General features: G+C 54.7%; 3 protein-coding genes and 1 long non-coding RNA gene across 24 annotated transcripts; all 4 read right to left on the bottom strand.

Moving 5' to 3' along the window:
• Positions 1 to 4,925: 4,925 nt before the first annotated feature.
• RPLP1 (ribosomal protein lateral stalk subunit P1) lies at positions 4,926 to 6,615 on the bottom strand. The gene is made up of 4 exons (XM_002722377.6): positions 6,414 to 6,615; positions 6,032 to 6,106; positions 5,178 to 5,295; positions 4,926 to 5,039 (listed from the first exon to the last, which is right to left on the bottom strand). Exons 1-4 carry the CDS (start codon positions 6,483 to 6,485, stop codon positions 4,960 to 4,962), a joined length of 345 nt encoding a protein of 114 aa, XP_002722423.1. The 5' UTR covers positions 6,486 to 6,615; the 3' UTR covers positions 4,926 to 4,959.
• A 2,190-nt stretch (positions 6,616 to 8,805) lies between these two features.
• KIF23 (kinesin family member 23) lies at positions 8,806 to 34,958 on the bottom strand. Of its 6 annotated transcripts, XM_008249817.5 has the most exons (23): positions 34,799 to 34,958; positions 33,522 to 33,591; positions 32,443 to 32,571; positions 28,760 to 28,865; positions 28,407 to 28,543; positions 28,091 to 28,200; positions 26,888 to 27,058; positions 24,094 to 24,206; positions 23,850 to 23,971; positions 22,647 to 22,749; positions 20,081 to 20,160; positions 19,876 to 19,995; positions 19,534 to 19,660; positions 19,067 to 19,225; positions 18,281 to 18,438; positions 16,520 to 16,693; positions 16,228 to 16,407; positions 15,629 to 15,940; positions 12,362 to 12,592; positions 11,214 to 11,296; positions 10,960 to 11,041; positions 10,312 to 10,382; positions 8,806 to 9,422 (listed from the first exon to the last, which is right to left on the bottom strand). In XM_008249817.5, the coding sequence occupies exons 1-23, from the start codon at positions 34,807 to 34,809 to the stop codon at positions 9,407 to 9,409; spliced, it is 2,865 nt and encodes a 954-aa protein (XP_008248039.1). In that variant the 5' UTR covers positions 34,810 to 34,958; the 3' UTR covers positions 8,806 to 9,406. The 6 variants fall into 6 exon arrangements, with proteins under 6 accessions (XP_008248039.1, XP_089166754.1, XP_008248040.1 ...); XM_089310628.1 differs by lacking the exon at positions 10,312 to 10,382; XM_008249818.5 differs by lacking the exon at positions 12,362 to 12,592.
• A 133-nt stretch (positions 34,959 to 35,091) lies between these two features.
• On the bottom strand, positions 35,092 to 36,840 carry LOC149123163 (uncharacterized). The gene is made up of 2 exons (XR_016218293.1): positions 36,705 to 36,840; positions 35,092 to 35,249 (listed from the first exon to the last, which is right to left on the bottom strand). It is a non-coding gene; the product is annotated as an uncharacterized LOC149123163 (long non-coding RNA).
• A 3,392-nt stretch (positions 36,841 to 40,232) lies between these two features.
• Positions 40,233 to 113,047, bottom strand: PAQR5 (progestin and adipoQ receptor family member 5). 16 transcript variants are annotated; one of them, XM_089310635.1, is made up of 9 exons: positions 112,683 to 112,804; positions 87,551 to 87,642; positions 80,909 to 80,975; positions 61,352 to 61,479; positions 60,231 to 60,436; positions 55,242 to 55,368; positions 48,426 to 48,522; positions 46,628 to 46,769; positions 40,233 to 42,938 (listed from the first exon to the last, which is right to left on the bottom strand). In XM_089310635.1, exons 3-9 carry the CDS (start codon positions 80,951 to 80,953, stop codon positions 42,697 to 42,699), a joined length of 987 nt encoding a protein of 328 aa, XP_089166761.1. In that variant the 5' UTR covers positions 80,954 to 80,975; positions 87,551 to 87,642; positions 112,683 to 112,804; the 3' UTR covers positions 40,233 to 42,696. The 16 variants fall into 16 exon arrangements, 14 of the variants coding, with proteins under 14 accessions (XP_089166761.1, XP_008248033.1, XP_051692594.1 ...); XM_008249811.5 differs by lacking the exon at positions 80,909 to 80,975 and adding an exon at positions 74,871 to 75,001; XM_051836634.3 differs by lacking the exon at positions 87,551 to 87,642 and adding an exon at positions 74,871 to 75,001 and having other exon boundaries at positions 112,683 to 112,754.
• Positions 113,048 to 121,896: the final 8,849 nt, after the last annotated feature.

Raw genomic sequence — 121,896 nt, 5'->3', positions numbered from 1 at the left:
CCGGCCGCCTGCCTCCTGCCTTTGTGAGCAACCTTCAGGCCCTGTGGCCCCAGTGCAGACAACTTCCCCTCAGCTTACAGCTGAAGACACAGAGCCCAAGGGAGGAAGGGGCCGTCCTGGAATGCGGCCCAGGGAGCCTTGCCACTGACCCCCGGTGCCCACAACGAGGCTGGCTCACACATGGGCTTGTCCAAAATGAACACAAGGAGCTTCTGGGAGATCTTTAGCAGAAGTGTCCAGATAATCTACAGACTTGAAGGAGAGGGTCAGACTCTCCTGCCCTGCAGGGTGTTGTTGCTATTTTTAACTTTGGGCCCACTCTCACCAAGACACAGAGAAGGGCCCTTCCGGCTGCCTTCCTGGCCCCTCCCACCCCTCATCGCTCCCAGATGGCTCCTTGTGTTTGCCTTAGCGTTGCCCAGTGAATGTCAATGGAGAATCAAGAATAAGTCAACACAGGCCCTCGCCATAAATGCCAAGGCTTGTTAGCAGAGTAAACCGTGTGCTTAGCCTGTCTTAGAAGAATCTTCGCTGAGTAAACAGGAGGGAGGCTTTCCTGGAAAGTAAACAGAGCAGAGAGCTGAGGGCCCTGCAGGCGGGAGGGTGACTCCTCCTGCACAGGCCGCAGGGTGGCTGGGATTGGTGCCCTTGAAGGCCCTTCACACTGAGGGGCCAGAGAAGGCCAGGGGCTTGTCCAGTGCCACACAGCTCACTGAGGCAGGACCAGTGTCCCTGCCCCAGCAGCCTTGGCCTTTCCAGGAGCCATCCATCTCGATGAGAAGGGAAAACCCAGAGTCTGAAAGAGGGACCTGGGAACTGATCTTACTGCCCTGAGCTGTTACGAAAATGACATCTCAACCTCCCAAGGGGAAAAAAATATATTATTTATTTATTTGAAAGAAAGAGAAAAGGTTCCATTCACAGGTTTACTCCCCAGATGCCCGAAACAGCTGGGGCTGGACCTGGACCAGGCCAAAGCCAGGAGCTGGGAGCTCCATCCAGGTCTCCCATGTGGGAAGCAGAGACCCAAGGCCTTGAGCCATCACGGCTGCCTCCCAGGGACTGCATTAGCAGGCAGCTTCAGTCACAGGGTAAGGACTCACAGGACTCGCATTAGTATAAATGCGGGAGTAAACACAAAACCCTACACAGCCCATTAAGATGATACATAGCCGAGTATGGAACCCAGGCACCACAATGCAGGATATGTGCACCTTACCTGCCAGGCTCAACACCTGCCCCTCCGGGACACTTTTTGTATTTAAAGAACACAAGAGGGAAGGGGGGCCCTGCTGTGCCTTGTCCACAGTCACAAGGGTGGGAATATACCATTGGTCCAACCAGGCCACCAAATCGGAGTGTCTCAACTGTTCACGCGGATTCACCCCTGGTGGATATGAAAACAGCCAGAACAGCTCCTGATCTTTCAACCACAGCTCACAACTTCCCTGACGGCCTTGTTTACAGGAGGTTCTCATTTTCCCAGGTAAAGAAACACCACGGCCTGAAACCTCTGAACCATAAACGTCTCAAATCCAAGTACAACCACTGACTTCCAACCGTCTCAAGTAAGTTCTCGCCACAAAGGAAACCTTCAAATATACTCACTTCTCATTTAATTTATAGATTCCTTTCCTCTTTCTCAAAAGGACATGAGCACATAACCAAAGTATAGAGACACACCATTGGGGGTGGGGGTAATTTGGCACCAACAAAAGGAGGAAGAAGCAAATGCATTATCCACTGGGGCCAAGTTCATTGCTGAGATGGGGCAGGCTGCCTGGCACTGAGTTTCTTACTACAGGAGAGAGTGAGAAGTCACAGGGCTCTTCTTGTTATAGAAGATGGTGACAATGAAACCCTAAATAGCCAATGAAAATAATCACATGGAACAGGGAGGAAGGAAGATGGTCATCAATTCCCCCCAAAGACATCCACTTCCTCCTGGCTCAGAACTTTACAAGAATTTCTCACACGCGACCTTACTGAGGAGACAGTCACGACGCAACAGCCTTCACAGGTTTTTACGGCCAAAGCAGAAGTGGTTTTCATTGTGGCTGCTGCTTCCAACAACCTTGGGCGAAGGCCAAGGGCGCACCAGACAGCACAGAGGCTCAAGGACGTCTCTCTTTGCTTCTGGACAAAGATGAACCCGAGTGTGTGAGGAGGAAAAGTCAAGTGTGCTAAGTAAACGAGGAGGGAGGCAGGAACACACTGAAGGGCACTTGGTTTCCTCTTGGCGGGGTCGCAGGTAGGTACTCAAACATGGCCTTCCTCACCAAGCTACAGAATCACTCGCTCAGCTGGACAGCCCTGACTGTGGGGGTCACACACCCCAGACAGCCCAGGAACAGAACGGTGTGCAGTGTGCCTTCCTATCCACCTGGCCATTCCGAGGACTGGCCACTGTGGGGCAGCACCGAGCCAGCACCTGTCAGAGCAAAGCTTGTAAACAGGATCCATGCAATTTTATCAACCCACTAATTTCATTCATCTTGAAAACCCAATATTTGAGCACACTCACAAATACTGAAAAGGCCTAAAAATAAAACAGTCCCCCCACAGTGGGGGTCATTTGTTTGATTCCCATTTTCACTTGCTGAACATCACAGGAAAAAAAAGTTTTTGTTTCAAACAGGAAGTATGCTAAATGTTTTACATGTACCATCTCATTTAATCCTAGAATTCTGTGAGGGAGGTTCCTTCATTATCTCCACCATGCGTAACACGAAATCGTGGCACACAGGGAACCGGCTTGTGGCACAGTGGGTTAAGCCACCTGTGACGTCAGCACCCCACTGGCTGCTCCACTTCCAGTCCAGCTCCCTGCGAACATGGGAACTTTCCACAGGCAAAGCAGTGGAAGATGGCCCAAGTGCTTTGGGCTCCTGCACCCATGTGGGAGACCCAGATGGAGATCTGGGCCTGGCCCAGCTCCAGCTGTTGTACCTGCCCATTTGGAGAGTCAACCAGCAGATGGAAGATCTTGGATCTTTCTGTCTCTCCCTTTCAAAAAAAAACAAAAAAACAAAAAAACAAAAACCACAAAACTGTAGAACAGAGGTTAACCGGCTCAGCTGGAGCCACACAGCCCTTCTCAGTGGCAATGGACCTGACCTGACTGAGCTCAGGAGCCCAGAGGCATCCTGCCCACACCTCCTCCCAAAGCATAAATTGTCTGCCCTATCCCAGCCCGAGGCGTAACACCCGGGAAAGCTTGTCCTTGTTTTTACTTTGAGCTAAAACGGTCTCAAAACTGCTCAGAGTTCTCACCTCTGGAACTTGAGTCTGGAAGCTGAGCCTCTCTTCCATATGAAACCCCCCCCTTTTTTTTAAGATTTTATTTGAGAGGTAGTTAGAGAGAGGGAGACAGCGAGAGAGGTCTTCCATCCGCTGGTTCACTCCCCAGTTGGCCACAACGGCCGGAGCTGCGCCGATCCGAAGTCAGGAGCCAGGACCTTCTTCCAGGTCTCCCACGCGGGTGCAGGGGCCCAAGGACTTGGGCCACCTTCTACTGCTTTCCCAGGCCATAGCAGAGAGCTGGATCGGAAGTGAAGCATATGGGATGCCAGCACTGCAGGCGGATTAACCTGCTGCGCCTTGGCGCCAGCCCCACCCCTTCCCTTTTTTAACAAAAGTGCAAACTGATGTTTTAAATTTGTAAGCAATGCTTGTTTACGGGTTTTAAAAATGCAGGAATATGGCAGTCCATTGGAAGATAAAAGCGTCCTTCCGGTGCTGAGGCAATGGCACCCTTGGACCCCGAGCCTGTGACTCCTGTTCCCCTCGCACCGGGCGCACAGCCTGTGTCCGGGGCCGGTCCCCAGCAGCCCCGCAGCAGCGGCAGTCCCTTCCCCCCACCTGCCTCTCGGAGTGCCTGCATTTCCAGGCTGGATTCCCACGGGGATGCCTGCGCGGAGGCGGGACGGCCGGCCCTGTGACAGGACCGAGTCACTCTGACCCAGTCCCCGGTTCTGCCCAGCTCCCGACCGCCGACTCCCTCCACGCGCGGGCCGGCCTGCACGCACGCACACGCGGCGTCTCCTCACGCACTAACCAGCACGCTGAACCGCAACGCGCGGGATACACCCGGGCATGCGCAGAGCGGACGGCCCGCGCGCGCCCCCTGCGGCTGACCTGAGCAGCTCAGCTTCGCCGGCCGCGCTCGGCCCCCAGCCCCACCCCTTCCGCCCGGCGCGGACGCCGATTGGCCAGGGCCGGGCTATACACGCCGGAGTGCTGGCGACCAGCCGGGACACCCCGGAGCCTGACGGACGGGCGGTGAGGCTTTCTGGAAGCCCCAGCTGCAGCTGTGAAGGACGTGAGGGCTAACTACGAGACACAGGGAGCACCGGCGGAACCCCCTGTGGGCGTGTCCCCGAGGGCAGCGGGATCCCGGGCAGGGCGCCGGGCTCGCACCGGAAACCCAGCCTCTACTTCCACGCGGCCCGCGGCAGATGTTAATCCACCTGATCCACAGCTCCTTTGTCCTCCCTGACCATGTCGCCCGCCTTCGGCTAACACCGGAGTGGACCGCGGGACACACCTGACAGACGGCCCGCTGCGGGGGCACAGCCACCTCGGAACGCACAGGACACCACAGTCCAAAGTCTCGGGGAACAATAGCCCCGGGCCATGAACTGGTGACCTGGGGGTCCGGGGCACTTCAGAACTTGCTTTAGGCGACCCTCGTCCTTCACATAGGCTGGGTCTGACTCACTCCCTTCCAGCAGCCGGGCCCCTCGGGTCACTTCTGACCCCCACGTCGGCCGCACTCTGCAAGCGCTCGGCCAGGGCTGCCCCAAAGCCAGCGTGTGACAGGACCCCCAGCACGGAGGGCCAGTGACAGCCCCGCGACACACCAGGTGCTCTGCAGCGCGAGGCCATCTATGCTGCGCACGGTCCCCAACGCCCAGCACGACCCAGAGGAGTGGAGCTCTTTATTGAACAAGATAATGCTCAGTCAAAAAGCCCGAAGCCCATGTCGTCATCAGACTCCTCAGATTCTTCCTTCTTGGCTTCCACCTTCTTCTCCTCAGCTGGAAAGGAGAGACCGCGTCAGTCCCGCTGCTCCGGACCCAGGCTCCGCGAGCACCCACGGCACCCCCGCCGCAGGAAGCCGCCCATCACCAACTCCCCTGTCAACCCCCCACCCGCCCCGCACACCCGCTGCCTACCTGGGGCGGCGGCGGCCGCGGGTGCAGGGCCTCCTGCCGGAGCGGCGCCAGCGGCTGGAGCAGCGCCCCCGGCCCCTACGTTGCAGATGAGGCTCCCAATGTTGACATTGGCCAGCGCCTGAAACACACACGCAGCATTATACAGCACTCAGGGAAAGGATAAAAAGCCGCCTCCGACTCCCAGCGGCTGGAACCACACCTGCACGGTGTCCGCCCAGGGCATCAAGCAGCTTATCTTTCCCTCCCAACAGTGACTTCTCTTGTTGATTAAGATTCCAGGCGAGGCACACTGCTGTACTGAAGCTGTCACAAGTAACCACTGAGCTTTCCAGCCCTCTCACGGCGCTTGCACTGCGCGTGCGCAGCACTAGGGGCCAGTTACCCGCACTCCTCCTCTCCTACACACGGGACAACCGGCCCCGAGTAACCTGTCAGCAGTCAGGCGTCCTGAAGCAACTAAAGACTCCTGCACGTTCTGCGGCCGGCGTGCGCTTCCCAGAATTCCCTATTTCAGACTGCTGGCCGCCTGGGCCATTTTCAAAGGGGGATTTACTAAAAGCTGACCCGGGTGCATACTGTCACTCTTGCGAAACCCCAGCACACAGGCCAACGAGAGCCTTCCAAGGCTATTATTAGCCTTCAGCGGCCTGCACCAGCTCCGGCCAGGGGCCCCGTCTCCATCGGCCTGGAACACGGGCGGCCGGCAAAGCCCAGCGCCCCACGGGAGTCCGGGAAAGCAAGCGCTCCTCTCGCTTTCTGATAAGGAACGAAGAGCCGGGTCTGACCAGCCGGAGCTTACTTAGGGGGCTGGGGCGTAGGGACAAGCGCTCCTGACCTGGTCCAGTCGGCCTTACCTTCGCGAACAAGCCAGGCCAGAAGGGCTCCACGTTGACGCCAGCTGCTTTAATGAGGGCGTTGATCTTGTCCTCCTGAAACCGACAGAGCGCCGGCTAGCGGGGCACCACCGGGGGCACAGCCACGCTCCCCGCTCCCCCCCGGACGCCCACTTCCAACCCGCGCCCGCCACCAGCGACGCGACGCGCCCCGAGCCCGGGCTCTGCCAGGGCTTCCCGGGTCACGCGGCCAGGCCGGGGGCGCCGAGCAGGGCTCCCGTGCCGCCCCCATGCCTCCCAGCGCGGGGGCCCGCCCGCCCGCGGCCCAGCACGGGGCCGGCCCGCCCGCCCGCCGCGCCGGAAGGGACGCCGGGACCGCGTGGACCGGCCGCCCCGCACTCACCGTGACGGTCACCTCGTCGTCGTGCAGGATGAGGGCGGAGTAGATGCAGGCGAGCTCGGAGACGGAGGCCATGGTGCGGGGCTGGTGGGGCTGGCGCTGCCGGGCGCGGTGCTAGTCGCCGGATGAAGTGAGGGCCTCACCCCAACGCGGCCTTAGCTTCCTCGGAAGAACCGAGCACCTTGGCGGCAGCTGAGGAAAGGGGGCTGTGCGCCTGCGCACAACTTCTTATACGGCCGCTCGAGCCAATCGGCGCCCGTGCAGGGCGGAAGGGGCGGGACGGAGGGGGGGTGACGTACGCGCCTGCGCTGTGCGCGGAGCTCGTTGTGGGAGTTTGTCCGCCGCTGCGAGATGCCGGCTCTCCGGACCTGGCCGAAGCGTGGGTCTGGCGAACCGGGACGGCGTTTAGGAAGAGGGAACATGCTCACTGGATCCAGGCGCGGCTGACTGCGCCCCGCACCGGTGTGAGAGCGTTTGAGCCGGGTCCCGGCCCTTCGGTGAATTAATACCCAGGGTATATATCGTGAAAATCTTACACCAGCGAACTAAGGAGCGACGTCTCCGAAAACTTTCAGTCAGAGAAACCACGCTGAAATCCAACAGCTGTTTCCCCAGAGCCTTGGAAAGTGGGAAACATAAAGGCTAACTTCCATATCCTAGTAAAGGGTGCCCATCAAAACCTTACTGGGGGCCGGCGCCGCGGCTCACTAGGCTAATCCTCCGCCTGCGGCGCCGGCACCCCGGGTTCTAGTCCTCCGCCTGCGGCGCCGGCACCCCCGGGTTCTAGTCCCGGTCGGGGCGCCGGATTCTGTCCCGGTTGCCCCTCTTCCAGGCCAGCTCTCTGCTGTGGCCCGGGAGTGCAGTGGAGGATGGCCCAGGTGCTTGGGCCCTGCACCCGCATGGGAGACCAGGAGAAGCACCTGGCTCCTGACTTCAGCTGGAACTGTGCTAAACCAAAGCCAGGAGCCGGGTGCTTCTTCCAGGTCTCCTCCACGAGTGCAGGGGCCCAGCATTTGGACCGTCTTCTACTGCCTTCTCAGGCCACAGCAGAGAGCTGGATGGAAAGTGGAGCAGCGCACATATGGGATGCCGGCACTGCAGGTGGCAGCTTTACCCACTATGCCACAGTGCCGGCCCCGTGACCATCATTTTTAAAATCTGAAAACTATGAAGAGGCCACCTTTGTGGTGGCATCCGCACCCCTGAGCCCTGGTTGAGTCCAGGCTCCTCCACTCCCCATCCAGCTCCTTGCGAAAGAAGCGAGATGGCCCAAGTATTTGCGCCCCTGGACCCACGCGGAGACCCTGCAGCTCCTGGCTCCTGGTTTTGGCTGCCTTTGCCCTTGCGGTTGTGGCCATTGGTGGAGTGAACCAGTGGATGGAAGATGTCACTCTGTAACTCTGCGTTTCAGATCAATGAATTTAAAAACCTTATGGACCATCAAAGGCAACCTTAGAAGAATGATGGGACGATCCTACAGTCGATAATTCTAATGATGTAACTTCAATCAAAATTCCATTAAGGTTTTCAATAGAATCTGACAAGCTGACCTTAAATTTTAAATGTAAGGATCAAAGGCCAGTAATAACCAGGACGATTTTTTAAAGCAGACAGACTTAATTAAAATCCAAGAACACAAACTTCACCACTGCAATCCCTGTGCCCAAAACATGGCACATAGAAGATGCGCAAGTATATATTAGATCAATGTTTCAAAGTGTTACTGGGATGCCTAGAGATGCATGGATCAGAATAGAATAGAAACCCAAAAAACGCACCTTCATGGGAACTTGGCAGTGTCAGAACTATAGTTTTACAAATCCAAAGTGGATTGGTTGGCAACAGGTGACAGAACAAGTACCTGAGAATCCTCTCTGCCTCTGAAATAAGTGAAAAATCCTGGAGTTTCTACTGAAATAGGAAGCATTCTAAAAATACATGTAATTTTCCTATTACACTTTGAGTGACACGTGGATTGTCTTTCTCCTTAGCCTTTGAAACTGCTTTTGGTCAGGACTAATATCATCCTTTCAATATTGATTTTAAAAATGCACAAACTATCATGTTAAAAAGTTCAGCCTTAAAAGAAATGCAAACTTAACAAGCAAACAGGCTCACTCAGGCAAGAATAGCTATTTCACCAGGATTTTCCACAGTGCTTTCTGTTTTGTGCCAAACTGTGTTTTCTGTTTAAATGTCTGGGAGAGCGCACTTATTCTGTAGGAATTATGGTTGTCAGACAAAAAAGGCATTTCCCATTTAACAGATTACTTCCCGTGGGCATTTTCCAGGGCTTTCTTCTCATTCAGTTCACAAGGAAGAGTGCCAGGTGAAAGCGAGACGCGTGCTTGCTGCGGCTAGTGTGTGTGTGAAATGAATGACCATCACACCTCTGTGGTTCTGAGTGCTTTTTATTTCAATTCTTTTGGCATATCTAAATGTCAGAAAGTGAGTATATATATACAAAATGCAAAACACCTTCTGAAAATGGTTTTATTATGGGCCAGTCCCGATATCTTTATTTTGAAAGTTTCAATTGTCAAATATGTCTAAAGTGCATTCTTGCAGCTAATCAATAGCAGCATTTGTTTCGTTTATAAAACCCAAGAAATACTCAGACCAGAGCTGGAGAAGTCACAATAAAAAACGAAGCGTGATCTAGATATTACCTTAATTATACCAAGACAAACAGCTGTGTGAATTAGTTTATAAGTCCATAAGAAATATACAAGAAACAGCATTATAAAAAGTCCATACAGCAATGAGCCCGGGGTCTTGCTCTGCTGGGAATATTAAATACGGTGAGGCACATAATATACAAGGTCTGCTGACTGCTGCGTGTCTTTGGAACCATCAGGGAAGCGCTGCTCTAGGCCAGTGTCTGACAGGGCTGAGGTCTGGGACGTCCAGCGAGGCCGCAGGAGGCTGCTCTCCGTGGCTTCGGAGCAGTCACCAGCAACAGTGACGACGCTCTGCCGCTACTGGGGCTGTCTTGTTCATGGCTTCTTGCGCCTAAAACCAAACCCAACATTTAGTGTGGAATTTGCAATTGGTGACCCCTTTGTAGTAAAAGAAATCTTTTGTAGGGCTTTGAGCTCTGTTTATCATGGGAAAACTCAAGTCCTGAGAAAGGAAACAGCATGTAAGATACGCTTATCTAGTGTTACATGTAGACCACAGGACCTCCCATCTTTCTCCTGTCCCAACCATTTTCCAAACTGCCTAAGGAATACAAGAGCTAAAAATACTGCACAGGGGCTGGTGCTATGGCACAGTAGGCTAAAGCCTATCCTGCAGGGCCAGCATCCAATACAGGTGCCGGTTCAAGTCCCAGCTGCTCCACTTCCACTGCAGTTCCTCTGCAGATGTGCCTGGGAAAGCAGTAGAAGATGGCCCAAGTGCTTGGGTCCCTGCACCCATGCAGGAGACCCGGAAGAAGCTCCTGGCTCCTGGCTTCAGATCAGCTCAGCTCCGGCCATTGCAGCCATTTAGAGAGTAAACCAGCAGAAGGAAGAGCTTTCTCTCTATTTCTCTAACTCTATCAAATAAACAAAATAAATCTTAAAAAAAAAAAAAAAATAGTACACAGGCAGATATTTGCAAAGAAGGGGTTTCCACTATGTCAAGGAAATCCAGTGTTTGAGTTTCATAGAAGACGAAGTGTGGCCCCATCACACCGTACGTCCTGCGGCTCAGCTGCACTGATCTCAGCCGGCACTGGCAGGTCAGGAGAGGGAACACAAGGCTGTTGTGCACAACTCCCTGCAGGAGCGCTGGCAGGACAGGGCCAGCGCCGCCCTTGCTCCATCACCTCCAGGGGAAACGATCACTTCTACAGCAAGTAGGGTGGCGGGGGGGTGCTAGGAGGAACACACAGCGAGGCCCCCCTCACAGTGCTCACTTGGGCTGTGCGTGATGCTGATACCCAGGTCCCAGCTGAGATCCCGCTCTCATCTCCACAGCCACGGAACACTGAGAGGAAAATGACAGAAGAGGACAAGGTCAGCGCCTCTCAGCAGTCTGGGAAACACAACGCTGTTCAGACAGCTCTCCCCGGGTATCTCCAAGACACCTCTGTTAGAAAGACGCTCAGACCCCTGCGGTCCCTTCCTGGCAGAGGCCACACACTCGCAGCCGGAGGGTCTCTACGGTCAGCTGGGACCCTCCCTCTAGTTAGGTAAGGAAGAAGAGAGTCCTTGAGAGCCTCCCGACCTCTGCTTCCCACGTTCCATCCACAGGAGCCCCTGGTCAGAGGTGTTACAGAGGACGACCGTGAGCTGGCGTGAGGACACCCCTCCGGTCCTTCTAGACTAGCTCCCCTGACTCCAGCGCGGCGCCCTCCTGCCGCACTGCAAACGCGGCCTCTCGTCAGCCGGAGAGCAGGACGAATGCCTTGGCCGGTGCGCTCGCAGCAGGCGTCCGGGCCGCGCTGGCGGTGGGAGAGCCTACCTCAGCATCCGCAAAGAGCAGCCGTGTCTACGGCTGCGGGGTTCAACCATGCCGAGCCTAATTTCTATTAAGCAGACAAATGTTTCATCTTCACCCCTACCCTTGTCTCTACATCGGTCCACTCAGACTCTGTGCCATCTGGCTGGGCGGGTGCTACTGTGGATGATCTTCGTTTCCGACTACTGAAAAAGGGGAAACACGATGCACTAATTATTTCTGCATCTAAGAACAGGAAACATATTACAAACAGGGAGGACCCATCTACGCCCCTCGGGAGAGCTGGTGGTAAATTCCACGGGATGTTCTGTTCCTCAAGAAAGAGCAGCTAGGAAAGCATCTTTGATGATCACTCACCCACTTGTTGATTCTTGTTTTAAAGTCTCAATATCAGTAAACTGAACAGCTTGTCCACCACCCCTTGTTTTAAAAACATCACCCTAAAGCCAAGAGAAAAGGTCACTGTTACACTCGCGACACATGCAAATGATGAATACACATATATCATATTTAAATACATATCAAGATTCTACTGCTTTACGGAAACTCCCACCCACAAAACCAGATGGTGCTTGGGACCGTGGAGTCTGTACTGAGTTACTCAGAAATTTGAGATCCGTCCTCCACCAAAGCAAAGAAGCCAATACAATGTAATCTGTAACACTATCACTGCGCAAACAAAAATTCTTGTCCCACTTGTAATTTAAAAACTCCATTGAGGGTTAAGACACCTGCCTGGAATTTCTACACCTTCTAAGGCCCTGTTCTTTCTTCTCTGAGAGCCCCTCAAATTTAAAAGAACAGCTTATACCCTGAATTTACAAGTGAAGAAACAGTTACTTGTTCAGTAGCCCCAAAATCTGCTTATGTCAACCCAAATCTGACATCAAAGTGCTTAACCACTTTCCCCTGATGGCGATTGGCTCATCTTTATAGAGTGAATTAAACTAACAATTTCTCAGCTTTAGATGGCACATTTTAGTGGACAATTACTAGTGTCATTCAAAACAGGGACTACCTTCCAGAGTTAAAATTTTTAAGAAGTATCCTCTAATGGAATTTAAAAAGCCTTTTACTCTCCTGATTATTCACTGCCCCTTAACAGAGGAGATCTTCCAGAGACAGCAAGCATCTGGGCGGCTCTGCACAGAGGCATTTTCATAGGTCAGATTTTAATGTGGGCCTTTACCTAGAACTGACACAGCCAAAGTAGGAGTTCTTGGTTTAGATTTACTTTTGAAGTAGGGATTAAAACTAAACATTCAGTAATAAAGTCCATATAGCCTGGAGTTCTATGCAAGCTAAGAATCTCAGTCTGTTTAAAAAGATATGGTCTCACAATCTAAGCAACTGCTTTTATTTTCTGCTACCAGAAGCGTTCCATCACTCATTCATGTTCCAGCTGACACTGCCTGTGACATCAATAGAGCAACAGGGCAAATGGTTTTCCGTTAAGTTGGGTTTTTTAGAAGTATGTGTTGTCTCCTGGGTGAATGAGGCTTTACCTTAATCAGTTTGGTTTCAATCTCCCCATCGGAGGCTAGTTCCTGGTGGGTCAGCATGTACTTCTCACACTTAGCTAGTGCCTTTTCATTTGCAACAGCTACTGTGATGGCATGAGGGACATGTGGCTGCATGACTGTTTCAGTGTGCACGTTAGAGGCGGGCTTATGATCTACCCATCTGTCTCCCGCAGAGCGTGACCGTCTGTGGCGGGGACGAATCGGTGGTGCGTTCTGATCAGGTTGAAAGAGGAATGGAGAAAGAAGCATAACCCAGAATTAATTGACAGGCATTAGAAGTGCAGCAGGTTTGTTCAATGATGACAGCATCAAAACAAACCTTTTCAAAAGCTAAATATGTAATTTAAGCAACTTAAACATTCTCTTCTTTAAACATGAAACCGACAGACATCCTTGTAACACCAACTAGTACATTATACATTCAACAGAGGCTGACGTGACAAACTCTGATAACGCTACTAGCCTTTTCTGCTTAGGTGCTCGCTCACAACAGTTCATCCTGTATTCTCAGTCAAAAGCCACTATCGGCCGGCGCCGCGGCTCAATAGGCTAATCCTCCACCTTGCGGCGCAGGCACACCGGGTTCTAGTCCCTGTCGGGGCACCAGATTCTGTCCCGGTTGCCCCCCTTCCAGGCCAGCTCTATGCTATGGCCCGGGAGTGCAGTGGAGGATGGCCAAAGTGCTTGGGCCCTGCACCCCATAGGAGACCAGGAGAAGCACCTGGCTCCTGGCTTTGGATCAGTCGGCAGCCATTGGAAGGTGAACCAACAGCAAAGGAAGACCTTTCTCTCTGTCTCTTTCTCTCTCACTGTCCACTCTGTCAAAAAATTAAAATAATAAAAAAAAAAAAAAGCCACTATCTACTCCTGCATTTGTGAGGTGATTAACTGGGCCCACAACTCTTAAAAATCTTCATCAAGATCATTAAAAGCCTTCCACATGTCCAAGACCTTGAAACAAAAGAGGAAACACTCCTTATGCAAAGCCACACACAAAAGAATATTAAAAGCTGATGAAGCTTTAGTACAAAACATTCCAGTACATAAGGTGTAATAACTGTCAGAAAAAAAGAGTAAAACAATATTAAGTACTTCTAAGTACTTTCAGTTAAGATATTCAGATCTCCAAACAAAAATTCATGAGAAGTTCAAATAATGGCTAAAATATACAAATGTTTTCCTCGCAAACATTTTATACAGGCCCAAGAATCCAATAAATATAATATATCAAATCAGTCTCTATTAATACAGTAAAAACCTAGTTGCTTGCACTCAGATTCCAGGTGAATCTGGGGAAGTTAAATCTAGCACAGTCGGCCTACAGAAAGAAATCTTTTTCACACACGTGACAGTTAATAGTACGTAAAACTGAAAACAAATGGTGACGTCCCTCACATGCCAATCTTTCAGAGTTAGTCAAGCATGAAATCCCAGTTTCACAATCCACATTTCTCTGGAAAATGATTATATAGAAGACCATAGTTCTATATAGTTATAAAAAAATGAAGCACTAGTGACTGCTCCAATTATAGCACAAACAGTTGCCACTACAGAGACTGAGGTTCAAAGCAAGCAGGAAACTGCATTCTCAGAATGGTTTCAGTGGTGTTAACAAGCAAAGTCTGGCCCTTCGGAGCTACCCCTGGCAGAGTGAGGGTGTCCTTGACACATCTGGCAGCAACACATTCTGAAATAAGCTTCAGCGAGTGACAGTCTGTACTAGCAATCCACCAGCACTGATGAAATAAATACCGAAAAAAACTTCTCCAGCACTGATGAAATAAATACCGAAAAAAACTTCTCCTCTTTGAAGTATAAATTCAGGCCACCTGACATAATTTTTGAGCAACACACAGACATTTTGGTACTAACCTTAGGGTAACTTTTCTGCTGCACTTCTAAGAGGTGTGGATTTCAAGTGAGAAGTTAAAGGAGCTCTAGTCAACCCTCCTACACCCCTCAGGGCCAAGCCAGGGGCCAGCAGGCCATGAACGGTGTCATAAAGGGACTGACTCGAGTTGATCAGAAAGACCATTCCCCATGATTTGCTCCCGAAGAAGGTTGCAGCCAAATCGGCAAAGCACAGACCCTCAGCCCTGAGAACACGTCCAGCTGGAGGTAAATGCCCTGGGATTCCTCACTGTCCCTTAAAAACGGGACCTTGGGCCACCTCAGGGGACGCTCATCCGCCCCAAGTTACACAGTAAGAAAACCAAAAGCAAATATGTATCGCAGGATTAATTTGTTTAGGAGAAAAGTTCTGTTAAAATTCGACTAAAGATACAATTCACAATTTTAACCTGGTCTATTTATTCAAAGGAAACTTTACCTTTATCCTTATATGAAGAAAAACAGCGAGTGAATTTATTTGATTGATTGATTTAGGTTTGAGTGAGGCAAAGCCCTTGTAAAAGGCCTGCAGAGTAAGAGCACTGACCGGCCATGTAGCCCTGCAGCAGTTCCAAAACAGCTGCCCTGGCCGCCTCCCAGCAGCCCAGAGCATGCAAATCCAAGGGAAGGGCTGGACTATACTAAGAGATCAAACAGACAGGCATTCGCTTTGATGGGATCATGGATGAAAAATGAAGTCATTTGGGGACAATCCGGGAGATTAGAGGGTATTTATTTATAATGTTCACTTCCTTCGAGGAGATAAAGCGAGGTGATAAAGGTTGTGCTTGTGCAGGACAATATGCTCACTCTATTGATAGCATCCAAAAGTCTGTGAGTCTGACTTACTTTCCAAAGCTTCAGGGACAGATTGATGGCACACCTATGTAAACGAACAAGAGGCAGCTCTAGGGAAGGGGTAGGAAGCCAGTGTATCCTGTTTGTAAAATAACCCACGTTAAAAAGTGGAATTCAAAAGAACAACAATTAAAAAAAAAAAAAAAAAAAAGATGTAATTTGAGAAAGGGGAACCTAAAGAAAAACCCTGGGAAGTGTGCTCTAAGGCACTCACTTTCAACAACATTATACAAAACGCACACACCACACCTAGGATGCCCCAGGGCTGAGGGAGTCTGCTAAACACAGGATGCTGATTCTGTTGCCAGAAATGTTTGGGCTTTCTCAGTCAAGAGCCAGGCCTCACTTTTGGGGTGATTCAATCTTTCAAATTAACTACCAGAAAAATCAGACCTTATTTGTATTGGAGCCCACCCAGCTTTCCCCTGAATATTTGGAACAAAGTTACAAAGAGCAAAGCAAAGCAAGTCTATGAGGAGAGCATAGAAATCTGGCACCAACCCTGCAGCAATGATCCTCTTCTACTGCTAGCTCCTCTCTGAATGTCGGGACCACCTCCCTGCCTTCAGGCCAGTACACCCCTCGCCTTCTGTCTGACACGATACAAGTTTGACTTTGTCCTGGCTCCCGCTGCCTACGCCTTGCAACAGATGTGACATTGAGAGGTGTGTTGTACGGAGGAATTTTCTGCTCCCATTCCGAAATACAGGAAGCTACAGAAATGCTGCTGCAAGAGTTAGAGCGCCTATGTAGCTGTGGTTGGCTCATGAGTTGCTGGCCGTTGGGAATCTGAGCAATAGAGTTACTAGAAAGCTAAAAAAATTGGAGAGACATTAATGAGCAAGACTGAAAAACTGAGACACAAGTCATCACTTATCTATACTTTAGCACATGAAGACAACATTGTAAGTAACTATTCATATGATTACTAAAATTGATGTACTTACTAAACTTGTGCTTACACTAAATTTAAAAATATCTCAAATAGAAGTTTGAGAAACATACTAAGTAACTGAAAACAAAAACTGATTCTCATAAACAGCCATCTAGTCTGAACGAGCTCTCTAATACTAAGCCACCCCCCACCGCAGATAACTCACAGGCACCGGCGGGGGAGATGCAGACCGTGGAATCACTTTTTCTCGGTCCCGCTCCCGAGAGGGTCTCTCGGGCTTCTCGGTTTTGGGTTCAGTAACAATAGCCTTCAGCTGCTTCAGCTTCTCATCTTTGACCCAGAGTTTATTCTGCATCTCCAGCTGTGTGGCCGCCACTCGGCGCTCCTACGGGTTTTCAGTGACAATTTACATTCTAATTCTGTGGCACCGATCACGTGCACCAGCTCACTGCATCTCCCACCCCCGACCGCAGTGCAGGAATTCACCCGACACTCACACATTCTTTCTGCCACTTCATGGTCGTCTCTGTCACCATGCCTTGTAAGCGGGCTTCTAATCTGCGTTTGTCAGAGAACTGTCGCTGAAGCTTCTGGTTCTGGGTTTCCAGCTCCTGCTGCAGATTGCGCTTGTCCTCTTCATAGATGGTCGTTGTCTTCTCTAAAATCTCGATCTGCGGAGGCAGCCGTTAGCTCAGTATTTGGCAGGTAAACACTCTGTGTGGCTATAAAATCTTCTTTCTAATTTGCTACCGCAGGCTCACTTGTGGAAAGATAAGGCTTGCAGAAAGCACCATTATCTTTTTTTTTTTTTTAAAGATTTATTGTTATTTTATTTGGAAGGCAGTTACAGAAAGAGAATATCTTCTATCCACTGTTCTACTCCCCAAATGGCCGCAACAGACAGAGCTTGGGCCAGGTTGAAGCCAGGGGCCAGGAGCTTCTTCCATGTCTCCCGTGTGGGTACAGGGGCCCAAGCACTTGGGCTATATTCTGCTGCTTTCCCAGGTGCATTAGCAGGAAGCTGGGGCAGAAGTAGAGCCGCTGGGACTCAAACATGTGCCCTTATGGGATGCCAGCACTGCAGACGTGGCTTAACCCACTATGCCACAACGCCAGGCCCAGCACCATTATCCTTTAAAATGTCACCTGAATTCTGACTTTCATTCTCAGAAATAGCAGCTTGTTCATAAGCAAGTCTCTCACCGAAAGATAAAGTTATAAACTGACTTCATGGGAAAATTACTTTCCCCTCAACTAAGACCTAAAATTCTAACTTCCCAGATTATGCTCAGAAGAAGGAAAACTGTATGACTGAGAGCAGCCGCTCCCTCGAATGAGCATATAAGCCCTGCACCTCCAAATGGTCCTTGGTGAATGAGAACGAACGTGAACTACACGGTGCCACAGCAAGCACCGAGACAGCATTTCCTTCTCCCTGCAGGGAGACATTCATGCGGAGTTTGTACTTTTAAAATCCGACCTGTAAACCAGATACGGATCCAATCAGCACCCAGCAGTTCACGGAGAATGTGTATTATGAAAAAAACTACGCATGATTCTCAAAGTATTCTGCACCAAAATTTATGTCTTAATTCCATTTTCCGTGAACTTTTTGAAGTACCCTCTATTGTCATGTTGTCCAAGGCATTATTACATTTTCTCATGTAATCATTTATTTCATGTGATAATTGGGAAAAAAAAATAGTGAGGAAACACTTCTAATCAAAAAGTAAGGGAAAGGTGTTTGGCTAAGTGGTTTAAGATGTGGTTGAAGTGTGCCTGTGTTCAACTTCCGACTCCAGGTCCTAACTCCAGTTTCCTGTTAAGAGAGCCCCTGAGAGGCAGCAGTGACAGTTCAGTAACAAAGTCCCTGGTTCCCAGCTTCGTCCTCCACCCAGCCCTGGCCACCAAGGGCATCTGGGAAGGGAACAGGTGGATGAGCTCTTTCTCCCTCTCTGTCTCTTTCAAATAAATAAATTTTTTAAATCGAAACTTTTTTTTAAAGCACACTATCACCACAAAAACCCTAAAAGTCTTCCAGAAGGATCCATTGTTTGGGCCAGACAACATTTTCTCAACTGCTAGATTCCTAAGACTAAACAAGATTATGATCCCTATTCCCTATACTTGTCACTCATACTTCCTCTACTTTGGGCTGAAATGAAGACTAATAAATAACCAAGTACAACTTAACAGCAGTATCAGTCAGAGAGCAGTGCTGAGCGGGCCATACACAGTCCAGCAGTGACAAAACAAACCTTATACTCTAAAGTTTTGTTCTTCTTCTCCAGACGTTCTATCTCCAATTTCTGTCCTGAGATCACCTTTTCTTTTTCATTTAGTTTCCCTTGAATGTAGTTTTCTTTATTTAAAACAGCACTGTCGCATTCTTGTAACATGGCTTTAAAAGTATTAGCTGAAACCAAAGCATGAGGTCGAGTTATACTCCAATTCAGAATCAGCAAATGTTTCAATTTTATTAGCAGACATTAGATACGACGTAGCAACTAAGCAAATCCATGTGAAATCAGTCTGTAACAGGAAAATCAGTTTGGAAAGAGATCAGGAACCTGAACCTCAAGTCTATAAGAGACATTCAGGGCGGTTTTCTGTGTAGTGCTGAAAACAGAGCCTCACCCTGCCCTGGAGGAGCCTCCTTTCCCAGCCCCACAGCAAACAAACTGCTTCCACATAACAAAAGCACAAACAGAAACAGCTCTGCAGTGGGATCAATCAGACCTGAGCTGATTCCCCTGTGTACTGCCTACTGGTTAAGACTTGGGCAAGTTACTTTTCTGAGCAAATTTCATTTCTATACAGAAACTGAAATATCACTATCTCACAACTTTTTTTGAGTTTCTTAGAATATAAAAAAGAGCTGTGGGAAAACTCCTGTCCTCCTAATTAGACAACGTCTTGAGAACACAGAGAACGAAATCTCTCCTGCAAAATCGCTCCCAGGGAAAGGCACACCCAACACTCACATCCCGGTGTGTTCCTTCCGTGTCTGAGGGCGACGCACCTGCCAACTCGCCTGCCCTTACCTTGCTTGTGAAACTCGTCAATCATCATTTGCCGAAGACGATGTCGCTTCTCTAAGGCCTCGATCAGCCTTGGGAGTGTCTGCTCATCACTGATATCCAAGATTTCACACGAGGGCAACGGTGGGAAGCTCTGTAAAACCACGCCGGGGACGGAGGGCTCTGCGTTGAAGTACACAACAGCAGCACATTATACCAGAGAGAAGGTGCTGACTGAGGCAAACCAACACTGTGATCAGAGCACCAGTCCAGTCACCCACGGCATTGCTTGAGCTGTCATAATTCTACTTCCTTACAAATGACAGAGACAGTATGCAAGAGAAGAAACCTCATCTACATCTCGGTCCAAATGTTTTTGCCCTCGGTTCTTGAACACAGAGCATACAAACAGTTCTCATATAAAACAGACTTGGTTCTCTTTAAGGAGACACAGACCAACCCGCGGGCGAAGGGTAGAGCACTGATCTTACCGTCAGCGATGGGACCTCCTCGCGCCTGGTTCCTGAACCTCCTTCCAGGCGTCAGACCGCAGATCGCCTTGTCTACTGGCCTGGCCACTTCTACTTCTTGGGTCACTTCCGCAAACCTCATGACTTGCTAAAACACAAAGCAAGTGGAGTTTTGTCAAGAGCCCAGGCAAGTGCTCCTTGAGGAAGAACCGAATGCAGCAACGGTGGAGTGGCCGCAGCTCCCTTCTCTACCCCAGAGGCTCAGCACCCATCCTTAAAACATTCAGAACACCACTCTTCACGTCCACAGAGGTTTTCCCAGCGCAGACTCGAGACTTAACAGGACCAACACAGAAAACCTACCAAGCTTTCTTCGTAGTCTTCCGCCTTTGGATTCACGCACACAATCATCCGTACTTTTCCTTCCCCATCAAAGTAGTTCTTGAACAGATGGGTTAACTTGGAGTCTCGATACGGAACCATCTGTAAGTACGTTCAAACCCAAACCTGTAAGGCGACGATGCACACGAGTGACACCATACAAAAGATCAAGAAGGCCGCCGCCTACCTTGTTGGTCCCATACATCTGGTTCTCTCTCAGGACTTCCATACACGTTCTTAGCGTCATCAGTGACTGATTTATGTTACCTGGTAGAAAACACAACAGTAGACAAAGTGTGGTCTATAAAATCTCAACTTCATGTAACTACTACAAATAACAGATTCTCATGGCCCCATGTGAAGAATTGTCCATGCGTGGCGCAGGCTGTCTCTCAATAGTCTACTTCTGGAGAAGCTAAAAGCCATCCCTCAGGGTTCCATCAGGCAGAATAAATGCACCATTACACTTACAATCCATAAGGTTCCTCCCAAATTCTAAATCCTGTGAAACTGCGCACTAGATGCGGATGTGTAATGTCCTTATGTTAAAATATTTTCTCTAAAGCATGCCCATTCCAGGGTCAAGCAGGCCTCATCAAGCCCAGAGTGCCCCTGCACACAGGGCCCATGCTATTTCCAACAGCCAATTTGTGCGTGCCTCAGGAGCCACCAACTCCGTTCCCTCCCCAGATCAACAAGGACTGCTTAGAAGGCATACTTGTTACTTCTGACCACTCCCGTCAGGGTGTGGCCAAGGCAAGCTCCAAGAGAGCAGGCAGGCTTCCGCATGTGCATTTGGAGCCTGGATTAAGATCCGCTCACTCCATCACGCCTTCACCCCTGGCCTCTCAAGGACGCCGCAGAACCTTGGTACGCCTTCCAAAACACAGGACCCACCCGCTCCCCTGTACTATTGCACGATTCATGCTTTCCCTCCCTCCCCCGTCTCCCCTCCTCTTCCTCCCACAGTGCTCTCAGGAACCAGGATCATCCTCAAACCCCTGAGTGACGCATTCGCATCTTTCCCTAATGGACACAGGTCCTTACCTGGGGTCTATGTTGTCCGGAGCTACATTTCAGGCAGTGTGTTTTCAGATGGGAAATAAGTTATATGTTTACTTTTACTAAACTCTAACTGGAATTTAGCAGTTCTTTCAGTTACAAAGGTAGACCAAAAACACAGTAGTAGTGGGAGTGCCTGGAGTGTTCACATTATAGTTCACTGCTGATCAAAAAATTTATGTTCACCATTACTGTGCAGATTATTTAGTTATTAGGCCTGCTGCTGGGTTTTTATTTAATGCCTTAATAAAGACGCACATAAATTACTGTATGACAAATGTAAGAATGCTTTTTAAAACACACTTCAACAGAACTGGCTTTCTCTGTGATCCTCTCTGCATTATACATTCACACTGGGAAGGGGGCACAGGCTCCAGCATGGGTCCTACAGCCCAGAAGGCAGTGCCCTGGCCCTCTGCGGCTCCATGGAGGGAAGCTGCTTATGCCCCCTCCTCAACTCCTCCTGAAAGCCAGCCCCTGGCCACTTCCAGGAGGACAGTGGCTCTCATACACACGCTGCTGTCACAGGACTGACGTCCTCGACTCCAGTAAGTTCTGGTCTTTATTCTGTTGTTGCCCAAACCCCAATCTTCATCACTCAGGAGCACAGTAGGCCACCCCTGAAAACAGTGGCGGGCGTCTCACACCCCAGAACAGACACTTACCCGGTGCTCCGCGCCCCCACCCGCACTCAGAGGCCTTCTACCTTCTCCAAGCATCAAGACCCTGGTTTCTAGCTTTCTTCACGACTCAGCTGAATTCCCTTTCCCATCAAGGTTAACCCTTCCTCTTCCAGATTCTTCTGCCTTTTCTGAGACCTTCCTCCACCAATCATAGCTTTAATATTCAGTACCTAGCACTGGGGCCACAATGCCAGACACAGAGACTACACCCACAAGACTCCAGTGATCAGGTGAGAAGCAAGAACCCTTTGGCCTAGGTAGCAGGAGATCAAAAAGACCCCATTTTGCACCACTGGACTTAAAACTTTTTCATCTCTTCAGCACATAAACTCGAGTCTTTACTGTCTTCCAACTTACATTTTTAATCATTTCATAAATCCTTCAGTCCTGTCCGACACACAGCTTACTCTGCTCCCCTGAAGTACCAACCCTGCACACCCCTAGACTGGATCACTCAGCACCGCTCTGCACCTCCACAGAACCTGGGGCTCACATCCATCACCCTCCACCCAAACAGCCCATCTCTCTCTGGCAGGGCTTCAGCCTTTATATCTGCATTCAAGTCCGGCCTCTAAATGATTATTAACATCAAACACAGTGCATATAACTAGACCAAGGAAAGGTCACACACACACTTCCCCCAGTTGCCCTCACTGTCCAGGGCCTCACACCTCCCGAAGCTGATGACGAGTGCTGGAGTGACTGCTAGGTCGCTTAATTTCAAGGACTGGGCACCGCCTACAATGCCAGTAATCACAGGTAACTCTTTCAATATGAATATAACTTATTTTATCCATTCTTCCTTATTCTTAAAGAAATTACTGTGTTGTAATAGAAAGATACCAAAACAGCAAAACTAAAAAAACAGCACTGACCATTAAACCTTAGCCTCCAAACTAATTAAACTGAAGACTGTCAGGCTTAAACCACCTAAGGATAAGCAGGTAATAAACTGGCATCCTAAGTTTTTAAAGTTGCAGCAATAATCAAGTTCTATGTTGTACTCACCAGCTTCGCGTAATCTATTCCCTTCTGCTTTGGTCCGGTTAGTTCTTTCACTTCCAGCAAGATCCACTAAGGATAACTGGCTTATAATAATTTGTTCTTTTTCCTGAAAGGAAGACCACAAAGCCAATAACCTAAAATGTTATCATTGGTTTACAACGTTCTTTAAATAGATTCAAGCCAACAGCTACTAAGTTTTCATGAATATGACATTTGTACAAAATACGCAGGAAGGGCTAGGGATACCTGTTTCAGGGGAGCATGCCAGGTTGATCAGGACACTAATGGTTATTTACCCGTTGTCTGGGCTCCCTCCCACATCAGACCATAAGCTCCCTGAGGGCAGGGACTCTATCTCTAGCACTCAGCAGAAACTCAACAAATACTGGGGAAGAAACTGTGAATCCAAATAGGGCTATACTAAATTTTTCTATACGATCAGCTATTTAATAGTTTTATACTAACCTAATAATTTCATAATACTCTAAATAAATTGTATAAAAATAAATCAAAGTCAAGAGACACCTAGGTGATACTGTTACATTAGATGTGACTCAAAGGAAACCACATGTGTATGGAAGGTCAGCTTATAACCACGTGGCAGCTGTCATTAACAAATGCTGACCGTCGGCCACACGAGGAACGGAGAACCTGCTGTGCACCGCCTCCTGCAGTGATTACGCCCCCGGGAAGAGGGTCTGCTGCAGTGAGGTTGCAGTGCTAGTAATTGAACAGAAATCAGCATTCCAATCCTGGTCATCTTCAGTACCATGTCCTCCAGCCATTTATGAACCTTCATAAGCCAGGATTTCATGCTAGGGTCTGAATACAGCTACACGTGAACCGCTTAGAACTATCAAATTACATCTACTCAGACACAAATGGTGTTTAGCGACATAAGCCTTGTAGCTCAGTGGGCCCAGCAGTGAATCAGCAGACAGGGGCCTACTGCCTATCAGCCAAGGGACGAGTGACATGGGACACTGGCCACCAATTGCTGCCATTCAAAAACCACAATGTAGAGTTCCACACACAGGACGAGTCGGCAGAGAAAAAACAATGACTCACACGTCACACGTTATTTTATCTCTTCCAATGAATACACTGTTTTAAAGATCTGCAAACTTTTTTCCAGGTTCTGATAGAACAATTTTATTGCAACAAAACCTCCCTAATTTAACTCTAATTCCAACTATATAGCCTTACCTGTAGGACATTGTCTCCATCTGCATCTAGGGGCGCCTGCACTAACTTAATGTTGAACACACTGTGCGAACGGCTGGACTCGCGATTCAAATGGGTGTTAGCAATCCGTCTCTTTTTCTGGCCTATGACAACAGAGAAGTCATTGATTATACCGGAACTCAGCCACTTCCTTATACTCATACACGCTCTCTCATAAAAAGGATTACTGTCAAATGACGATGGCCATGCTCAGTTCTGCTCTAACCTCTCCAGAAAACTTCAAAAGCCTCCTCAGTAGACTTCACTTCCACTTCTGTACATCCTGCAACATACATGTTATGGTTCTTATCTTCACGAAGCATTTTAGACTGTGGAAGTCTACGGGGAAGAAAAAACAGGTTAGTTTCCTAAAACTAAGAGAGAATAAGATCTTCACTTAAGACTAGGACTAAAATGCCAGGCAACACGACATCCATCCTCACAATGGAGGTAAGTTTACATAAGACTCTAAAGCAATGTTAAACTCAGATCACACTATACGGATAGCTAGCCATGATTAGTTACCTAACAGGATAGCAGGAACTAATTTTATCTGGAAAGCTTTGCTCTAACAGCACATGAAACAACACGAACAGACAGAGACCAAAGTGGAAGTCGAGGACCATCACATGCACAGGTTAAGATCTAGCACTTTCCTAATTCAAACAGAGCAGCAGACAGAATAGTTCTGACTTCACCAGCAAAAGCAGACAGCAAATTCAGAAAGAGTTTGGTATATACCAGGAGTGGCAATCCTTTCAAAGTGGCTCTTCAAGTTTTGGTCTGTACGGTAGGATAGGGGATGGATAAAGGCACTGCTTGCTTGGCCTCAGTCCTACGAATGGTGAGGGTAGAGACATCTACCAGCCACCATTACCGAGAGTCAATGGCAGATTTTTCAGGAAGCCAGGCAGGCTTAGAGGTCACAGGCAGCCTAGTGCCGATGAAAAACAACATATATGCAAACATGCCACAGATGCCAGCCACTAGCATAACTGCACCCTCTCCTGAAAACAAGAAAGAGCCGACACAGACACATACACAATATCTGGGTTCCTCAAGGGCGTGCCGAATGTGTTCCACCTACCAAAGGAATACAGAAGTTACTCTCCTCCAGCAGCCGTGTCCCAGCAAAACGTTCAGTGCAGACTAAGTGACAGGCACGGGCTGGGATCTTAAAATCCCCCCCTTGCAATGCTCTTCAACCAGCTCAAACAAGCTAACAAACTACATCTGGGTGCAGGGCCAAACAAGCTCATTCAAGGAGTTACCCAGGAAGGTCAGAAGACACAAAAGTCACTTTTATTTGGCTTTCACATAATCAAATCAAATCAAATCAAGATAGGGTCCTTTGAAAATCATTTCATTTATAACTAAGCAAACAAAAATTGAACACAAACAGACAGAAAGGAATCTAACTGGTAGCAACGACTGACTTCAGAACACTTTGGGAAAATGGTACACGTAAAACTAGAGGCAAGACAGCTGACACTTGAAATGAACAGGAAAGTACTTAGTCAATATTAAAAGCAATGCCTCTTAAGGTCCTCACGTACTTCTCTATAATCCAACCCCATGTATTTCTTTCCTAACACCAATATCCCCGTGGTAGAGAGGTCACTCCAGTAATCAGTTCCTTTGTAAGGTTCTCATTCGAGGAAGGGTTCATAGAACAAAAGCAAAAGGGGGCAGTCTTTCTTCACATAAACTTCTGGAATTAATACTAGCAACTTTGTGATTGTTTTTCTAATCCATGCAGATGCAAATCCAGGGACTCTGCATGCAGATCCCTGCTCGGACACACGACTCAGTAAGAACCACAGAGACTTCCATCTGTGCACTCAACCAGAATCTACGTATTTTTGTGGAAATAAAAGTTGATGTTGACACCTGTCCTCCTTCCAATGGTTTTCTCAATCCCACTGTTCCTCCAGTATTGTTCCATGACTTATACACACAGAAGTTAAAGACAAGGCATGGCTCTTCATATTACTTATGGCCTGGGGCCAGTGCTGTGGCATACCGGGTTAAGCCATTGCCAGCAATGCTGGCATCCCATATGGGTGTCAGTTCAAGTCACAGCTGCTTCACTTTCAACACAGCTCCCTGCTAATGTGCCTGGGAAAGCAGCAGAAGCTGGCCCAAGCGCTTGGACCCCTGCACCTACATGGGAGACCCAGATGAAGTTCCAGGCTCCTGGCTTTAGCCTGGACCAGCACTGGCCATTGCAGCCATTTGGGGAGTGAACCAACAGATGAAGGATCTCTCTCCCCCTCTCTGACTCTGAAACTTTCAAATAAAATAAATAAACCTTAAAAAAAAAAAAAAAAGGCAGCATTGAAGACCAGCCTTTAACCTGAGAACAAAACCAGCACTTGGAGATCAGACACTAATGAGACCCAAGATTCCAGAGCCAACGTGCACACATGCAGATTTCTCTTCTGTGACGCCAGTGGAGAACTGGGCTTCAGTCTCCGCAATGGAGACCGAGGGAAGCTGAAGGAGCAGCCCTTTTCCTCCATCAGGGACAAGGCAGCCGTCACTTCCTACCACCCAGGGAGAGGTCTCTGAGCATCACCGTGCAGACAACAGCTCTCGGCTGCATTCTGCAGAGATCGCCAAGACATGTGTGGCTACTACAACAGCTACAGAACTGCCAACACTGAGTCAGGTTCTCCAGGGTGGCCCAGGGTGCACGGACAGGGCCACTTCCTTACATAATTAACTAAGGTCCTTCTAAAGGCACGGCCACAGGCCAAGGTCTCCAGAGCACTCTGCGCTGACTGCCTGGCTCATTCTGCCCCTCACCTGCCTCCACCCACTGGTTCTCTACAACCACACACCCAGTGAGTAACCGAAGTTCTCACTGAGCACCAGCTACAGGATTAAAGTTCTATCTTCATTCTGAAAACAAAGGCAAGCATTCGCAGCTGAAATTTATAGCTGACAAAAGCAAGAATCAGTGAGGTAAGTGACTCCCCCGAGGTTAGCAGCCAAGAGGGCTTCTCCTCATTACTTACTTGGGCTTGGTGGGGTCAAAAGGCACTTCTTCTAATAGATCATATATGTAATTATTATATATTTCAATGTAAGAGACAAACACTCCATAGACACTGTCTTCATCAACCTCTTCTGCTTTGCAGAATTCTCGGACAGTTATCATGTCTGCAAACTCTGGATCTACTTGTCGTCTAAAACACAAAAACAAAAGTGTCTGATTTTAGTATATATTCTGAATCAATATCAAAAGGAGATGATCTCAAGAGAAAACTCAGAAATGACATAAATGGGGGCCGGTGTTGTGGCACAGTGGTCTGTGACACCAACATCCCATACGGGGGCCAGTTTGAGTCCTGGCTACTCCACTTCTGATCCATCTCCCTGCTAAGGGACCTCGGAAAGCAGCAGAAGACGACCCAAGTGCTTGGGTCTCTGCACCCATGTGGGAGACCCACATGGAGTTCCAGAGTCTGGGCTTTGGCTTGGCACCAGCCCTGGCTTTTGTGGCCACCAGGAAGTAAACCAGTGGATGGGAGATTTTCTCTCTCCCTTTTTTTTAAATTTATTAATTTGAAAGGCAGAGTTACAGAAAGAGAAAGGGAGAGACAGAGAGAAAGATTTTACATCTGCTGGTTTGCTCCCCAAATGGCCACAACTTCCAGAGCTGAACTGCTCCAAAGCCAGGAGCCAGGAGTTTCTTCTGGGTCTCCCATGTGGGTACAGCTGCTTTCCCAGGCGCATTAGCAGGGAGTTGGGTCGGAAGTGGAGTGGCCAGGACTCAAACTGGCACTCATATGGGATGCTGGCATCACAGGCTGCAGCTTTATCTGCTACACCACAATACCGTCTCTGGCCCCTCCCACCCCATAACTCTGCCTAAGAAATAAATCAATCTTAAAAAAAGAGATGATATAAATGACCCACCATAATGAGCAGAAACTCCCAAAGCAGCTGTGTTCACACTCACGGTCCCCCAGTAGTACCCCCACATCCTCCCAGATACACAACACAGACTTTGACAGCCTCCCCCACGCACAGAGGCACCTTCTCATGACAATGACTCAAAGGGTACTGGAGAGCCAAGAATGCAAGAACATGCCTCAGCTCTGACCTCGCGAAAACCAACTAACTGTCAGACCAATTCTCCACTCACTTATCACCTGCCCCACCCTGGGGAAAGCACAGGCAGAACCCTGGGACCCCACAGAAACACGACGACTCACTTGCTGGAGGGGGTCTTGGGGTTGGGCATGGCTTCCCTCTTCTGGCGCTCCAACAGGGCATCAACCTCACACTGTATGTCCATGCTGTTCCTGTCGTTAGACTTAAACACCTGAGGCAGGGCAAAAATCAGACCATGCGTCTAAAATTCACTTCCATGAACATACTCAAGAAATAAGAAATGGTTAATAGTGAGACACAGTTCGGTTTTCAAAACAGACCCAGTGCTTCGGTTCTCTCCCTTAACACCACCGTGTCCTGCAGCACCGCGATCCCCGTCTACAGCGAAGCAGTCCCAACACAAAGAATTACACTCACGTATCGCTTAGCTTGAAACGACCCTATGCTGTTAAAGATCATGTCCAGAGAGCGAGGAAGCAGCCCTCCTTCCCCTGGGGAACCGGTCATCGTGTGGGTCTTTCCACTTCCTGTCACCCCATATGTGAAAAGGAGACCTACAGGGTAACAAGTCACAGTGAGTTCCATCCTGAACGTCCTCCACTTGTAATAGTTCTCCACTGCATTTAAAAGCACAAAGAAATTAACCAGCTGGACAAAATTAACAGCACTCTCAAAGTAAATCTGAATTCAATGCCAAACATAAGCTAAACATATAACTTTTAAAAGGAGAGGAGAAAAAGGAAAATCCAACAAAACTCCAAGAACGATACCGTTTTTGCCATGGATGAGGTCATCTACCAAGGGACTGGCCACCACATCGAAGAGCTCCTTCTGAGTGGTATGAGTGCCAAATACTTGCTTAAATGAATACTGAGTCTGTGCAGGGAGACAAAACAAAACGCATTTAGACAAATTCCACTGGAAATACATCTGTTTAAACCCGGAATGTTTCTCTATGAACATCTAAGACATGTAAAGAAAAAATATTTGTTTTTCTAAAATTGGTTGTATTTGATTCTTATTTATTTGAGGGAGTAAAGGGAAGGAATGGGGGGAAGAGAGAGAGTGTGCAAGCAGAAGCATGCCCCACCATCTGCTGACGACACAGTGGCTGTAATGGCCAGGACTGGGCCAGGCCAAAGCTAGAAGCCAGATCTGCACTTCAGTCTCTCACTGGGTGGCAGGAACCCACTACGTGACAGGATCTGCTGCCTCCCAGGGTGTGTGCTGGCACAAAGCTGGAATTAGGAGCAGAGTGGACACCTAAAACCCAGGCACTATGAGATGGAATGCAGACATCTCACTCACAGGCCAAACACCTACCCCACGCACAGCCTTCAAATCTAAGTCCCCACTAAAAACTCATGTCCTACCTACATAACCCTAATTACAGACTGGTAAACAGGTGACCTCGTCCTCAGGTACAGCTCCTTCCTTTTTTTTTTTTTAAGATTTATTTATTTATTTGAGAGGTAGAGTTACAGACAGTGAGAGGGAGAGACAGACCGAAAGGTCTTCCTTCCATTGGTTCACTCCCCAAATGGCTGCAATGGCCAGAGCTGCGCTGATCCAAAGCCAGGAGCAGGTGCTTCTTCCCAGTCTCCCGTGCGGGTGTGGGTGCAGGGCGCAAGCACTTGGGCCATCCTTCACTGCCTTCCCAGGCCACAGCAGAGAGCTGAGTTGGAAGCGGGGCAGCCAGGATTAGAACCGGCACCCATATGGGATGCTGGCACCGCAGGCACAGGATTAACCTACTGTGCCACAGCGCCAGCCGCCTCCTTCCTTCCTAAGTAAAGAAAACAAAGGCCTACAGGAGGAACTTGCCCAGGCCCCTGCGGCTGGTTAGTGTCACAGCCATCCCTAGGGCAGTATGAGGCTGCCCTGTCATGAGGCAGTGACAGGTCTGAACCCCACCAGGGCCCCCACACCCTCACCCAGGCTTCATCCGCGTCTACTGAGTGCCTGACAGACAGGGCATATGTAAGATGCATTTCCCTCTGAGGTTTACCTCACAGGGCAGGAGAGAGACAAATAGCACACGGGATGTGGCTACTCATCGGGGGGCTGTGACTTCTGACAGGGAAGTGGGGCGCCCTGAGGAGGTGCTAAGCTGAAACCCAACACGGTGGCAGGGAGCAGGCCAGGAGCAGGGGACAGAGAAGTCCTAGCTAAGGCACCAGCCATCAGGCAGGATTCTGGCTCTCCCAAGGGGCTCAGGGACTGCATGAGCGCTGAAAGATGAGGCTGGAGACACACAGGACAGACACCAGGATTTTGCCATTCAAAGACCCTTGAAAGGTTTTAGACAAGAAATGCAACTTTGTTTATGCTTTAAAAGCTCATTGTGGCTGCTCCGTGGAAAATGGATCAGCACAGACATTCCAAACGGAAGCAGGCACTCCACTCAGCTCCAGCAGTCTCGGCCAGGATACCTGTCTACCTAAATGTTTAGAGACGTTCGTAACCAGTTGATGGGGGCCCAACAGGCAGCCTGTGTCCAACAGGCTCACCGCACGGAGCACACTAAATGCCCGTGTCTCTCGTCTCTCAAGGTTAGCTCCAGCCAGCACGAACTGCACAAAAGGGTCAGCAGCTACGAAGCGCTGAGAACTGAGAAAGCCGCTCCTCCAGTGCAGTCTGGGAAGTCTGGTCTCAGCGACCAGGCTCAGATGAGGCTGGCAGCAGTGGAGACAGAACTGAACAGTTTCAAGCAAGACATACTTTGCAGTAGGACTGACGGGACTATGAACCAGACAGGAGGACAGGCCAGTAGACAGTAGGCACCAGGTCCGTGACTTGAACCCCTGGACAGACAGATGCTGGCGCCATTACATGAGAAGACTGGGGGAAGTTATTTGGAGGAGAAAAGTCAAGAGCTCCCTTCTAGACGTGCACACGCTAACAAGCCTGTGTGGCCTCCGAGCAGCGATCTCAAGCAAGCGGCTGTCAGCTGGCACCTAGAGCTTGAGCAAAGGTTTAGGCTACGGATAAAAACGTCAGCTTTCTCCACACCAGACAGGGACTGTCATGGGCAAGGGTGGCAGAAAACAGGCCCCTGGGCACGGCCCAGTCCTGTACTTGGAGGCTGGAAAAGGACAAGAAGTCAGCTAAGGGTGACCAGTGAGACAGGAGAGCAGAGAGCGGGAGGGGGGCAGGAGAGTGCCAAGGGGAGGGGCCGCAGAGAGCCGAGCACGGGGACAACGCTAGCAACAGAGGCCACGGTTAGCTCTGGAAGGGCAGTGCCACAGCGGTGCCACGGCAGCCTGAAGGCACAGCCGCCCCTGCAGCCCCACAGCCCTGCCCACTTCAGCACAGCCGACCCCCTCCTCCCCGTGACCACTCATCTGCTAACACCGTCCCAAACAAGTCATCAATCCATAAAAGCGAGGGCTCTCCCACCCTCCAGACAGCAGCTCAGCAAAGGTTTGTTCAACTGAACTCAACAGTTTACTAAATGTAAGAACGCTTCGTGGGGCCAGTGCTGTGGCTTAGTGGGTAAAGCCGTCACCTGCAGTGCTGGCATCCCATATGGGCGTTAGTTCTAGTCCCGGCTGCTCCACTTACAATCCAGCTCTCTGCTATGGCCTGGGAAAACTGGAAGATGGCCCAAGTCCTTGGGCCCCTGCACCTACGTGGGAGACCTGGAAGAAGCTCCTGGCTTCAGACTGGCGCAGCTCTGGCCATTGCAGCCAATTGGGGAGTGAACAAGCAGATGGGAAGATATCTCTCTCTCTCTCTCTAACTCTGACTTTCAAATAAATAAAATAAATCTTAAAAATAAAAAAAGAACGCTTCGTTAAGTATACAAGGTTTGTTATTAAATGTTTCTTTTATTTCCACACACGAAATTCTATGTTTATCAACTGCCTGGCATAATCATTTGTCATCCACATCAAACTATCCTTAATGTGTGCTCTAAAAAACAAACACCCAGTGTCTACACCAATTAGGCCCATAGCCCATCCAGCATGCCAAAGCTGTGTCTCTATATTCTAGAAATCAAAACCACTGCATATACAGTCGCTACAGTGAAGTACATGAGTCTTTCAGCAAAGTGGAATCACATGCGACTCTGTTAAATTTACACTGTGGTGCAGCAGGCTTGGAATGCCCGCCCCCCACATCAGAGTGCTGGTTCAAGGCTCAGCTACTCCATTTGCAATCCAGCTTCCTGCTAATGCACCTGGGCAAGCATGCTGGCCCAAGGACTAGGGTCCTTGCCACCCACATGGGAGACCTAGATGGAGTTCCCAACTCCTGGTTTCAACCTGGCCCAGCCCTGGCTGTTAGAGGCATTTGGGGAATGAATAAGCAGATAAAAGATCCACATCTCCCCCGTCTGTGTCACTCTGCCTTTCAAGTAAATAATAAACCTTAAAAAGTTTACAAATGGAAAAGCCATTAAGGAGACGACACAGCCAGTAAAAACAACTTGGTTCCCAGCGGAAATTACCTCCTTGTAGTCTCCATTCCTGTTGAGTCTGTAGCCCTCCGGGGTGTGCAGCTGAACAGTTGTGTTACTGATCACTTCTATGCAGCACTCCTGGTCAGGAAAGCTCAGCGGCCGCACCCTGCAGTACACCTGCAGAAACAGGACGCTTGGGCGGAGGCCTGGTCTCCATTTGTGCTTCCCGTTCACTCATTCCAAAAGCACTTAGTCTCTCAAGTCAAGAGATCTACACGTAGGGCCCCCAAAACCAAACCTACTACTCATTGTTGGCAAAAGCAAACAGACAGGTCAGATATGAGAAAAGACTTAAAATACACACAAAAGTATAATTGTGATAACAAAGTATCAAACTGCACAGCTTCCCTTCATTATTGCTGTCATACTACTAACAGAAACATCTCTCAAAACCAACAATCGATCACGCAAGGAGGTAGCTTTAAAAAGCTGCTAGAATTCTTGGGAACTGTCGATTAACACTTTGCCAGCTTAACCTAACACTTCATACACAAAGAAGGGAGAGGGGGTGGGGTGGCAGGGAAACTGCGTGTACCAAGCACCCCAATCCCAAACTCAGACCCAGGGACCCACTGCAGTGCCAGCGAGGGGGAGGCCGAGAAGACCCACAGCCAACCCACGCCCTCCCAGTCGCCGCTGGCTACAGGCACTTCCCACACACAAGAGTGAAATACTTGCAGTTATGAGTGGGCATGAGACTGACTCTGCTGTCTATACCACAGTCTCTCTATGAGACTTGGAGCTGGGGCTCCCTGGGGACACGTGCCATCAGTCACTGGGGGCAGATCTGAGCGGGATGGCCCCCCAAACCCAGAGTATGAACCCGCTAGAAGTCTGCTTATCTAAATATCTCAGATTACAATTAGTGACAGGAGGCATGCAGCCCAGAGACTTCATTTGAATTAATCCTTTAGAGAAAATAAACTTGCAGGGCCAGAACCAGCTTTGCACGGTTCAGTAAAACCATTAGACTCAACGTTCCACATCTCTTCTTCCAAACACACACGTAAAGACAGAACAGGCCTAAAGAAAGAGCGCACACGCACGAAGCCACAGGCAGACCTTACCCCGACCGGGTCTTTAAGGTTCGTCTGGGATCCTTTTTTCACAAGAGGTTTCCTGGGTGTCTTAGCCCTCCTGGTCACAGAGAGAACATTTCAGTTCTGCAGCAACAGGCAAAACCCACCAGTGGAACTCACGCACAGACAGTCTCCCTTGGGGCTTATCAAATGGCCTCTTAGAAGTTCCAAGGAGCCGGCATCAGCCTCACCGACTGCACTAGTGGCATGGCTCTCGCACCCAGCAGTAATTCAAGTCTGGTTCAGAATACATTTTTGTTGCCAAATGTAATTACTCACTCTTGGATGAATTCTGGATCTTTAGCAGCTTCGCATATTTTTCTTAACAATTTCACAGAGGCATTTAAAATCTGAAGCATCTGCACATACCTGCCCACATCTGTCCTAAAATACATTTATATATGTGGACAAGCACACCTAGCCTCCATCGACAGGCAGACAAGCAAATAAATTACAAAAAGCACAAGGAGGCGGCTGTCCGTCAAGATTTACGTCTGCACAGCACTTGCAAGGAGGAACTGTGGTCAGCAGTTCAGAACTGTTAACCCTCGTGCCCCAGAAGGAGGTCCTAACCTCGAATTCCAGGGGCCGCAGGGCAAGGCGTTCAGTCTGTCTCACCATCCCTCTGGCCTACCACTTTTTTTCCCTTTATCTTATCTGCAGGCTAGGTGAACATTTTGCACCAAAATGCGGCGGAATATGGTCAATACTTGGATTGCACATGACCGAAACAATTTTTTTTCAACATATTCCCTGATGAAACGGGAGCTAAAATTAGTGTGACTTTTCAAAAAAAAATTTTTTTAACAGAAAGCTTTCGGCTTTGAGCTCTTTAGGAAGTCCGCCCATCGCTCTGCAGAGTGCGGGAATGCGGGCGTGGTCGTGCGGGCTCGGGCAGCCCCGGGCGCCGGCAGGCCGGGAGCCCCCCAACCCAGGACCGAGCCCCAGGACCGCGCCCGGCCCCACACGCCAGCGACCCGAGGGAGACAAGGGAGCCGAGACAGGCGCGGTGCAGCGGCCCCGAGCCCTCAGGACGACCCCGCCTACAGGAACCGGGGTCCCGGCGCCACCCTCTCCGACTGGGCCGGCCTCTCCGCGCCGCGGGGAGCCAGGGCGGGGCGGCGGGGGTCTCCGCGCCCGGAGAGACCCCAGGCGGAGGCTCCGGCTCTGGGGCGGCGGCCGGCCGCGGTGCTGGGAGCAGAGCCTCCGGCCCGGGTGCCCGCCGCCTCCCGTCCGTCCGTCCCTCTCGGCGACCCCCTACTCACGCTGGCTTCATGGCAGCAGGCTCGGCGGGGCCGCGGCGCGCGCGCGGGACCGGGCTCGATCGGGCGGGCTGACGGACACGCCGCAGGAACCGGGTCTCGGCAGCTCAAGGCGCGGCGCTCCGGAAAGCCCGGCGGCGTCGCTGCGAGCCCAGGTGAGCTCGCGCCCGGCGCATTTCAAACGGACCAATCAGCGCCCGCCCGCGGGGAGGGGCGTGGCCTCGAAGGCAGTGCCCGCCCTGCCGGAAGCGGCGCTCGTCTCCTAGGCGACCTTCGCGGAGTCTGGTTGTCAGCGCCGGAGGGACCGGAACTCGAAGCCCTTGCGTTTTCCGCTGAGGAGACTGGGTTTTTTTTCCTGATGGTTATCGAATACATCTGTGCTCCTAGCGGCCTGCAGCCCCTTCTCACCTTCCTGCAGGCGCACGGCGGTGCTGCGGGTAGTCATTTCCTTGGCCTGTATGGTTGGAAGTTAATTAAGATGGTTTTGATTTTTCCTGTTACAGACACGGCCTCTGTGCATAGACTTGGAAATTCATCACTTTGTACGAGGCAAGGAAATTCGTTTACTCCTAGAAGCAGAATCGCTGCAGCCACCCTCCCGCCCAGCTTCCCCTGGGAAGGCAGCCCGCCTCTCACTCAGGGATCTGGTCTCGTCGCCCCCCACCGGGAACCTGCGTGGCTGGCCACTGCTGTGGCTTGGACCTTCGGGGCCCACATCCCATATGGGCGCTGGTTCGAGTCCTGGCTGCTCCTCTTCCGGTGCAGCTCTCTGCTGTGGCCTGGGAAAGCAGTGGAAGATGGCCCAAGTGCTTGGGCCCCTGCACCTGTGTAGGAGACCAGGAGAAGCTCCTGGCTCCTGGCTTCGGATGGGCACAGCTGTGGCCCTTGCTGCCATCTGGGGAGTAAACCAGCGGATAGAAGACCTCTCTCTCTCTCTCTCTCTCGTTCTCTCTCTCTCTCTCTCTCTGACACACACACTGCCTCTGCCTCTCTGTAACTCTGCCTTTCAAATAAATAAATATTTTTTAAAAAACCTGTGTGGCTGCCCCTCGCTTTTCCAGGCTCCTGGTCCACCACTGCCCCCTACACCCCTGCTCGGGACAATGAACGCCCAGTGCCCACATCCACCTGCCCTCCCCTTCTCTCTGCCCCTGTGGACTTGCTACAGCACCTTGGATTCCTGTCTCTCGGTTCCCTCACTAGATGGCACCGTTGCCTACCCTGTGCCTGGCAGTGTGGGTCGGCCATGAGTTGAAGGAATGAATGAATCCATCTCTTTCAAACACAGCCCCAATCCAGGACCCAGCACAATGCACCACCTCCAGCTTCTCCACTTCGTCCGTTTCTGTCCTTGTCAAAGCCCTTTGGCTTGATTTTTGTAAAAACACCAGTTCATTCTATCGTTTCAAAAATGGTCAAGTGACGCCTTCCCATAGCCAGCCAAAGACCTGCATTTTCCCCCAGAACCCTCTGGGGGAAATCCAGGCTGGGGAGAGGTGAGGGGAGGGAGAGAACTGGCAGGCCTTTTTTTAGGTCAGCTTTTTTGGGCACTCAAGGGGTAAACTCATCCTTTTGGGGCTGGTGCTATGGCATGGAGGGTAAACCTATGGGCGCCAGTTTGAGTCCCAGCTGCTCCACTTCTGATCCAGCTCCCTGCTGATGACCTGGGAAGGCAGCAGAGAATGGCCCAAGTGCTTGAGCCCCTGCACCCACATGGGAGACCCAGAGGAAGCTCCTGGCTACTTGCTTCAGAGAGGTCCAGCCCCAGCCATTGAGGCCAATTGGGGCAGATGGAAGAACCAGAAGTTGGAAGATCTATCTCCCTCTCTCTCCCCCACCCTGCCCCCAACTCTGTCTTTCAAATAGAATCTTTTAAAACACTCACAGACACACGCACACACAAACTCACCCTCTTTGCTGGTATGGTTCTGGGTGTGTGACGCTCAGCCACCACCTCTAACATCTGCCACTTTCTGCTCCTTGGCAGCTGCTGCACGTTCTCCGCCTCTAGCCCTGGCAGCCACGTTCCTGAGTCCCTCCCCTGTAGTGTAGCCTTCTCCAGAACTGGCTCTTCTTCACTCCACACAAAGCTTTGAGACTGCCCACTGTCTTGTGCGGCTCGGGAATCCCTTCCCTCCTGCTGCTGAGTGGTTTCCCATTATTTTATTTTTTAAAAGCTTTTTTAAAAGATTTATTTATTTATTTGAAAGTCAGAGTTACACAGAGAGAGGAGAGGCAGAGAGAGAGAGAGGTCGTCCATCCACTGGTTCACTCCCCAGTTGGCCACAACGGCCGGAGCCAGGAGTTTCTTCCTGGTCTCCCATGTGGGTGCAGGGGCCCAAGGACTTGGGCCATCTTCTACTGCTTTCCCAGGCCATAGCAGAGAGCTGGATAGGAAGTGGAGTGACCAGGTCTCGAACCAGCCGGCACCCTTATGGGATGCCGGCGCTTCAGGCCAGGGCGTTAACCCACTGCGCCACAGCTCCAGCCCCTCCCATTATTCAAATACAGAAAAGTGTATTCATCCACTTGTTGGTGCTTATGAATGCAACTGATATAACGACTGGCTTAAAGGTGTTTGGGGTGGACTTGTTTCTATCCCATCTAGGATGGGATTATGAGTCTTATGGAAAGTGCAAGTTTAAGTCTGCCCAACTGAACTCGGAGAACCTTAGGGGAATCACTTAAGAGGAACTGGCACTACGCAGCTTTGAAATCATTTATTCATGCAAACACTCGCTGTGGAAACCCAATAAACGCCAATGAAGAGAAGCGGCTGAAGCCCAATGTCAGCGGAAAGGGAGTAAAATGGAGCTCGGCCTTCCCAGGGAGCTGGGTCCACACAGCCTCCCCGGGTCCCTCGCTGGCCCAGCAGTCACCTGGTGGCCTTGGAAGCTTTGTTCGCAACCCGGGCCACGTGGCTCCCTTGTACACAGGTCATTTATACAACGAGTGGTGAGATGTTCATGTTTTCAATACTCAAAAAGCGAATTAGTGAGAAGTAGCCAGGTCAGATGGAGGCACTGCAAAATTCACACACAAAGAAACGTGCCACCCAGACCATATTTCAAGTGAGTAACATGCAGGAAGGGAGAAGTCATTAATCCAAGGAACTTAGGCCATCTGCCTTCAGGCTCAATCAAGACAAAGCTCCTGAAACACAGTGAAGGCTTCTTGTCCCGTCCCGAGATGAGCGAATCATTCTGAATTAGCATTCTGTCCCTTCTAGGACTGAGCAAATCTGGACCCGTATTGTGGCTGATGGGAGCTGGATAGCTCACGGTTGGAGTTGGAGCTGGAGTTACAGATAGCAAAGAGAGAAGGCATGAAAAGTGTCAGGGAATTCTTTGTGCTATTTTGCAACATTTTTCTTTCTAAGTCTGAAATTATGCTTTAAAAAAAAAAAAAAAAGATTGGATTGTATCAGTGCTTCTTGGATTCCCTTTTATTAGAAATCATCCGAGACTTTTTCTCAATACTCACAATCCCAGGGGTGGAGTTTGGTGCAGTGGCTAAGTTGTGCTTGGACTGCCTGCATCTCATACTGGAATCCCCGGGTTTGAGTCCCGGCTCGACTTCTCATCCCAAGAGGAGCTCCGTGATAATGGGTTCCCTGGCAGGCAGCAGGCGACGGCTCACACACCTCGGTCCTTTCCACCTACATAGGGTACCTAATGTGAGTCCCAGGCTCCTGGCTTCAAACTGACCCAGCATGGCTGTTGCAGGCAGATGGAAGATTCTCTCGCTGTCTCTCTCTCTCTCTCTCTCTCTCTCTCTCCTTCCTCTTGCTCTCAAATAAAAATGAATAAATAAACGTTTAAAAGAATTAGAAACCCCAAGATCCCCTCCTCTCCTCCTGTATCCCAAATGTGTGTCAGTGTGTGTGGGCCTGAGAATGTGCATTTTATGTCATTGGAAAAATTCTAGAAAGGCTGGATTAAGTGACCGCTGACGTCCTTTGGCTCTAAGCTCTGGAACAGGCAAAAGTTAAGTCGGTTTTGCTTTTTCTGTATTCAGGAGCTGGAGAGATACAGACGGAAGATCATGGGAGGGCCGACGCGAATTGTCGGAGGCTCATTCCACACGTACCCACAGGACAGAGGAAAGTCCTTTAGGCAATCGTCTAGGAAAAAAGTTCTGGAAAATTGCTTAATTCTTCAAAAGTCCTGTTATCCAGAGATCTTCTGGACTTAAACATCTCAGGAATGAGCAGCCTGATTTCCACCCTTCCAACAGGACAGAACCCTGCTAGCCCTGCGGCCTTTGTCCCTGCTGCTGTCCCAACCTGACATGCCCTCCCCCGCATGCGGGCAAAGCCGATTGCTTTCTGCGCCTCAAGCGCCAGGTTTTCTGGGTGACCATCCCCTTCATCTGCCCCACCCCGTCTCTCCCTGTTCCTTCACGGGGCTCCTTTCTTTCTCTGCTTATTATTGGCTGGATGTATCTGGATTTGTGTGCCTGCTCAGCCACAGCACTGGCTGCATGCCAGGGTGGACGTCATGGGTTTCGGTCCCTTCTGGACCCCCCAGTCCTGGGGCAGAGCCTGTTCCATCCCCGCCACGCACTCACTAGCCACCGAGTGACTGACTGGGGTACACGTGTCCAGGGACCTGCTTCCTAACGATGAATGAACGCGTTTGCAGGGTGGCAGGTAAAACACGACCAAACCAAGCAGGAAACAGGACAGCGTCGAGATGAGAAATAAGTTCTCTTTGTGTCTCCCACAGTTCAAGAAAAGAAGCCGTTGCTGGAAGTTGGAAGAACATCTCTGAGATTGCAAATGGGTCTTTGCCACAATGGAATTGTGGCCGAAAAAATCAGGGGCTGGCATGCAACTAATACATTCCAAAGTGACCTTAGCATCAAGAGATGCTCCCTGGGAAAGGGGCGGCTTTGGGAACACAGTGGGTCCGCGTGAAGGGTTTCTGGAACACGATCTGACAGCACCATGGCACAGCACACCGCCTCCCCAAGCCCTAGCACGGGGCAGGGTTTTATGGGAAAATACTCTGAGCAAGCAGCAAAAAAAAGGCCTCCAGTTCCCCTGAGCATCGCCCTGCCCCGCCCCGCGCACCCCAACCCCCACAACTACAAACTCCAGTCTTCAGGAAAAAGATGAAGAGCTCGTCTCTCAAACCTGAGCCCCAGAAAGTGAACCGCTCCCGGGAGGCAAGTGAGGAGACCGTTCGCCATCGGGTCTCCTTCAGCCACTTTCTGGACTCTGCAGCTAGGGGTGTGCCTTCTCCCAGGTGGAGCCAGAGGCTGTTTATGGGGAGGGGGTGCTGTCTGCCAGCAGAGCGGGAGGGTGCCCACGGGGAGGGGGCGCTGTCTGCCAGCGGAGCGGGAGGGTGTCCACGAGGAGGGGGCGCCTGAGACAGTGCCTCGGTGAGCAATGTCACGGATGGGAGCACCCCACACCCCCTGGGCGTACTCAGACTTTTTTTTTTTTTTTTACTTTATTTTAACTTGAGACCCCACAGCATTAACAGAGCTCTACCCAATGAAGTCTTCACCTTGACCTCTTGCCCACCTTTTTGACGCTGGTCTGGCTTGAGCAATGTGAAGCCCACGTCCGACACGCGCTGTGGATCGTGGAGAGCTTAGATATTAATCCACTGGAACCCGTTCTCATTTTACATTAGAATTTCTCGATCCCTGTACCACATGTGTGATAAAATGTTAACTGGTAGCAGTGTCCCAGAGTATGCGATAGGACAAAAGTTGCCCAAAGTCATACAAACACCATAAAAGACTTGATCCGATTTCGTTGATTTAACATTTCGACGTGACACAGGACGAAAAATAACACAAAGATTAGATATCTAAAATCCTTCATGTGGATCACCATTATCTTTTAACTCGACATAGAACATGATTTTGTTATCTATAAATAAAGAGAATTTACAACACTATTTATCTTTGGTATTAACAGACAAGGCACTTAAACTTTCTCTCGTTTTTTCCCACCATAAAATTACAGTTATACAGAGACGAACTTGAAGCCCACAGATCCTGCCAGGGTACAGTTTCACTTGGAATAGCAGATCGCTGTCACAGGAACAAATTTCATCATGCAGCCCGCAATTAATGTACCAAAAATTTACCAGCCCATATAATTTTATCTGCCTGCCTTCCCCAGAGGAGGTAAACAGATAATAAAACTGATGAAATCATATTTCTTGATCACTCTCATCCAATATACACGGTTACTGTCTTCCGAGCAATTTGTAGGGCCATCGGAGTGTCAGGGCCGGCTCCCGGTGGAGGCGGTATCGGAAGACGGGTGTGTGTGTGCGTGTGTGTGCGTGTGTGTGCGTGTGTTGGGAATGCCTGAGTCAGCAACACCAAGAGCAGAGCAGGGTGTGATGTGCCTCTGTGACGATGCGTCTCACATCGGTGTTTCTGCAAACATCGCGAAATACTGCACATCAATGAGCAATGCAACGGACGAGAAAACTCAATGTTCCGTCCTTGCTCTCCGCCAGAATAAAAAACCCAAAAGAACCCCTCCACAACCACCCATCTGTCTGGGAATGCACACCACCGTGGGAATACACGCGTCACGCGTGCATCCAAGGACGGTGAGCAGAGGACACAGCAGGCAACACGAGGAGCTGTTTCGGAAACCACAGCCCTTAGCGGCCAGGATCAGTTAGGAGCGTGGCGTCCGTTTAAGGCTGAGCATGCAATTGCTTGGCCAGAGGCCCTTGCGGAAGTATCCCATGCGTGTGGCAGCCCTGGCGCTTGTGCCCACTGTCTTTTGTGGGGTTCTTGTCCTCAAGAACGGGCACGAGACACCCCCTCCTTCCATGACCTCCTGGCTTGGTTTACTTACTTGTCTATTTTTGGTGCAGGTTTGACACCAGCGACTGAGTCCTGAGCAACAACTATCACAGTACTACAGCCCAGGACAGAAAACCTGGACCGGAGGGTGGAGGCCATGCCCTGAGGTGGGGGGAAGGGGCCGCTGAAATCGACATCAAGGGAAGCAAAGCTGACAGGGACAGGCCCAGTGCTTCTGGGGTGCGCGACCTGCATTTCTTCAAGCTTGGCCCTTGCACCCCTCGCACTGGAATCGTCTGAGGGGTCTGCTCCACGGCCTGTGTCCTCTACGGAGCCAAGCAGAGCCACGTGGGGCGGGCTCAGCCAGCTCTCACGTCCAGCACGGTTTACCTGCACTGCACAGTCTGGGCAGATCAACCTGGCAACAAACCCAGCAGAACAGAACACCTGCCAACCAGCAGCAGGCTGTGGGCATTTAAGAAGCCACAAACAAACAAACACCATACAAACCCCAAACCCGTATGGACAGGGGAACCTGCCCTTGGGGGTGAGGATGGCCTTATGGGAAGAGAGACCCTTCCTTCTGTACACCCTCCCCCAGGCTGGCAAGGGAAGGGAATCCCCCCCCACCCAGAGCGGGTCTCCTCTTGCTGGAGGGTCCTCCACACCCTGAGGTTCCCATGGACCCAGCTTCTCCTCACGTCTTCCCAGAGACCTTTCTCCCCTCCCGGAGGCGTTGCCAGGTCCGGTGGGGACTCTGGGACTGTGCTTCGTGAGATCCGGCACCTGGAGCAGACTCTATTTTTGAAGAGTGATGCAAAGCTACAAGGCATGGTGCTTCTTCCTCCAACTGCGCCAACAGAATCGAAAACCCCACCCTCAACGGATTCCGGACTGAAGGAGACAGCACCCACTGGCCTTCACGCAACCTGCTTGACCCGTGGTCCCCGCTAAAATCACACACAGAGCAGCAGTGCAAATCGAGAACTTCCCCAGTGCAATGCTTTGTGGCCGTGCGCCCCGTCGGTATGAGGACTTTGGGCCACCGGCGGCCAGCACCGTGGGCAGAGTGTCATGGCCGAGCGTTGACAGCAGGCAGGAAGCGCTTAGGGCCTGAATCATGTTTCTTTTTTATGTATTTCTGGCTCAGGAATCCGATACAGAGCAGCTGAGAAATAAATTATGTTGCTGAGGCTGAAGATGACGCAGAGAAGCACGGCTCCGGCTATCTGAGGGAAAGACAAGGGCCTGGCGGCGGCCAGCAGCCACTCCTTCCGCAGAGTCTTGTCCAGGAGTATGGCTTCCATCTGCATGTGTGTGGCCAGGATCACACACACGTGGAACAGCTGGTGGCTGTGACCTGCAGTGGACACACACGGGGCCAGTGAGGTCATCGAGGGAGAGAGACAGGGCTATTGATACAGGTGATGGCGCATGCGCCAAGAACACGAAATGTCCATGAAGACAGAGGGTAGATTAACAGTTGCCTTATGGGGTTGGTGCTGTGGCATAGCAGGTAAAGCCACTGCCTGCAGTGCCAGCATCCCATGTGGGCACCGGTTCCAGACCCAGCTGCTCTACTTCTGATCCAGCTCTCTGCTATGGCCTGGGAAAGCAGTAGAAGATGGCCCAAGTGCTTGGGCCCCTGCACTCCCATGGGAGACCTGGAAGAAGCTCCTGGCTCCTGGCTTCAGATCAGCTCAGCTCCGGCCATTGCGGCCAATTGGGGAGTGAACCAGCGGATGGAAGATCTCTCTCTCTGGCTCTCCTTACCTCTGTGTAACTCTGACTTTCAAGTAAATAAATAAATCTTTAAAAAAAAGTTGTCTCAAGCATGGGGGTAGGGATGGCTATGAACAAAACCCGGCATGAAGGAGCTTCCTGGGGAGAGGGAAATGTTCTAGAACTGACTGATGGTGATGGTCACACTACTTGGTAACCTTATTTAAAAAAAAAATTCTCCATCTCTCTGATTTTCAACTAAAGGAATCTTTTTTTTTTTTTTTTTAAAGAAGGCTACTGGCGCAAACCAAATCCACTCTTTTTAAAGAGTTATTTACTTATTTGAAAGGCTGAGTCACAGGAGGCAGAGGTCTTCTATCCACTGGTTCACTCCCCAGATGGCCGCAATGATTGGAGCTGAGCCAATCCAAAGTGAGAAGCCAGGAGCTTCCTCTGGGTCCCCCACATGGGTGCAGGGGCCCAAGTGCTTGGGCCATCCTCCAATGCTCTCCCAGGCCATAGCAGAGAGCTGGATTGGAAGTGGAGCAGCCAGGACTAGAACTGGCACCCATATGGGATGTCGGCACTGCAGGCAGCAGCTTTACCTACTACGCCACAGCAACGGCCCCCAAATTCACTTTTAAAATAACTCATCCAGGGGCAGCGCTGTGGCGTAGTAGGTTCGTCCTCTGCCTGTGGCATCAGCATCCTGTATGGGCACCAGTTTGAGTCCTGGCTGTTCCACTTCCAATCCAGCTCTCCGCTATGGCCTGAGAAAGCAGTGGAAGATGGCCCAAGCGCATGGGCCCCTGCACCCACGTGGGAGACCCAGAAGAAGTTCCTGGTCCTGGCTTCATATCAGTCCAGCTCTGGCCATTGTGTCTGTCTGGGGAGTGAACCAGCAGATTAGCAGTCCTTTCTCTCTGTCTCTGGTTCTCCCTCTCAAATATATAAATAATTTTTTAAAAAAGAAATCCTACTATCAGGCTGGTGCTATGGTGCAGCGGGTTAACGCCCTGGCCTGAAGCATCGCATCCCATATAGGCGCCAGTTCAAGACCTGGCTGCTCCACTTCCCATCCAGCTCTCTGCTGTGGCCTGGGAAAGCAGTAGAAGATGGCCCAAGTCCTTGGGACTCTGCACCCACATGGGAGACCTGGAAGAAGCTCCTGGCTCCTGGCTTTGGATTGGTGCAGCTCCGGCATTTGCAGCCATCTGGGGAGTGAACCAGCAGATGGAAGAGCTCTCTCTGTGTCTCTACTCTCTGTAATTCTGTCTTTCAAATAAATAAAATAAATTAAAAAAAAAAAAGAAATCCTGTTTTCGATTTATTGATCTTGGAGTCCAGCCTGCGGTTGCCGTGGCAGGGCCCCCAGCACATGGCTGGACGCTCCCCAGTCCTGCAGGAAGGAGACTGGCACACAGACCTGCAGGTGCACGAGGAACAAGGTTGTGTGAAGGCAGAGGGGAGGGTGGTCATCTCCCAGCCAGGGAGTGCAAACCTGGAGGACGCCGACCCTGCAGACACCCTGACCCCAGGCTCCCGGCCCCCAGGACTGCACGCAGCGTTCGTGTTGTTCCAGCCACCCAGCCTGGGGCGCTGAGTCATGGCAGTCTCACAGGACAAGGTGAGACTTAAAGAAGGAGTCTCCGCCCACTAGAAGTAAGAGTCGGGGTTGTGTGCCCAGGACCTCCCTGGCGGGACCAGCCCTGTCTCCGTCCCAGCAGTAGATAGCACAGAAAGCCACATCGGCAGTGGACATGTGTGCACCGCGCCTGCAGCAGGTAAGCGGTGCCAACAGCCGCCCACCAGGAATGGGCGGAGCTTCCTGCCGGAGTGTCCCACGGGCCTGGGAATTGGTACTGGGCGGGATTCCCACTTCCAGCAGCCTCAGTTATTCAAGGACCAGAAACATCTCCAAAGGTCCCGCTAATGATCTCCCAGGGGTGTTTTTCTTCTCTATCCCTAGACCCTAGGACAGGGTGGTGGTAAGTAGCTAAAATGCTACTAAGAAAGCAGCATGCTGGGGAAATCAGGCCCAGGGCTGGGAGACTTCCTGTCCAGCCAGGCAGGGGCCGGGGGTGGGCCCCGTCCTTGCTGTTCCCCCAGCATTTTGCTGGCTGCCAGTTCTTCTGGCAGGACAACAGAAGAAAAGGCAGTGAAAGGCTGATCGGATCAAACAAAGCAACTCTGGCCACGTCCCTGGGTAGGAAGAGGTGGGCAACCAGGGGGCAACGTGACAGGGCTGCGACAGGCCCTCGGAGTCCCACAGTTCACCTCTGGGGAGCTCTCACCTTGGGATTCGCCAACGCGGGGAGCTGCAGTGACCCAAGGCTGCATCCCACCGTGCATCCCACCAGCCCCGCCCCCTCCCCAGACAGGGAAACAACTCCCCCAAGCAGGCGTCGGCCCCCTGACGGTGACACCATCACCCTCGGCAGCACCCTGTGTCACACCTTGGCGACTCAGGTTCCCAGGAGAATCCCAAGGCCTCTGTCCCCAACCCCTAGAGCTCCTGGATCAAGGGGGTCTGCACGCTCTCAGATGACGCTGACACTGCTGGCCAGGGGTACACCTGAGAGCCACTGCTGGCCCAGGACACCTGGCCCTACCCACCCACCCACCACCTCACAAGACACATGCTCCTCCCTGCTCTCCGCTGCCCCCTGGTGTCTGCTACCCTCTTTCCTGTTCCCTTCCAGGGCTGCCCCCAATGCTCATTTAACAATGGCATCCCAAGGGGCCGGCACTGTGGCATGGCAGGTAAAGCTGCCGCCCGCAGTGCCGTCATCCCATATGGACAACTGATTTGAGTCCCGGCTGCTCCACGTCTGATCCAGCTCTCTGCTGTGGCCTGGGAAAGCAGTGGAAGACAGCCCAAGTCCTAGGGCCCCTGTACTCACCTAGGAGACCCAGAAGAAGCTCCTGGTTCCTGGCTTCAGATTGGCTCAGCTCTGGCTGTTTGGACCATTGGTGAGTGAACCATCGGATGGAAGCCCCCCACCCCTGTGCCTCTGCCTCTCTGTAACTCTGCCTTTCAAATAAATAAATAAATCTTTGAAAACACAATGGCATCCCATGTTCTAGATACCAATGGGACTCTCCAGCCTGCAGCCCATCAGAATGCATTAGACCGGTTTCTCTTCACCCCTGGCCTCCTGCCTGGCCCTGCGCTGGGCTGCACACCGGGCCTCTGTCACCTTGCCGTGTCACTCACCTTGGCCGGCACCTGGACAGCTTCCTGCCCCTCCCCCGGCCCACCTTTGCAGCTGCAGCCCAGGACGGACCCCACCCCACCCCCTGCACCCCGAGGCCATCGCCGCTCACCGATGTAGTCAAAGCGGCCCGGGGCCAGGCGCTCGGGCAGGTGTGCCGAGTACAGGAAAGAGGCCAAGAGCGTCATGACCATGTGCTTCTGGTGGTACAGGGTGGCTTCGTTCTGGCCGCTCTCCCCTGGGAACAGGAAGAGCTGCAGGGAGGCGGAGGAAGCGCAGGTCACGAGAGGGGGACAGGTGCAGGCGGTCCTTCTCCCTCACCCACCTGCAGCCGAGACTGGGGAGGGGGCCCTGACATCCACACATCTCAGCGTGCACCTCCCCGGGGCCGGAAGGGGCACTGCTGTGAATGTGACCCAGTGAGACCACAGACAGCTGCAGCTTAACCCCCAAAGGCTCCTGGGAGTCTTTGGGGTTATTTAATTACAGGAGAGAAAGAGAGGGAAGGAGGAAGAAAGGAAAAAAGAAAGGAATGGAAACTCAAGAGAAGAGGAAGGGGAAAGAAAAATGCTCCCTGATAAATCGCCACTCCTTTTTTGGGGTAAAATGTGCACGCAGCAGTAGGTTCTCAATTGAAGCCACTTGGAACCGGGGTATCCACTGCATGGCTGCACCTAACAATGGCCTCACCACAGTTTTGTGGGGTTGTCACCTAGAGAGAGCAGTTGCTCCCACCGACAGAGGGTGCCAGGCCACGCCTGCTCTGCTCATCTTGCACCTGAGTAGGGGCAGGCACAGGCTATTGCCCCCAGGTGGCAGACCGGAAAAGTGAGTTGTCAGCCAAGTAGTGAGGCCAGGGTGGGATCCAGGCAGGCCCCCGGGGAGAGCGACACCCCCCCCCCCCCGCACCGCAGCCCAGCACACGGTGCTGGTAAGGACGCAGACCCCGCGCTGTGCGAGTTGGTGGTGCGTAGGACTGGCTTGCTCTGCCTGCTCTGGCTTCCTGTGTGTGGTGTGTGCCCTCGAGGAAGGGGTGAGGGGAACGGGCTACACTCGCATCTCTGGGTTGCCCCCAGACCCACACTGCTGGAGCCCAGAGCCCTCGCTGACTGCTCCGGCTGCCAGGTGCAGCTCTGCCCGCCCGCTTCGCTCCTGACCCCGCTGTCTGCGTCTCGTGCCCCGGTCAAGGGAAGGGACTCTGCTCACCAGGTGCTGGGCAGTGCCGAGACGTGTGGTTTTGCTTAATCCTCATTAGCTCCTACGAAGGAGGGGAGGCCGGCCTCATTTACAGATAAAAGGGGGAGCAGCTCAGAAAGGTGATGTGCACTGCCCAGGGCCACACAGCTGGTGCGTGAGCAGAGGCACCAGAACTTGAACTTGGGCCCAAGTGCAAGGATGCTCCCCTTCTTGTCCTTCCTGCCGTCCCTCCGACACCCTGTTCCTCTGTGCGTTCCGTCCAACTCCCATCTACCCTGCGAGACCCTCATTCATACCCTCTGCTCCAGTACTAACACCTGGGATGATGCCAACAATGAATACATCATTAGACTCTCGCCACCAGCCGCACTGCACAAGTTACCTCCTGGAATACTGCCCACAGCCTGATCAGAGGTGTTGCCCTGGTGCCCACTGTACAGATGAGGGAAATCAAGGCACAGAGAACTTGCCCTGCCTGAGGACTGGCAGCGAGAGTTAGGTTTGCCTCCAGAGCCCGCTCTCCTGCTCACTCTGCAGAACCCCTCGCTGCCAGGCGCTCTCTGCTCACTGCGGCTGCTCCCGAGCCCCCAGTCACAATGCCTGCCGGGGCCTCTGTGGGAGCCGTCCCCTGAGCGTTTCCCGAGTGCTATGAAGGCAGCACCTGGGCCTGGACTTCCGTGTGTCCCCGGGGCGCCATCAGGCAGTGCCCTTACCCTGTAGAAGATGGGCAGGGAGTCCCAGGTGTAGGGGTACGCAAAGGCGAGGATGCGAAGCAACTTGCAGAGTCCTGGCTTCTGGATCTCAAGAAACCTACATCCCGGGCGGAAAGGGAGGAGAAACGGGGCTGAGATGGGTTTCGGGAAACACACACACACACACACACACACACACACGTGTGCTCACCAAAACCAGCCAGGGCCTGGCAATCAGGCTCTCTCTTCTCCCACCTGCAGGAAGGGAACAGGAGCTCTGAGCGAGACCTCCCGGGAGACCCTGTCCTGCCACGTAAGAGCAGTGGTGTCCAGGCCTAGCTCAGGAGAAGGCGCCAGGCAGAATCCTTCAATGGCCAAATTATTTAACTGCAGTAGCCTTTTAAATGCCCGGTTACAGGGCTGGTGTTTCTGTGCAGTGGATGAAGCCACTGCTTGGGATGCCAGCACCCCATATCAGAACATTAGCTTGAGTCCTGGCTTCTCAGCCTCCAATCCAGCTCCCCACGAATGCGCCTGGGAAGGCAGTGGATGATGGCCCAAGTGCTGGGGCCCCTGCACCCATCTGGGAGACCCAGATGGAGTTCCAGGCTCCTGGCTTCAGCCTGGCCCAGCCCTGGCTGTTGTAGCCATTTGGGGAGTGAACCAGCAGATGGAAGATCTCTCTCTCTCTGTCTCTGCATCTCTGTCCCTCTGCCTTGCAAATAAATTAATTAATTAAAAAATAAAACTTTACAATTACCATCAGCACAGGGAGATGGGGGATGGGGAGCCATGGCACAGCCTCCTCCCACCCCTGTGGAGGCCCCTGCATGGAGGCCGAGATGCCCCAGCCAGTCAGAGCCACACCATGAGGGTTGTCGTGAGCATGCAACCCTGGCAAGGCTGCTGGACCGTGTGCACACACAGGGACGCCAGCCTTGCCTCCTCGCTCACCACCATGCCCAGCCCCCTCCAACCCAGAGCAGAGCTGCACTTGAACCAGAGATGCAACCATTACAGAGTCAGACCCTCCACACAGGTCATGGCAGAGCTGGCTGGGGGATGGCGCAGCACAGGCTGGGCACCGGGAGGACTTCTCGGGCCGGGAGTCTCTCTACCCAAAACCATGGCCCCGACCTGAGGCTTGGGTAGGCAGGCGCTCACGTGCCCCGCCAGCGGGCTGCCTAGGCCAGGCACCTACTTATATCGCAGTGGACTGTGGAGGGCTTGGGGCCTTGCAGCCTGAGGCCCCCGCGCGGGTGGCAGGCACAGCCAGGGCGCTGAGGCTCTCGGGGGTCGTCGTGGCTCCATCTGCTGAAGCCCTCAATGCCCTGAGTGCTCTCAGCCTGTGCCCTTGGTTGTGGCCCATGTCATGCTGTCTGCCAGGATGGGGTCCATGTCCTGGCCCATGCTCCCCACCTCTGCTCCTCTGTGCTGGTCCCCATCCTGCCCTTTGTCCCTCAAACACTCTCCACGGCTCTCTCCGAGCTCGGCCCATTCCCCCAGGCCAGTGTCGCCACCTGACCACTGAGCCAGCTGCTGCCTGGAACCCTCGGCCAGGGGGGTTGGGGTGGGAGTGGGAGGGGGTGGTTCCTGCAGACTCCCACGCCCCGGAAACCCTTCTCACAGGCAGGCAGGCACTGGACTGGGTCAGGCCCGGACACAACCAGAATCTGCATTGCCGGGCAAGAGGGGGCCACCTGGGCCCTGAGACGCCCCCACGGCGTCCAGAGACAAGCTCCCACTTGGCTTCCACGTCTCTCCCGACCCTGCCTGTGAATCAGAGAAGGTGGAGAAGGCACAGCAGCCCAGGGAGGTGGAGGGAGAGAAGACGGGGACCGCAATGCATCCTCCCCGGAACAGCAGCCACGGGGGGCCGCGAGGCAGTGCGGCGCGTTGATTGTGAGTGTTTGATCCAGGCGCCCTGGGTTTGAATCCTGCCTCTGCCCTTGGATCCCAGCAGCTCATGTCACCGCCGCGAATAACAGGGACAGGACACCAACTACGCCTCCCGTACAGGCGGCTGCGAGGAGTTGATGAAGAATGACGCTCGCAAGGGGCCCTGAACTGCGCCCGGCACAGACTCACCCTGACAAGACGCTGGATTCTAACACACACACGTGTGCCTGCATTGTCTCCACACTCTCCCCTCCCTGTCTCATAGCTATGTTGCATCAGAAAACAGGGACAGGAGAGAGCAGACGGACCCTGGGCGACTGGCCCAAGGGCCGATGAGCGCTAAGGAGAGAGGAAAGCTAGGATTTGAACCCAAGGCTGTCTGGCTCCCTCGTTTCACGCTCCCTCCTTCCAGCCTGCTCCCCTGCAGGCTGAGCAATCCTCAGACCCTGGCCCAGGCTCTCTCTCTCCCTTGACCCCGAGAACCAGGGCGCCTGCCGTAACTGCCTTGTCAGCCTCCCCTGGCAGACCCTGCCCAACCACGTCAGGCCCCGTGCACTTCCGGCACCTGCCATTTCCGAGCCAAAAGAGGCTTGCTCTCGAAGTGCACTCCCTTGGCCACTTACAAGTGAAGAAATCTGGCCCAGGCTGGCGAGCGCCATCCCCCAAAGCATGGGTTTCCTGCGACTGGAGATAAACATTTCGCCCAGGGGCAAACAGACCAGCCTCTCCAGCTGCAAAGCCGAGTCTACAGGGGAAAAAGGAAAGAGAAAAAGCAGAACAGGAGAGAGACAGCAGCAGAGGAAAAAAGACAGGAGGGCCAGCGGCCACCAGGTCCCTCCCACCACTAAGGTGCAATCCCACCTCGGGCCACAGGGTGTCGCCACAGCCAGGGATTCCAGCAGCCGCCGGACACTCCCCGAGGTCTCCAAGGCTCAGCCTAACCCCCAGGAGCCAAAGGCTGCTTTTCCTACCAGTCTCTCCTAAACTCTGCCGAAACCCCTTGCAACAAGGCTGGAATTTGGAAGTAGCGCTGGCCACTAGTGGGCCTTGGGAGAAATCGCTGTCTTGCAGAGCTGCGCCGCGTGTGCACGTGTGTGCATGTGTGTGTGTGTGTGTGTGGTCATGGCTGTCGTGCTATGGTGCGCACTGTCCTGTTTTAGAGAAGCACAGGAACGCCTGGCCGCAGCAGCACTTTGTCATCTGTCTGCGCCCCCTCCAACCTCTGAGAACCACGACTCACTGCGGCGTCTCCTGCCTCCACCCTGGGCTGACCTTCCAACTCCCTCCAGGTTGGCTCAGGCCCCCAGGGCGCAGCTCACCGTCTCCCACCCCCAGCACCGGCCACATGGCCTCTCACTGAGCAGCTCTTTACCGAAAGCCTCCGGCTGCATGTGCCAGAGACCGCCAAGCAAACCTGGCGCAACCCACGCTCCTGAGGGGCGTGAGGCCCCCTTGTTGGGCTTCTGGGTGCCAGGCTTAGCATGAGCAGGCCCAGCTCGGGGCCTCGGCCACCCCCAGGCCCACGGGGTGGGCACACACACTCTCGAGCCCCTCTCGGAGGCTCTGGAACACGCGCATTTGAAGTGAATTCACCAGGGACTACACAAGTATTACGTGTGCAGACTGACCCTCCTGGGCTGTCCTGGGATGCCAAACACGCCACTGAACCCGCGGTTTTCTGGTGATCCTGTCTCCCAAGTGGTTGCAGATGCGGGGCCGGGGCGGGGCCTGAGGAGCCCTGAGCTCCGCCTCCCAGAGGTCCTTGTTGAAGGCGTGGACGGTGGCTCCCACAAGGGGCAGCGCCTGGTCTGAGGCCACACAGCCAGTCCTTAGGGGAACAGGGCTGGGATCCAGGCCCTGTCCTCTACCTTAAATTCCCAACACCACAGCCACTGGGCCAGACAGGGCCAGCGCTGGCCACGGCTCAGGCACAGGTGAGCCGCAGGCTCCCGCCCCGAGGCCACGCAGGCAGGCCCTGTGCCTGCACTGCACGTTTCCTTGTTGGTGGGTGGCCGCTGGCATCGCGGCCACGTCTCCCCCTGGGGTCCCCTCGCCCACCCATCCCAGGGCACATTCCTGAGCTCCTTGTCTCTTTGTCATCTGCGCAGTCCCTCAGCTCCTGACCTGGCGCAGAGTTTCTGATTCCCAGAGTCCGTGAGGCCTCCTTTGCGTCCAGCTGCACACTCTGCCCCCCGCCAGGCTGCTCCTAGCTTTGGGGAGGGCTGCGGCTTCCTCCCTCCCTGGGGGATTTCCCAGGAATGAAGACCCGGCTGCCTTGGAAAGCGACCCCCACGCCTCCAACCCGACGCAGAAGAGAGACGATGGAGGGCGAGCTGAGGAGGGTACTTCCAAAACTCTTAGGATTTGATTCTTGGGGGGCTGGCATTGTGCACAGCACGGAGCGCTGCAGCCTGTGACACCTGCATCCCGTAGTCCGAGTCCCAGCTGCCCCGCTTCTGATCTAGCTCCCTGCTAACACGCCTGGGAAAGCAGCGGAAGCTGGCTCAAGTGCTTAGACCCTTGCCACCCACGTGGGAGACCTGGATGGAGCTCCAGGCTCCTGGCTTCAGCCTGGCCCAGCCCTAACCCCAGCCCTAGCTATTGCAGCTATCTGGGGAGTGAACCAGTAGAAGAAAGAATTCTCTCTCTCTCCCTCTTTCAAAACATAAATAAATGAAATAAATCTTAAATAAGAATTCTTCTGTACTTTAGTTGTTTTTTTTTTTTTTTTTTTTTTTTTGACAGGCAGAGTGGACAGTGAGAGAGAGACAGAGAGAACGGTCTTCCTTTGCCGTTGGTTCACCCTCCAATGGCCGCCGCGGCTGGCGCGCTGCGGCCGGCGCACCGCGCTGATCCGATGGCAGGAGCCAGGAGCCAGGTGCTTTTCCTGGTCTCCCATGGGGTGCAGGGCCCAAGCACCTGGGCCATCCTCCACTGCACTCCCGGGCCACAGCAGAGAGCTGGCCTGGAATAGGGGCAACCGGAACAGAATCCGGCGCGCCGAATGGGACTAGAACCCGGTGTGCCGGCGCCGCTAGGCGGAGGATTAGCCTAGTGAGCCGCGGCGCCGGCCTGTACTTTAGTTTTTTAAAAAAATATTTATTTGAAAGCCAGAGCCACAGAGAGACGAAACACACACACACACACACACACACACACACACACACAAAGAGAGAAAGAGAGAGAGAAAGAGATCTTCCATCCACTGGTTCACTCCTCAGATGGCTGCAATGGCCAGGGCTGAGCCAGGCTGAAGCCAGGAGCCAGGAGCCTCATCCAAGTCTCCCACGGAGTGCAGAGCACCAAGAACTTGGGCCATTTTCTGCTGCTTTTCCCAGGCATTAGCAGGGAGCTGGATCGGAAGTGGGGCAGTCAGGACTTGAACCAGAGCCCTTATGGGATGATGATGTGGCTGGCACCGGACCTACCCACTACACCACAACACCAGCCCCTCTTCTGTATTTTTAAGAAACCCACTTTGTCAAGTTCAGGAAACTCCTAGCGTCCTTGGGTCCTGCAAGACTTAACTGTCACCCAAAGGAAGCCACAGACCGAATCACCGTGGAGAAGGGGCAGAACTGCCCTCACCGTCCCTGTGTACTCCCAGGCTCCCGAGGGCGGCGACGCACACTGGCTGTGGGCATTGCTGTTCGGGGTGCGACCGCCCAGCCTCCCTCCACACTCCTCCTGCCCTGCCAGAGGCTCCCAGCCCTGGAAGTGCGGGCACCTTGCCATTGTCTAGACAGGGCTGGCACCTGACACCGCCACCGGGAGGCTCCCTGATGGAGTCAGAGAACTGAGCTGGATAAGCAGTGTGGGCATTTACCCCTGTGGCAATGTCTTTCACACTCATATCCAACGAGAGCTGGACGTGACTCGCCGGCCACGGGAGACAGGCGAGACATTTGACTCTCACTCGTCACCTAGCCACACACCAGGCAGGCCCCAGGTGACTGTCAGTGGCAACTGCGTTTTTATGGGGGCTCCTCTGGGCCAGGCTCTCGGGAGGCATCCTGGGTCCATGACCTATAACCCTTACATCAGCCTCAGAAGGTATCGGGTCCGTTTTACAGATGAGCAAACTGAGTTCGTGGAGCATCAGCTATGTAATTGGTGGGGCCTCTTGGTTAAAAAAAAAAAAAAAACTAGGGCCGGTGCTGTGGTGCAGTGGGTTAAAGCCCTTAGACACCTGATTAGACACCGGCATCCCATAAGGGCGTAGGTTCTAGTCCTGGCTGCTCCACTTCTGATCCAGCTCTCTGCTGTGGCCTGGGAAAGCAGTAGAGGATGGCCCAAGTCCTTGGGCCCCTGCACCCACGTGGGAGACCTGGAAGAAGCTCCTGGCTCCTGGCTTCAGATTGGTGCAGCTTCAGCCGTTGCAGCCATCTGGGGAGTGAACCAGCAGATGGAAGACCTCTCTCTCTGTCTCTACCTCTCTCTGTAACCCTTTCAAATAAATAAAATGAATCTTAAAAAAATACCATCTGGGCCGGCGCCGCGGCTCACTAGGCTAATCCTCCGCCTAGCGGCGCCGGCACACCGGGTTCTAGTCCCGGTCGGGGCGCCGGATTCTGTCCCGGTTGCCCCTCTTCCAGGCCAGCCCTCTGCTGTGGCCAGGGAGTGCAGTGGAGGATGGCCCAGGTGCTTGGGCCCTGCACCCCATGGGAGACCAGGAAAAGCACCTGGCTCCTGGCTCCTGCCATCGGATCAGCGCGGTGCGCCGGCCGCAGCGCGCTGGCCGCGGCGGCCATTGGAGGGTGAACCAACGGCAAAGGAAGACCGTTCTCTCTGTCTCTCTCTCTCACTATCCACTCTGCCTGTCCAAAAAAAAAAAAAAAAATAAAAAAAAAAAAATACCATCTGGGCGTGAGCCCCAGGTTCCCATCCCTTCCCCGCTGCGTCCGCCCCGCTCCCAGCTGAGCCCAGAGCTCCGGGTACCTGGAGTAGCAGGAGAGGCCGGTGCTGAGGATGGTGTTCAGCACAGCCATGGTCACAAAGTAATCGTGGAAGCTGGTGCGCACCAGCGCGTCGGGGAACGCGTATGCAGAGTAGGCGATGGCAGAGCCTGGGGAGGGAAAACAGCCTCGGAACCAAGCTCGGCCTGGCGCCGGCACCCCCACACCTCTGCCTGCCTCTGTGCCCTGGTTTTTCCCACGATCCGTGCCCAGGGTGTGCTCCTCCATGCCCTCTGCCTGCCCAGAGCCTTTGCCGCGGCCCCCACCACCTCCCACCTGCATAGATCCTGCCGAGGACACAGAGGCACAGAGGGCTAGCAGCTCACCCAGGGTCACACAGCTAGAATGCGGCAGAGCCCAGGGTGCAGCCCAGGCAGCCTGGTGACAGAGGCCCAGCTTTTAGCCACGTGCTGTCCCCCCAGGAGGACAGGGCCACTGTGCTCAGCTCTCCTCTCGGGGGTGGGCATCTCGCCCGCCGGTGCCCCCAGGGTGCTTCTTGTGGAGACAATGGTGCTGGTAGTAGGGCCGCTGCTGGGGCTGGGAGCCAGGTCCACAGGGGCTGGGTTGCCTTCAGGTTTCTGAGTTTGTGAGCCGTGGGCTCCCAAGCACCTCTTAGACACCTGATTGCCCACCGTCCTTTTCGAAGGGGCCAGGTGAGCTTCACCTGGAGGGAGGGCCTGGATCTGCACCCCCCCCCCCACCGCAGGTCCCTCCTGGGAGAGACGGCCCACAAGGCCTCTCAGCCCAGCCCCTGAGCAACCATGCCTGTGGTCACTCATTACACCAAAGACCTAAAAACCCTAGGAATCCGGGGCCGGCTCTGCCTGCCACACTGGCATCCTATATGGGTGCCAGGTTGTGTCCTAGCTGCTCTACTTCTGATCCAGCTCCTTGCTAATGGCCTGGGAAAGCAGTAGAAGATGGCCCAAGTCCTTAGGGCCCTGCACCTGTGTGGGAGACCTGGAGGAAGCTCCTGGCTCCTGGCTTCAGCCTGGTCCAGCCCTGGTTGTTGCGGCCATTTAGGGAGTGAACCAGCAGGTGGAAGACCCCTCTCTCCCTGTCTGTCTCTGTCTCCTTCTCTCTGTAAATCTTTCAAATAAATATTTTAAAAAGAAATAACTTCAAAGCCCTTGGATTCCTAGCTCAAGGTGGAAACTCTGCCACCTGTGCCACTTCACAGATAGATTAGGGAAGGTGGTCCCACAGGCGTAAGGGCCTCCTGGTTCCATGCTCCCCACCAAGTGGGGAACAGAAAAGCCCTCCTCCCGGCCTGACGCCGTGGACAGCTCCCTATCTGGGCCAGGAAGAACCTCAGGTGACACCAGAGTGGGGGAGCCCTGGGCCCCGCCCCGAACTGCTTAAGGGGAGCCAGGCGTGAGGAGGAGGGGCATCGGGCATGGCGGCTGGCCTGGGGCACTGTCTGCAGGACAGCTGGGATGGGCACAGGTCCTGGAGGGCAGGGCGGCCTTCCCGGAGGCAGTGGCAGATGCAGACACAGCTCTGGTTCCAGGTAAGGAACGTGAGCGTCCGTCCTCTTTCTGGCCACAGGGAGCAGAGGGAGGAGTCCCTGAGCAGGCTGGGGATCAGAGCTGTAGTAGGGAGGGGGCCGAGGCTTGGGCGTCTCTGAGGTTCCCAGGGCAGAGTTTTCACAGCCCTGCAGGGAAGGGAAGAGACGGTTTGGGGGAACGGCATGTGTGAGGGCACGAAGCAGGGAGCCAGGGTCGGAGGAAGAGAGCTCGGTGCAGTGGCTCACCCCACGGGCTTCGGCTGTGACGCTGGCTCTGGTCTTTATGAGTGTGCCAACATCCTCACTGCGCCTCACTTACAGCAGGGGTGTGGTCAGAGCGCCGACCCTGGGGTTGCCGCCCTCTGTTGCCGCCCAGGGCGGGGCACTGCTCTAGGGACTTCCCCTAGAAGATACTTAGCTCATGGCTCAGTGGTTAACACTCCACTTGGAAAGCCCACAGCCCGGATCAGAGCGCCTGGGTTTGAGTCCCAGCTCTGCGTGCAATTTTAGCTTCTGCTAATGTGCACCCCAGGAGGCAGCAGGTGGTGGCCCAAATACTTGAGTGCCTGCCACCTACGTGGGGAGACCAAGATGAGTTCAGGGCTCCTAGATTTGGCCAGGCCCAGCCCTGGCTTCCGTGGGCATTTGGGGAGTGGATCAGCAGAAACAAGTCGGTCTCCGTCTCTCTCCTCCTTGCTGATTCTCTTTCATAGAAATAAAACAATAGAATTTAAAAAATTAGAGCCCTTGAATGAGGAAGCTGTCCTGCTGACTTCACGGGTGAGACGCCCTGGGCTGGGAGAGGCCAAGAAGCAGGCCGGGGTGGGGGGAGCACAGGGCCCGCAGTGCCATGGTACGATGGGTGCAGGTGCTGGTGTCCAAAGCTTACGCCAGGTGCTGACTCCTGTCACCAGTAAGTGTGAGGCAGGCGACCAGGGCCAGGAAGCTGCAGGCTAAGGACTGTGGACTTCACCCCAGGTGACCAGGAGCCCTGGGACGTTGTAAATGGGAGGGGTGGTGTTCGAGGAGATGTTGTAGAAACAGCTGGGTGGGCCCGGGGCCCGGGCCAAGGCGTAGTCAGTAAAGCCACCGCCTGGTTTGAGTCCGGGCTGCTCCACTTCCGATCCAGTTCCATGCTAATGCGCCTGGGAAAGCAGCAGAAGACGGCCCAAGTGCTTGGGCCCCTGCACCCAAGTGGGAGACCCAGAAGAAGCTCCTGGCTCCTGGCTTTAGCCTGGCACTGCCCCTGGCCATTGTGGCCATTTGAGGAGGGTACCAACAGATGGAAGACCTCTCTCTCTCTCTCCTCTCTAACTGACTTTCAAATAAAATAAAAATATTTTATATTAATAAAATTAATATATTATTAGTAATTATAATAAAAATAAAACCTTAAAAAAACCAAGGCGCTGTGGCCATGGGCAGGCGAGTGGCCTGGGACCTGCTCTAAGAGAGCAGGGCGCAGCGGTCAGCAGCACACAGAGGCGAGACGCTCGGCTGAACCTGGTGGCTGATCAGATGTGGGAGGGATGGCGGAGGCACGGACAGGTCACCCAGGGAGCTGGACCGAGAGCACAGGCCCAGGGACCCAGTCAGCTTGCTTACCCAGGAGAGCAGAGGAAGGGGCTGGTGGGGTGGCGGGGGGATGAGAGCCGGGAGGGAGTACAGCCCTGGGGCCAGAGACAGACACAGGCCCCTGTGCCAGCCCCAGAGGGAAGGTGCCTGCCTCGGCCCTGGTGGTCGGGGCAGGGGGAGGAGGTGGGGCTCAGTGCCCTGTATCCAGTTTCAGCAAATGTGGGGTGGGGGGACCACACAGCCAGGCAATGGGGGTGCAGAGGGAGTGAGGCAGTAAGACTGTGTGAGTGCATGTGTGCACATTCGGGAACCACAAAATGTTCATGGACAATGGATTTAAAGGTAAGTATAGGGGCTGGCGCTGTGGTGCACCTGCTCACGCAAGCATCCACGTTCCAGGCCAGGCTGCTCCGCTTCCGATCCAGCTCCCTGCTATGGCCTGGGAAACAGTGGGAGATGGCCAAGTGCTTGGGTCCCTGCACCCACATGGGAGACCCACAAGAAGCTCCCTGCTCCTGGCTTTGGCCTGGCACCACCCTGGCCATTGTGGCCATTTGAGGAATAAACCAGCAGATGGAAGACTTTCTCTCTCTCTGTCTCTCTCTCTCTCTCTGTAACTCTGACTTTCAAATAAAATAAAAATAATGTCCAATGCCTCTTCCCAGCTGTGACAGAGGCAGCCTGGAGGTACAGGGGCCGGCTTCCTGGACTGGTGGGACTCAGGGGGGCTGTTCAGGGCTCCTGCCAGCCAACTGGTAAACCTGTCGTCATGAGACAGTAAATCACAGACTCGCCATCACATGCATCGTGTTAACAGAAGTCCTAAGTACTCAATCTGCTGTACCCGTGGAAGCTCTACGTGTTGCCACGTCTCCCCTCCCACCTCATCATGGAGGGGAGTGCGGGTGGACTGGGCCTCCAGCTTAGCAGGTAAGATGCCCACACCCCACGGCTGCGTGCCAGTTTGTGACCTGGCTCTGGCTCCCAACTCGGCTTCCTTCAGTGCAGACCCTGGGAGGCCACGGTGATGGCTCAACTCACTGGGTCCCCGCCACCCATGTGGGAGACTCAGATTGTATTCTTGGTTTCAGTCTTTTTTTTTTTTTTTCTTTTTTTGAGTAGACAGAGAGAGGGAGAGAGAGAGAGAAGTCCTCCATCTGATGGGTCACTCCCCCAAATGACAACAATGGCCAGAACTGGGCTGATCTGAAGCCAGGAGCCTCTTCCAGGGCTCCCATGTGGGAGCAGGGGCCCAAGGACTTGGGCCATCTTCCACTGCTTTCCCAGGCAGGCCAAAGTAGAGAGCTGGATGGGAAGAGGAGCAGCTGGGACTCAAACCGGCGCCCACAGGGGATGCCAGCTCTGCAGGCAGAGAGTTAGCTCACTATGCCATAGCATAGGCCCCCTCCCGGTTTCAGTCTTGGTCCTGCCCTCCCCGCTGCAGGCATCTGGGGATTGAACCAGCAGATGGGAGTTCTCTCTTTCTGCCTCCCAAATAAATAATAGACATTTTTAATTTTATGAAACAGTGAATTAAAAGAAGTTCATTTCGATGCATAGTTTTTTTCATGACACGCATTTTCCATGAAGTGTTGAAGACCCCCATCCTAATGCATGGATCTCAAAATTTTCTGCGCCACATAAATTGATCTTTTCAATTCCATGTTCCATGAACTATTTGCGGCAGCTTTGAGCTCCCACCACAGGAAGCAGCAGACACTACAGATGGGAGCTGTTGTCCTCAGAGCACCAGCTGCAGACCAGCCTCTTCTAAAAAGGCTCCCCAGGACCCCAGCAAACCCGTCGCCGCCCTAGGGTGCACCCAGCTCGGGGTGGGGAGGCAGGTGGCTGGGTCATGGGGAGAGACGGCAGGGGCAGGGCCGCACATACCCAGGCTGAAGAGGTTGACAGCGCCGTAGTCCAGGAAGTAGCAGATGTGCCGGGCGTTCCTGGACATGGAGCTGAAGGTATGTGCGCAGCTGGACGCGAGGGGGTACACACAGCTGGTGCACATGTACACAAGCATGGGCCACGAGTAGCTGTCATTGGGGATGTCAGTCACGTAGAGCGCAGTTACAAACCTCCACACGAAGAACCTGCAACACACAGCATGGCGCACTCAGCCTCCGCGGCCGCAGCTGCCCGTCCTCGCCCTGTGCTTGGGAGGGCTGAGAGTCTGCGCTGGGTTTGGGGAGACCCTCCCAGGTGTGGGTGCGTGGGGGAGGGAGAGGGAGAGAGGTTGAGTCTGCCGTGGGATGGGCTGTAGGACACGGATTGTGGGAGGATTCGAGGGGGCTCCCCCAGCTCTCCTGCTCTTCCCTGCTCCTAGGCCTGGCTCGATGAGATTCACCTCCGGCTGCTTCTGCCTCGGGGCTGCCCAGGTCTCCCAGAAGCCCTGGTTAGGGTGTCCTGAGCTTGCGCAAGTCAGCCATGCTGTCTGGGCCTCACCAAGCAGGCATGACAGTTGCACACTTGCCAGAGTTGCTGTGAGGATTCGAGCAAAGACACAGAGCCACGGGTGTTTGTGGTCAGCCCGGGACCCGCAGCAGCAGGGGAGCCTTGGTTGGCGGCACTTGTGCGGAGCAGAGAGCGAGGACACACGGATGGGGCTTCAGGCCGGCAGAGGGAGGTCTCGCTGAGAAAGGTGGGGGCTGGAACCAGCCTCACACACCTCACAGCTTTGCTTACTGAGCAGAGAGCAGAGAGGGTCAGGCCCTCAAGCCTTACCAGGAAAGCTCCCGTGCCCTACCTGTCCAGAAGTCAGAAGACAAACCTGGGCCAATGCACCCTCCAGCCCAGTGCAGGGGAGAGAGAGACAGAGCCCAGGCCCAGGCTGGACGAGAGTGGTCTCCATACGCAGGAGCGTGGCGGCCCTGGGGGCTGAGACCGGGCAGGGTGGCAGCAAGGTCTCGCCCAAGGAGGTCATTGTCATTTTACAGTTTACTGCACTGAAACGCTCTGGTCCCCAGAGCTCCTGAGTGAGAGGGGCCGGCCACGGGGCTGGCAGGTACCAGAAGGGCAGCAAGTGAGTCCAGATGTTGAGGGTCTCATTGGTCATCTGGAAAAGGCTGAGGATGCAGGCAGTGGCGGAACTCTGCGGGTGCCGGTAGCCAAAGAGGATGCCTTGCTCATGGAACACCTACGGAGGGAAGCAGAGAGGAGCTGAGGGGGGGCGGCATCTCCAGCCGCCATCGCGCTGCCTCCCGGGCTGGGCACTGTGAGCCGGGGACACCTGGCCAAGTCCTCCACCTGCCGGCCTCCTCCCCTCCCTCCTCTCCCAGGAGCTCCTAAAACCCCAGGCAGGAGTCCGGCCTGTCTTGGTGCTCCCGGAAGCCCTTACTCTTGGTATGAACATTGCCTAAGACTCCGTGTGCGCACCCTCTGGCTGGGGCCCACAGCCCGGTCTTTGGAGGCCTTCGTGGTTGGCTGACATAGATGCTGTCTGTCTGAGCCAACAAGCCCCGGATGGCAGGGGCCGGTGGGAAGATTTCTGTAGAAAGCCTGCCCCAGCTCCCAGCCCCAGCACCCTCAGGGCCGGGATGTTCACAGGGCGCTTCATAAAGGCCTTTTGATGATGAAGCCGATGATGCTGGTGATGCTGGTGCCTGTGCTACCGGGGCGGGGTGGGGGGCTTCCCAGAGAGGCCACCCCCCTTCCCCACCCAGGGAGCCAGCTAGACAAGTCGCACCGCCCTTGGACTGGCCCGGCACAACACGGGCTATCCACCCAGCTGCAAGCACCATACCACATCCACTGAAAATGAGAAGATGAGAGGACAGGAGCGATCTTGGCTCAGGACGCAGTAGGAATGAAGAGACTGGACACTGATCATATTCCCACCGCGATCGTAAGATCCTTGCAAGGCTCAGCACCGCTGACGGGGCAGAGGCTGGGAGTGACGGAGACAGGCTGAGGCCCTAGGCTGCAGGGGACATCATCCCCTCTGTGTGGTTGATCCAGGCAGGGCCGGGGAACTGCCGGCCGGCGGAATCACTTGTTCTGGCTCTGCCAAGGCAACCGCAGGAGGGACTCAATGAACTCAATAAATAAGGCAGCAGGCTCATTTTTAAGTTGACCATTTTTTTCGTGGCCTGCGAATGATGCTATGAATATCCAAATGGCCCTTGGGTGGAAGGGGGAGAAAGTTTCTGACCCCTGACCCCTGGCATTGAGACCAAGGCTTGTCAGTCTCAACCCTGGTGACGTCCTGGACACAGAATCCACAGTTGTCAGGGGCTGGCCCAGCGTGGCTTCGCCTGTTAAACGCCAGCGGCCCATGCTCTGCCTACACTCCCCTGCCAGGACACAGTAAGGACTCCAGCGGCTCCAGGTATGGTCACCACGGCAACATCTCCTCCAGCTTAGAACCAGTGCCCTCGGTCAATGTCGTTAGGACCTTTGAAAGGTGGATTATAAACGAGCCCGTTAACTGAGGCAGATAACAAAGGTGCTGTTAGTAACCCTAAAAATACATCAGCCACACTGGAACGTAAAGCCTGCTGCGGTCTTCCAGGGAAGGCTGGGAGGATGGAAGCAGCCAAGCTCCTCTCCCTGGGCCGCCCGCTTCTTAACTTGACAGCGGCTCTGCATTCAGAAACAGCCGATGTCTGACACACTGCAGCTGCATCTCGAGCTGCGTGCTCGGATGACATGGATGCTTCTGCCTGAGCCAACAAGCCCCCACTGGTCAAAAGGCCAGAGGGACCCCTGAGGGAGGAGCGGATCGTGGGCTCCAAGCTTTGGAGAACTCTCGGTTCCATCCTGGGTTAAGCCGGTCAGCGAGGGGCAAGGGGGATCATGAAGTTGTTTCATGGTCCGAGGAAGAAATGCTATCAGAATCAGGCGTGGGTCTTGGTTAATTATGGCCATTTGTTCCAGAGTTTGAGTCACCATGCCCTCCTGCTGATGTGCCCGGGGTTACAGCCAACAGAGGCCTGTGATACACAGCGCGAATCCTGGCCTGCAGCTTCCCTCCCCACGGGGCCGATAACCAGAAGGCAGACCGGCCAGGGCCACGTGTGGGAGGTTGGCACATGCGTGGCTCGGTCAAAGGCTCCTCTGCAGAGACTATGGCTCCTAGGAACTCCTCACTGGGTCTCTCTCACTCTCTCTCTCTCTCTCTTTTTAAACTTTCAAGTTTCTTACTTTTTAAAAGAATTTTAAAATGAATTAAAGCTTGGGTTGCTTGTTAAATGCAAGAGCTCCAGAAAGGAGCAATTATGAATTATTCACTCTTTCTTCTGCATTAGTGCAGCAGATTAAAGGAGCATTATTCAATGGCCCTTTTTACAGCGTAATAAGGAAGACTGTAGTCAGGATCCTAATGATAGGTGTAAGGGCTGTGGCAATGGGCTCTGGCTGTGCTGGAGACGCTGGGCTCAGCTCTGAAGACGGCACAGAAGAGTGGGAGTTTACAGTCAGGAGCAAGCTGGGGCGGGGAGCGGGGGTGGCAAATTACCAGGAAGAAACACCAGGGGCGAGGGGGACTGGCCAAAGCTACCCGAGAGCGGCAGGCGCTGAAGCTCACTAGGCTAATCCTCCACCTGTGGACCGGCACCCCGGGTTCTAGTCCTGGTTGGGGCGCTGGATTCTGTCCCGGTTGCTCCTCTTCCAGGCCAGCTCTCTGCTGTGGCCCAGGAGTGCAGGGAGGATGGCCCAGGTCCTTGGGCCCTGCACCCCATGGGAGACCAGGAGAAGCACCTGGCTCCTGGCTTCGGATCGTGCAGTATACCCGCTGCAGCGGCCATTTGGGGGGGTGAACCAATGGCAGGAAGACCTTTCTCTCTCTCTCTCTCTCTCTCTCTCTCTCTCTCACTGTTTAACTCTGCCTGTTTAAAAAAAAACAAACAAACAAAACTACCCGAGAGGATTCTGGGTGAAGGCAGGCAGGGGCGACCAGACTTCCCCAGGGGTCGGTGGAGGCCGAGGAACCTGACCCGTGTCCAAGGTGAGTAGGAATGAAGTGGGGGGGGGCTCTTCCTAAACTGACTCAGCAGGGTTCTTGCTTTTGCAAGGAATCTCAGACGCCCCTAGAAGGTTCTGGAACCAACTAACAACACATGGCCAAGCAAAGACTCTCACCACTGTATGATGCCAAAGATCTTGTGACCAGGGCCTGGCCAACGAGGCCGAAAGCACCGCGTGCCAGGGGTGGGTGGTCCCCAGGCAGGAGGCGGGGGACCAGGCTGCGGAGCTCAGAGACTGGGGCAGCCAGGGTGGGCGGTGCCTGGACAGTAGCCAGAGAGAGGCACGGCTTGAATCTGCCCAAGATGAGTCACGGGGTGATCTCCCCTCTCTGGATGTTTGCGTTCTCATTGGCAAAGAGAGAGATGGGGCGGGGGGAGACTGACACAGCCAAGAACCAGAGAGGGAGCAGAGGGGCTGGGAACTCCATAAATTGGGTATCTTGGCCAGATCTATGGGGAGGATATTTTGCCCCCAATCCAGGGCTGGGCATAGATTTTACAAACCTGCCTCCATCTGACCTGCTAGCCTCCCCCCGCCACAGATGGGAAATCCCACACTAAACATGCAATAGGAGCAGGGTTTAAAGCAGCCCCTCTAGAACAACTGGTGACAGACAAAGAACAGGAGTGTGTCTGAGGACCAGCGACGTGCCACTTAGAAGGGGACTGATGGCCACGGCCCTCGCCAGCATGAGCCTCTGCCTATTGCATCCAAATGCCGGTGCACGTGCTCACTCCAGCTCTGAGTCCCTCTGCACACGGACAGGAGAAGGGGTCTCCCCATCTTCCCACTCTCCCTTCACTCATCCCCACGGGGTAGATTTTCATAGAACGCATGGAAACGACCTACTCAAGAAAACAATTCTGCATTCCAAATCCAGTGTGTGACCCCAAAGGCAAATGACAATCATTGCCTTAACATCCGGGGGCTCGGCCTCATTCCCAAGCCCCTCATGGTAGCAGGCGCCTGCACATTTGCACAGCGGAACCAATCTGTGAGACTCCACCTTGCATCCCCAGTTGCAAGCTGGGCAATTTGGAGGAAAATGAAATCAAATTGCGTGCAGCCTGTTATTTAGAAGCGAGAAACCCCAGGCACTGAGAGCGAGGGGCTCGGCCATGAGTTTTCCCTTCGAATGCTGCCGCAAAGTCAGCGGCTAGAAGGCTCCCTGGCATTGCTAAGACCCCGTGCACCTGTTGCCTGCTGCCTGCTGCCTGCAATTCCGCTACGGCGGTTTTAAACCTTTGGCTTTTCTCGCTATTAAGCCACAAGTCGCCTGGGGGAGAAAATGGAGTGGATTTTGGTTGTTGGAAAACAGGAGTGGCGGAGCAGAGTGGGGAGATGGGCAGGCCAGGCACGCACTCTGCATTTCCCACCCACAGCTCTCAGTATCCTTGCAACCACCTGGGGAGGAAGAGCCCTTTGGTTTTCAGAAGACGAATTTTCTGCAATTTGTCCAAGTTCCCAGAAAGAGTGGAAGCAATGCCTAAACATAAATGCAAACCCCCACTTCCATTTCTCCCCGGCCTCTTGCCTGCCAGCATTCACTGCTGCCGCTCTGATGACACAGCAAGGGCTCTGATGAAACAGCAGACGCTCCCGCCCTACCCCGGGTGTGGTTCCGGGCTCTCGCGGGCTCCTCCGAGTGGCATTTTCGTCCTCTTGTTTCCAATGCTGTTGTGGACTGAATCACATCTCCCCACCCCAAAGTCCTAATCCCCAGCACCTCAGAAGTCACTTGTATTTGGAGTGCAGGTCCTCCGAGAGGTGCCTAAGTTAGAACGAGGCTGTTGGGATGGGCCCCTAATCCAAAATGCTGCGCCCCTCATGAGAAGAAGAGAAGTGGACACAAAGGAGGACCACAGGGCGCACAGAGGGCCGAAGGCATGAAGAGGCAGTGAGCCAAACAGAAAGGACACAAATCCTGCCAACACCTTGACCTTGGATGCCCAGCATGGAGAACCAGGAAGAAATGTTTCTGTGGTTCAACCACGCAGTCCATGGGATTTTGCATGGCAGCCTAGAAAATGTGTGCATGTGGTGAGCTTGCCTGCCCATCCCTAAGCCAGTGCCTCTCCAATTCTTCTGCAGGTGTCTGCAGATCACGGGGAGACTTCACTGCAGTCGGAGCCGGGCTGAGAGTCTGCAGTGCTAACAAGCTCCCAGGCCTGCTGCTGCTGCTGCAGGTGCCTCTGCTTCCAAGCCCTGCCCCAGCGCTGTGCTGTCCTCTCCCTGCCCAGAATCCAGTTAATTGCAAAAGACAAAGTCCCCACCAGGCAAGATAAACACAAATATGGGTGTGCAAAGAGCAATGAGGGGGATCAGAGGTGAGTGGGGAATCTGGGGAGGTGCGGGGAGAGGACGAGGGGGCCAGGAGGGCAGGCCACCCATGCATGTCAGTTGCCACCTGTCGGGCACTGGCCTGGACAGCAACCCAGCAGCAGGAAGGGTACAAAGGGAGCCAGACTTCCCTTACACACATCACACATGCAGTTACTAGAGCTGGGCTGAAACAATTACAGGCAAATGCCGGTTTAGAACATGGCTGTGGGCCGGCGCCGTGGCTCAATAGGGTAATCCTCCGCCTTGCAGCACCGGCACACCGGGTTCTAGTCCCGGTTGGGGTGCCAGATTCTGTCCCGGTTGCCCCTCTTCCAGGCCAGCTCTCTGCTGTGGCCAGGGAGTGCAGTGGAGGATGGCCCAAGTGCTTGGTCCCTGCACCCCATGGGAGACCAGGATAAGTACCTGGCTCCTGCCATCGGATCAGCGCAGTGAGCCGGCTGCAGCGGCCATTGGAGGGTGAACCAACGGCAAAGGAAGACCTTTCTCTCTGTCTCTCTCTCTCACTGTCCACTCTGCCTGTCAAAAAAAAAAAAAATTTATTTGAGAGGTAGAGTTACAGACCGAGAGGGACAGAGAGAGAGAGGTCTTTCTGAGCCAATCTGAAGTCAAGAGCCAGGAGCTTCTTCTGGATCTCCCACACACATACAGGGGCCCAAAGACTTGGGCCATCTTTCACTGCTTTCCCAGGCTATAGCAGAGAGCTGGATTGGAAGAGGAGCAGCTGGGACTAGAGCCAGCACCCAGATGTAGACCCTGGGAACAAGAGGTGCTGGCTCCAGGGCCCAGGTTCCTGCCCCCATGGGAGACCTGCATCGTGTTCCAGTTCGCAGCTCCTCGCATCAGCACCAACCGTTGCAGGTATCTGGGGAGTGAGCCAGCAGATAAAGGTTCCTTCTCCCTGTGTCTGTGTGTCTGTCCCTCTCTCTGTGTCTACCTCTCAAATAATTATACAAATCAATTTTTTTAAAAAAGTTGTTTATAAAAACAGCAATAACATACGTTGATCTCTATGAAACTAAAATGTTAAGTTTTGTATACAGTCCCTTTGCACTGCTTTAACTTGTTATGTAAAATTTCTGATTCATTTCTGATTCCAAATATGGCTCTAAGAATATCTGTTGGTGGTTCCACTTGTTTCACCTCAGCAGAACTGAACAGAAACTCAGCAGAACTTTCTCCTCATTGAATTAATATTAAAAATAACCTAAGACCTACACTGCAATGACACAGGAATAGTAATCTAATTAGGCATCACACAATTATATCACACAAATTATGTGATAATGTTGATTCCAACACAACTCATAATTTTGCTGAAATGGCAAGAAAAATAGATTTTATGGAAAAACATAACTTTTGAATTATGTTTTTCTTTATTAATCTTTCAAGTGTCATGAAATCTATCAGTATAACATCCAGATGTATACAATAATGATTAACTTTAGTTGGCTTTGATATTTTGCTGACCCTAAAACTCAGAACTTTGTAGTTTTCTGGCCATATGAACAGAAGTATTTGATACACGGTTTGCTAGCTTTGTCACCTAGCCAGGTAGGGTAACCTCTCAGTATGTAGATGCAGGGTCCGTGGCCTGCACCTGTTCTCCTGGGTCGGACCCAGTGTGCTGCAGCTGACCTGGCTCCATGCGATCACGGTGAGAGCATCGCAAGGCAGGGGTGCCAATGCACTTTACAGATGGAAACTGAACCTCAGTGGGATAGAGACCCAGGATGCAAACCCCCGTCTGCGGTCCAAGATATCTTAAGTGGCAAAATTAAAGTGGCTCCACACAGGAGAAGCTCGGGTAGAGAAGAAAAGCAAAGCCAAGCCCTTTCTGAAGGGTCTTTGCTTTTTTTTTTTTTTTAATATTTATTTTCACTCCATTTGAAAGAGAGAGACAGAGATCTTCCATTTACTGGTTCACTCCCCCAAACACTTGCCACAGCCAGGGCTGAGCTAGGCTGAAACCAGGAGCCCAGGACTTAACGCAGGTCTCCCACATGGGTGGCAGGGACCCAAGCACCTGCACCATCCTCCGCCATCCTCTGCCGCTGGCTGGGAAGTGGAGCCTCCGAGACACGGCTGCCACGCAGCTCTGTGCACGGAGCCTTCCCGTCGCCAGGATCACCATGGTCTTCCTGCCTTGGGAACTGAGCACCTGTCAGTGCTGGCGTGGCCTCGCCCACACCACACTCCCCTCCCTGGGGCTGCGCACGCAGGGACAGCGACGGGAGCTCCCGCAAGGTGCTGCTCCTGAGACGCTCCGCGCCGACTCCTGCTCAGCGATCTTGGCTCACAGCCTGCTTCGGGGAAGCCACTCCAGGACACCTGCTCTGCCCTCCTGTGGCCACCGCACAGGCCACGTGTTCCAGGAGGCTCCTCCGCCTGCCGGGTCTCCCAGCTCCCCACTGATCACTGAGCCACAGAACGTGAAGTGAAATAAGGAGTCACTGGGCCACCTGCAGCGATTTTGTTTAAGATCTTTTTTTCCTTTCTTTTTAAAACTTTATTTGAAAGGCAGAGAGACACAGACAGAAACAGATGAGATGTCTCTGCTGCTTTACTCCCCAAAAGCTTGCATCAGCAGGGGCTGGGCCAGGTGGAAGCCAGGCAGGAACTGCACCCAGGTCACCCATGTGGGTGTCAGGGATCCAAGTATTTGGGTCATCACCCACTGCCTCCCAGGATAGGCAATTAGCAGGAAGCCGAAAACAGAAGGCAGCTGGACCTTGAGTCCAGGCTCTGAGATGGGACGCAGGCCTCACACGTGACTTCCAGGGGGCATCCCAACCACAGCACCAATCCTCCACCAGGGTAATTTTTCAACCTAGCATAGCCTAAGCCTTCCTGCCTGACCCTGCTAGTGGTGTTAAAATAACCTGAGTAACATATAAACTAGCAGACAGGGCCGGCACTGTGGCATCCCATATGGGCACCTGTATGAGTCCCGGTTGCTTTACTTCCGATCTAACTCTCTGCTGTGTCCTGGGAAAGCAGTGGAAGATGGCCCAAGTCCTTGGGCCCCTGCACCCTCGTGGGAGACCCAGAAGAAGCTCCCACCGTTGCTGCTAACTGGGGAGCGAACCAGCAGATGGAACACCTCTCTCTCTCTCTCTCTCTCTCTCTCTCTCTCTCTCTCTCTGTAACTCTGACTTTCAAATAAATAAATAAATCTTTAAAAAAAAAAGTCAAAGGAAAAAACTAAACCAAACAAAAGACCACAAAAGCAAGAATGCTGGAGTTACTCTATCAGGTGAATTCTAAGACAAAACAGCACTGGATACAAAGACAATCACTACAAAATAATAAGACGTGTACTTCACCAGGAAGGTATAATAATTATAAACTCGGATGTGGCGCTCAAATGCATACAGCAGAAATGAACTTATCTAGAAGGCTCAGTTCAGAAACGGGCGGCCACAGCAGGAGATTCTGACACAGCTCCACTGCAGTGCCCTAGTCTGCTTGGTGCTGCTACAACAGAATACCCAAGGCTGCGAACCAGCAAAGAAAAGAGGCCTGTGTGCTTCACAAAGCTGGGGGTCGGAGGGGCCGCACAGCTGGGGTACCAGCATCCTGGCAAGGCCCCGTGCATTATGGATGGCTGCGTCACATGTGGGCGGAAGGCAGAGGAGGCCGAGTGTGCAGGGCGGCGTGTGTGCGTGCGTGTGTGTGTGTGTGTGTGTGTGTGTCTTACTTACAACTCACGCTCCTGAGACAGGAGTCCCCGGGACCCACCTGCCTTCCCCCAGGCTCCTCCTGTGCGGGCTCCACCACCTCTGCTCAGCCACACTGGGGGCCGCACAGGAGCCTCTGGAGGACAAACCCAAACTACGTCCAAACCGTAGCACGCGGCCAGCTCGAGCGGAACGCACTTGGGAAGAACACGGGGCTGGCTTCTGTGTTATCTCACGGGCGCGGAGGGACGCTGCCCGCAGCAACTGGAAACTCTGCTCTATTGCAGACACACTTGGAAGGTTTAGGAACACTGACTGTGCGGTGGGCCATGAAGTTAGGCTGACCACATTTCAAAGACTGGACTGATAGAGAGGGCAATCTCAGACCACAGTCAATTCGGTTAAATCCATAACACAGGATTCTTGGAGCCACCGAGTTCCTGTGTGATCCAGCGGTGCCACTCCTGGGCGTTTACCCAACAGAACTGAAAACACGTCCTCCCCAAACCTTGTAAAGCAATGTTCATGGCACCAACAACTAACTGTCTATCAACAGATGGGTGGATAAACAAAGTGTGGACTATCCATTTAATGAAATATTGTTCAGCCACGACAGCAGGTGCAGCGCTGCTATATTCTATAGCAAATCCATTCAGAGAGACAGAGCAGTTATCAAGGCTCGATGTGAGGAGAGTGGGAAATGGAGTTATGAAAATATTCCAAAATTGACTGCATGATGGTTTTGTCCAACATACCCTGTGTGTGTCGACAGACTAAAATCCACTGACTTGTACACTTTTTTAAAACATGCTATTTATTTCTTTGTTTTCTTTGAAAAGCAGAGAGACAGACAGAGATCTTCCATCTGCTGGTTCACTCCCTAAATGCCTACAGTAGCCAGGGCTGGGCCAGGCTGAAGCCAGGAGCCCAGAACTCTATCAGGGCCTCCCACAGGGGTGGCAGGGATCCAAGTACCTGAGCTGCCTCCTGGAGTGCACATTAGGAGGAAGCCGTATTGGAAGCGGAGCAGCTTGGATGCAAGCCAAGTGCTCCAATATGGGGTGCAGCCATTCCAAGCAGTGACTTAAGTTTCTGTGCCAAAAGCCCAACCCAAACGATACACTTTCTAAGGGTGAATCTTATGCTATGCGAATGCAATGGTTTAAACAATGTTTGGCTTCCAAACTTGTGTGGACATTTAAGCCCCAAAGTCATACGTTGGTGGTGCTGAGAGGGAGGAGGCTTGACCCAATTGTGATGTCTAGGAGTGGGCCTGGTGAGAGGCGTGTCCTTGGAAGAGGGTTGGTTCTAAAAGCCGAGTTGTGCCCAGCCACCCTCTCTGCTTCCGTGGGATCACTCCTCTGCACACACTCTGCCACTGTCACCCTTCCCTGCCCAGATGCTAAACCAATGAGGCCTGCCTGATCTCGGCCAGTGAGCCTCCGACACCGTGAGCCAAGAGAAACGCCCTTCCCTCCGAAGGAGCTGGTCCCGCGCGTGGACAGTGAGAGATCTGACCAGAGCACAGAGCTGAATCTCAGCAGAACTGCTACAGAAAACCTTCCCCTGCAGAAAACTCAGCTGGTGCCAAGCTGCTCCCAGCACCAGGGGCTCCCTGTGCATAGGCCGAAAGGAGTCGGGCAACACGCCCAGATGCTTCTATATGTAAATCCTATCACCAGAAAGGCAAGAATTGCAACCGCGGACAATACTACGTATTAATTACATTAGAATATTAGTTAACTTTTTCTCATAGAATAAATAGGCAGCCATCTCCAAGTCACTTGTGGTTGGCATAACCTGAATCCCAAATCCAGCAAGGACAACACACGAAGGAAACATCCTAGGTCGCGTCTAGGAAGGAAGTAACACGGGCCAACGCACCAAACAGATTGAAGGATCCTGAGTAAATCAGTAGCTGATTCCAGCAAGACATTAAAAAGGTACGCCATCACTAAGCCGTACTTAGAACAAGAACAAAATGCTGGTTTCGTGTTAGTAAATCAATCAACAGAATTCACCACCTTGTCATCATCTCAAAAACACATGCATAGGAATACAAGTGTTCTTTAGAATTTTTATAATTAAAAGGGAACCATCCTAGCAAACTACAAATTAAACAAGAACGGCCTTTGCCTGATCGACAGCGCAGACAGTGCCTCCCGTGGCGCAGTGCTGGAAGCGTTCCTTTCGATTAGAATCAAGGCCTGCACTCCTGATTCCCATCGGACAGGCGTTTCAACAAGCTCCGGGTTGATTCTGCTGTCCGGCTCCACCCACCCGCTTGGGAGACATCCTGGGTGCTGATGGCTCCTAGCTCCTGGGTGCCCAGCCCACTGACCCGACACCACCCCAGCCACTCTTCTGGTTGAGCTCGCTCTCTCTTTTTCACAGTCCATGGTCGTATTTCATTTTCCTTGGCTCCTCCCAGCAGCCCGGTGCCAGTGACAGCACTTCCATTTACAGATGAGCTACTGAGTACCCGGGAGAGCTGCCGTGCACGGCTGGGCCATGGCCACTCCTCTCTGCACCCATCACCTGGGGAATCCTCCTGCGTCAGGCATCTGGGGCCATGGGATATGTTTCTCTGTAGCCTCTGGGTCAAGGTTGCAGTGAATAAAAGAATCTCAATTTCGCACAAAATGTCCTTGTTTCCCGGCAAAGTGTCATGCCATGTTGCCTAGGAACTGGCTGCTTCCGTATCTCTGTTCTGTCTCTAAGTTGGGTTTGTGTAGGAATCAGCACTTAGCTACTTATTCCATTCTTTCAGGTCTGGATTCAAATCTCTAACAAGCCTCTAATGTACCCAGGTCTGTTTTTGTAAGATATTTTATTCATTTAAGAGAGACAGACAGACAAAGCTCCCAGGCCAAAGCTGGGAGCCTGGAACTCGACCCAGGTCTCCCATGTGGATGGTAGGAACCCACCTACTTGGGCCATCCCCTGGTTCTGCATTAACAGGAAGCTGGACTTGGGAGCAGAGTCGGGACTCGAACCCAGACTCTCATGGGTTACGACTCCTAGCATTCTAGGTCAGACACACAGGCTGGTCTTTAGGCACCAGGGGGATTAAACAGCAGGAGGCGTAAATCCGAAGGCCCGGGAGAGCAGAGGCAGGTTCTCAGCAGTGCCGTGGGAACCGGGCTCCGGCTCGGCCTGCCCGTTAACCTGCCACATCGCTCCTCCGGCCCTGTCAGCTCTGCACCAGCGACAGTCCACCCCGACACCGTCTTCCGGGGCGCACCTCGCTTCACCGGCTTTCAGGGTCACCTCCTCTTCCATCCTGACGCCAAGTCCGCTGGAGAATCACTTTTCTGGGGCAGGTCCCAAGTGCTTGGCCATCAGCCGAGTAGGAAAGGCCGCTCCTGCACTCTGACATCCCCCAGCCGAAACATCTCATCAGGACATAGCGCTCACTCCTCTTGAATGGAAATGGAAGAGAATTCGACTTGGGGACCGGGCTGCAAAGGATGGACGCGCTCCTTGTAAGGGGAGGTGAGCCGAGCCAGTTCACCACAGATCGGACCACAGGGCTGTCACCGAGCCTTATTAGAGCAGACTGCCAAGGAGCCCCGTGGACAAGCTGCCTCCCGAAAGTTCAGAGGGGCCGGCATTGTAGCACAGCGGGTTAAGCTCTGCGACTCCAGCATCCCCTATCACAGCACCAGCTCAAGCCCCGGCTGCTCTGCTTTTGATCCAGCTCCCTGCTAATGGGCTTAGGAAGGTAGCAGGTGATGCCCAAGTGCTTAGGCCCCTGCTACCCATGTGGGAGACCCAGATGGAGCTCCTGGCTCCTGGCTTCAGCCTGGCCCTGCCCTGGCCACTTGGGATGAATGAGCAGATGGAAGATTGATTTGTTTCCCTCTCTCTCTCTCTTTCTCACTTTGCTTTTCAAATAAATCAGTCTTTTGGAACTGTTCATTAAAATGGAATTAAAAGATAAGTTTCTTGTTGTGCCAACAAAGTTTGAAATCCATGTGTAGTTTTTATTCATAACATACATTTCCACTAACTTTCTGAAGACCTCTTGTATGTTGGGCTGGGTGCTTGTGAGTTCTCAGGCCCAGGAGTCCACTGAAGGAGGGTGCTAAGGCCCAGTCAGCAACACCACCACTACCCCACCCCAGGCCCAGCCTGGGCCTCCTGCAGATGAGTTCCCCACCCTTCCCCCGCTTGCTTTCAAGCACCCATAGGTGGGTCCTAGAAGCACGGCTGCTCCCCCGCCAGCTGCCACCACCTTCCTCCATCTCTAGCTCGAATCCGTAGCCTCCACTGGTACTTTGCTTCTGGATAAAATACAGACATCTCAGGAAGGGTTCCAACTTTAAAACCTCGGGGCTCACTTCAGGTTCCAGGTGTGGTGCAGGGAAGGCAGCAGGAGGCTCTAATTCCTGCCCCCCCCCCGCAAAGGATCCCGGGAGGGGACGCTTGAAGTGAAGGAGGGGCCAGTGCAGAAGAGGCTGGCTGAGCACAAGCCGTGCCCCGCTGCAGAGCCCGGCCGTGTCGCACTGGAACTCGGCCCTAGGAGGAGCAGAGCACGTACCTGGGGCACCTGGTCTATGCGGAACAGCCTGGGCAGCTTCAGGCTCAGCATCGTGAGGCCGCCGGGCAGGGCCGCGGGTGGCCGGGCCTGGCTCATAGTCCCAGCATGGCTTGGGGTGCGAGGCTGCTTCCCTGAAAGAGGACAGCATGGAGAAATGCAGTCAGCCTCCGCCCACTGCCACGGGGCCAGGACCCCGAGCGACCACCTGTCGGACACAGCTGCTTTACAAACAGCATCCGAAGCGGAAGCATCCGACAGGGAGCAGCATGGGCAGCGGGCAAGCCTGGGACCCCTGCCTCCCGCATCAGCCAGCTCAAGTCCTGGCTGCTCTGCTTCCCATCCGGCTCCCTGCCGATGCGAGAAGGCGGCAAAGGGTGGCCTGCGTGCTTAGGTCCCTGCCGCCCACATGCAAGACCCGGATGGAGTTCCAGGCTCCTGGCTTCAGGCTGGCCCAGCCCTGCCTGTTGTGGCCATTTGGGGAACGGGCCAGCACACAGAAGATTCTCATTCTCTCCCCCCCTCCGCTTCAAATAAGTAAATAAATAAATCTCAGAGTTATCTGATGATGATGGCTGGGTTGCCCACCCCAAGAGTGCTGGAGGGAGGGAACAGAATCCCAACAGGGATGAGTGCGGTGTCTGTGGCTCGGCAGGGCCATCTGTGAAACCTAATCTCCAGCGTGGTGGTGGGGGAGGTGGGGCCTCGGGTGAGGTCATGAAGGCTCTACCCTCACAGAAGGGATCGGAGCCTTGGGATGGAGTCCCAGGACCATGTGGACCACTGGTGCCGAGTGATGACGCCTGGCGCCATGTCTGAGGAACGGCTTTTCCCCAGTCCGCTGGCACTCTGATCTGGGAGGCCCCAGGCTCTGGAATTGTGTGCACTGGACTTCTGCGCTTGTGTGCGTTACCCAGGCTAACGTATGTTGTTACAGCAGCCCTCAGGGACAGAGGCCATGCACCTAAAACTGCAGGGCTGGAAGAGTCCCTAGAGGCCCAGCCCCTTCTCCAGAGGATTGGAGGGGAGGAGCGAGTTCCCCAAGGCTGTACAGCGGGGAGAGTTGGGGCTACTCACTGTCCAGGCCCTCCCACCCCCGACCCCGCACCCCCTGTCCCGTGGGCTGCCCCTGGGCACATAGAATGCAAGAGGACCAGGAGCTGTCTCCAGGTCTTGGCAGGTAAAGTGGCTCTTCCAGAAGCTTGCTGGAGCTCAGTTGCCCTGGAACACACAAAAGCCAGCAAATGAACCCAGGCGCTTGTTGGAGACAGAGCGGCACAAAGTAACAAGGCTGTTTTGCTGTAGGGCTGAGAGAGTTTAACAGTGGTGAGTCATGGGAGCTGAAGAAAAACCCAAAGCCCTCAGGACGCCCAAGACACCGAAATACAAGTTGGTTGAGCAAAAGAATGGTCTAGAAAAGAAGGAATTTATCACAGTCCAGGTCTCTTCTGTGGGCCAAAGTGTACCACGCCTCGTCCTCACAGTCCCAGCCCCCACCCCATCAGCCACAGGGGTTCTCTCCCTGCCTCTGGGCGCCCAGGGACCTCGGCCACACCCTTGCTCTGCAGCCCAGCTGATTCCAGAGCCCCGGGCTGGCCCCACTGGGGAGGAGCCTCCCTGGGCTGGAAGGAAACAGGGTGAGTGCCCGGCTGATCCGCCGCCTCCAGCAAATCACCATTTACTGAATCACTGCTGCTCAGCCTTTGAACTCGCAGGGTTCCTGTCCCTGTGGTTTGTTTACTTTTGCTTCCTAGGATGTTTATTTAGGTTCTGCAGGTTATTAAAGGGATGACGTTTCATTGTCACAAACGAGCTTCTTTCTTCACAAAACTCCAATATAAGCACGATCCACAGCAGTGGGAAGATGGAAATTTCCAGGGCATGTGGGACACGTGCATACAAAGGGGCAGTCGTTCTCCTTAAAGACCAAGAGGATTCTGACCACACTGCAACGTGGGTGAACCTTGGAGCCCGTCACAACAGAACATACATTGTACAAGTCCACTTAGACGAGGGTTCTAGAACAAAGACACGGTGACTAGGACAGTGGCAGCCGTGTTGGACGGGTGTAGACTGGGATGATGGGGAGAGCTCTGCAGGGAGGTGGCAGGATGCCTGCACAGCAGTGTGAACTCTGTGCCACTGCACTGCGCGGCTGGAAATGGCCCAAATGGGAAGTGTACGTGAGGAGTGTTCTGCGACAATAAAATAATCCTGCCGTATTGCAGGAGCGGAATAATTTTAAAACATCATATACATTTTACCAAACTCAAGAAAATAGAAGGTAGACATGGTAAACACAGCACTGAATGCCATGGTCCCGCCACATCTCTGCGGCTAGGTGGCCCCCTACGAGGGAAGAAGAGGGGACTGGGTGGAGCTATCAGGGGCAGATCCGGTCACACAGATGTTGCCCTCCCAAGCTGCTTAATCCAGTCTGGGATTAATGGGTGACCTTGGGAGCAGGTCTTTCTGTCTCGTGCATTCCCCCTTGCAGCGCGATGCCCTGTACCGCCCCAGGACTCTGCAGTGTCCCCACCTGCAAGAAGGCCCTTACCAGATGGCACCTTGACCTTGGCCCTCCCAGCCTCCAGAACCAGGAACCAAATCAAGCTTCAGTCGGTGTACACTGCCCATTCGGTGCTATTCGGTCGTGGCAACAGAAACTGGACCAGGACATTAATGGCCCATCCTTGGCTTTCTCCGTCTAAATCACCAAGACTTCCACACTCCCAGGGGCACCGCTGACCCACCAAGGGCACTGCTGACCCACCTACTTGCCAGGCGAGACGCAAAGACCCAGGAGCAGGGGAAACTCGAGCACGCCAGAGAAACCTCACACAATCAGGGACCTGGGGCTGGGTCTCCACACACCTGCTCCCCTTAGTCCCCTGATTCTCCCTGGGTTTGACTCAACGTCACGGGAAAGGAAATGAAAGACTCCTCCCTCTCGTGGCACACCCGTGGCTAGGACGGCCGGACAAGCCAGGCCAAAAGGAGGGCACTGGGCACAGTCCAGGACTCACCCATTTCTTCACTTAGTCACTGGCGATCGTGTGTGAATTGTGGCAGAATCCGGTGCCCCAACCAGGACTAGAAGGTGTGCCGGCGCCGCAAGGTAGAGGATTAGCTAGTGAGCTGCTGCGCCGGCCCCATCTGCTTCCTGTACCATGAAGGAATAAGACAACTTTTTTTTTTTTTTTTTTTTTTGACAGGCAGAGTGGACAGTGAGAGAGAGAGAGAGGGTGCCGTTGGTTCACCCTCCAATGGCCGCCGCTGCAGCCGGCGCACCGCGCTGATCCGATGGCAGGAGCCAGGAGCCAGGTGCTTTTCCTGGTCTCCCATGGGGTGCAGGGCCCAAGCACCTGGGCCATCCTCCACTGCACTCCCTGGCCACAGCAGAGAGCTGGCCTGGAAGAGGGGCAACCGGGACAGAATCCGGCGCCCCGACCGGGACTAGAACCCGGTGTGCCGGCGCCGCAAGGTGGAGGATTGGCCTATTGAGCCACGGCGCCGGACTGAGGAATAAGACAACTTTTGTGTCTGCTGACTTTAAATTCTCAGCTCGTCTTGAAGCAGCTGCGGCACACACCGGGTAGTCAGCTACCCTTCTGGCCCTGCCTTTCCTTGTCCCACAATTCACACACGATCACAAAAGTTGTCTTATTCCTTCATGGTACAGGAAGCAGACGGATGAGGAAGACAGAGAGAGAGGAGAGAGAGAGAGAGAGAGAGAGAGAGAGAGGTGAGAGATGCACACCTGCATCATCAGGGATTCCCAGAGATACAGAAGCCATAGGAGGGGACCCAGCGGTGCAGGTACCTGAGAGAGAACTTGGGAGGGGTTGGCTCGGGTCACGGAAGCCGCAGCCTGGAGATGTGGGAAGCTGGTGTGGAGGCTCTGGCTGTGTGCGAAGGCCTCAGAACCACGGGAGCCAGTTGTGTCACTGGCAGCACGAGGCTGAAGGGCTGAGAAGCTGGGGGAGCCATGGGCAGAGGGGAGAGCCTGGGCTGCGCCGTCCACGGGCGGGAGGAGGGTGTCCCGCTCTGGAAGGCAGAGGGGACGGGAGCTCGCCTCGCCTCGCCTCACCTCGCCTCACCTCGCCGCTCCCGGGCCCCGGGCGGCCCACACTTGGGGCGGATCTTCCCCGTTCTTGTCCACTGACGCCCACACCAGTCTCCTCTGGAAACACCTCACAGACACACCCAGAGCTAGCACCCGACTGGTTCTCTAGGTGTTCCTGAAGTCAGCCAGTAACACCTGAAATAAACCTCCACAGCACCCAGCTAGCCAACCCCAGACATCGGAGGAGGAGGAGAGGGGAGACTCCCCCCACCGCACTGCACCTGTGTACCACCTGGCTCAGCTCACTCACCCTCACCACGGCCACCCCAGTGAGTCTGGCACAACAGGGAGGGGCCTAGGGTAGACTCAAACCCTACAAAGACTGCTTCGCCATTTCCTGTACAACCCTCGGCAAGTTCCTTGCCACCCATACCTCGGTTTCCCCAACTGTAAACCGAAATAACCAGCATTTTCTTTTATTTCTTTGAGGGTAGAGTTACAAACAGTGAGAGGGAGAGACAGAGAGAAAGGTCTTCCATCCGCTGGTTCACTCCCCAAATGGCTGCAATGCTGGAGCTGCGCTGATCCGAAGCCAGGAGCCAGGTGCTTCTTCCTGGTCTCCCATGGGAGTGCAGGGGCCCAAGCACTTGGGCCATCTTCCACTGTCAGCATATTCTTCATAGGAACATTATGAACGAATAGGAGAAAAGTCTACAGCCACAAGGTTAGGGTGGCTAACCTTGCAGTTAATATTCATTCTCAGAAAGGAAAATTGATTTTGCGTTTTATAGACAGGAACGCTGAAGCACGGAGAAGCTGGCACTTGCCCAAGGTCAGTCTGTGGCTGGCTTCAAGGTCTGTGGGGGCCGTTGGGGGTGGAGGCCACAACGCTCCCTGGAGCTCCTGTCTTCAGGACTGGGGATGTCCAGAGTGCTGCCCCTGGGGCCCTGGGCTGTGTCCCACTTCCGTGAGTGCACAGTGCGAGTTCAGCAGCCATGAGCTGCAAGAGGATCCTCACTGGACCAGCGTCTGCTGCAGCCTTGATTTTGACCTTGGACTCCAGCCTCCAGATGTGTGGGGAGTGCATTGCCACTGTGCATAAATAAGCCCCCTCCTCCTGGGGGGGCTGTGGCATTTTGTTGCAGGAGCCCCCGAGTGGGCTGAGGCACCCAGAGTCTTTGTTTTAGGGAGTGAGGGTTGTGGTGGAGGCTAAGAGGTGAGAGAGGCACTTCCGCCCCAGACATAACTAGAGGACGTGTGCTTGGCTTTCTGGACTGCAGGGAAGACAGCAAGTCTCCCCCAACTTCAAGAAGGACCACAGTCCAGAGGTGTCAGTTTCTTTTTAAGAGAATCAACTTCGGCCAAAGGGAACTGAGCCCGCATACAACGCACAGGCATTTACTTCTCCTCCCAACTGAGGGAAGATGGAAACTATGGAATGACGTTTATGACCCAGATGCTAAGCGATGAATGAAACTGAGACGCACGCTCAGCTAAGACCACACTTGACTCTGAAGTATCACAGTACGAGGTTTTTGTGGGGGGCCAGTATAGTGGTGCAGTGGATTAAGCCACTGTTTACAAGGCCAATGTCCCATATCCAAGTGCAGGTCGGAACCCCACTTGCTTTGCTTCTGATCCAGCTTCCTGCCAATACTCCTGAGAAGGCAGTGGATGATGGTCCAAGTTTTTGGGCCCCTGCCATCCATATGGGAGACCTGGCTTTGGCCTGGCCTAGCCCAGCCCTGGCCATTGTAGCCATCTGGGGAGTGAACCTGTGGATGGAAGATCTCTCTCTGTCTCTGTCTCCCTTCTTTCTCTCTACGGTATTGCCTTTCAAATAAATAGATCTTTTCGAAACAAAAAGCAGGAGGGTTTTCGCAACATGCTTTCCTTCTAGTCAAAGAAATAAATGTGTTGTTATTTTGCATCTCAAATGTGAACTTTTATATGTTTATCAAGAACTCTGACTCACCCACAGCCCGTCATGGAAGGTCTCTGAGCTCGGCCACTGGTTCATGCACTGTGTGTATTATGACCCACTGCAGATGGAATGGAACACAGAATTAATACCCGGGTCCTGCTGGTCTCTTTCCGTCCAAGCCAAGCTCTTCATTCCGAAAATGCTTTCAAACCAGAGGGCAATTCCCAGTATCTCAAATAGCAGCTTGGTGTGTTGTCTCTCTGCAGAAGTCTAGAAAGAAGCTTGACTAAAACAAAAGGATCTCTAAGAGCTCCAAAATCAAAACACTATGTAGGGGCCGGCACTGTGGCGCGGTAGGTTAATCCTCCGCCTGCAGCACCAACATCCCACATGGTCCCATAGTCCCAGCTGCTCCTCTTTCAGTCCAGCTCTCTGCTGTGTCCTGGGAGAGCAGTAGAAGGTGGCCCAAGTCCTTGGGCTCCTGCACTCACGTGGGAGACCTGGAAGAGGCTCCTGGCTCCTGGCTTCAGATTGGTGCAGCTCTGGCCGTTGTGGTCATTTGGGTAATAAGCCAGCGGAAGGAAGACCTTTCTCTGCCTCTGTCTGTCCCTCTCACTGTCTGTAACTCTACCTCTCAAATAAATAAATAAAATCTTTAAAAAAAGACACAATGTACAGCTCTGCTAAGAGTTCAACCCCACAGTGGGTGCCACATAAGATCCCATTTAAAACACTTAAAAAAAAAAAAAAAGCTAAAAACAAAACCATGGGAGGAGGAGGATACCCTCTCAAGAACATTTTGCTGGTTTCTGGAATTGTTTGGGGAACAAAGGAAAAATCAGCAAGACCACCACCAGGGCTTCTCAAGCTGAGACTCGCAGATTCAACCACAGCTAAGTTAACCCGAGGGGAGAGCTGCCCCAGGCCCATCACACCTCTCAGGCTCGGGTTCTAGCCATACCCCTGGGGGTCCCTGCCCCAGCGAACATCATCCACCCTAGATCTAGCTCAGGCTGAACATGTCTAAGTGTAAGGTGACCAAACGGAACCTCATGTACTATTTTCCCAATGAGAAAGTCCAAAACATGGCTCATTATTAGGAATCCAAACAAATTAGCAGTTCCTTACAGAATGAATTAAGCACCAGGTTTAGAAAATACAAAGATACCCAACATATTTACTTAACAGAAAAGGCTGGGGCCGGTGTTGTAGGGCAGGGGGTTAAGCCGGTTTGGCTCCCGCTGCTCTGCTCCTGACCCAGCTCCCTGCCAATGCACCTGGAAAAGCAGCAGCAGATGGCCCGGGTGCTTGGCCCCTGCCACCCAGGTCAGAGACATTCAAACATTACTTGTGTGATAACTCCTCGTGGTGAAGGCTTTGCTTTCTGCTCACCAAGAAGCAAATTCCCTTTGGTCGTAACGGTGAGGCCTCAGCCTCCTGGGTGTGGTGGGGCAGTGGCAAGGGCCTGGCTTCTTCAGTTGGTGCCGGTGAGGTGTGGGTCCGAGCACGCTGGACAAGGGGAACAGAGCGCCAGCTAGGGAGTGGCCTGTCCCTCAGGCAGGCCCCACGTGGTCGCACTGCTGCCTGCCTCCCTCCTCTGCGGCTCCTGTCTGCCCTCCTCCCTCATGTGGACAGCACACAGCACAGAGGCCCGGAGGGGACAGGGTCATCCCTGTGCCAGAGGGCGCTGCTCCCAGGCCTCCCCACCACCAGGGGTCGTACGCGCTCCGTGGGAGGGCAGAGGAGCCCAGTGGGGAGTTCCCACTCACCCTCAGCCCCGGTTTTACCTTCACAAATGCACGTGATCTGGGCAGTGTTGTGCTGCAAGGGTTAAGCTGCCACCTGCAATGTCAACATCCCACTTCAGAGCGCTGGTGTGAGTCCCGGCTGCTCTGCTTCTGATCTGGCTTCCTGCCAATGCACCTGGGAAAGCAGCAGCAGATGGCGTGGGCACCTGCTGTCCCACCTGGGAGATCTGGATGGAGCTCCCGGCTCCTGGCTTTGGCCTGGCCCAACCCTGGGGAGTGAGCTAGCGGATGGATGGAAGATTCCTCTGTCTCTCTGCCTTTCAAATAAATAAATAAGTCTTCCCTAAAAATGCACGCGATCCAAATTTAAAGCTTTTGTGCATCAAAGGACACTATCAAAGACTGAAAAAACGGCCCGCAGAATGGGAAATTTGCAAATGAAATGTTCAATAAGAAAGTAAAATCCAAAATGTATAAATAATTCCTACAACCCCATTCAAAACTGAGCAAGAGACTCACAAAGAAGATTAGGAAGGGCCCAGGACAAGCAGTCATTCAGAAAATGCAAATCCAAGCCACAGTGGGACACCAGTTCACATCACACAGTGCGGCCAGGATCAAAAGCAAACCAACCCAGCCAAAGACTCAGAAGGTAAGCGCTGGCAAGGATGTGGAGACACTGAAACCTTGCTCCTGGGATTTTAGAATGGCCCAATCAGTGTGGAACACCGTGATGCTTTCTCAAGAAGACAGACACGGAATTATCCATCCCCAGATTTCCCTGCTAGCTATAAAGAAAGAATTCAGGGGCCGGCGCCATGGCTCACTTGGCTAATCCTTTGCCTGCGGCTCTGCAGCGCCGGCATCCTATATGGGTGCCAGGTTCTAGTCCCGGTTGCTCCTCTTCCAGTCCAGCTCTCTGCTGTGGCCCGGGAAGGCAGTGGAGGATGGCCCAGGTGCTTGGGCCCTGCACCTGCATGGGAGACCAGGAGAAGCACCTGGCTCCTGGCTTCGGATGGGCACAGCGCCTGCTGTAGCAGCCATGTGGGGGGTAAACCAACTGAAGGAAGACCTTTCTCTCTGTCTCTCTCTCTCTCACTGTCTAACTCTGCCTGTCAAATAATAATAAAGAAAGAAAGAATTCAAAGAAGCCCAGGTTGACGGAAGCGGCATTCATGAAGGAGGAAGCCCCAGGATCCACGCGGTACAGACTAAGCCTCAGCACCGAGACTCCTTTCAGATTTGGGATTTTTGGAGTAGGAAGTTCATCCGGTAAATTCCATGCAAACATCCCAAACTCTGAGAAACTCTAAAGGCTGAAATACTTCCTGTCCCAGCATGTCAGACAAGGAGCACAGAGCCCACACGTCCACCATGGAATACTATTCAGCCTTGAAAAGGCATGAAACTCTGACACAAGCCTCACGGGTGAGCCTTGACAACACGAGGCTAAGTGACATGAGCCACACACCAAAGGACAGATGCTGGGTGACTGTGCTTTGATGAGATGCGCAGCACAGGCAGAGTCGAAGACAGGAAGTAGTGTGGAGGCCCCAGGGGCCCAGGGCAGGGGCCAGGTGGGTGTGGGAATGAGGAGTTGTTATGCAAGGGGTACGTGGTTCCCACTCGGGATGATGAAAACATTGTGGTGACAGTTGCACAACACTTGAAATGTCCATGCCACTGAATCACACACTTACAAGTGGCTCAAAGAATACACGGCACGTGAAATATATTTAAAAACACACACACACACACACACACACAAAGTGTTGAAAAAATGTGGGAGTTTGGAAGTCTGCTCCATAATTTAACTATGTTTACTTTGATACAAAAAATATTTCCTCCAAATATTCCCCCAAAATATATTATATGAATGTTGTTGCCGCAAAAACGCCCCTACACGGAGAAGCACAAATTAGTACAACCCGCCTTTCTCCCTGTTTTTTTAAGAACCTTGCTTCTGCTTTTATTTTTAAGATTTATTTATTTATTTGTTTGTTTGTTTATTTATTTGAAAGGCAGAGTTATAGAGACAAAGAGGGAGAGATAGAGATAGAGAGAGAGAGAGAGACAGGTCTTATTATTTGACAGGCATAGTTAGACAGTGAGAGAGAGACAGAGAGAGAGAGGTCTTCCATCCACTGGTTCACTCCCCAGATGACTGCAACAGCTGGAGCTGTGCCAATCCACAGTCAGGAACTTCTTCTGGGTCTCCCACATGGGTGGTAGGGCCCAGCACCTGGGCCATCTTCCACTGCTTTTCCCGAGCACATTAGCAGGGAGCTGGATCAGAAGTGGAGCAGCCAGGACTCAAACTGGCACCCGACTGGGAAGCCGGCACTGCAGGCGGCAGCTTTACCCACTATGCCACAGCGCCGGCACCTCTACCTATTTTACAGATGGGGGCCTCAGGTAGGAAATAACTCACCTGGGGTCACTCATCGAGGACTGGCAAGGTCAGCATTAAACAAGGTCTGGGGGCAGACGCCAGCGTAGCGGGGAAGGAACCTGCACCCTATACTGCAGGGCCTGGGTTTGAGACCTGGCTCCTGACTCCAGCTCCCTGTTAATGCAGACCCTGGGAGGCAGCAGTGACGGCTCACATAACTGGGTTCCTGCCGCCCACGTGGGAGACCTGGACTGAGTTCCTGGCTCCCAGCTCCCTGCCACTGAAAGCATTTAGATGGTGAACCAGTGGGTGGACATCTCTCTCTCTGCCTCTTGAATAAATTAATTTTTTCATTTATGTATTTGAAAGGCAGAGCAACAGAGGGAAAGGGAAAGACAGAAACATATTCCACTGCTGGTTATCTCCCCAAATGACCACAATGGCTGGGGCTGGGCCAGGCTGCAGCCAGGAGCCAGAATCTCCATCCGGGTTTCCCACCTGAGTGGCCCAAGTAGTTGGGCCCTCCTCTGCTGCTTTCCCGGGCACAGAAGCAGGGAGCTAGATCGGAAGTAGAGCATCCAGGGCTTGAACCAGCCAGGGCACAAACCAGTATGGGATGTCCACATCACACGAGGCAGCTTAACCCGCTGCGCCATACTGATTCCTAATTAATTTTTTTAAAAAAAAGGATTTAAACAAGGTGTGTAGCTAACCGTGGGAAGAAATGCAAAGCCGCTCAATAAGGCTTGCGAGAACAGCAGCCCCACCCTGCCAGAGCCCATGCCCGAATCCACCCAGGGAGAAAGAGCCGACTCACAGGATGGCTGCGGTCACCCCAGAGCCCAGTGGCACATACTTGCACACCAGCCTGGCTGCAGCCGGCATCAAACACCCCCTTCAGTAGAATGACAGACAACTCCCAGGTAGCTTCTCCATTCACGAGAGCCAGGGTGATTATGTCTGTCCATGCAGGGTTTTCCAAACTGCAGGTCCCAACCTCTCAATAGATCATGAAATCCATTTAGAAAGACACAACCAGCAGCTCCAAACACAGAGGCAGGGACAGCAAAGAGAACACAAAAGATCAGTGTGTAGGTGTAGCTGCATACAGGGACGCGCAGTTCTGTGGATATTTGTTGTGTCTGTTACGTATTTTGTTTCTTACTTTACATAGGCGCGAGCTTCCAGAATGTCGGCGGAAAAACGGAGCTAAAACATAGGCTCGTTTGGGTGCAAAGGACTTTTGTAAACTACATGTTTGGATTCCCACGTACTTGCTGAAGATCCCTCGTATGCGTTTATGTGCAAACTGGCTTATTACAAAAGGTTATTTTTTTTCTTATCGAAGGGCACAAAGACTCTTGAAACAGTGTGCTGATGTCACAGTCGCCCGTCTGGATTAGGGCACGCACGGGGCGTCTCAGGAGCCGGGGGGGGGGGGGGACCAAGGCTGCCAGGTATCCAGAGAGCTGAGTGGCTTCGCCGACACAGCGGACACTCCTTGGGCTGCCAGGGCTTGGAGGATGCTCTGAAGAGGTAGACAGGCCGGGGGCACCCGGGGTTCGGGTCTCAGGGTAGCCAGGCTCAAGTCTGCCCTCTGAGGTATGAACTTGACTGAGCAATCCCACCTGACTTGCATTTTCTGCCGCTGGTAAAATCATGTTAACTCCTGCCTGGCCAGGGCTCTGGGAGGAGGCAGTGACACACAGGAAGGGAACGTGGTTTGTCAAACTACAAAGAATGCAGCTGTGTTTACCACCGCTGCTAGGGCAACAAAGACCACACTCGGGAGGGTTCGAGGAAATCCATGGTGAGACCTAGGTGTGTGTGTGGGAAGCAAGGAATTATGGGTAAAACTAAGTGTGTGTGCATGGGTCTAGGTGTGCATGTCTGTGAGTGTGTGTGTGCCAGGGACATGGACCATGGCTCTCATTCAATTTCCTGTGAGCCAAGCCGCACCCACAGGGTAACCTGATGCCCAGACAGCATCTGAGGTCCAGGGCAGGAGTCCCTGGGTCAGCTCTCAGTGGGGGGAGCAATCCTGTCGGCCATCGATGAATGAAGGGAGTGTTCCTGCCCTGGGAACCGGCCCCACTGGCTGGGTGGGGTGCCCCTCGGCCTGTGCGCTGAGGGAGAAGCCGGCTCTGCAGGCTGGGTTGGCCCTGCTCTCTGATACTACAAAAGTCCACGCCCAGGGCGACCAGCTGGTCCCGGTTCTCCCTGCAGACCCAGCTCTGCCCTGCGCACGCCAGCACGTGTCACCGTGGGCCACCCCGTGTGAGCACAGGCTTAGGTCACGGCCACGGGCCACCCCCCAGCCCCATCCCCTGGACTCCCACAGTGGCCAGTTTTCTGGCCTGTCCCAAGCCCTGTCTACCCTGTGGCAGCCCACCACTGCAGGCCAAGCCCGCAGACCTCCTCCTCCAGGAGGGTACCTCCACGGTCTCTCCTCCCACTGCTCTCTCCTCCCCTCCCCAGCTGTAGCAAGCGGGTAGCTAAAACCAGACTTCTGGTGGCACAGATCTGGGTTTCAGGCCAGGCCTCTCCACTCACCAGCCGGTGCCCGTGAACTTGCGGCTTCACTTTGTCCGCCTTGGTCTCCCAGCCCACCTCATCAGCTGCTCGGGCTCTGCAGAGAGCTCAGCCTGCAGGTACAGGAATCACTATCATCAGCTGGTTTAGGAGTCACTGTCTGATTCTTTAAGGTGCAAAATGATTGAGATTCCTTGAAGACAGGACCTGGGTTATTTTTTCTATAACACCCTCCATAGACACCTGCTGGCTGTTCTGCTTAGAGGCTGCCCATGCATTCGTTTGTCCTTCTGTCCATCCAACCATGGAAGACAGGAGCCAGGCAGACCCTACTGAGCCTGGGGGCAGCTCCCCGCAGGATGGGGGAGGCACGCAGGCCAGCCAACCCAGGGCTCAGATGCCACCTGGGCAGTAGAAGCAAGGTTGAAAGGAAGCATCGGGCAGGGCCACCTTCATGGCTGGGGCATGCAGAGGGTTAGGGTCTATTCCACTCCCACTCCCACAGGGAGTCTCAGCATGGGTGGGGAAGAGGGCACAGCTTGCAGCAGGTGCAGCTGGGGCCAAGGCCAGGGGGTGGCTGTGTGTGGCCCGTCACCTGCCTGGACTCCTTTGCAGACGGAAAGTGGGCAGCTTGTTAGGGCTGTCTGGGGGACAGAATTGGGGGAGTATGTGCCAGTGGGGTGGGAGGGAGCCCAGGGTTGCTTTGGGGGTGAGGAGATGAGAGTTTAATTTCCTTCCCGGGCTAGCTGGCTCAGAGGCTTCCTGGAGGAGGCTGCTTTGTGGGCAAGCAGGCACAGGGACGGTGGAGTGTGTGGCCCCCAGTGTGCCTCCACCTCCTTCCCTACCTGCCCCCAGCCCGCACACAGGCTTGCCAGCCACACCTGCCCTGCTGGGGTGCGGGGCTTGGGCCCACACTGGGCACGCCCACCGACTGGCCCCTTGTCAAGAAGCAGGGGCTGTGGCAGGGCTGCCCCCTTCAGCGTGGGTGGTGAGAGGCAGGAGGCACCAGCTCTGCCAAGCAGAGCTCTGGCCTTGGGTGCACTCTCCTGCCTTCTCTGGGCTCAGGGTGCTCATGGGAAGAAGGGGGCCCTGGAGCAGGAGAGCTCGAGACCCTGGCTTGGTCGAGGTATGCTGCTGTCACGGAGAGCCTGAGGCTGAGGAATCACACAGGAGACAGCATTGCGGAGGCTGGGAAGGTCCCGAGCGAGGGCCTGCATGGAGCCGGGGCAGAGGCACCAGGTGTAGGGGGAGGGGGGCAGGCACAAGGCAGGCAGGGGGCCAAAGTCATCCTTTACTCGGGAGCCCACTCCCATGATAACTAACTCGCTCCCACGATAACTAACCTGCTCCCACGATAACTAACCCACTCCCTCAATAACTAACCCACTCCCTCGATAACTAATCTGCTCTCTCAATAACTAACCCACTCCCTTGATAACTAACCCACTCCCTCGATAACTAACCTGCTCTCTCAATAACTAACCCACTCCCTTGATATCTAACCCGCTCCCTTAATAACTAACCCGCTCCCTCAATAACTAACCCACTCTCTCAATAACTAAAGCACTCCTGCAATAACAAACTTACTCCCTCAATAACTAACCCACTCTCTAGATAACTAACCCATTCCTGTGATCACTAACCTGCTCCCTCAATAACTAACCCACTATCACAATAACTAACTCACTCTCTAGATAACTAACCCACACCTGCAATAACTAACCCACTTTTAATAACTAACCCACTCCTGTGATAACTAACCCACTCCTTCAATAACTAACCCACTCTCTCAATAACTAACCCACTCCCATAACTAATCCATTCTCATGATAATTAACCTGCTCTCAATAGCTAACCCATTCTTGTGATAACTAACCCACTCACATGATAAACAACCCACTCTCATGATAACTAACCCACTCCCATGATAACTAACCTACTCCCACAGTAACTCATCCATTCCTGCCATAACTAACCACTCCTACAATAACTAACCCACTCCCACAGTAACTAATCCACTTTCATGATAACTAAATCACTCTGGTAATAACTAGCCCACTCTTGTGATAACTAACCCACTTTCACATTAACAAACCACTCCTGCCATAACTAACCCACTCCCACAGTAACTAAGCCACTTGTGATAACGAATCCATTCCTATAGTAACTAACCCACTCATGCTAAGTAACCTACTCCCACAGTAACTAACCCACTCCTGCAGTAACTGACCCACTCTCATGATAACTAACCCGTTTTCATGATAACTAACCCACCGCCACAATGACATGAACATCCCTCTGCCCTCATGACCTACCCACTCTCACAGCAGTTGCAATGGGGCTCTGGGGGACAAGTTCCAACCATGAGACCCCAAGTCAGGCACTCCCTGGGGCGGCTCCTCCCTTCCGCCCTGGGCCGCTCTGCCTAGGGACTCAGGCGTCCTCAGCCCTCCTCCCTCCAGCAGGGCACTGGCCGGGACACCTCTTGTGACCTCATGTGGTCTGTGCATCCCAAAACCTCTTGGGGCCCTGGCATGGGGGGTCCTGGGACTTCTAAGTCCCGAGGACCTCCGGGAGCCACAGCCTGGTAGACAGGAGGGACAGAAGCTCTGAGGAGCGCAGAGAGGGGAGAGGAGGGGCACTGTGGGAGGAAAGTGTGCAAAATGGAGACTTCAGGCTTCTGCAGTGTTTGAAAACAATCTCATGACCATGTGATGGCAGACACACGGCATCACGCATCCGTCAAAGCCCCAGAAGGCACAACACAGAGTGAACCCCAATGCCAGCTGTGAGCACTGGTTAATGAGAACGCACTGGGGCTTCAGTGTGCCATAGGAGGTTAAGTCGCCGCCTGCAGTACCAGCATCCCACGTGGGACTGCTCCACGTCCCACCCAGCTCCCTGCTAATGCACCTGGGAAAGCAGTAGAAGATGGCCCAAGTGCTCGGGCCCCTGAACCCACATGGGAGACCCAGAGGAAGCTCCTGGCTCCTGGCTTCAGATTGGCGTGGCTCCCCCGGTTGTGACCATTTGGGGAGTGAAATAGCAGATGGAAGACATCTCTCTCTCGCTCTCTGCTTCTGCCTCTCTGTAACTCTGCCTTTCAAATAAATAAATAAATCTTTAAAAAAAAATGGAAAAGCAAAACCAAATAAAGCAGGACCAATATTAAAATGCCAAGGGATCCCCAACCGTTCCCAGTTCCTTTTGACAGTCTGAATACCGACAGCCCTGGCCTGAATTTGCATGTGGGGACCAGGCTGCCGTCCAGAGCAAGGCTGTAGCCCTACCACTCCTGCCGGGCTTGGCAGGCGCCCTGGCCACGAACTGTTAGGTGTGTGCTCCCAGGGACAGATCGCCACCCCCGGGGCTGGGAAATGACGCTGCAGGAGGAAGCGCAGCAGACCAGGGCAGTAGAGTTTGATTTGTACAGATTTGCAGCTGAAAGCATGCAACAGGGTCTTGGAGGAGAAGCGGAGGTCCCAGATTCATCTGGGAGGCAAAGGGTGGGGAGGTTCAAAGCCCAGCGAGCACCTGAGGTGCCCATCAGAGGGGACACAGGCAGCCGGGCCCAAGGAGGAGCGGGTGGGCTCAGGGATGGTGGGGCACAAGAAGGCTGGGGAGGGAGAGGATGCAGGAGCCCCCCAGAGCCCTGGGCTCCCTGGCCAGCAGGGGTGGGAAATGGGGGGAGGGTTGGGGAGGGAGGAGAGGGCCAGCTTTAGGGAGATGGGGGGTGGGAACAGGTGCTGTGAGAGGCAAGGGAGTGGCAGGGGGCTGGGCACCTGTCCCTGCTCTGGGGCTGCAGAAATGGAGAGAGGGGTGGGAATTTGCAGGATCATTTATTATGCACTTACTGAGTACCTAGGATACACCCAAGGTTCTGGCAGGATATGGGGATGGAAAAGTGGGTATGATGGCTCTATCCCATAAGAGCCTGAGGTGCGGTGGGGATGGGCAGTAAGAGCTGCCACCCAGCACGGCCAAGGGCGGGACTGCGGTTAGAGCCACAGGCTTCTGTGGAAACATGGAGGAGGGCATCGCCCCGGCTCCATCCACTGCTTCCCTGAGTGCCTTGGAAAGACGGCCCGTCTCTGATCTTTCATTACCTACTGAGGACAACACAGGTACCAACGGCTCTGGGGAGAAGGAAAAGCCACGTGTACTCAGCAGGTGACCAGCAGCGCCCCCAACCATCTCAGTCCTGCTTTGATGCTCTCTCCTCGCCCCCCCGCCCCGGTCCCTCCCTCGGTTTATAAAACTGCTCCCAGACAGCGGGCTACCCCCGGCCTGATCCACCTCCCTGGGAGCAGCAGCCACAGCTAACAGCGCTTGGTGTGCAAGGATGGGAAGAGGTTGCCATGGTGACCTCCAGCTTGGCTTTAGCGGGCTTTAAGTGAAACGAACCTTTTTTCTTTTCTTTCTCCTTGTTATCCCAGCTCTTCTAAATGTTTACCGCTAGGAGATTATTGCACATCTGTAAAGGCTGCATGGTTGAATGACACGCTGCCACACTGCAGAGGAAAACACCAAACAACCCAAACTTGGGCACCAGAGGGGCGGCAGTTACAGTGTGTCCATGCACACGTGTACCACGTGGCCACCACAAATGTTGCAGGTGTGTGCTGACTGCTGTGACAATTTGTTAGAAAGAGCATGTTCCTGAGCAGTGTAGGTCCTGTAATGCCCTCTGTATAAAGCTGCATTACATTTGACTGCCTGTATTTATGGAGAGGAAAAACAGGAGGTGGATCGCCAAAGTGCTCTCCATGGCAGAGAGAGAGAGAGAGAGAGAGAGAGAGAGAGAGAGAGAGAGAGAGAGGGCTTCCATTCTCTGGTTCATTCCCCACATGGCTGCAGCAGCTGGAGCTGCGCCAATCCGAAGCCAGGAGCCAGGAGCTTCTTCTGGGTCTCCCACACAGGTGCAGGGCCCCAAGCACTTGGAGCATCTTCTGCTGCTTTCTCAGACCATTAGCAGGGAGCTGATCAGAAGTGGAGCAGCCAGGACACAAACCAGTGCCCTTATGGGATGCTAGTGTCACAAGCAGTGGCTTTACCTGCTACGCCACAATGTCAACCCCTTATTTTTAATTTTTATTGTTTAACCAGAGCAACAATGCTTTCAAATGGAAGCCAGTGAATCAGTCCTGTGCCTCGGCCAGGCCAGGAAGCATCAATGGTGCCAGCCCAGCCGGGGGGTGGGGGGTGCAGATGTTGGCATTTCCTTGTATACTCACCTGAGACACTACAGCCCCAGCCTTCCTCCACCTTCCCCCCAACCCCCTGCTGGCTCAGGGGCACAGTGACTTAGGGTTACCCTGCTCAGGGTAGCTGGGGACCAAATCTTAAAGCTTAACACCTCATACATTCGGGAAAGCCACCCCATTTCCCAGAGCCCAAGGCCTGAAGGGCCCCCTGAATCCTCACGGTGGCGAGGGTGGAGGTAGGTGAGGGTGCCCCATGCTGACAGCACTGGCGAGGCCGTCAGCAGTCTACACAGCCAGCCTACACAGGATGCTGGCTGTGTGCCGGCCACAGCGTTATCCTGGGTGGCTGATGGAGATGCAGGCAGGCCCCGCCCCTCCCCGGGAGAATCCTGGGGCCACCGAGCGTGGGAACCCAGGAAAGGCTTGGAAATCCACACGGTGCTCTAAGTCACAGCCTGCATCCCAAATCAGAGCGCTGCTTCAAGTCCCAGCGACTCTACTTCTGATCCAGCTCCCTGCTAATGAGCCTGGGAAGCAGCAGCTGATGGCCCAGGTGCTAGAGTCCCTGCAGCCCACACGGGAGACTGGCACGAAGTTCCTGGTGCCTGGCTTCTGCCTGGTCCAGCCCCAGCCACTGCAGCCATTTAGGAGGGGGAACCAGCAGAGGGAATTTCTAACTCCTCGTTATAAAGTTTCGATGTTTGCATTTTCCCGTTGTCTCACCCAGTGGAGTAAAGGCACTGTGGTTACATGGTTTAAAGTGGTCTTCTGTTTAAAATGTATACTCAGGATAACTACAAATGACATGATACGATGTCTGCTTCCTCCGAATCCAGCCGGGATGAGGAGACTGGATCAGGGCATGTGTGCAATGACACTGGCTGCAGGCTCCCAAGCAGGCGTGTTAGTGCCCTGCACTCACTGCTCCACGTCCGTATATGTTTGGGAAAGGAGATGCTAACAGCATCTTGATGGACGTCGCGTGGCGGCAGACAAAGCCAACCACTGTTGCAAGAATCACGATCCCTCCATCGGCCGGCTTTCCTAACACGCGGAATACCAGCGCCACGGTTTAGAAACCGATGCAGGCAAACACGACCTCAAGAGTAACCGGAAATGCTTTGGAGACACAAACAGCGGCTCCTTGTAAACAAAGGCCGAGAGCTGCACTAGCGGAAAACACAGCCGCACGCCACGCATCCCCGCCCCGTGCCCAGCCCCACTGGAGTCGGGGAGAGCTTTTCTAGAAAACACGTACAGCCAACGTGCCTTGATTTTTAAGATTCTGCCTTCATGGAAACAAATAATATCTCCTCTTCAGTCTTTTCCTGACTAAATTTTGCATGTTTCAAATATATAGATTCACTCATTTTATTTCTCTGATAAGATACTTTTATGTTTATTTATATCTTTTTTTCCAAGTTTTCTGTTTTTTTTTTTTTTTTTTTTTTTTTTTTTTTTTTTTTTTGACAGGCAGAGTGGATAGTGAGAGAGACAGAGACAGAGAGAAAGATCTTCCTTTTGCCGTTTGTTCACCCTCCAATGGCTGCCGCCGAAGCCAGGAGCCAGGTGCTTCTCCTGGTCTCCCATGGGGTGCAGGGCCCAAGGACTTGGGCCATCCTCCACTGCACTCCCGGGCCACAGCAGAGAGCTGGCCTGGAAGAGGGGCAACTGTGAAAGAATCCGGCGCCCCGACCGGGACTAGAACCCGGTGTGCCAGTGCCGCTAGGTGGAGGATTAGTCTATTGAGCTGCAGCGCCGGCCCATTTTTATGCATTTGAAAGGCACACTGACACACGCACACATACACAGAGATATTTCATTTTTTGGCTCATTGCCAAAAACCCCACAATAGCCAGGGCAGGGCCAGGCTGGAGCCCTGAGCCCGGAACTCCATCCGGGTCACCCACTTGGGTATCAGGGACCCAAGCACTTGAGCCATCACCTGCTGTCTCCCAGAGCGCATGAGCAGGAAGCGGGAGCAGAAGCAGAGCTGGTACCTGGACCCAGGCACTCGAACAAGGGATGTAGGTGTCCTACGCTGCAGGCTAACTGCCGAACCACCACGCCTGACATGGTTTTATACTTTAGATGATTACGTGTTTGATTTACTGGTCTGTTTTTCAAATTTGTTTTATATGGGGGTGGGGGGAGAGGGAGGGAGGTATCTCCCATCCACTGGTTCACTCTAAACCCCAGGAACCAGGAGCTCAATCCAAGTCTTACATGTGGGTGGCAGGGACCCAAATATTCCAAACACCCCCTGCTGCCTCCCAGGGTGTGCACTGGCAGGAAGCCGGAAGCGGGAACAGAGCCGGGGCTTGACCCCCGGCACGCGGATATGGGGTGTGAGCATTCCAAGAAGCATCCTGACCGCTGTGCCAGACACCAGTCTCTGATTCACTGCTTCACGCTCCTCAGTGCATTTTGGTAAAATAGACACTGACTTCAGTACCACGCGACACTGCGACCCCTGGCGACCCTGCTCAGCACTGTCCCAGCCGAACGGTCAGTGCTCGGCCGCTCAGCTCTGGGTGCACGTCAGAGCCACAGGGACACAGGCCTGAGGCCTGGGTCCACGCCCCTCTGTCCAATCAGGTGAGAGCAGGGGGGTGCGGGGGACTGTGGAATATGGTTGCCGTGGAGCCGCCGAGACTCTGGCCGTAGCTAAGGGAAGCAGAGCCCACCGGCGTGGTCGGCGCTGGGCCCAGCAGAGCCAGCAGCCAAACTGTGATCTTTCTGTTTTTTCCCACAGCAGCAGGTGCTTTGTTCCAGCTCAGGCTCCCCTCCCACCCAGTACGACACAGCGCCCACGGGCCAGCACTGGCTTTCGCTGGAGCCCAGGATGGCTGCTCCAACCCAGTCACGGGGCCGCCAGGGTGCGTGCAACAGGTGGGATGTCCCTCCAGGCTGGGAAGAGGCAGAGTCCCTGCCGGGTGGATGGAAGGTGGCCGCATGCCCGAAGGCGGTCATTCCCCGCCCACCGCAGGGAAGGCTTGGTCCTGTCTCGGAGCCTCAAGCTTCTAATCTGATCAGAAACTTGAGGACTTCGATAAGGCGGCCAGCCTGTGACAGCCCCAGGGCCACGGAGTGGGGAAAGGCGGAGCCCAGGGACACCATGCAGCCCCTGCGGGCGGGACCAGGACCCCAGGCAGCGGCTCTGCCACGGTGAGGATGGGCTGCCTTGTGGGCACCAAGCTGCCCGCCCTGGAGAGGCCCAGGTGGCATCTGGGGTCTGATTTGGGGTGGGAGTGGACACAGGAGCCTGGAAAATCACTGGCAGCGAGGCCCAACCCAACCATGCATGCCAGCAGCCCAGGGTCATGCCCCGAACCCGGACCAGCTAGCTGGGCGCCCCTGCAGCTTTCTCAATCAGAGTGCCCAGGTGCACCACCTGGGATACCCGGCTCCTTCGCTTCCCACAGCCTGGGAGAGCAGACGCAACCCAAAGCCAGAGGAGGGGCCTTCTTGATAGACAGCAGATGGCCAGGGTTCCCCCACCCTGGTCTCTCCCAGGAGACAGACCCACCCAGCCACGGCCAGCCAGCCCCAGTGCCTCCTGGCCACGCCCACCAGGTGTTTCACAGGCGCCTCCCACACAACACGACAGGTCCTGCCCATGTCCTTCATGCTTGCTGCCCCTGATGTCCTTACCCACAGCCACAGCTGCCTGGAAAATTCCTGCTGGCCCTTCCAGCCGGGCCCCTCCCCCTCGGCCTCCGGGGACCTCTGCTGCTGCTCCTACAGTTTGTCTGTCCCCTCCTGGGTGGGCCTTAACACACAGGATGCACTGAGCAGATGTGCCGAGGGCTACAAGGAGCTGAGAGGAGGACCCTAGAGCAGTCAGGGAGGGCTCCAGGAGGAGGTGAGTCCCAGAAAAGGGGGAGGACTGGCTTGGGACCCCAGGGAACGTCCGGTCTGGAGGACAAGGCAGGGTGGCAGCCTGAGCGGGGTGGCCTGCGACACTGAGTAGAGGCAGGAACGGGGTGGTGTAGGGGTGCAGGGAGCAGCCTCGGTGCCCCGGAGGTGACCGCGGGGAGGGCGTGCTGTTCCTCCTGCTGCATTCATTGAGAAGTGTCCTGGACAATCATTAACTGATTTCCACTCTGGGCCTGGGCTGGGGGGAAGGGGTTGGGTGTTAACCATAAAACTTTCCCAGCGAGCCATTCCTGTAATTATTACCCAACTGATGGCGCCCATAGGAGCAGCCAAGGGCCCCAGAGGTGTGAACTGGCAGGGTGAAGGTCACAGGGACAGCGAGCAGGTGGGGAGGGCTGGCAGGTGCTCAGACTCAGGGCACCCTGGAAGGCACTGGGGCTCAGAGAAGGATGCGGGCCAGGTGCACAGAGGCAGGGCTCCCGCCACCCCAGCAGGGCACCGGTTCCGTCCGGTGCGTGCAGTCAGTTTGGCCTGGCTGCGGGGCAGGCGCATTTGCCTGCTCTGACAAACTCGTCAATGGTGTGGATGGGAGATAGTGGATGGGAGATCACCGTGATCCAGTCCTTAGTCCATGCCCAGCCCTCAGGGCGTTCTTGGCCCCATTTCATGCTCATGACATCCCTGGGGGTGCAGTCACTGTCACCTTGGGGCAGCCTCCGATGTGGCTTTAACACTCACACTCCCACCTGGAAGCCTTGGGGCACAGAGGTGTCCAGTAAGAGCCACCGCGGCCATCTCTGTGATGACTGAGCCATGGTCCTCCGGTCATCCCTGTGAGGTGACTGAGCCATGGTCCTCAGGTCATCTCTGTGAGGTGACTGAGCCATGGCCCTTGGGGTCATCTCTATATGGTGACTGAGCCATGGTCCTCAGGTCATCCCTGTGAGGTGACTGAGCCATGGCCCTTAGGTCATCCCTGTGACGTGACTGAGCCATGGTCCTCAGGTCATCTCTGTGAGGTGACTGAGCCATAGCCCCTGGGGTAATCTGTGTGTGATAACTGAGCCATGGTCCTCAGGTCATCTCTGTGAGGTGACTGAGCCATAGCCCCTGGGGTAATCTGTGTGTGATAACTGAGCCATGGGCCCTGGGGTCATTTGTTTGTGGTAACTGAGCCTGGCTCCTCAGATCATCCCTGTGTAGTGACTGAGCCAGGCTCATAAGGTCATCCCTGTGAGGTGACTGAGCCATGGCCCTCAGGCCATCCCTGTGTGGTAACTGAGCCATGATTCCTGGGGTCACCCCTGTGAGGTGACTGAGCCATGGCCCTCAGGTCATCTCTGTGAGGTGACTGAACCATGGACCTCAGGTCATCCTTGTATAGTGACTGAGCCATGGTCCTCGGGTCATCCCTGTGAGGTGACTGATCCACGGCCCCTGGGGTCATCCCTGTGTGGTGACTGAGCCATGGCCCTTAGGTCATCTCTGTGGTGACTGAACCATGGTCTTCAGGTCATCCTTGTATAGTGACTGAGCCATGGTCCTCGGGTCATCCCTGGGTGGTGACTGAGCCAGGCCTCCGGCCTGCTGCACACTGCAACACTTCCCCTTGCACCCTCCCAGGACAGCGTTTTTCCGCTAGCCCTTGTCATAAGCGACACACTTCACGTATTTGAATGCGCCATGGGCCGAGTCCCCAGTGGCTGAAATGTGACGCTAAGCATGGGCTTTTCCTAAGGGCAGAGGCATCACAAAACCCCTGCAGAGTGGGCGCACGGGGTCCCTCTGGATCAGCCCCCAGGAAGGCAAGCACAGTGACCCTGCGTTCCCGGGACCTCCTCTGAGGCCCAGGCTGGCCTCCAGCTCCTGGTCCCACATCTGCACAGAGCCCAGGAGGGCCTGCTGGAGGAGGTGTGGTCCTAGGCTCACCCCAGTCGTCTCTTCCTGGCCCAAAGCCCCAGTTGCTGCTGTTGTGGGAGTGACTCCTTCACAAGCAGAGCCTCCGGGAAAGGTGGGAGGAGCCGTGCGCACCCAGGACCCTCCTCACAGGGCCCGGCCACGCCCTGGAAGCGCATCAGGGTACACACGTGTGCTCCTCAGCCCAGAAGTGTCACCGGGCTGGCCTCTGTGACGAGGTGGACAAGTGGCCGCCCGGGCAGTGAGGCAAGGGCCACCCGCTTTGTCCCAAGAGGAGATTTCACCACAAGAGGGTCATTTCTTCGGCCTTTAAGGAAGTGCAGAGGAACAGGCGGACGCTTTGGGGGAGGGGGAGTGTTGTGGGATTCCCGGAGAGTCTCAGAGGGAAATATTGTCTCACTCCTCTTGCAGAGGCACAGAGCTTCCTCTTGTTGCAAAGTGAATTAATTTCTGGGGCCGGTGCTGAGGCGTAGCGGGTAAAGCTGCCACCTGCAGTGCCAGAATCCCATATGGGTGCCGGTTTGAGTCCCAGCTGCTCCACTTCTGATCCAGCTCCCTGCTGTGGCCTGGGAAAGCAGTGGAGGATGGCCCAAGTCCTTGGGCCCCTGCACCCGCGTGGGAGACCTGGAAGAAACTCCTGGCTCCTGGCTTCTGATCAGCGCAGCTCCGGCCATTGTAGCCAAGTGGGGAGTAAACCAGCAGATGGAAGACCTCTCTCTCTCTCTCTCTCTCTCTCTCTCTCTCTCTCTGCCTCTTCTTCTCCATCATCTGTATAACTCTGACTTTCAAATAAATTAATAAATCTTTTTTTTAAAAGTGAATTAATTTCCCCTAGAATTGGCCACAGCTGGAGCTTCAGGGGTCGGACGTGGGAGTGGCAAGGGGAGAGGCAGAGCGCCCAAGTACACGAAGGCTCATCATCAACAGTTTGTGTGCAGAGAGCACTGGACAAGGAGCCCAAAAGCCAGGCTCAAGTCTGACCTGAGCTGTCCCTGGGAAGCCCAAGAGTCAAGCCCAGGCCGTGCTGTGTCTCAGTTTCCCCACACCAACGTGAGAAGATGGAATGCCGGCACCTGCTCTGCCCCTCCGGGTGGTCTATGAGACCTAACTGGAGTGCCTGGCACCGGCAGGCAGGTGTGAGTGATGCGGAAGGCAGGACCGGGCACGGCCCAGGTGCGTGAACCCCTGGGCTCATCTGAAGCTGCAATCCTGTAGCTCCTCTCTCCAGAGGGAACCGGGACTGGAAAGCAGGCAGGCAGGAAGCCCTCGCTGGAACAAGCCCCAGGAACGGCGCTCTGACCTCGGGAGTCCAATCCTGTCGGACTCCCCGGCCCTTCCCGGGCCCCTTAGGAAATGAGAAGCAAAGGCTTCTGCTTAGCAGGACGGACGGGTCCAGGCACCTCTGAGGCCGACCGTGGTGCTTCTGGAAGAGAAACCGGGTGGGGACCTGCGGCCAGAGATGCGGGCGTCTCACACGGGATCACAGAGCAGGCGCAGACCCCGGTCTTGCTCAGCTGCGCGCTTCGCGCTGGGTGCACCTGCTCCAGCAGCTGGGCGGGGCGGGCAATAGAGCGAGCGACACTCCCCTCCCGGCCCTAGGCTCACGGTGCAGCCAAATGCATTCTCTGCCTTCACGCCAGTTCCTCTTACAACAACAACAACAACAACAAAGGTTCATGAGGCTGCTAAGGGAAAGTGTCCCCCAAACACCCACGTCCCTTGCATCAGAAACCACCCAGTGCCCACCTCCGAGGCTTGCCATGGCCTCCTCCTCTCCTCTCCCCAGGAAAGGCTTCCAGGCTCCCAGCATTGCCACTTCCCGCCTTGCCCTTGGGGACCAGTGCAGGGAACCTGGGGAGGGAGCTGTGGCGATCTCGGCGCCCAGGGATGAAGGCGCGAGTCCACCCCTGTCCATCCCGCTGCAGGCCTCCCCATGGGTGCAGAAGCCCCCGGAACTCCACTGCCCCCTGCCCTTGGTCCACCCCAGGGTGATGGCTGCCACCCTCTGACTGCCTGGGCGGGCTCCTGTCCAGCTGCCCCTCTGCCGCTGCATGCTTGTTCAAGCAGTTTACCCAGGGTCCCCTCGGTTCTCCACCCTGGAGTGGGGGGGTGCAGGGCGGGTCCTCACTGGGCAGCCAGAGCCAGCACCGGGGAGGCCGCAGGGCCAGGTCAGAGTTACAAGAATGAGGCAAGTGCCCATGAATGGGAGCTTGCTGCCACGGATGCCACTCAGGAAAGGTAACGAACCCTCTAGGCGACCATAAAGGCTGCATCGCAAGACGGCTGCAGCAGCTGTGACCTTGCAGTGGATTTAAGATTTCCAGAACCTGGGGCTGTGATCCCGGCAAGTTTTATTAGAATAGCCGGACCTGCCTTGCCCCGCCCCATACCAAAGGGAAAAAAAAAAAAGCATTTTGTGTGATTGGAGGTCATGGGTGCGCGGCTCGGGCCCCAGCTCAAAGGCAGCAATGCCACGGCCAATCATTCCAGCCTCGTGGCTGCTGCTGCTTCACCTTGGAAGACTTTCATTGGCCTTCAAGAGTTCATTTTTCAAATCAAACGCCCCTGCGAGGTCAGAGCTGGCTGAGGGGAGTGGGGGCCGCCGATCCTGGGGCAGGGAGGCTCCGAGAGAGAGGACAGGTCTTCTTGGGAAGGCAGAAGGTACCCAGCCAGGTGGGGAGCATGTGTGCCAGGGGCTGCGGAGCAGAATCGGGTATGGGTGCGCCCAGGAGGCTGCTGGAGGAGCAGGTGCGGGGCGGGGCTGAACACGGAGTGGACACAGGTCCCTGCGGGTCCGACATGCCCGAAACTTCACCTTCACCGTGAGCCCCCAGAACACTGAACACAAAGTCAACTCATTCCTGGGCATAAAAATCCACATCCACAAGGCACCCATGGGATCCACTGCCCCGCCTTCCCCGGACACTGACCTGAGCACATCTTCCTCCAGCTTCCGGGTTCTGACCGCCCTGTTCCAGCCCAACACACACACACACTCCCCTGCACCTGTCAGCCTGAGCTCCTGCATTCCTCAGAGCCTGTCCAGCCCACCTCCTCCGGGAAGTCTTCCTGGAGGCTTGCTTATTTAACCACTCACATACTTTACTGTACTCTGTCCCTGTCCCTGTCCCACAAGCCCTCCTGGTCCCGTGTGCAGCCACAGGATTTAGCAACCACGCTGAAGGAAGATGTGTCAATTGCCTCTCCAAGAGGAGGGGAGAACAAGGCCACAGGGGGAGCCCCAGGATGTGGGCAGGGTGGGGGGAGGGCCAGGCCCTGGGGGTAGGGCTTAGTGGGGTCTCCACGGGTGAGGTGGGCAGGGCAGGGGAGGCAGTGCAGGATGAGTTCCAGTGATCCCAGAGGGCCTTGCGGGCATGCAAGCCGGGGTCTGGGTGACTTGGGCAGGGGCAGCACTGGCTGGTGTGTGAGCCTGAGATAAGGCCGATGGAAGTGGTGTGGGCTGTCGGTTTGCCCCGTGACTGACGCACGCAAAGAGAACACGGAATCGCAGACCACAGGGACAGGGCCGTCCGCTCCCTCCTGCCCCTGCCTCGGTTCCAGGGACCACCCTTCCAGCCGCCCCCTTGCTGCCCCAGGAAACCCCCCGGCCTTCCAGCTTTCGCTATTTTATGGACACAACCCCACCACCATCTCCTTCGCCCCAATGCGTGGCCTCAACCCCCCCACAGGGGATACTCGTTCCACCCCTTACAGCGCAGGGACCGCTCCCCCTGCCTGCAGGCCACCCCTGCCCATGCTGGGGACCCCCCATGCCTCCTCCTCCTCCAGGACCCTGTGCCAGAGACATCCCCCCACCCCGCCCGCCCTGTGGCTCTCCCATCAGCACTCAGAGCAGCAACAATAAAAGCGCCCTAACCCAGGTTGGGGAGGCGATTCGCATTCTGGACAAAAGACGGGAGCCCCCCCCCCCGCTCCCCCGGTACACAAAGCTTCCTCTCATTCACCAAGACAAAGCTGGACACCTAATAGAAAATGCACATGGCGCCTGGCTGGACGGAGGAGAGACAGGGCACCCAGCGGCTCTTCCAAGAGGCCGTGGCGAAGTATTGAACCCCGTCCACGCTGGGAAAATGCACACGAAAGCTGTGTCAAGAAACTGGTTTCCACGGTCCGGACTGGCAGCTGTGGGCAGCCCGGGTGATGCTGGGTGCAGAGAGTGAGCATCCCGGCTGTTGCTGATTGGGGTGGTGCCTGCACTCCGAGGCGAGCCGACGGTCACTGCCAAAACACAGGTGCACGTGACTTCTGGGCATCGATGCCAACGCTGGATGTGGATGTGGACAAGCTCGCAGAACCACAGCTCACGGAGAGACTGCACGGCTTCCATTGTTTTGCACCAAGCAAACCTCTGAGCTCTGAGTGAAGCTTCTGAAGTACCCTCGGGTCCCCAGCTACACCTGCGACACGACTCAAGTGCCACGTGCCTTGGGTGGTGGCAAGCCACGAGAAACAGCCGCCGAGTCCATATGTCAGACTGGCTGGATAAGGTATGTGACACCCATGTCCTGGAACATTCTAAAGCTAAGAACCACGGGAGTCTCGCGTGGGGCAGGCACCTGGCACAGGGCTCAAACTGTCCCTTGTTGGAGAGCCTGCCCTGAGTCCCTGCTCGCTGGCGTCTGACCCAGCTTCCTGCTCACGCCCACCCTGGGAGGCAGCAGGTGACGGCTCCAGTACTAGGAGTCCCTGTCACCATGAGGGAGACCTGGGTTAAGTTCCTCACTCCTGACTTCAGCCTGACCCAGCCCCAGCTGTTATAGGCGTCTGGGAAGTGAACCAAGAGATGGAAGATCACCATCTCTCTCTGCTTTTCAAATAAAATGACATAATAATGAAAATAAATTAAATAATGAAAACAAATAAATGAATAAATGAAAATAAATAAATTTAATTATAAATAAATAAATTTCTAAAAATTACAAAGAGAAAGCACTAACACAGGCATGAAACCGGCAGAGTTTTCTGAAAGGAAGGAGGAACGCACAGGTCAGGGAGAAGGGTTGTGGTGAGCACGCGGCACAGGGAAATCTTCAGTTTCTAAATTCTCATCCGTGTACATTTGTTTCCTTAAAAAGTTGGGGGAGGGGCCAGCGCTATGGCATAGTGGGTAAAGGCGCTACCTGCAGTACCAGCACCCCATATGGGCGCCAGTTGGAGTCCCGGCTGCTCCACTTCCGATCCAGCTCTCTGCTATGTCCTAGGAAAGCAGCAGCAGATGGCCCAGGTTCTTGGGCCCCTGCACCCACGTGGGAGACCTGGAGGAAACTCCTGGCTTCTGGCTTTAGATCAGTGCCGCTCGGCTGTTGCAGCCATCTGGGGAGTGAACCAGTGGATGGAAGACCTCTCTCTCTCTTTCTCTCTCTCTCTCTCTCTCTGCCTCTGCCTCTCTGTAACTCTGCCTTTCAAACAAATAAATCTTTAAAAAAAAAGTCGGGAGAGGGAGCTGCAAAATAAGAAAGACTAAACAAATGAACTCCTCTGCAACTCACTCTCCTGCTTGATCTTTTATTTACATAAAAGGCAGAGAAACAGCTCCCATCACTGGTTCACTCCCCACATGCCAGGAATGGCCAGGGCTGGGCCAGGCCAAAGCTGGGCGCCAGGACTCCATCCAGGTCTCCCACATGGGAGACAGGAACCCAACTCTTTAAGCCACCACTGCTGTCTCCCAGGATCCGCATTAGCAGGAAGCCAGAACCAGAAGCCGGAGCTGGGACTCGAACCTAGTACTCCGATGTGGGTCACAGGGATCTTAAGCCTCTTCCCATTCTGGCATCTATGCTGTCTCTCCTCACTCCCACTGATGCCTTTTTCGTAAAAGCAGCCTGCAGCCGTGTCCAGTCCTGCACTGCCCCAGCCTGACCTCTGCCTGCACCACTTCTAAACCCAGCAGCTGCTCTCCAGTCCTCACGGGCTGTCCTCCGCACCCTCCACGGAGCTCCCACGCGCTCCCACTGTGCACCGCGCCACGCTCTCCAGGTCCTGTGAGCGCCTCCTCCAGCCCCTGCAGGCTCCACCTTCTCCACCTCCAGGGGCTGGGCCCCTGCCTCCTCCTCTTCCCGGTCCCCTCACTCTTCCTTGCCGGCCCTACGCTGTCTGCCTCGGCTTCCTCACCACCTGCACACACGTCACACCCCCTCCTGTGAGCCAGGAGCCAGGGAGTCTGTGACCCCACATGGACATCTCCCAGCATCTCCAACCCCACACACCAAAATTGTGGCCAGGTGGCTTCCTGTCAGCTACATTCTGCACACCTGGGTGTTTTCCTGGCCACTCTCACATCCAAAGCCTTCCAGCCATCAAAACCTGGCGGGTCCTTCCTGAATCCCCCCAGAATCTGTCCAGTCGTCCTCACTTCCATCACTGCCCACCGATGGGCTACAACAGCTTCCTCCCCGATCCTGGTGCTGTCTCCCACCTCAGGGCCTTTGCACCTGCTGCAGCCCATGCTTTGGGTCCTGGCCTCCCCTCTGCACTCCTGCTCCACCTCGATTCATTCATATCTCTTTTGGAAATCAGATTCACATCATTTCTTGAAAGAAGCCTTTCCTAGCCCCTAGGACAATAGGTCGTAAATGTCCCTGGGGAGACGTGCCAATTCTAGAAAAATATTTGTTCATCGCAGCCTGGAAGGGGAGGTGTGCAGCTTCCGGCTGCCAGTGTGGAGAAATCAGGGATGTCAGCAGCACCCTGCAATGCCCAGGACCGGCCCCCACAGCAAAGCACTTTGTGGCTTCGGGGCTGGTGCTGCGGCGCAGCGTGTTAAAGCCTGGCCTGCAGTGCCGGCATCCCATATGGGCACCAGTTCGAGCGTCAGCTGCTCCACTTCTGATCCAGCTCCCTGCTAATGCACCTGGGAAAGCAGTGAAAGATGGTCCCTTCACCCGTGTGGGAGTCCCAGAAGAAGCTCCAAGCTCCTGGCTTGGCTTAGCTCTGGCTGTCGCAGCCATTTGGGGAATAAACCAGCAGATGCAAGACCTCTCTCTCTCTCTCTCTGCCTCTCTTTCTCGCTCTGTAACTCTGTCTTCCAAATAAATAAAATAAATCTTAAAAAAAAAATGACTGGGGCCGGCACTGTGGCACAGTGGGTTAATGCCCTGGCCTAAAGCGCCGGCATCCCATATGGGTGCTGGTTCGAGTCCTGACTGCTCCTCTTCTGATCCAGCTCTCTGCTGTGGCCTGGGAAAGCAGTAGAAGATGGCCCAAGTGCTTGGGTCCCTGCACTCACGTGGGAGACCAGGAAGAAGCCCCTGGCTCCTGGCTTTGGATCGGCGCATCTCCGGCTGTTGTGGCCAATTGGGGAGTGAACCAGCAAATGGAAGACTCTTTCTCTCTCTCTGTGTAACTCTGACTTTCAAATAAAAATAAATAAATAAATCTTAAAATAAAAAAGAACTTTGTGACCTAAAACATCAGGAGTGCAAGGCGTGGACTCTGTGGGGCCCCCACGACACACGACACCCCCACTTCTCCCGCACACTGCCCGCCACGAGGAAACATCTACCTGTGCAGAAGGATTGGCCGAGTTTCAGCCTCTGAGCTTTATGGGACCAAAGATGAATGAAAGTCACTGGGTCGCGTTTACCTCCCCCTCTCCTCCCTCAGGGCCCAGCACCAGCACGGATCCCAAAGGTGGCAGAGAAAATATGCAGACGGACGGGGCACACCCAGGGCAGGGAGGCCACTGGGCCTTCCAGGCTATCACACAGCGTCACTGCCCTGGCCACTGCCCAGCATCGTGTCGGTGCTACGCTCTGTGCCGCCTTTGCACACCGGTGGCTCATCAACACTCTTCGTCTCTTGGCTGTGTGGGCCCCTCAGAGCCAAGCTGATCCTCTCCTCTCCTCTCGTTAAACCGCTGCTCCTCCCAAGTTTACCCAAGCAGGTGCAGCACTGTCGACCACCAGCAGCCAAACCAGAGACCTGGGCACCCGGGTGCCACCCCCCACCCTTCACACCTGCTTCCTCCCCACCCCCAAGTCCTCTCTGCTCCCTTTCAACCCATCGGACATCATTCCCAGCAGCGTCCTGCTAAGGTGACAACCAGCCTGTGTCACTCGCTGATTAAAAACCTCTTCAGTGTTCTGACTGTCCACAGGGCACAGCCTGCCACGGGGCCCTTCCTGTGCCCCCTCCTCTCCCAGCCTCCACAGCCTCCGGCACGGCCTCCTCTGGTCCAGCACAAACACCTCCAGGCCATCTCTTTCCCTTACATGCCAGATCTCACGCTCATCCTCAAAGCCAAGTTCAAACACCTCTTCCTTCCCCCATGGTACAGAGGCTGCTCAAAAAATTATCCATAGCTAAGGTCAAAGTTGTAGCACAGTGGGTAAAGCCACCAACTACAACACCGGCAGCCCGTATGGGAGCTGATTCAAGTCCTGGCTGCTCCGTTTCTGATCCAGCTCCCTGCCAAAGCACGTGGGAAGGCAGCAGGAGATGGCCCGAGTACTTGGACCCCTGCACCCACACAAGAGACCCGGATGGAGTTCCTGGCTCCTGGCTTTGGCCTCGCCCAGCCCCAGCTGTTGTGTGGCCATTTGGGGAGTGAACCAGCAGATGGAAGATCTCTCTCTCTCTGTCTCTTCTTCTCTCTCCTTCACTCTGCCTTTCAGATAAAACGGATCTTTAAAATTCCACTTCTGGGCAAGCACACGAAGGAACTGAAAGCAGCGAGTCCAGGTGTTATTTGCACGCCCGCTGCACCTCAGCATTGCCTACAGTCACCGACGGGGGAGACCGCCCAGGTGTCCTGCGACAGGCGAATGGGCACACGGAGTGGGGCCGTCCGCAGGAAGGAACACTGCCCAGCCTGCGGAAGGAAGCGACTCGGACACACGACGCACTGGGAGTGCCGGGGGGAGTGGGGGGCGGATTGTGCTAAATGAAATCAGCCGGTCGCCGAGACGACGGCGCGGCTTCACCTGCACCGGGTACCCGGAGTGACAGAGAACAGAATGGTGGCTCCAGGGCTTGGGAGGGACCCAGAATCACTGTTTATTGGGCACAGAGTTCCAGCTGGAAGACAGGACAAACATCGTGGATGGACGGTGATGACAGGTGGACGACAGGGTGGGTGCCCCTAACGACAGTGGATTGGACACTTAGACACGCGGGTGAGGCGGCACACTTTATAGTCTGTACGTTTTACAATAGCAAGAAGGCCGAAAACCCGCCTCTTCCTTTGGCGAAGCTGTCCAAGGACCACAGCCACCTCCCCAGTCAAGCACGGCCCTGGGCGGAGCTGCTGGTGCCCCAGTCAAGCACGGCCCTGGGCGGAGCTGCTGGTGCCCCAGATTCAGCACGGCCCTGGGTGGATCTGCTGGTGCCCCCATGCACCTCCCCAGTGCTGCACCCACAGATCATCCCTTCCCCATCCTCCCGCGGCCAGGGACCCACACCCTAGAGCACGGTCTCACCAAGGACGACTCCGCCAGCGTGTGACCCAAACCCACGGTTCCGGGTCAGCACCATGCCCAGCCCAGAGCAAACCCCTCCCAGCCGCCCCCACTCACCAGAAGACGACTCTGACCTTCGGTTAAGCAACAAGGTCAGAAGGGGCTTACATGGAAGAAGTTAATAAACAGCTCACTGGGGAGAAATAAACAAAATAAAAGCCGGCAGGCCGTGGCGGGCGGGCCAGGGCCTCACGCACACGTTTCCCCGTGGTGGATTCGCTTCCTGCGTCCCCTCCCTGGGCATCGGCTGAGAGGGGTAAGTGGGGGCGCACCGGTTCCCAAGGCACAGGTACCTGATTAGTCACCAGGCCTGCGGCCCTACCCCCACCTGCTTATGTAACCCAAGATCTGAAGGCAGAGAGAAGTTGATCTTGGCTCTCAGCAAGAGGTCAGCAGGCCAGCCCCTACCTACGGATTCCTCACTCACACCCAGTCCCATCCTCACACCCAGGGCTGTCCCTGCCTCTTGGGTAACCGTCCGAGGTCATCCAACCTGGAGGTGATGCTTTGGTATGCAGCAGATGAGGCCAAGGACGCTGCTCAAGGTCATACGGTGCCCAGCACTGTCCCCAGAGCCGGTCTAGCTTCCCCCATCAAAAAAAAAAAAAAAAAAAAAAAAATTCTCCATCCAAACCGCCAATAGCGCTGAGGCTGACACGCCTCACCAAGCCCCGGCGGCCTCTTTCAGAGACAAGGAACTGAGCCCGAGCGGTGATGGGGTCAAGTTCATACTGTGAGTCAGGCTAGAGTTAGAACCCAGGGCTCCCAAGCAGCCACGCCAGCCTTCAACCCCCAGGAGGGCAGCCATCAACTCCACAACCCGTGGAGTGGCAAGGTGGTGGGGTGGCTGCAGGGGGACCCTGGGATGTAGAAGCCATGAAGGTCATATCTCTGACAGCTCTGACAGGCTCCAGATGATCTCACCAAGGCCAGCCTGGCCACCTGGGCCAGGGGACTCCCAGGCACTCCCAGGGGAAGACGGTGTGGTGGGGCGCTGGGGTGCCCAGGCAGAACGCCCTTGTCTGAGGTTTACCCCAGCAACCACAGCACCTGGGGGTGAACCTGGCCTGGTGTCAAGGTCAAAGACAGGACAAATGTATAAGGCAAAACCCGGCTTGGAGGACAGGGTGTGGGTGGGAATTAACCCTCGGAGTGCTGCCTTGGTGACAGCTCCTTTTCCCCAGCTGTGTCCCTTGCACCTGTGGGCGCCTCGCTGCCATTCTGCTAACTTCAAAGCAGCATGTGGAGTCGCCTGTACCCTTTCCCACCCCGGGAGCCAGCACCATGTCCCTAACCCATGGGCCAGACTCCAGGGCATCAGGGCTGACAGGGCGGCCCCATAATTTACGACCAACTGACTCACATGGTGTCGCAACAGGCGTACTTTTCCATCCTCTGTGGCTGGAAGCCACCAGCCTTGCAGCGATGGTGGTGATAAAGAGGAGGCCGGGGGACAGGAATGCAAGGGGCTACGTCCCAGGTCATGGCCTGATCCTCTTCAGGAGAAGCGAGCCTGGCCGTGTGGCTAGGGGCAGAGACGGCCGGGAGGGCATGGGGAAGACCTACAGCGGCACCAGGCCAGGTGTCCCTGCCCTCTCTCCCGCCCTGGCCCCTTCCTCTCGTTTCTCCACCAATTGCCCTTGTGGCGGCCATGGGCTCAGTCCTGGAGCTGCTCCTCCAGGTAACCCGGGAGGCGGCAGGCCCACAGGCTCTCGCCAGGTGTGCCTGTGTGCCCCCCAGGAACCTGACGCAGGGCACAAGGACCCAGCTTCCAGCCAACTCGAGCCCAGTTAGCAAAGGCTCCAACTCTGCTCCAAGAGACCCTGCTGGCCTCTGGGCCTCAGTTTCCACTTCCATACAATAAAAGAGGGGGTAGATATACAAAAGTGCGTGGCAAAGGAATGAACAGACAAGTTTGTCGCTGAGGGCTGGGGCTGCGACACAGCAGATTAAGCAGCAACTTGTGAGGCTGGCATCCCGTGCTGGAGCACCTAGTTCAGGTCCCACCTACTTGACTTCCAGTCCAGCTCCCTGCTAATGCACCTGGGAAAGCAGCAGCAGATGGCCCAAGTCCTTGGGCCCCTGCACCCACGTGGGAGACCTGGATGGAGTTCCTGGCTCCTGGCTTCGACGTGGTCTGGCTACTGCAGCCATGTGGGGGGAGGAATCCCCAAATGAAAGATCTCTCTCTCTCTCTCTCACTCTGCTTGTCATATACATAAGTAAATCTTTTTTAAAGGATGAGTTAATTTGGTGCAAAAATTCTTTTAAGTCCGTGCGTAGCTTTTTTACACGGTATGCATTTTCTCGGAACTCCCTGGTGAGCCCCCGTATTTATTGATTCCACACAGATTGACTGGGCACCTGCTACACGTCACGCACTCCCTTGCTGCCTGAGCAGCACACGAAGCAAACAGAAGGCCCTGCCCTCCTGCCCTCGTGCCCTCCCAGCAGACGTCCTCCAGGGGCGGGCAAATGATGCACAAATGCCGAGTGGTGCATTAGAGAGAGGCAAGTGTGGCCGAGAGCAAGGCAGTGCAGGGGCGGCCTCCCCGGAGAGACGCGGGCTCTCTGTCCTCTGTCCTCCGCGGGCCCTTGTTAGGGGCCCAGAACTGGCTGGGCTGTGCAGGCACAGGCACAGGTCACCGGGCTGCCAGGGTGGGAGGTCTGCGCCAGGCTGGAGCCGCGCGACCCTCTCTGCAGCCCGACCCCGGTGGGGCAAGAGCCCAGCAACTCCGTGTGCTGCAGCCAGTCCTCCAGCCAAAGGCCTGGGGCTGGGGAGGGGATGGGGAGGGGCTGAGGGGCCGCAGGGGGCCTGAATGGGGGATTTCTTCTAGATCCACGGGGTCTTCTGCATCCCCAGTCCGTCTGGGTCTCAGAGACCCCTCCGCCCACGGGGCTCTCGGCCCCCTCCATCTGAGCCTGCCTGCCTGGCTGCCGCCTCCCCTCATGGGCGGAGGGTGGGAGCGGGATTTCAACCTCCCCACCCCCCATGAATCTCAACAACTGCTCTTCCCCTAGAGACCACTTCTGGTCAATGACCACTTCCTGCGGGCCCACTGTGTGCTCAGTGTGCGAACTACTCTCTGCGGGTTACCAAGATGCCCGTCCACTGCGCGAGCAATGGACACACACACACACACACACACACACATACACCCCACAGAATCTTGGTCATCTCTCCCAGTCTGCAGCGGACAGAACCGTCTGGACCATGCACTCCCTCACAAATCAGGCAGCTCCCACTGCGCCCATTTCACAGATGGGGATATTGAGGCCCAGGAAAAGAAGCTCTTTCCCCAATTCACGCTTGCCCCATAGGGGAGGCAATGACTGTTAAAGTTCCCAGATGAGATCTTCCCGAGCGAGAGATGAGAAGGCCAAGGGGAGGGGACTCAAGCTCTGTGCCACCAACCTAGGGCAGGGCCGATAGCGCATTTTACCTGGCGCCCTCTGCCTCTCCTCGGTCTGACAGGTGGGTGGAGGGAGCAGCCAAAGCCTGAGGTCCCTCTGGAGAAGCGCAAGGGACCTCAACACAAAACCAAGTGGCCCCAAGGGGGGACGGGTGTCAAGGCGACTCGGGGTGGCACCGGGCCACTTCCCAAATTGTGTTTGCTACTCACCAAGGTCAAAGACCCCAGGTGGGCCAGGAAGATCCCAGCTGTTGGAGTGAGTTCCTCCGCTTCCCCTAGGACCCCGGGTGCTGGGGCCCAGCGCACCTGCCCTCCTGCAGCTCTCTGGCACCGTGGGGAACTAACCAACTGCAGCAGGAAGTTTTCTGCTGGGTTTTCTTGCTGCCTGGAAGTGGTGGCAGGGCAAAGCCCCATTGGCAGGAAGGCACTCAAGGGCAGCCGACACCTGCAGAGTCAGGGGCCAGCCAGAATGCAGAAGCCACCCCAGCCTCTGGAAGGCAGTGATCTGAGGTGGGCACTCCACCGTGGGGATGAGGGAGGCAAATTCCTCCCCCTCTCCCTGCCGCCTTCCTGTCTGCGGCCCTGTCCGAGCCTGTGCTCTGACCCATGCCACCTGCTCCCCGCCTCTGCGAGGGAAGCCTTCGCCCCTTCCCACCCCAAGCCGGGAAGCCGAGCAAGCCACTTTGCGCACACCAACCGGGGTCATGGTTCTGTGGTCCCTTCCCCCGGGGCTTCCCGGACTGCAGCCCTGGGACGGGCTGGGGGCGGGGCGGTGGGCGCTGATATCCAGCTCCGGCCGCAAAGCCAAGGGGCGCCGCTTCCATCCGGCCCAGGCCGATCCGGGCGCGCACGGGGCGGCCCCTTAGCGCGCGCGCCAGCCGCTCACGCCGAGGAGGCGGGAAGCATACACGTAAACATTCCAGAAGAACCCGCCGACGGTGCGGTCCCTAGCCAAGGAACTTCGTGAGAGGTGGAGGGCCGGGGTCGCGGGAGAGAGAGAGAAACCGGCACCGTCGGGAACTAACCAATTGCAGCGGGAAGCCCTCTGCCGGCGCACGGGTCGCTGCACCTCTGCCCGGCGCCCGCGCGGCGCCGCCGCCCCGGCACGGGCACGAACTCCTCAGGACGCGCTCTGGCAGCGGCCACCCGGGCTCCAGGAGCGCCGCGGCGGTGCAGGGCGCGCGTGGACGGGGAGGCGGGCAGGCCGCGCGCGGCTGGGGACCCGTAGACAGCACTGGCGGGGAGTGCCGTCCTCGGTTACCTGGGCTCCTAGGGTCCCCGGCGTCCCGTGGACAGGGTACGGCTCCCGGCGCAGCTGCCCCCCTGCTCCTGGGCGCTGCACCTGGCCCGGGCCGGGCAGGCGCGCCTCTCTGCGCGGGGCGGGGCGGCCCCGGGGGAGGAGCCGAGGGCGGGGGGACCCCTCGGTTCCCGGGTCTGCGCCTCCCCGCGCGCCCTGACCGCGGACTCTCCGTGACCTCCAGGGCACGTCCCCATCCCGGCAGCCCGAGGGGCAACCACAGCCATGCATCCAGGTAGAGTCGAGGTGCGCTTAGGCTCCTACCCCCTCCACCCCCGCCCCCGGGGCCTGAGGGCTGGGAGGCTGGAGGCCTCACTGAGGGCAGGAGCACCCTCAGAAACGGCGTGGGAGGTGCCCGGGAAAGGCGAGGAAGCCATGTGTGGGAGGGACCCCCCACCCCACGTGTCCGCAGCCCTGCTGTCAGCCCACCCACGGTCTCTGGATCCACTGCCAGCCTCCGTTTCCTGGATCGCAGGCTGTGGGCTGGAAGGTGCCACCCGCTGGACGCAGTGATGAGAGATAAGCGCAAAGGGGCAGCATCAGACTCCAGGAACCCGCACTGGCGCTGAGGAGGCGGGCTGCGGCCACTTCCGGCCCAGCCTACCAGAATTCTAGCAAATCCACCTCTGGGGCCAAACACTGGGGCTGAGGCAGGAAAGTAAGGGGGACACCTTCTCCTCCCACTTCCTCTCTGGGCGGCTGCTGCTCCCAGCCTCACCCTGTATGCCCTGTGCAGACAGCAGGAGGAGCAGGGGACTGGAGGCCAGAGACCTCCCCATCTGTGTGTGTGGGCTGCAGCTGGGGGTCTCAAGGCTCTGGTGGGGTCTTTCTGTGGTTGTGCCTCTGGCCGGGTGTCTGTCTGTCTGTCCTCTGAGGCCTCAGTTCCATCCAAACAGGCCAGATGTTATCTCCTGCACAGCAGGGCTTGGGGACCGGGACTGGGACTGCGACTGGGACCAGGACCAGGAGAGCAGATCCGGGTCTAGGCTCTGTGCAGAATTCACAGACGCCTTGGGCAGGCCGCTGACCATGGACAGAAAGGACATGGCCAGTCCCTGCTCGGGCGTCTCAGGGTTGTGGGGGGGCTCGGTGAGCCCCTGGCCACTACACACTTTGGAGGATGGAAGCGTGACAGGCGTGGTCTCTGACACCATCTCCTGACGCCTGGACAGTGAGGGAGCAGAGGCCGAGCCCGGCACTGGCCTTGTTGCCCACCCTGCAGGAGTGGCACAGCCCTCCCCCTCCCCTAGCCGAGAGACACGCCCTCAGGCCCGCTGCAGGCATCTTTGTGCACACCCTAACCAAAGAGGGCAGGCGAAGAGGCGCAGGCGTCAGTAGATTGCCCGTAAGTTGATCCACGTGTCTTGGCAGATCCCTCACTGGCAGCGCCACACCCGCTCCTGCCCTTCCAGAGTGTAAAAGCTAGCCAAGGGGGCCGGCGCTGCGGCGCAGCGGGTTGAGCTCTGCCAGGGGCGCCGGCATCCCATACCGGCGCAGTTGGAGTCTGGGCTGTTCCACTTCTGATCCAGCTCCCTGCTAATGTGCCAGGGAAAGCAGCCCAGGATGGCCCAAGTGCTTGTGTCCCTGCACCCACGTGGGAGACCTGGATGAGTTTTCTGGCTCCTGGTTTCAGCCTGGCACAGTTCTGGCTGGTGCAGTCATTTGGGGAGTTAACCAGCAGATGGAAGATCTTTCTGTCTCTCTCCCTCTCTCTGTAACTCTGACTTTAAATAAATAATTAAAAAAAAAAAAAGTGCAGGCCGGCGCCATGGCTCACTAGGCTAATCCTCCGCCTGTGGCGCTGGCACACCGGGTTCTAGTCCTGGTCAGGGTGCCGGATTCTGTCCCGGTTGCTCTTCTTACAGTCCAGCTCTCTGCTGTATCCCGGGAGTGCAGTGGAGGATGTCCCAAGTGCTTGGGCCCTGCACCCACATGGGAGACCAGGAGAAGCACCTGGCTCCTGGCTTCGCATCAGAGCGGTATGCCAGCCTCAGCGTGCCGGCCGCATCGGCCATTGGAGAGTGAACCAACGGTAAAGGAAGACCTTTCTCTCTGTCTCTCTCTCTCTCACTGTCCACTCTGCCTGTCAAAAAAAAAAAAAAGTGCAGTGGAGAGGGTGCTATGGCTGGTGAACACACAGTGACATCGAAACCCAGGAAAATGAAGTGGGACCACAGGGAGAAGAAATTTATGTATTTATTAATTTGAAAAGCAGAAGGACAGAGAGAGAGAGAGAGAAAGAGAGATCTTCCACCTACTGGTCCACTCCCCAGTTGTCCACAATGGCTCGGAGCTGGGCCAGGTTGAAGCCAGGAGCCAGAAACTCCATCTGGATCTCCCATGTGGGTGGCAGGAACCCAGCACGTGGGCCATCTTTCACTGCTTTCCCAGGCGCGGTAGAAGGCAGCTTGGGTGGAGTTAGAGCAGCCAGGACGTGTCAACCAGTACTTGGTGCTCCTATATGGAATGCTGGCGATGAGAGTCGTGGCTTATCCACCAGTGCCGGCCCCCATGGAGAACAGAGCACGATGGGTTCAAGTCGCCCATTTCATGGATGAGGAAATGGATGGCCAGAGAAAAGGGACGTGACCTGTCCAAGGTCACACGGTCGCAGGAAGTTCATAGAAGACCTGCAGCTTGGACACAGGACTTTAAGATCCTGGGCTGCCCACAGAGACTTGAACATGGGACCAACTGGGATTTCTACCAGGAGGTGGGAGGAGCCTGCTAGCAGGGAGGAGGAGCTGAGTGGGGACCTTGGGCAGCAAGGGAGGCAGGGCAAGTGCCAGGCAAGAGCTGGCAGGAGGGACCGACATAGACCCCGAATGTCTGCAAGAACAGTAGACCCGCAGCATTTGGAATGGGTGCCTGCCAGTGGAGAGAGAGGGATACGGGACATCCCTGCCCGATGAGACGGCAGGTGACACGTCAGGAAGGCAGCAAAGTGACACGGGGTGAGCACCGGAGTCAGTACCCTGCACGTGCGTGGCCTCCGCCGTGCTGTTTCGCCCCTCTGACCTGCAGTTTCTTTATGCCAAGGGGGATAAGAATCTCTCCTTTCAGGGGAACTGTGACCGCAGAATGCTGAGCAAGTTCAATATCTGGAATTAGGCTTTTTTTTTTTTTTTTGCCAGTGCACAATTTAACCCATGTTAGAGTGGACACTTGTGTGTCTTTATGGCAATGGGGGATGGACAGCAAATGGCCTCGGCAGCAGTCTGAGGGTTCCCGGGGGGGGTGTCCCACAGTGAGTCGCCCCTGACGCCTTCACAGCGGCACCCCCATGACTGGGACCCGCCCACCCCTTCCCTTGTCTGGGCAGGTGCCCCACCCCAGGCATGCAGCTACTCCGCCCGGGTGGGCCCGGGCTGTCTGTACTCTTATTTGTTCAAGAGGCCATGTCCCACAGCTGGGACAGTCAACACCCTCACTCCACGGCAAGATCTGTCCTCCACCCTCCACCCTCCTGCACCCAACCCCACCCTAATCCGTAGGTCCACTCCTCACTCACAGCCGTGGAGCCATCAGGGCAGGGCCCAGGGCTCCACTTTGCAGATGAGAAAGCCGAGGCCAGGATCTGCCTGGCAGGCGTCAGACCTGGAACCGCCACCCCGCCCACACCGCGGGCGCTGCACTGCTGACAAAGCCATTCCCGGGGGCCGGAAGGACCAGTCTTATTGCACAGAGACAGGACGGGCATGAGGCGCCTCTTCCAGGGGCACTCGGGCTTGGGATTAGTCTCCCGGGGCTGTGGCAATAGCAGACGTCTCCTGTCTCCCGGCGCTGGCTGCAGAGCCCCAAAGCAGGCTGACGTGTCTACAGAATGCCCACCTGTCCGCACCCCTTTGTGTAAGGAGACCGGTCGCCGGCTTCAGAATGATCTTCTCGCTGGGTCTGTCACTTCATTACGTCTGCAATTTTCCCAGTCAGGTCACGGTCCCAGGCAGTGGGGCTGAGGCTGTGACATCTCTCGGCGGGGAGGGGGAGCCGGCTGAGCTGGCCGCAGTGCCCTTCCTCCGACTGGCAGCCCTGGGCGGTCCAGCCAGGCTGGACCCCACCCTCCTGCTTCCTTCCAGCAGTTCTTGCCTCCATCTCAGTCTCCTGCAGCGCCTTCTCCCATCTGCTCGTGTGATGGGCACGCAGCTGGGGGCGCCCGGTTGGGGTTCTCTGACGTCCTTCCCTGCCCGCCCCCCTCCCCAGGCTGCCCGTGGCTGTGTCCATCACTGAGACCTTGTAGAAATAGAAGAGACGCCCCTTCTCGGTCACAGGCTCAGAGAAAGCAACTGTTCTCCCTGCTCGCCCGCCCTGAGCCTGCAGCCCCACCGATGGTGCCCAGGGGCTGACGGCCTGTGCCAGGGTGTGCCAGGGACAACACGGTGACTGCCAGGCACTCCCCAGGCCCAGCTGCTGTCCCGGGAGCAGGACTGAGGCGGGTGGAGCAGCAAACAGTGGTCCTTGACCACTGTGTGTGGGGAGGGAGGGACAGTACCAGGGCCTGTCTTTCCAGGTCCCTCAGCACCAGAGGAGCTAGAAGGGCCGTCAGGGCCACCTGACCTCAGTCCTAAAGAGGCCCAGAGAGCAGCAGAGATGCCGGAGAGGGGCCTGCAGACACGTGGCACCAGAGCTGCCTGGCCCAGGCTGGTCTTTCTGGCAGCTGGGGGCCCACGGTTCCTCTTGGGCAGCTCCTTGCTTGCAAGGGGACAGTTGGGGACTGGCCTGGAGGTGACATTAGCCCAGAAGCAGCTCCTTTGATTTGGGTGGAGGGCTTGCTTGGGGAGGTTCAGGGGCAGGTTCTTGTAGAGATTAAGAAGGGGGTTTAGCACCCCCTCGGCCTGCGAGCGCCCTCCTCATCTACAGTAAGCTTGTTCTGTCCCGTTAGCCTAGGAGGGTCCCTGTCCCTCATCTCAGAATACCCTGTATGATCCCAATTTCCACGTAGGTAACAGACAGCCCGAGGCTGGCTATTTTACAAAGAAGAGGTTTATTTATGCGGCAGTTTCGGAGGCTGAGAGCCCACGAGCAGGTGGCCCCATCTGCTAGCCCACAGCAGACAGCGTCTGTACCAGCCACCTTTCGTCCCTGCACTGGCGTGCCCGAGACGGGAGATTACGCAGGAAGGTCCATGTGGCTCTGTTTTAGAGGCTGCAAGTCCTAAGGGCATGAAGCAGGCTCTGGTAGAGGCCCCATGGTGGCAGAATCTGTGCAGAGGACGGGTCACAAGGCGGGCCAGGAAGCAGAGAGACTGGGTGGGGCACGAGCCCGGGCTCTGCCACTGGAGCTTCTTCCAGGGCCACACAGTGAGCTAAGGCCCTCCATTGCCCCGCCTCCTACAGGTGCCACTGCCTCCCAACAGCGCCACCCTGGGGACGTAGCCTGTAACACAGGGGCCTCTGGCGGGCACTCCAAGGCTGGAATCACCAACAGCCCATACAGCTCAGAACCTGTTACAAGTGTAACTGTAATAAGAAAATACAACCTAGTAAGAACCCTCATACAACCCTAATGAGAAAATGCCCATCTAGGGTTCTCAATCCTCATTTGTCGTTAGCGTCAGGCACTGATCCAACCCAGATCCCTCGAGGCGGGGCTCAGGGCTCTGTTCCCCAGGGGATTGTGCAGACCCCCAGGGGGCCCAACTGCCTCCACCTGCTTGATACTTGGTGCTTCTTTGTCATCTCGCTGCACAGTGCTCTCGGCCGGGCCTGCCACACAGCAAATGCACATATACACAAAAATACGTGCAGAAGACGCGGCCCCTTCTCTGACGGCTCCAGCGCACAGCGGTGGTGGACTTCCCCGGCAGTGACTACACTCGCACTCCCTGTCTACACTACAGGCCACCCATGATGCCTGGCTTGTGGTGTGCCTGGGTTTCTCTCCTTCCCATGCCGAGTGCACGCGCGCTGCACAGGCTGAGCCCCGTTCCAAGCAGCCATGGCTGTCGGCTCTCAGCCTGAATCCACTCTTTCCTTAAAGACTGCGGGAGAAACACTGACCCATCCCGGCCCCAGGCGCCAGCTGTCTGCATGGCTCCAGTAACCCCACACCTGACAGTGCAGCCTAAGGAAAGAATCCGTAAAACACGACAAGGGCCTGCGCACCCAGTTTCAGCTGTACACCTAATAACCGGACGTTTGAAGCAACCGAAATGCCCGGCACTCGGGCCCATGCAAACCACAGCACGCCTGTTTTAAAAGCTAATTGTGCAGACTGTTGCAACATGGAGAAGTCCTGCTGACGCGGGGCTAAGTGCAAATGTGCACTGGCCAGGGACCAGGCTGTGAAGAGGCCACTGAGCTGCAGGTACCAGGGCGAGAGGGGGCAGGAAGGAAGGAAAGCCAGCCACGTGCCCGATTCGGAGGCCGGGGGTTGGTGGTGCTTCTCTCTCTGTTTCTGGTGGCGTCATGGTGTTTCCACGACGCGGGTGCACGGTGTGTATAGAAGGATGATGATGATGAGTCTTGTATACGAGATTCAAGCGCCCCTATCCAGGTGCGAGGCGTATTGCGCCGAAGTTCTATTGGGGGGATGGCTCTCTGCAGCCCCTGCGTGGGAGAGGAATGCGCTTCAGACTGACAGCAGTGCCGGGGGGGGGGGGGCCTGAGCGCACTGCCCGCAGCTGACACCGCCTCCCGCACCAGCCACGCATCCACCCATGCTGTCTGTCTGTCCTGTGACGCACATTCCCAGGGCGCTTCCAGGGAACGCAGGCTCTGGGCCTCCCATTCTCCGGAGACTAATTTATTCCACATGAAGACTACCTGTGGGGCAGGAAGGGGACAGGAAGGGTGTGCAGGGCCCAGGGCTGACACAGGCGGGTGGAGATGGGGCCCAGGGGGTCGCGGCCAAGCCACTGGCCTTCTCCCCTCTGCCTTTGGCTCTTCCCCAGAGTCGGAGAGGGCAGACGTGGCCAGTGCTACCCCGAGCCTGGCTACAGCAGGCTGGATGGGCACGGACCCTTCTAGAAATAGTGCTGGCACAGGGTGCTGACCCCTGCGTGCGGGGCTGGCGCCAGGCTTGAGGCTCTGTGGCAGTCTGGTGTGGACGCTTTGAAGCTGTGTTCTCAGGAAACGCTGTGTTTTCTGTCCCCATCCAGCCCAGGAGCCGAGAGAGGGGGAGCTGGAAGGGCCTCAAAGCTGTGCCTCTGGCCGCGGGGCAGCCCAGGACAGCCCGAGAGCCCGGGCGCCATCCCGTCGGCGGGGCTCACCTCGTGGAAGTTGTCTGGGGGCCAGGAGAAGGCTTCGCCAGACCAGAGGGTTCAGAACAGCCGGGCCAGGCGTCCAGGGCATTATGGGCTCCGGATCGCATTTCATGCTCACAAATCCAACCTCTGGATTGTCCCATTTCACAGATGAGCGAGCCGAGGCTGTGACGTCTCCAAGGTCACGCAGTGGGACTGCAACAAGGTCCAGGTTGTGCGCACAATCGCTGTGCTGTGTTGTTTCACTCAGCCACCAGACGGAACACAAATTAAACATACGGGGGCCAGCTTCTGGCAGAGCGGTCAAGGCGCGGCTGGAGACACCTGCATCCCACGTCCGCGTCTGGGTGTCAGTTTCAGCTACAGATCCTGAGTCCAGCTTCCTGCTAATGCACACCCTGAGACGCGGCAGGGGACGGCTTGGACCCCTGCCGCTCGCGCCCGCATGGGAGGCCTGGATTGGATTTCGGGCTCCTGGCTTTGGCCTGGCCCAGTCCTGGCTGTTGTGGGCCTATGGGGAGTGAATCAGCAGATGGAAGATCTGCCTTTCTCTGTGTATCTCTCTCTCTCTCTCTGCCTTTCAAACAAATAAAATAGGTGTTTTTTTTTTTTTAATTAAATGCATGAATTGTTTTTCTGGAACATGTCTGCTTCGACTGGCGCCGCACATGCACCCTGACGCGGCCGTGCCCACAGGACTCCTGCTCACCGGAACCAGCCAGTCTTGAGGCTGTCACGGGATCGCGCCCTGGAGGTAAACAGGTGACTGCTGAGATGTCAGGAGCAGGCGTCCCGTCCACACCTCTTTTAGGGACTGTCAAGTACACCCGGGCCGTTACATACGAGTGCATTGACCAAAAGGCCTGTGGAAAGATAGAATGAAAAGATACAGTTACTTTGGTGCAAAACATCGTGAAATCCGTGCACACGTAGGGAAAGTTAGGGGTAAATGCCCCCCCCCCAAAAAAAAAAAAACAGGCATGGATTTCAAAATTCTAGTTCCATTTCTCCACAAACCTTCTGAAGTCTTCCTGTTCGTTAAACCAGAAGGGACCACAGACATGTCAGCTCTTCTAAGAACATTAAGCTCCTAAAAGGGCAAGTGACTCACCTGAGGTCACTGCATGGATTAAAGATTTATTTATTTATTTGAAAGAATTACACAGAGAAGGAGAGGCAGAGAGAGAGAGAGAGAGAGAGAGAGAGAGAGAGAGAGGTCTTCCATCTGCTGGTTCACTCCCCAATTGGCTGAAACAGCCGGAGCTGCACCAGTCCAAAGCCAGGAGCTTCTTCTGGGTCTCCTACGTGGGTGCAGGGGCCCAAGGACTTGAGCCATCTTCTACTGCTTTCCCAGGCCATAGCAGAGAGCTGGATTGGAAGTGGAGCAGCCGGGGCTCAAATTGACGCCCATATGGGATGCCAGCACCACAGGCGGCAGCTTTACCCACTAAGCCACAGCGCCGCCCCCAGTGCATGAACTGAACTGAAGGTCAGGTTCCCACCAGCTGCCACCTGCCCCGCGCTCCTGATTCGCTCCTCAACTATTCTGGGGCAGCTTCTGATGATCTCAGAGGGTGCCTCAGGGTGCAGCCCGTCTCGCACTCACCCTGCACTGTTGTCCCCAGATCACGGATCCCCAGAAAGTCCCCAGTAACTCGAACACTCCGAAATGCAAAAGCAAGGTTTTTATTAAAAATACAAGCCGCGACAGGGACCTCATCCAACCATCCGGCGCAACAGAGGAAGGAGGAAGGTCCCAGGCTTTGTTCGGGGACACTTTTAAAGGAAAAATACGTCAGCAAGGGCTTACAGTACGGGGCCTTTGGTGATGGGACGGGGCTGTTCTGGGTTACTCTTAGTTGGACGGGGTGGTCTCCAATTGGTGTGGGTTCAGAGAGTTGCCTTATTTGGTAACCTCCACTGAGCTGCCCTTGGTCTACTGAGCTGTCCTTGGTAAGCTTTGCTGTCTCCGGAGTG

This window comes from Oryctolagus cuniculus, chromosome 12, assembly GCF_051225735.1.
Source record: "Oryctolagus cuniculus isolate XC-2025 breed Fujian yellow rabbit chromosome 12, ASM5122573v1, whole genome shotgun sequence".
In the NCBI taxonomy this organism is placed as follows: domain Eukaryota; kingdom Metazoa; phylum Chordata; class Mammalia; order Lagomorpha; family Leporidae; genus Oryctolagus; species Oryctolagus cuniculus.
This window is presented reverse-complemented; position numbering and strand designations above follow the sequence as displayed.

Coding starts and splice junctions, on each gene's coding strand:
- KIF23 (XM_008249817.5), bottom strand. Junction 19,996..20,080: donor AGATGTATGGGACCAACAAG/GTAGGCGGCGGC, acceptor ACGTACTTACAG/ATGGTTCCGTATCGAGACTC. Junction 16,694..18,280: donor ACAAAACTTTAGAGTATAAG/GTTTGTTTTGTC, acceptor CTGCCTCCGCAG/ATCGAGATTTTAGAGAAGAC.
- PAQR5 (XM_008249808.5), bottom strand. CDS start 112,949: ATGCATGGCTGTGGTTGCCCCTCGGGCTGCCGGGATGGGGACGTGCCC. Junction 61,480..112,682: donor CGGGGACCCTAGGAGCCCAG/GTAACCGAGGAC, acceptor TTCCCTCCGTAG/GTGTTCCATGAGCAAGGCAT. Junction 42,939..46,627: donor GGGCCGCTTTGACTACATCG/GTGAGCGGCGAT, acceptor TGTCCACTGCAG/GTCACAGCCACCAGCTGTTC.
- RPLP1 (XM_002722377.6), bottom strand. CDS start 6,485: ATGGCCTCCGTCTCCGAGCTCGCCTGCATCTACTCCGCCCTCATCCTG. Junction 6,107..6,413: donor ACGACGAGGTGACCGTCACG/GTGAGTGCGGGG, acceptor TGTCGGTTTCAG/GAGGACAAGATCAACGCCCT. Junction 5,040..5,177: donor CGCGGCCGCCGCCGCCCCAG/GTAGGCAGCGGG, acceptor TCTCCTTTCCAG/CTGAGGAGAAGAAGGTGGAA.